Source organism: Capricornis sumatraensis, chromosome 6 (assembly GCF_032405125.1).
Source record: "Capricornis sumatraensis isolate serow.1 chromosome 6, serow.2, whole genome shotgun sequence".
Lineage (NCBI taxonomy): Eukaryota > Metazoa > Chordata > Mammalia > Artiodactyla > Bovidae > Capricornis > Capricornis sumatraensis.
The window spans coordinates 18429982-18574160 of record NC_091074.1 but is presented as its reverse complement, the minus strand read 5'-3'; the positions used below and the strand labels follow the sequence as shown (position 1 = coordinate 18574160).

Sequence of the window (144179 nt, the reverse complement as noted above, 5' to 3'; positions counted from 1 at the left end):
GTCTGTTTTTCCATCCACCCACAAATGTTCCATGATTACTGCTACAGATTGAATGTCTGTGTGCCCCCCTAAAAGTGTATATTCAAAACCTAACCCTCAATAAACAAATTTATAAAAAAATAAATGGATAAAAAATTTTTAATAACTAAATAAAATGTAAAAAAAAAAACCTCTAACCCTCAATGTGATGGTCTTAGGTTCAGGATGGTCTCTGAAGGTACTTAGGTCATGAGAGTTGAGCCTCCAGGAATGGGGTTAGTGCCCTTACAAAAAGACCCCAGAGAGCACCCTCACTCTTCTGCCATGTGAGGACACAAGAATAAATGGTTTCTGATGAACTCATAAACTACCTCTCACCAGACATGAAATCTGCTGGCACCTTGGTCTTGGACTTCCAACCTCCAGAACTGAGAGAAATAAGTTTCTGTTGTGGATAAGCCACTCAACCTATGGTCTTCTCTTACAGCAACCCCAAAGGACTAAGTCAAGCAATTAAATCGCAGCAATGTGCAATTCACATGATGATAAAGAATTTTCCTTTTTTTTTTTTAACACGCAGCATTGGATTTCAAGAGCCATCTGAGATTAGACTATTAACCAGGTTTCTGCAGAGGAACATCTCTGCCGAAACAACACCATGCTGTTTCTCTGATACTTGAAACTCCTGCTCACCTAGATCAGAAGAACTCATTCACATTGCCAAGGTCACAGGATTCTATAACAAGCCATGTGAAGTGGCCAACATGTGTGGTCAGCACTGAGAGATTCTCACCCTGGCAGAGGACCTGACTGCTTTGCTGGTGCTGCTTTGTGTCAACCAGACCACAGTGTCAGTTTCCCCCTGAATTGCCCACATTTCCAGTGCATGGTGATTTATTCTTACTGCAAACCCTTTTTATCCAGCCTGATTACCAGCTGCCACATCACCACCACATGATTCCCATGACCCACTTTCTATAGGGTATTAGACTCGGCACCAAATCAGATTGTTCAGTCACGCTCAGGTGAAAATAACTTGGGGGAAAGAAACTTCTGAAAACCAACACTCATTCTTAAGTTTGAAGGCAAGGAGAGAAAGTAAAAGGGAGAGAGAGGAGGAGAGACAGAGGAAGGAGGCAGGAAGGAAAAGTGGGAGGGAGCAAGAGAGGGAGTGAAGGAGGAAAGAAGTGATAGAGAAAAGCAGCATGGACTACCTTTTAAAACTTAACCAAGGGCTTCCCTGATGGTCCAGTGGTTAGAAATCCACCTCGTAATGCAAAGGACACCGGTTCGATCCCTAGTCCAAGAAGATCCCACATGCCACAGAGCGGCTAAGCCCATGTGCCACACCTACTGGGCCCACAAGCTGCAACTACTGAGGCCTGCACACCTCGAGCCTGTGCTCCACCACAAAGAGTAGCCTCGGCTGGCTGCAGCTAGAGAAAGCACGTGCATAGCAACAAAGACCCAGTACAGTCCAAAATAAACAAATAAATCTTAAAAAAAAAAAACTTAAAGAGGGTGGATTTTTGCACCCACATGACAACAAGCCACCGCGTGATCACCTAGTTTCCTGAAAGATAAGAATTTGCTCAGAACTAGCAACAGGGATGCAGAGATGCCGTCAGTGCAGGCCGTTGTCTGGGAACACAAGCTTGAACCAACCACTCTGCTCTTTTAGAAAGCCTTGCTAAGAGACGTGATATTTAAGGAGGGCCTAGAGCCACCCACTTCCAATCCCAACCCTCCTTATTGTTCAGATAAAACCACCGAAAGTCTTCCTACTGTAGGCCCCCAATAGTCTGAGGTACAGAATCATCTTCACTGAATATCCTTTTAAATATTTTAACATCAATTTTCATTGAATATCACTACAGAAACAGAGGCTTCCCTAGTAACTCAACTGGTAAAGAATCCGCCTGCAATGCAGGAGACCCTGGTTTGATTTCTGGGTTGGGAAGATGCCCTGGAGAAGGATAGGTTGCCCACTCCAGTATTCTTGGGCTTCCCTGGTGGCTCAGGCAGTAAAGAATCCGCCTGCAATGCAGGAGATCTGGATTGGATCCCTGGGTTGAGAAGATCTCCCGGAGAAGGGAAGGGCAATCCACTCTTGCATGGAGAATCCCCACGGACAGAGGAGCCTGGCGGGCTACAGTTCATGGGCTGACAAAAGGTTGCACAAGACGGAGTGACTAAGCACAGCACAGAGACAGTATATGAAATCTGACCCTGTTTCTGTTTAAAAATCTCATTAAGTAAATGATTCAACCTTCCTGAAAATAAGGACAACAGCAATTTTTTAAAAAAGAGAAAAAAACCTTGGTGAAAGAAAGCCTGAGAAACACAATCCAGAGGAGACTAGGGAGACCAGAAGACTAAATTCAAGATTCAGTCCTGGTTATATCAATACCTGGGTACCAATACTGAATCTTGGATGAGAAAAAGGATAGCAGGAAAACTGGTGAAATGTGCATAAAGCTGGAGTCTAATGGATACTTAAGTACCAATGTTAATTCAGTTTTGGCAAATGTAGTAGAGGAAATTAGGAGGAGAGTCTGTAGGAATATTGTACTGTTGTTGAAACTTTCCTGTAAATCTAAAGTTATTCCAAAATAAAAAATTTATTTAGGGGAACAAAAGCATGCCTGAGCAGCTTAGAATCAAGAAAAAATACAGCTCCTAAGAGAGTCTTCCACGCATTCCTCTTTTTTTTAACAATAAGTTCCCTTAACTTACTGTCCTTATTTTTATGCTTGCTGTTTAGAAGCTCAGAGCCAAATTCCATGCTGGATCACATCAACTTTTTTAACCCTTCGAGTTCTCATCTGTGTTTCCTCATTTTTCCTGATCCTAATTTCCCATTGCAGGTAGGAACAGAGCCTAACCTTGCTGCATTTCTGCTATTATTGTCTAATCCTTTCAGGAAGGAGATTCCGCATTAATTATATATGTGAAAATTGTCCAAAAGCACAGAAGCAAGATAGTGATGGCTCAGAAAGTCATGGGTTATGGTGAATGGCTCCTTTAGGCAGAAAGATGACTCAGGGGAGAAACAATGATTGTCTTCAAATAACTGAAAGATTGCTCTTGAGAAAGCAGGAGAGACTTTCCTCCGTGTCGCACCAAAAAGCCAAACGCCTACCAAGGGTAGCTCATCACCAGAGGCAGAGTTGATTTGAGGAGCTCAAAGTCAGGAAGAACTAACAAAGCTGACCCTGGGGAAGCAGTTAGTCCCCCCAGCCTAGAGACACTTAGGGCATAGCTAGATTATTTCAACACGATCCTCTCTTTTAAAGATGCTGTTAAGGGACTTCCCTGGTGGTCTACCGACTTAAGACTCCAAGCTCCCAATGCAGGGGGCCTGAGTTCCATTCCTGGTCAGGGAACTAGATCTTACACACCACAACTAAAGATTCTGCGTGCCACAACTAAGACCCAGTGAGCCAAATAAATAATTCACTGAAATTAAATTAAAAATAAAAATGCTATTAAAATGCAATAAGTCTGAATAGATACATGCATATGTATGGCTGAGTCCACTTGCTGTTCACCTGAAACTATCACAACATTGTTTGTTAATTGGCTATGTGCCTGAATAGATACATGCACATGTATGGCTGAGTCCACTTGCTGTTCACCTGAAACTATCACAACATTGTTTGTTAATTGGCTATGTGCTGTGCTTACTCATGCAGTCGTGTCCAATTCTTTGCAACTGCATGGACTGTTGCCCACCAGACTCCTCTGTCCATGGGGATTCTCCAGGCAAGAACACTGGAGTGGGTTGCCATGCTCTCCTCCAGGGGATCTTCCCAACCCAGGGATCGAACCCAGGTCTCCCGCATTACAGGCGGATTCTTTACCATCTGAGCCACCAGGGAAGCCCAAGAATACTGGAGTGGGTAGCCTGTCCCTTCTCCAGGGGATCTTCCCAACCCAGGAATCGAACTGGGGTCTCCTGCATTGCAGGCAGATTCCTTACCAGCTAAGCTGCCAGGGAAACCCTAATCAGCTATACCCCAATACAAAATAAAAAGTTAAAAATAAATGAATAAAATGGATTTTTAAAAAATGCAGTAAGACTGATTCAACGGGCAGCAAGACTCTAGTCTAGAGCATCTGTGAGGGTTTCCATCATTGAAGAGGTTCAGCCAGGAGATCTGAACATTTCTTTCAGCTGCATATTCTGTGCAGTTCATACTGCAGTTCTGGATATGGAATGAATAAATGGAACAGCAGTGTGTGATATTCATTAAATGCTTACTCTGCTTTGGGAGCTGTGGGGTGCGCTTCACAGCCATTATCTCTTGGAATCTTCCAGCAACTCTCCCATCTGACCCATCGGGAGAGTTTATGCTTCCCCTGGTGACACTGCTTTTCACACTGCTCTTGTTCCCAGTGGCAATGTTGGTGAGCTGGCTGCGGTGTGATACCCCAAAGGCAGAGTCTAGGAGAGCCACCTGTGTCTTTTTAGAAAGAGGTATGGGTGACTGAGTCAGGGGACCCATTTAGTCAACAGCTATGGCCTTGACAATCAACTTAATGACGTATTGCGCTAAGTCACTTCAGGGCTTCCCTGATAGCTCAGTTGGTAAAGAATCTGCCTGCAACGCAGGAGACCCTAGTTTGATTCCTGGGCTGGGAAGATGTGCTGGAGAAGGGATAGGCTACCCACTCCAATATTCTTGGGCTTCCCTGGTAGTTCACCTGGTAAAGAATCCACCTGCAATGCAGGAGACCTGGGATCAATCCCTGGGTTGGGAAGATCCCCAGGAGAAGGGAAAGGCTACCCACTCCAGTATTCTGGCCTAGAGAATTCCATGGACTGTAGAGTCCATGGGGTCACAAAGAGTCAGATATGACTGAGCAACTTTCACTTTGAAGTCTCTTCAGTTATGTCCAGTTCTTTGTGACCGTATGGACTGTAGCCCACCAGGCTGCTCTGTCCAGGGGATTCTCCAGGCAAAAATGCCATGCCCTCTTCCAGGGAATATTCCCAACCCAGGGATCAAACCCACATCTCTTTATGCCTCCTGCATTGGCAGGCTGGTTCTTTACCATTAGTGCCACCTGGGAAGCCCCAATAATGTATTGAGAAGATGGCAAGTCTATCTGTTCAGGAAGAAAATCTTCTTTTCCTCAACACCCCTAGCTTCAAGCAGAACATCCTTAAATGAATGCTGTGTCATACGTATAAAATGGCACATACTAGGTGTGTGACCTTGGGCCAGTCACTTAACTTCTATCCACCTCTCACTCACTCTAGTGGGTCAGGCAAATATTTTTGAGAACCCTTATTACTAACATTTAGTGGTAAAGAACCTGCCTGTTAGTGCAGGAGATGTGGGTTGGATCCCTGGGTCAGGAAGATCCCCTAGAGGAGGGCATGTCAACCCACTCCGGTATTCTGGTTTGGAGAATCCCACGGACAGAGGAGTCTGGTGGGCTACAGTTCATGGGATCACAAAGAGTCAGACACTACTGAAGTGGCTTAGAATGCACCTTGCTAACATTACAGATAACCGGTATTTTAAACAACATCCACAAATCAAGTAGTGAGTGAAGGATCATCTCAGTTCTTCATCTTGTGGTTTAAACTTTTTTATAAAGTACTCATTTGCCAGTGATTTTATTTTTAGCCTCTGTACCTCTTGGGAAGTAACTATTGAGCTCCATTTTTAACATCTGCAAAATGGGGACATAAGTCCAATGACTCAATCCTCCAGACTGTGGTGGATTATCATGCTGGGCTCCAGGACAACGAAAATGGTACTCTTGAAATCACAGCTTCTGCCACAGGAAGGAGCTAATGATATTAACTGCTATTAAGCCATCCAGAGGAACATTTGGAAGCAGAATAGCATTGGCCTTACAGAGAATAAAAAACAGGAGTTTGTGAGAGGGGTCTTGTTCCTCAAGAGGAACAGCTTGTAGGAAGAGAATCAATGTTGCCCAAGATTCAAAGGAGACAGAACCTTGTTAATAAGGTAACGTATAAAACAGTTTGTAACAGTTATAAAAAATTGTCACTGAGTGTCCAGATGCCATGTGGCATATACAGATCAATCAGACACCTTCCCTGCCCTCAATTACCAGCAGTTCACAGGAAAGGCAGAAAAAGAAGCAATAAACGAAGCAAACTGGGTCACATGCAATAATAGTACTGTGCCAGCACAGAAGAGAAAATGATGGATTCAGAGCAGTCTTGATAAGCATTCTGAACAAGGTGGCCTCAGAACTTGGTCTTAGGGTTGGTTAAGAATCCTATAGATGAGGTTAAAGGAGGAGGGAGGAGAAAGAAGAAGGTTCGGACCAGGAGGGCAGGTTATTCATAAAGACACGGAAGCGGCCAAATTAAAATTGTGACTTTCTAGGGGACTTCCCTTGAGGTCCAGGGGTTAAGACTTCACTTTCCAACACAGGGGGTACGGGTTCAATCCCTGGTGGAGGAATTCAGGTCCCACATGCCTCAGTCCAAAAAGAAAAACAAAACGAAAGACAGAAGCAATATTGAAATAAATTCAATATTTTTAAAAATGGTCTACATAAAAAAACTTTAAAAAATAAAATAAAACTGTGAATTTCTATAAAATGAGGAAGAGAGGGGATACAGAACATAAAAATAAAAGAGCAAGCTGAGAGACTTCGGTGGTTAAGACTCCTAGCTCCCAATACAGGAGACATGGGTTCAAGCCCTGGCAGGGGAACTAAGATCCCACATACTTCTCACACTGCCAAAGAAAATAAAAATTAAAAACAAAAACAAGGTGAAGGCCTAATGCTTGCTAAGGAAGTCAGCCGCCCTCAGAGGGGGTGGGGGATTTGAGTTTCTCAGCCAGAGGAGAGGATTGTATTAATAACTGTGTTTTAGTAAGACTGCTTCAGAGGCACTGAAGAGGTTGTGTTCTGAAGCAGAGACGGAGGCAGGAAGCTCAGGAAGGAAACTCTTACACTGGTCCAAGTTCACACTGTTAAAGGGCTCAGTTAGGGCACAGCAGCGAAGTGGAAATTGCAGGTCATGGGGCTCTGCAGGATGTTCCCAGGGTTGGAGGTCCAGTTTCTGGAAGGTATTATTGGCATTAAGTAAGAGCGGACCACATTTGGTTGGCACTTCAGAGTTCCCACACCACTTCCTCTTCCTTCTTCCCACCCCTGGGCCACACCCATCTTGCTCAGTCTTTCTACACTGGGGTCCATTTCCAACAGGCTCTTAGAATCACATTCCAAATGCATTTTCCCACTGGCTACAGAACCGGAAGTGGTTCCCAGTTCGACCCCTTCCAAAGTCCCCGGCTTCCCCTTTACCTTCCATCTCTTCTCAGGGGAGTCCAGGGGGCAGAATATTTTAAGACACAGACACCTCAGTCTCCTGGAATTTTGACCACCAGGAAGACTCTCAGGTCGCGGGATGACCTGCCATCCTGAGCCAGTAATCTGCAAAGATTTCGTCAACTAGAGAAAGGAGGCTATTCAGCCATGCAGAGAAAGATAAATACTATAGATAACTGGATAAAGCACTTGTAATCCCTCAATGGCCCAGCCATCTTTTAATTACCTTGGGAAGAAGAGATAAGAATAATGGAAATCTACAGATAATCCATTAGTTGCAAAAAGCCTTCCACATCAAATGTGCAATTTCAAGTTGAAGCTTACAAGACACAAAAGAGGCCAGGGAAGTGTTTTCGGGAAGGAAGTAAAATCCAAAAACACAGGAAAGACACAAAAACGTTCTCCACAAATGCTAGGCACACCATAGTTATTACCCCAAACTCTGCATGCTCTTTCTCATTAACCAAAAGGCTAAAGCTTTTCCAATGCTGACAAGTGGCATCGGATCACTCCCTAGGGATTCTCTGTTCTTTAGCCACTTAACAGTCACAATAAATTTTCCTGTAGAGCCATTTAAAACATTATTCTCCAGGGGGTATTCTAGTTTACCTTGAAGAGTCTGTGGCATATATCCCAACCCAACAGCAAAAAGGCTTAAAATTCAACCCACTCTAAGAGGCAGAAAAGCCTGCCCAGCCCGGGTAACTTTGTGAGCCAGGATGGCGGCTGGTTCCAACTTTATTTCAGGAAACTCACTGTTACACACAAGAAAGGTCAGTCCAGGAAAGGGAAAAAGACATGCCTGTGGTCACCCAAACATTAGTGGCAGAATCTGCTCCAGGTCTGGGTCCTTTAAATCTGAGACCACACTTAATCTAAAATAGAAAACTTCGGGACTTCCCTGGTGGTCCAATGGTTAAGACCCTGCCTTCCAATGCAAGGGACATGGGTTCCATCCCTGGTTGGGGAACTAAGATTCCCCGTGCCACAGAGCAACTGAGCCTGCACACTGCAACTAGGGAAGCCTGCGAGCCACAGCAAAGACCTGGTGCAACCGAAATTTAAAAAATAAATAAGTAAAATAGAAATTGTCTTCCTGTTTGTCTGTCCCTACTGTAACAGTCTGGGATGGACATGGGATATGCACCCCCCCAACTCCCTTTCAGGAAGAACTGTGGCCCAGTTGTGGGATGCGTGGTCAAAACATGGCCATCAGCTCTCAGCTCCTTCGGGGTCTGCCTCCACTGTACACGCCTGTGTCGCCCAGGGTCACACACTTCCCGGGTAGCCTGCATCCACTGACTGAGGCAGGGGGTAAAGACTCAGGCATTTCTGCCCAATGCGGGTAATGCACATGGGCAATTTTTACTCCCAAGTGCTCGGCTGAGCTAATAACGAGGATTTTATCAGACCCGCATCACACTGACTTCTTCCTCTGCCTGATCTCATTTCCCTCTGGCTTCTTTCACAGATACTGATTCCCGACACACATCTCACACCCCAGACTCCTCCTCACTACCTATTTCTGGAGACCCTGACCTGCCCCACAGCCCACCCCAGGCCATGCCACACCACTCTCCACTGTCCTCAGTTTGGTCATCCCTGACTTACCCATCCTAATTCCAGGCTTGAACTCTAGGCCATCAATTGAGACAGCCCTTCTCTCCTCACCCTGTACCCCGGTCTTGCCCTTTATCCTGAACTTCAGCTCTCTCGAGCATGGTCTTCCTGCCTCCCCAACCAATGCTGCAGCAGAATAGAAGCTCAGCAGAGCTGGACGGTCTCCCCACAGGCCTCTGCCCATCAACCCAGACCTGTACGGGGGCTTCGGCTGACGTGGGATAAGCCAGGTTCCCGAAGCTGGTGGAGCAGTCACTTGAAGTATGTAAGAAGACACCCTCATGCCTTATCCTGGGAAATGTGGATCATTCATGTACTGATGGCTCTCTTGGCTCTCTGGTTTTGCTTTAAGAGAACTAGAAGTTTTTTTAAAAACAGAGTTACCACATGACCTTGCAGTCTTACTCCTGAGCATATATCAGGAGAAAACTATAATTCAAAAAGAGACTTGCACCCTAATGTTCATAGCAGCACTATTTACAATAGCCAGGACAAGGAAGAATTGAAATGTCCATTGACAAATGAACAGATGAAGATTATCTGCAATATATATAATGGAAAATTACTGAGTCAAAAAAGAGGACGAAACAATGTCATTTGCAGCAACATGGATAGACCTAGAAATTATCATACCAAGTCAAGTAAGTCAGACAGAGAAAGAGAAATGTCATATGATATCACTTTCTTTTTTCTAAAAAGAAAAAAACACAAATGAACTTATTTACAAAACAGAAATAGACCTACAGACATAGAAAACAAACTTATGGTTACCAAAGGAGAAAGGAGCCTGGGGAAGGCATAAATTAGGACATTTGGTTTAACATATACACACTATTATATATTAAATAGGTAAACAGCAAGGACCTACTGCATAGCACAGGAAACTATACAAGGGAAAAGAATCTGAATTTATACGTCTCTGTGTATATATAAAGCTGAAACACTGTGCTATACATTAGAAACTAACACAACATTGTAAACAAACTATACTTAAATGAAATTTATACATTTTTTAAAGAGATAGACATTTTAAAATTAAGGCAGGATTTTGGAAATAAAGAACACCGGGCACTTGGGTTGCAGTGAAATTTGACTATTGTGGGTAGAGTGCCCATGTCTAGTTTTCCTGAAATGGTTTTGATTTAAGCCTGCCATCACAGTACAATTGGCAAGTAGCGTTACTTTTCACTCTCGAGTGTTCTGGTTTGGTGATAATGAGGTCACCCAGCGTACAGGCCATCTGACTTCAGAGCAAGTCTGTCTATACCCCTCCCCAGTGTTGGCCACGCTGAGAAAAAGAGATGGTGGTGCTCTGGGTGACGAGTGGAAAGAACAGGGCAGACTTAGGAATGAGTGATTATGGACCAGGCACCAGCCCAGAGACTTGGATGAATTCCTTGGTCTCTTCTTGCTTTATCTGAAAAAAATGGAAGTAATACAGTACACTCAGCCTTTTATACCTGGGTTGTTGAGAATATCAAGTAGAATAATGGACATAAAGTTGCTTTGAAACTATAAAGCCCTATTCAGACATCAAGTATGGACAAAATGCCCAACATAATAAACATTTGCTAAATAAATGAATAATTGATTGATTGAATAGCACGGGAGAGATGTTAGGTGTAATTATTATCCAGATGTGGGAATGAAACCAGCATCTTTTCCTAAAAGTCAGTAGGCCTCCCTTTGAGAGGCAGAGTCTAATTCCCCTACCTTTGAGTTGAGTTGGACTTAAGAGACTCACTTCTAATGAAGAAATGCTGCAGAGGTGACTTTGTGTGACTTCCAAGGTACTTTAGCCTGGCTCTCCCTCTCTTGACATGCCTGCTCTTCCATCTCAGCTACCATGATGTAAGGAAGCCCAAGAAACAATGGAGAGCCCAAGGATAGGGTTTCAACCCTCACCCCAGTTGAGGTCCAGCCTTTGAGGCTAACAAACAGACAGCCTTTGAGATGACTCCAGCTCCAGCCACTACCTGATTACAACCTCAGGAGAGACTCCAAGTGAGAACCACCTCCTAAGCCCAGTCAACAATAAATGATCATTTTGTTTAAAAAAAAAGAAGAAAAAGAAATCAATGGGCATGTGTTCTGAAAGCAAGATGCTCCTCTTAGTACAAACTGCCTCTAAAGGATGTAAGAAAGAGTGCATTAAATGTGACTCTGGGACTTCCCTGGTGGGCCAGTGGTTAGGAATCTGCCTGCCAATGTAGGGGACACGGGTTCAATTCCTGGTCCAGCAAGATCCCACATGCCTTGGGGCAACTAAGCCTTTGTGCCGACACTACTGAAGCCCACACACCTAGAACCCATGCTCCTCAACACAAGAAGCCACCGCAATGAGATGCCTGTGCACCTCAGCTAGAGAGGATCTCCCACCAGCCACAACTAGAAAAAGGCTGCAAGCAGCAGTGGAGACCCAGCACGGCCAAAAATAAACAAACAAATGAGACTGTCTAAGCAGCTAGAAATCTATGCCCTGGCAATAGCCTTAGAGAAGGGTGACTCAAAACATTTAGTTTTCTTTAATAACCAGTTATGACTGTCATCTCCACATTTATCTTAATCTTTGAAATTCCATTTTCAGGCACTACCACCTCTTGGGATAATGGGTCCATAAGCTTCTCGCATATGAAACACTTCCAGAATTTGAAAAGCAAACGTGTGCTCCATTTCTCTACCACACTTAACCATTTCAGAACACAATCCTATTCACTCTCAAGCTTAACCTTCCCAGACTGAGAAGTCAGTTTTGTGCTTTTTTTTTTTTTTTTTTTACCATATCCCCTACTGGCAAACCAGTGTGGTACTTAAAACAGTCAAAGGCTGTGGAGTCAGTACAAATCCCCAGTGAAATGAAATTCAACTAAGTAGGTTATTTATTAATATATGTATGGCTTTAATTGAGTTTGAAGAACAGCATGTGGGTTTTTAGTTTGTATAAAAGAATGTAATCCATACCGAAGTACTTGAAAATAAATGCACAATGCTCTGAACTGAATAGTAAGATTCTTATGGGTGATTTTTATTACATGGTAAAAACTAAAACTTTTCCTTGGGAAGAAGGCATCACAACCATAGTACAAAACTGCCAGAAAAAGTGTGCCTGCATCAGGCCTCGGGTGGTTTCAGGGTGACCTTGCAGAATCCAGGCTACTTGCTCCAATTAATGGTGGCCACAGTTGGATACCCAGCAGAATGTACTCTACTCAACAAAAAGTCAGCTGTGATGAGTCGGATCTACTCTGATCCCCATACACACAGGGCTCCGTTGCCTCTCCCCGTTGCACCTGTTTGCCAACTCTTCCCCCCACAGCTGGAGTGCCTGTCCATCTTCACCCACTTTTCCAGATCTCCTTTCGCATTTCTTTCTTAATTTCCAACCATGAGGACTGGCATTTTATGACTCTTCCTTAGAACTCTTCCAAAGAAATAAAAATAATTTGCATATTTTTAAATTAAATAAAATCTCTATCTTTTTAACTAAATAAAATCTTTATCTTTTTAATTAAATAAAACCTCTAAGCTATGTAAACCCTTTTATCAAAGGGCCATGTGTCTAAGACACAATGTGGGATCTTAATGGTCTTATTTTTCCTGTCTCTTAAAACATGCTGCTTTTCCATTACCTGGGAGTTATTGTTGCTCATCTTTCCTCATTATTACTCATCAACTGTTCCCAAGTTTGCTAAAAGAAGATGAAAGTAATTTTTAAATGGAAGGATGATGGCACTGCCTAGGAAGATGAAGCAAAATGAAGAAATTATCATTCTTTGGTTTTCTTATTGCCAAAAGGAATACGTCATCTTTTCAAGAAGATATAAAAGAAGCCAGTGGGCCCTATCTTTGTAGTCTGCTCTCAGCCTTCATTAAACTCAAATGACAACTCAGGAATTCTTAATTTCCTACCTTTAAAGGCAAAGAAAAGAAGACGAACAGAGAAAGACGTTTCAAATTATTTGATAAACCAGAAAATGAAAAGCGACAGAGAGCAGCACTCTAGACTTGAATCATGATGGGAAATTGTAACCTGTAAGTGAAACCTCAGACTGCGAGTCCTCAGATGATGGCATCCTGATGATTCTTCCCAAATTTTAAGAACCAAGGTGTGAACGATGTATATTTAAGGCTGAAAAGGGAATGCAGTATTTTATAATCATTAGTCAAAGGATGGATAATTGTTACAAGCACCTGGCCTATCCCATTTTGCTAAAAGGACATGCAATGTTAACAGCATTGTCTTATTTTTTATATTTGTGCCACAAAATTTGCTTGATTCAAAGAGGTTTACTATTTGAATTTTTACCAAAATTTCTAATGAGGTTGTTTTCCACTACTCCTTTCTGTTCACTTCTATAAAGTATTCATAAAAATGAGTGAAAGTCGCTCAGTCATGTCTGACTCTTTGCAACCCCATGGACATCCATGGGATTCTCCAGGCCAGAATACTGAAGTAGGTAGCCTTTCCCTTCTCCAGGGATCAGGGATCAAACCCAGGTCTCCCACACTGCAGGCAGATTCTTTACCAGCCGAGCCACAAGGAAAGCCCATAAAGTATTCATGCTGCTGCTGCTGCTGCCAAGTCGCTTCAGTCGTGTCCAATTCTGTGCGACCCCATAAATGGCAGCCACCAGGCTCTCCCGTCCCTGGGATTCTCCAGGCAAGAACCCTGGAGTGGGTTGCCATTTCCTTCTCCAATGCATGAAAGTGAAAAGTGAAAGTGAAGTCACTCAGTTTTGTCCGACTCTTAGCGACCCCATGGACTGCAGCCCACCAGGCTCCTCCATCCATGGGATTTTTCCAGGCAAGAGTACTGGAGTGGGGTGCCACTGCCTTCTCCTAAATTATTCCTGCTGCTGCTGCTGCTGCTAAATCCCTTCAGTCGTGTCCGACTCTGTGAGACCCCATAGACAGCAGCCCATCAGGCTCCACCGTCCCTGGGATTCATAGAGTGACTCAAAATAGAAAAGACAAATAAACCACTAGACCCCAATGCTGACCATTTTCCCCTCTGCCTTCTGGAATCTTCCCTCTGTTCTAACCCCCCTGACTTTCCCTTCCCAGAATTATTGTCCTCCAAATCTCCACCATAACAATAGTTTCATGTTAATTTTACATTTGGTTTCTTACCTAGAACGAATCATAATGCTCTTATAAATACATAGTTTTTCAGCCAACAAACATGTGAGTGCTGTGACGGGTACTGTGGGAGCCACAGGGACATGTCAGTAAGCACATTAGACATCATCCCCGACTTTAGGGCAGCATTTACTTCAACTGTGGCAACACCAGAACTTAATCAAGGGGGAGAGCAGTGAAAAATGTCATAGCTTCAGTGTGAGATAGACCTGGATTTGAATTCTGGTAGTACCATTTCCTGGGCTTCCCAGGTAGCTCAGTGGTAAAGAATCCACCTGCCAACATAGGAGACGTGGGTTCGATTCCTGGGTCAAGAAGATCCCCTGGAGGAGGAAATGGCAACTCACTCTAGCATTCTTACCTGAGAAATCCCATGATCAGAGGAGCCTGGTGGGCTATAGTCCATGGAATCGCAAATGAGTCAGACACGCTGAAACTTCCCTGGTGGTCAGGTAGTTAGAAATCTGCCTGTCGGTGCAGGAGACATGGGTTCAATCCCTGGTCCAGGAAAATCCCAAATACTTAAGCTTGCACACTGCAGTGAAGAGTAGCCCCCACTCACCACAACTAGAGAAAGCTCTCATGCAACAGTGAGGACCCAGGGCTGCCAAAAATAAAGAAAGAAATTAAAAAAAAAAAGTCAGACACAACTGAGGATGCACGCATGCATGCATGACTGCTTCCTACCTGCAGGAGCTCAGGAAAGTGTCTCTGCCTGTCTGAACCCGCATGCGTGACTGCTTCCTACCTGCAGGAGCTTAGGAAAGTGTCTCTGCCTGTCTGAACCCTGTTCTCTTCATCTGAGCAGTGGCGGTTCCAGTTCCTTCCTTGAATAAGTGTGTATTAGTTTACTAGAGCTTCCATAATAACATACCACACAGACTGAGGAGGGGCTTTAAAAAAATAGACATTCATTTGTTCACAGTTCTGGAGGTGGAAATCCAAATCAAAGTCGGGGCAAGGTTTCTCCTGCAGCCTTGCTCTTTGCCCTGAAGACGGCCGCCTTCTCACCGTGTGCTCACACCGCCCGTCCTCTGCACACACACCCCTGGGTTCTCCTTGTCTTCTTATAGGGACACCAGCCACGCTGGATTAGGGCTCCACCCTTATGACCTCATTTAACCTTAATTATTTCCTTAAAAGCCTTCTCTCCTGCGGACACAGTGGGTGAAGGAGAGGGTGGGACATGAGAGAGTAGCACTGAAACATATACGCAACTGTGTGTAAAACAGGGAACTTGCTGTGTAACGCAGGGAGCGCGGACTGCAGCTCTGTGACAGCCTAGCGGGGTGGGAGGAGGGAGGGAGGTTCACGAGGGAAGGGATATATGTATGCCTGTGGCTGATTCCTGGTGATGTATGGCAGAAATCAACAAAATAAATAAAAACAAAAATAAATTAATTTATTTTAAAAAACACATGAATTAAAAAAAAACCTGTCTCTAAATACATTAGGGATGAGGGTTTCAACATATAAATTTAGGGAGGACACAATCTGCAACAAAGCGTTATAAGGATTAAAGCATATACTGTCTGTAACATACCTGGCACACAACAGATGCTCAATTTAAAAGTATTAATTATCATTCAAGTCTTTCTGGCTCCTAGGTCAGTACTTTTTGCACCAAGTACTTCAAACAAGTCGAAATGACGTCTCACAGCTGTTACAGTATCTATGCATTAGATATTTTATGACACCTTTTTCACAAGTCAACACTCACCTATTGCTTTGAGGTGTGGGTCTTTCTAGGTGTCTTCTGTCACTCCCGAGTCTGAGTATAAAGCCTCAAACAATGGGAAGCGTGTCTTCCATTCATTTGCACACCATCCTCACCCCACACCCCAGACCCCTCCACCGCCACTGGGATTGAGAATGAGGGGTAACAGATTTGTGTTAAGCCATTCATTCAGATGCTCTCTTTTGGTTGGTCCCAGATCTGGGGTGAGGAAGTACAAGATAATTCTGAAACATATTGTACCAGAAAACACAAAGTACTCGTGTGATCAGTTTAGGACACGAGCCAATTGAAGAACTCCCACGGGCCAAATTTGGGGAAATTTGAGTGTCAAAATAGAATAATTACAGTAAGTGTTTGCAATACATTAAGGGTTTTTTTTTAAGATTATAAATTCTATAATCCTCCTAAAGAAGTAGGGGGGAGGGGGAGAGAAGGAAAATAGGGGAAACTTTTCTGTGTAAGAATGCCATTTAAAAATGAAGAAGGACTGATAGAAAACCATCACTTTGCAACCTCTAATGCAGTAATTAATTTAAGCAAAGCTCATCAAAGAATATTGAATGAAAGTTTCAGGGAAACAATATTCACAGTCTCCAAGCTATCATCCCACAGATTTCTTATGAATTAGAAAAGTCAAACATCGAGTTACAATGGAAAGACTTGGTGATTTCTATATTAACTAAATAATCAAGATTAATCTCACCAGAAATTGCCTCCTGATGTGATGAAGTAAGTATACATCACCAAGGTCATTGTTTTACCAAAAAATGTTTAACCTGAATCTTACCATGAAGAAACACCAGACAAATTCAGAATGGAGGACATTCTATAAGACAACTGGCCAGAAGGCTTCAAAATGGTCAGTATCAAGAAACACGAAAGAAGGCAGGGTGATTGTTCTAGATTTTTAAATGACCAGAAATAGGCAGCATGAAAACCTTGACTGAAGATTATATACTAAGTGAAGTGAGGCAGACAGACAAAGATAAATATTATATGATATCCCTTTACGTGGACTCTAAGAAAAATGATGCAAATGAACCTAGAGTTGGTCAGGGTGGGGGGCGGGGGCGGGGAGGATGGATTGGGAGTTGGGGATGGACATGTACACGCTACTATATTTTAAATGGATGACCAACAAGAGTCTTCTGTACAGCACAGGGAACTCTGCTCAATATTCTGTAATAACCTAAGTGGGAAAAGAATTTGAAAAAGAATAGATACAGTATAACTGAATCACTTTGCTGTATACCTGGAAGGAGCACAACATTGTTAATCAGCTATAATATAAAATTTTAAAAAATTTAAAAACCTTGATTGGATCCTCAATTTTTAAAATCATAAAGGGAAATTTGGGGCACTTGATAAACTTTGAATATGTGTTGGATATTACCTGATACTGTTAAATTGTGGCTAATTTTCTTAGGTGTGATAAGGGTGGTTCAGAAGAAGAAAGTCTTTACCTTAGGAGGCAATGCTAAAGAACTTTAAGGGCAAACCTCATATCTACTACTTACTTTCAAATAGTTCAGTCAAAAATCAGCATGCGCGTGCTAGCGTGTGTATGTGTGTGTGTGGTGTGTGTGTAGGCAGAGAAAGAGAAAGCACATGAACATGGCAAAATGCTAATTGATGAGCATTAATCAACAATAAACAAGAAAAAGGTTTATTGTTCTATTCATTCAACTTTTCTATGGGCTTGAAATTTTTCAAGATACCCTTGGGAGAAAATAACCTCTTTTCTTGGAATTTGCAATTAGGATTTAGAAATGTTATTCTAGGTTGATCACTCAAGCCTGGAAATTGAGTTTGGGTTGTTTATTTTAAAGGCAACAAGTAAATCTGAAGCTAAGGGCAGCCACCTTCTACCACAGGCTTGGAAAAATAGGAAAACAACCCAGATGAAGAAACAGAAGAATCAGATACCCAGAAATTTGCAGAACAGAGAAAGCAGGCAACCCCAAAGATAGATAGACAGACAGACAGACAGACAGACAGACAGCATCTCCTTGTTTCTGGAGCTTTGGTTCTTGATCTCAGGCCCCTAAAAAGGCAGCCACGTGCCTGCCAATGGGTTTTAGGTGGCATTGCTATATCTAAAGTCCTCCTTTGGGGACTTCCCTGTGGTTAAGTGGGTTAAGAATTTAAGAATCTGCCTTCCAATACTGAAGACAGAGTTTCCATCCCTGGTCAGGGAACTAAGATCCCTAATACCAAAGGCCACAACTAGAGAAAGCTGGCACATCGCAATGAAGACCCAATGCAGCCAAAAATATGTTTTACAGTTTCAAAATCTAAAGCCCTCCTTTTCTGAAACCAATTTGAGTGAGCTTTTCAGTTACTTGCAATCAAAGTGTATGTATATTATGTGTGTATATAGTGGTAGAGTTTTAATCTAACATTGCACATTGTGGTAAAATATACACAGCCTATGGGATTAACAGGTACAGAGTTCTAAAACAGATGAACAACAAGGTAGCACCGGGAACTGCATTCAATATCTTGGAATAACTTATAATGGAAAAGAATCTGGAAATATATATATATATATATATATACCAAATCACTTTGCTGAACACTTGAAACACCATATTATAAATCAACTATATATACTTCAATTTTTAAAAATACGTATATAAATCCAGAACATAAATTTGACCATTTCTACCATTTTTAAGTGTACAGTTCAGTGGCGTTCCCGGGTGGCTCAGAGGTAAAGAATTGGCCTGCCAGAGCAGGAGACACAAGAGATGTGAGTTTGATGGCTGAGGGGGGAAGATCCCCTGGAGAAAGAAATGGCAGCCCACTCCAGCATTCTTACCTGGGAAATCCCATAGACAGAGCCTGGTGGGCTGCAGTCCATGGGTCACAAAGGTCAGACACGACTGAGCTTTAACGTGCACGTGCACTATCAGTGGTATTACACACATTCACCTCCCCATGCAGCCTTCACCCCCATCTAGCTCCAGAACTTTCCACCTTTCCCAGCTGAAACTCTGTACCCATTAAACAACAACTCCTCAATCTCCCCTCCTGCAGCCCCTGTTGTTAAATGCCACATCAGTTGTGTCCAACTCTGTGTGACCCTAGGAACTGTAGCCCGCCAGGCTTCTCTGTCCATGGGATTCTCCAGGCAGTTCTGGAGTGGATTGCCTTTTCCTCCTCCAGGGGACCTTCCCGACCCAGGGATCAAATCAGCTTTTATGTCTCCTGTGTTGGCAGGCAGGTTCTTTACCACTACTGCTACCTGGGAAGGCCTTCCCACAGCTCCTAGGCGACCACCATTGTGCCTTACGTTGCTGTGACTTTGAACCCTCTAGTTATCTCCTGTAAGTGGAATCCTACAATATTTGTTTTCTTGTGACGGATTTATTTCATTTCATGCAGCATCCTGTCTTCAAGATTCATTCATGTCGTAGCCTCTGCCAGCATTTCCTTCCTTCGTGGCTAAATAATGTTCCTTTGTATGTATATACACATTCTGTTCACCCATTTGTTGCTGATGGGTACTAGGGTTGTTTCTACCTTTTGGCTACTATGAATAATGCTGCTATGAATGTGGTGGTAGAGTTTTAAAGATATGTTGTGTGGGCTTCCCTGGTGGTCCAGACAGTAAAGAATTCACCTGCAATGCAGGAGACCTGGGTTCAATCCTTGGGTTAGGGAAATTCCCTGGAGGAGGGCATGGCAACCCACTCCAGTATTCTTGCCTGGAGAATCCCCATGGACAGAGGAGCCTGATGGGCTACACTCCAGGGGGTTGCAAAGTGTCAGACATGACTGAGCGACTAAACACAAGCACACAGAGTTTTAAAGATATGCACACATGTCATTGAAACATGTATAATATCATATATGAAATGAATCACCAGTCCAGGCTTGATGCAGGATACAGGATGCTTGGGGCTGGTGCACTGGGATGACCCAGAGGGATGGTACGGGGAGGGGGATTCAGGACGGGGATTCAGGATTGGGAACATGGGTACACCCATGGCGGATTCATGTTGATGTATGGCAAAACCAATACAATATTGTAATTAACCTCCAATTAAAATAAATAAATTTATATTTTAAAAAAGATATGCACATAAAGAAAAGTTTAGTTCTGTGCAGTCAAATACTAATAGAAGTTATCTCTGAAAGAATTAAAGACAATTTTTTAAAAGATTGTTTTAGAGACGTTTGATATGCACAGCAAAACTGAGAGGAAGATACAGAAGTTTCCCACATACCCCTCTCCCCCTCACATGCACAGCCTCCCCAGCCATCAACATCCCCCACCAGATGGTACATTGGTTGTAACCGATGAACCTACGCTGACAATCACTAATCCCCCGAAGTCCATGGTTGACGTTAGGGCTCACTCTTGGTGTTGTATATTCCGATTGTGGATAAATGCAAGCACTGCTCTAGTGCCGTATATTTCCACTGCCCTAGAACCCTCTGCACTCTGCCTATTCATTCCCCTTACCCTCTAGCCCTTGGTAACCACTTTTTACTGCCTACACAGTTTTGCTTTTCCCAGAGTGTTACATAGTTGGATGGCATCACCGACTCAATGGATGTGAGTTTCAGCAAACTCCAGGAGACAGTGGAGGACAGGGAAGCCTGGAGTGCTGCAGTCCATGGGGTCAAAATAGTCGGACGAGACTGAGCGACTAAACGCATCCCGGTGTGTAGTGGTATCTCACTGCTGTTTTATTTTGCAGTTCCTTGACGACATACGATGCGGAGCATATTTGCATGTGCTTTTTTGCCATTTTATACCTGCTTGCCTGGTGGCTCAGAGGGTAAAGCGTCTGCCTGCAATGTGGGAGACCCAGGTTCGATCCCTGGGTTGGGAAGATCCCCTGGAAAAGGAGATGGCAACCCACTCCAGTGCTCTTGAAGAGTCAGTCACAACTGAGTGACTTCACTTTCACTTTCACCTTCTTTGGTGAAGTGTCTGTTAAAGTTTTCAGCTCATTTTTTATTCTGGTTGTTTCCTTATTGTTGAATTTTAAGAGTTTTTCTGTATTATGGATAACACTCTTTTAACAGATGTGTCTTTTGTAAATATTTTCTTTCAGTCTGTGTCTTGTCTTCTCATTCTCTTGACATTGTCTTTTGCAAAAAAGTTTTTAGTTTGAATGAAGTCCAGATCATCAGTGCTTCCTTTTATGGATCATTCCTCAGGTGTCTCACCTTCATACTCAAGGTCATCGAAGTTTTCTCCCATGTTATCTTCTTGGAGTTTTCCAGTTTTGTGCTTTATATTTAGGTCTATGATGGATTTGGAGTTAATTTTTGAGAAGAGTATAAGGCCTGTGACTAGATTCTGTTTTCCTTTTTTTCATTGGATGTCAAGTTGTCTCAGCACCACTTGTTGAAAAAACTGGGGCTTCGTTGGTGGCTCAGTGGTAAAGAATCCACCAACCAGTGCAGGAGACACGAGTTCAATGCCTGATCTGGGAAGATCCCACATGCCATGGGGCATCTACGCCCATGTGCCACAACTATTAAACCTGTGCTCCAGAGCCAGGAGCCCATGAGGTCTAGAGCTATGCTCCACAGCAAGGGAAGCCACCACAACAAGAAGCTTGTGTACTGCAGCTAGAGGGCAGACACCACACACTGCAACTGGGAAAAGCTATGCAGCAACAAAGGCCTGCACAGCAAGCTCAGCTACGTGTGCAACAAAGACCCGCACAGCAAGCTCAGCTACGTGTGCAACAAAGACCCGCACAGCAAGCTCAGCTACGTGTGCAACAAAGACCCGCACAGCAAGCTCAGCTACGTGTGCAACAAAGACCCACACAGCAAACTCCGTTACATGTGCAACAAAGACCAGCACAGCAAGCTCAGTTACGTGTGCAACAAAGACCAGCACAGCAAGCTCAGTTACGTGTGCAACAAAGACCCGCACACCAAGCTCAGTTACATGTGCAACAAAGACCAGCACAGCAAGCTCAGTTACGTGTGCAACAAAGACCAGCACAGCAAGCTCAGTTACGTGTGTGCATTTGTTCAGCCCCATAGTGGTGAGGGGGCTGGGGTACAGTGGGCGTCAGGGACTTTGTTCTGAACCTGATGAGACATGTTCCTAAGGGCACAGAACCGTTCAGCCTCCAGGAAATCATCCTCACACGGAAGAGAGGAATCAGATTTTGTTTTCTGAAATTGATTGGGATCTAAAGCCTAAAATAAATACTCATACTTTACAAAAAAAAAAAAAAAACTGTTTAATGGGAGCAAAATACTTTGCAAAAAATAAATTTAAAAAAGAAAAGACTGTCTTTGCGCCTTTGTCATAGATAAGTTGACTATTTCTACATGGGTCTCCAGATAAATTTTTATTTTTAGGCTATTTTTTGGTATAGTTTAAAAATTATTTGCTACAATGAACACATATTGCTTACATAGTCAGAAGAAAAAACACTCTTTTCATTTTGGGGGGAAGATACCATTTTCTGTTCCATAAGTGGTCTTTCCACCCCTGGAAATTATTGGAATAACTGTGTGGTGAAACATTCATTCATTTAGCAAACATTTCAGTATGAGAAAATTCTGTATTGCCTGCAAAGACTGGCTGTATCTTGAAGGTTTTTCTCATCCAAATTTAAGCTTTTTCTCCCTATTTTATACTATAAAGATTACTGTAACAATATGAAATAAAATTCTGAAAGCAGGGGGGGAATCATCATGGCAATATCTTTCTTGTTTCCCCCTAATCTGTGTCCAGATAATTTTTTCAAAAGAAAAACTTCATTGAATTTGTTACAATATTGTTTCTGTTTGATGTTTTGGATTTTTGGCCTGGAGGCACATGGGATCTCAGCTCCACAATCACAGATGGAACCTGTACCCTATGCATTGGGAGGTGAAGTCTCACCACTGGACACCCAAGGAAGTGCCTGTATTCATGCCATTTCATCCAGTCATACTTAATCATCTGGCCTTCCCTTGACTTCTCTCTTCACAATCTACTAACTCATTCACTTAAAACCCTCTGCAATATTTCATATTTGGAGCATGTTTTGCTTTGTGCTAATTCTAAATGCGTTTTTCAAGCTTCAACGGTTACTCTGTGCGACAGACAGGATCTTGTCTCATTCTTGTCTGGTACCCAGCTCTGAGCATGGTGATGGGCACAGAGGAGGTCGGTAGCCCCCGCGCTTATTGAGTGAATGAACCAGAGTATGGATAGTTGTGTTGGCGGGGAGGGGATGGTCTGTGTTTAGACGAAGCACAGGCGCAAAGCTAGACAATGCAAATGAGAACATCTTCCCCTCCCCAATCCTGAACCCTGACTCAGAGCCCTCTGGTGCCTTTTGTCTCCAAGCAGCAGGGAATCCAAGCAGAAAATTCACTATTCATGGTTCAATAAAACATTCAAGTCCTGGATGCAGCCCCATGGAGGCCGCGTGGCAGCCGGTAATACACATGTGCCGGCTCAGGAGGAAGCCCCAAACTCATTTAGTCTTATCTGTCATTAGGACCAAAGCCTGGGCTCCCCCGGGCCAGGCCTGGGGAACTCTTTCCCCATCGGAGGGCAAAGCGGCAGAGCCAAGTTTTGGCAAGCCAGCTGAGTGTCTGGAAATTTCCCCTCCTGGAGGTCTGCACTCGGTTTTGTAATATAGGACACAAGAGGCTCATCGCCTACCTTTCCCTCGGAGGAACAGTGCCATTATCTTCAACCGATGATGCGACTTTGGGGTGTTTTTTTTTAAGCGCTGTGCTCCTGTGATTCAACAAGATACATTTTGCAAGTAATTCTGACGGCACCAGCTCCTGTTGCTTAGGGAAAGCTCTTTGATTGTAATGATGGCAGACAGACCTAGAGGTACCAGCTGTGTGCATGACGAGTGTGGTCCACAGAGGCCCAGGGTGGGGAGATCCATGGGAGGGAGGGAGACCAGCAGGACGAAGTTCTTAGGTAATGTCTTTTAATTGATGGTGAAAACATGGACTCAGAGATCCATTATTTCATTTTTGCAAAGAATGAAAATGCGTTTCTCTTTCAAAAAAAAAAATATATATATGTCCTTATGTATGTGCATGGTGAGAGCTCTTTTGCTCAGTTGCGTCTGACTCTTTTTGTGACCCCCACTGGACTGTAGTCCACCAGGCTCTTCTGTCTATGGGATCACAAAAAAGTCAGACATAACTGAGCAACTGAGCATGCACCATGCACATATACAAATAAATATTTTTTTTAGAAAGACAATTGTTTTGATTCATAATAGAAAAATATTTTATATTCTTTACCATCACTCCACCTGGGAAGCCATATATATATATGTATAAAATCTGTTTTGTATTCTCCTCTCCCAAAACCATGAAATAGCTTTGGGAAGATAGTCATCTTGTGTGACAAACAGCATCATTTCGTGAAATGGCATTCTGTGAACTTTGTTTGGGGAGAGGGAGGATGAATGGGCCCTCCTCCCGTGAGGAGGGGCAGGCTCAGACTGGCTGTAGCTGTTTCAGGCCCCTGACTGCACTGGCGAAAGAGAGATGTGAGTTGATCTAGAAACAGGAGGTGTCATGAGATTAAGAGATTTTCACGCGACACGATTTGCTGAAAAAACAGAAAACTTTCCGTGCAGTTGCTTGACTGCTTGTATGTCTATTTCTGACAGGATTTTGAGGTTGGAGTCATCCTTGGGGGAACAGCCTCAAGAGGAGAAACCACACACTCTCCTGCTCTCTCTGATCAGTATTTAGGGGCTTCCCTGGTGGCTCAGTGGTAAAGAATCCACCTGCCAATGCAGGAGACAGAGATTCAATCCCGGATCCAGGAAGATCCGACATGCCCCAGGGCCGCTAAGCCTGCGCACCCTACCGCCCAGACTCCCAACAAGAGAAGCCACCGCAATGAGACGCCCACGCACCACAACTAGAGTAGCCCCCACTCGGAATCTAGAGAAAATCCCGTGCAGTGATGAAGACCCAGCGCAGCCAAGCATAAGGAAATAAAATTATTTAAAAAGTAAGGAATCAGTGTTAACCCTCCCTTAACACTCAAAGACTGCCCTGAGTCTATCACCCCCTGAGCAAAAAGTCCCCAAGTCTTCCAATTGCCAAGACAGAGCACAAATCACTGAAGCTACCATTCCAGGCCTTCCACTGTCTCACCCAGCTGGCTGGTCCAGCTTTCTGTCCGATCACCCTCTTCTGCCAAGCCTTCTCCACTCCAGGTCACCTGGCCTGTGCACTGTAATCCACCTTCTGGCTTATACATCTATCCGGATCTCACCCATCCTCCAGGACTCAGATCAAAAGCTTCCCTTTCAGCCAAGCCTTTCCCACCACCCAGGTGGGAGGGGACTCATCACCCTCACACACCAATGTATCTTTTGGAACAGTTTTACACGCCCTTTTCCACTCTTACAACTCATCTTCCAAGCCAGATTGTGAGCTCTTTGGGTGCAGGGATTTTTATTATAGCTCACTGAATCTCTTGCCTATTAATATGTGCCTTGTGTGATGAAATAGCTGATGTTCAATCAATATACATGAGATTCGTTGACTTCAGGATGCTTGGCACTGTGCTCAGTTGAAGAGGAACAGGAGAGAATATAAATGCATCCCTCAGGTGGTTTATTTTCTTCCCAGGTGGTGAAGTGAAGTGAAGTGAAGTGAAAGTCGCTCAGTCGTGTCCGACTCTTTGCAACCCCATGGATTATACAGTCCGTGGAATTCTCCAGGCCAGAATACTGGAGTGGGTGGCCTTTCCCTTCTCCAGCTGATCTTCTTGACCTAGGAATCAAATCTGGGTATTCTGTATTGCAGGCACGTTATTTACCAACTGAGCTATGTGGGAAGCCCTCCCAGGTGGTGCTAGAGGCAAAGAATGCCTGCCAGTGCAAGAGATGCAAGAGACTCCGGTTCAATCTCTGGGCCAGGGAAGATCCCCTGGAACAGGAAATCACAACCTGAGCCAATACTTTTGTCTAGAAAATCCCATGGACAGAGGAACCTGGCAGGCTACAGTCTATGGGGCCAAAGAGAGTCTGACATGATTCAGCAGCTGAGCACGCAAGTGGTTTGCAATCCTCCTAAGACAGGCAAGATGTGAAACTGGCAGGGAACAGCAGGGGGCGCACCAGGCAACGCAAACTGCAAATCTGAATACAAGCAATTGTCCTGGAAAAGGTTCTAGAAGCTCAGGAGAGGAAAAGGGCAACTTTTTAATTAGTTGTAAGGTTTCCCTGGTAGCTCAAATGGTAAAGCATCTGCCTGCAATGCAGGAGACCTGGGTTCGATCCCTGGGTCTGGAAGATCCCCTGGAGAAGGAACTGGCAACCCACTCCAGTATTCCTGCCTGGAAAATCCCATGGATGGAGGGGCCTGGCAGGCTATCATCAATGGGATTGCAAAGAGTCGGACACGACTGAGTGGCTAACACTTTAATTAGTTGTAAGACGTGGTTGTACTTGAGATGAGCTTGAGAGGCAATTACATGTCATAGTATTTATGTGGTGGCTCCCCAGGTAGCTCAGACAGTAAAGAACCTGCCTGTAATGTGGGAGACCTGGGTTCGATCCCTCCATCAGGAAGATCCTCTGGAGAAGGGAAAGGTTACCCCACCAGTTTCCTGGTCTGGAGGATTCCATGGACAGAACAGCCTAGCAGGTTATAGGTCATGGGGTCGCAAAGAGTCAGACACGACTGAGCCTCTTTCACTTTCACTTTCCCTGGTGGTTAAGAATCTGCCTAACAATGCAGGAGACACAGGTTCGATCCCAGGGTCAGGAAGATGCCCTGGAGAAGGTCTTGGCAACCCACTCCAGTACTCTTGCCTGGGAAATCCCATGGAGAGAGGAGCCTGGTGGGCTACAGTCCATGAGGTCCCAAAAGAGCTGGACACGACTAAAACAACAAGGATTTTTGTGATACCTGAGCATTTTCAAAGCCCCTTCCATTACATTGACTGAATAAATGTTATACCATGTTAGGTATTACTAGACCCATTTTAAAGAATAAGTGGACAAGGTCCTGGAAGCAGGAGAGATTTAGCCAGAGTCACATGGCAGGGCAGGGGCAAAGCTGGGGACTCAAACTCCGATCTTTGGAGTTCAGATTGAATGGGCCTTGCAGTGTGCTCACTGCTTCAAACCGTTATCATCCACTGCCTTTCAATTTTGGATGTAAAGGATTTTGGAGTAAGCTAATGAAGCAAAATGAAACGGCATTATTGGGCACACCGGGGTAGGGGGTAGGACGGGGTAAAGGGATAATTAGGGAGTTTGGGATGGACATGTACACACTAAGTAACACCCTTAGTTATTTTAAATGGGTAACTTAGGACCTACTGGATAAAAGTAAATGAAACGTTGGGCACAGAACCAGAATCATGGACGTAAAAAACAGACAGGTGGTTGCCAAGGAGGAGGGGGCTCAGGGAGGGATGGAGTGCGGGGTGGAGGCGAGCAGAGGCCAACTTTTATATGTAGAATGGATAACAGACAAGGTCCTAGTGTATAGCCCAGGGAACTATATTTGATATCCTGTGATAAATCACAGTGGAAAAGGATGGTTAAAAAAAGAATGTGTATGTAGATGTATGTATAACTGAATCATGTTGCTCTACAGCAGAAATTAACACGACATTGTAAATCAACTGCACTTCAATTAAAGAAATTAATTTTTGAAGTTAATTTAAAATATTGGGCAAGGGGCTGTGTACAGGATAGATTGAAGGGGTGGGGGTGCTGGGAGCTCTGACAAATGGCAATAAAGGTGAAATGATGGCACTTGATAACTCTCCGAATGCAGAGGATGGGGAAAGAGAGAGGAGGGAAACACTCAGGTTATAGAGCTGAGCAGCTGGGATGATGAGGTTGTGACTCTGGTAGTGTGGGCGGGATGCGTCAGAGTGGATAGGACAGCATCCCTGTGGGTATCGAGGTGAGCGAGTGAGGATTCCTGAAGGCGATGAAAACGTGGCAAGCGGGCTGAGACCTAAGGGCCTCCCCCAGGGAGTAAAGGCAATGAGCTTATCTTCACACCCTGTGCCTAATTTGGGACTCCTTGGTAGTCCAGCGGCTGAGACTCTGAACTCTCAAAGCAGGGGGCCGGGGTTCAAACCCCGGCTGGGAAATTAGATCCCGCATGTCACAACTAAGAGTTCACATGCCTGCAACAAAATGCAGCGCAGCCATTTTATTATTTATTATTATAATAAATAATACATTATATTAAACTATAATAAAGCCATCTTTATTATGTATTATAAATAACTTATGCCGAATTTAACAGAGGGACCAGCTCCGGACCTGGAGAAGGAAATGGCAACCCACTCCAGCACTCTTGCCTGGGAAATCCCACAGAGGAGCCTGATGGGCTACAGTCCATGGGGTTGCAGAGTTGGATGCGACTGAGTCTGAGCGGCAGCTCCAGAGAGGTTCTGTAGCATTTATTTATAGAAAGTGATGGAACATAAACATATGAGAGCCCCCCACCCCCAGCCCCCGGTATTCATATGCTAACCTACCATCCTCCAAAACTCAGGGCCGGCAATCTGGAGCCTGTGAAGTGCCTGGAGGCCTTCCTCCTGAGCATGCCAAGCCTTACGGTTCCAAGTTCCAGGATACACCTCCTCATGGGGACGGGACTCGTAAGACATGGCCCTGAGAACTGCGCAGGTACCAGACACACCAAGATACAGCTAAGCAGGACAGCCAGGGCCTGGGTAACCCCGGGGGAGGATGGAACCCACTGTGCACAGCAGTCACCCAGTGGCCCAGTGACCTTTAGTTCCCTTTCTGGGGTTTCATCCCCCTTATCTGATGGGCACAGTATCACTTCCCCCTGTTATTAATACACATGCCCTCCCCCACACACCAAATTTGTCTGTTGAAGTGCTCATCCGCAGGACCTCGGAATGTGACTGTTTGAAGATGGAGTCTACGCGAGGTGACTAAGGTTAAATAGAAAGATCAGGGTGGGCCCCGATCCCGTATGACAGGTGTCCTTCTAAGAAGGGATGAAGATACAGAACACAGAGAGACCAGACCATGTGAAGATACAGGGAGGAGAAGACAGAAGGAGAGAGGCCTCTGGAGGATCCTCTAAAGCCCAGCGAGCCAGCCTCCAGAACAGGGAGAAAACGAACGTCTGTGGTTCAGCCAGCCGCTCGAGCTGACCTATATATCCCATAATCCTGACGCTGCCCAGAATGAAGCCCGGATGCCCCTTCCTACCCACTCAGAACCTGCCCTTGACCTTCAGTATCTTAACGTTTTGTTCAAAAAGTAAGAAAATATATCCCATCTCTCCCTTCTCACCCAAACAGCTCTCTCACTTCCGGCAGATCTGCAGTTGGCACCAGGTTATGTACTCCATTCTCTCATTTCTAAGCCACCAGTGTGTGTCCTGTGCCCCAGGCTAGCTTCTCGAGGGCGGGACACCTGAGTTCACCCCTTTGGCTTTCCAGTTCCAGCACTTGGCTGGATGCTCTGGATTGTAAGACCACAACAGTGGGCTATTTTGCCTTGAAACTGGATTTGCCTAACTCTTCATTTATTTTTTTTTTAATTTATTTGATTGTGCCAGGTCTTAGTTGTAGGATCTCTGATCTTCTTTATGGCAGGTGGGGTCTAGTTCCCCAACCAAGGATCGAACCCGGGCTCCCCTGCATTGGAAGCATAGCACCGTAGCCGCTGAACCACCAGGGAAGTCCCCTAACTCTTCATTTAAAACAATCACTATCAGCTTTCCCTGCAAAACCATCAAATCCCACTGCTGGAGAAAAGAGGCTGGAGAGAGACAGGAGAGTCTCTTGATTTTCAAATCCATTTGTGTTTTGATTGAAGGTATTTGACAGTGAGGAGAGGGTTTGCCCTCTTTGAAAATAGGAAACAGCTTCTCCGTCTGGGACCCTGCCAGTGTGGTTACTAAGGAGACCAGTCGGCGGTAGGTGCCGTAATTAATCACTAAATTCCCAGCAGCCAAATCCCTGGCGATGAGAGGCTCTTTCCTTTGAAAGAGACAAGTCCTGGGTGGGTGGAAGGTCGAGGAGCTCATGGTGGGAGCCCAGTCCTGCCTGCCTGCCTCCTCCTGCATCTCCCTCGACTGAGATTTGCCAGTGATTGTTTTAAGAGCTTCTAAATCTGCCTCCAGGCTTATCTGTTAGAACTTAATGAAGAATAGAGCTCTTTTCCAGTTATTGCGACGTGGGGAACCATGAGCAGCAAAGTCTCCCGCGACACCCTCTACGAGGCGGTGCGGGAAGTCCTGCTTGGGAACCAGCGCAAGTGCCGGAAGTTTCTGGAGACGGTGGCGCTTCAGACCAGCCTGAAGAACTACGTCCCTCAGAAGGACAAACGCTTCCCGGGCACCGTCAGGCTTAAGTCCACTCCCCGCCCGAAGTTCTCCGTGTGTGTCTTGGGGGACCAGCAGCATCGTGTTGAGGCCAAGGCTGTGGATATCCCCCACATGGACACTGAGGCGCTGAAGAAACTCAACAAGAATAAGAAACTGGTCAAGAAGCTGGCCAAGAAATATGATGCCTTTTTGGCTTCAGAGTCTCTGATCAAGCAGATCCCACGAATCCTGTGCCCAGGCCTGAACAAGGCTGGCAAGTTCCCTTCCTTGCTGACCCACAATGAGACCATGGTGGCCAAAGTTGATGAAGTCCACGATCAAGTTCCAGATGAAGAAGGTGCTGTGTCTGGCAGTGGCTGTTGGCCGCATGAAGATAACAGATGATGAGCTTGTGTACAACACCCACTTAGCAGTCGACGTCCTGGTGTCATTGCTCAAGAAAAATTGGCAGAACGTCAGGGCCTTGTACACCATGGGCAAGCCCCAGTGTCTGTACTAATGCACAACTTAATAAACCATACACAACCATCAAAAAGAAAAGAAGAATAGATATATGTAGATGTATGGAGAAGGAAATGGCAACCTACTTCCGTGTTCTTGCCTGGAGAATTCCATGGACAGAGGAGCCTGGTGGGCTGCCGTCTATGGGGTCGCACACAGTCAGACACGACTGAAGCGACTTAGCAGCAGCAGCATACGTGAATCACTGCTGTACCTCAGAAACTAACACAACATCCTTAATCAACTGTACTCCAATATGGGCTTTCCAGGGGGTGCTGGAGTAAAAGATCCACCCGCCAATGCGGGAGAGTAGGGTTCAATCCCCGAGGCAGGAAGATCCCCTGGTGGAGGAACTGGCAACCAATTGCAGTATTCTTGCCTGGAAAAAAATTCCTATAGACAAAGGAGCCTGCCGGGCTACAGTCCATGGGGTAATGAAGAGTTGAACACAACTGAAGCAACTGAGCACATACTCCAATATGAAATTAAAATTTAAAAAAAAAACAAAACTGAATGGCTCTAAAGCTTGTAGCCACCTGGCTTGGGCCCCTTGATTGCAAAAGGATGGGGAGCTGGTATGGACAGAGATGACTTTTCTGCTCCAATGATTTGAGTAAGTGGGTGTTGTCATTCAGAAGAGCAGAGGGCAGCTTGATGCTCCAAGACCAAGTCCCACCTCCAAGGGAAGCCCGTGGGCCTCAGGGTGCCATAATTCATCCACCAAGTGCAGAGGAGAAAACCTTTAAGTGACCCTGAGCACCCAAGTTGTACCCACAAAGTTTGTATCCCTGCTACTTGGCTCCTGCTCTTCCCAGAGGCAAGGTTCATACACACACACACTCCCACACTCCCCCCACATACACAGACACAACTGTGACCATAAATTCCTCTGGGCTCATTTCTGCCCTTCTCTCCAGGTGGTACAGGAAACGGCCCCCCACAAAATGCAGCTTCATTAAACCCAACGGGAACTTCCAGCTCATTCAGTTCAATTCTTCTATTTGGTAAAGAAACAAAGAAAAATGCAGAGACGTTAAATGACTTTTCATTCTTGCTTTTTCTTTCTCTCCACTTCAAGGGAAGAAGGGTGTTTGGCCACCCAACACCCAGCGAATAGGAAGATGCTCAAAAGTAAGAAGACCATGGAAGATGTTTTTTGACTTCAGGTAACAGAAAACCCAAGAAAGTGACTGAAACAAAACGTGGTGGTTAAAGTTAGCAATGGTTCCAGTGAACAGCCTCTGTATAGCCACGTCTTTGTCCTCTGACCTTGGGGGTCTCCACCCAACCTGGCTCTGGACTGGACTTATGACAGTCCCAGGTGGCCCAGCAGTAAAGAATCCATCTGCTAATGCAGGAGACAAAAGAGATGCGTGTTCAACCCCTGAGTCGGAAAGATCCCCTGCAGGAGGAGATGGCAACCCACTCTAGTATTCTGCAAAAGTCCATGGACAGAAGAGCCTGGTGGGCTACTGTCCATGGGGTCACAAAGAGTTAGATGTGACTGAGCACACACACAGCCAATAAATGCAGTCAGAGCAAGCGGAGGGCCAGCACCAGGCTTAGGTAACCCCCAGGAATTCTACATGCTTCTGTTTGGTGCTTGCCTGGCTGGGACATACTTACTTGAACTTGCACCCCAGACCATGCCAGACCAGCCTGCTCAGGGGATGAGAGAGACACAGGAAGGATAAGACACTTGGGAGAGAACCAAGGTGCCCCCAGCCAACAACCAGCCCATCTATAGCCAACTGCAGAGTCATAGGGCACCTGAGACCAAGGCTGCCCTGCCCCTCCCAGCCTAAGTAACCAATCTGCAGGATCAAGAACCAAATAAGTGGTTTGTTGTTTAACGAATCCTCTGACTTTGGTGTGGCTTGTTAGGAGCAAAGAGCAAACCGAATCCTGACATTTAAAATAAACATCTGAATTTTTTTCTCTTAGAAAAAAGTTAGAAACTGGAAATCCAGGATTGGTATGGCAGACCAGAGTCATCCAGGACCCAGAATCCTTCTGTTTTGATGCTCCATCATCTTTAGTTCACGGCTTTCATCCTCAAAGCCATCTCATGATCCAAGATAGCTGCTGAAGCTCCACTCATCACATTTGTTTCCAGGAAGGCAGGCAGTAGGGTAAAGAAGAGGCCTCTTCTAGTTGAAATTTTCCCCTTAAAAGTTTTCCCTGGAAGCTCCACCCAATGACTGGCAGATTGATTCTCATTGGCTACCCTTGGCCACAAGGAAGGCTGGGAAAGCTAGGCTTTTAGTTGAGCGCTTTGCCACCTAGAATAAAAAAACCAGGGGTACTGTGTAGTAAGGAAGAACAGGGAAATGGGTATTGGGTAGGCTACCAGCAACATCTGCCACAGCGTGTGTGAGATCAAGCTCCAGTCTCCAACATACATCAGGATGCAAACCTGATCACATGCCATGCTGATTTCTCAGAGCTCACAGTGGTGGCTTTGCCCTATCGTAACGAAGTGTAAGATTTGGGCAATAGAAACCTAAGCGGAAAACTGTGCGTATGCCAGTCTCCTGGGCCTCTCTACACAGATGAATGGATGCTTTATTCTTAGAACTTGTTGCTCGTAACCTGGGGCAGATGTTGCTTGCTTGTTCTCTTACTTGCTGTTGTTTCAAAAAATTGAAATACGATTCGTACAGCATAAAGTTCACTGTTTTAAGGGACAGAATTCAGTGGAGGTTTTAGTATATTCACTATGTTGCGCAACATCAGCCCTATCTAATTCCAGAACCGTTCCATCGCCCTCAGCAGAAACCCTGTACCCGTTAGGAGTCAGAGCAGATGCTTTCTTTAACGCTTCTGCCTCCAGTCTCAGGTTGATGCAAGACCCAGACTCGAGACATGAGAGAGTCCTGAAGATCCTTGCAGCAAGCACTAGGCTCGAACCCTGGGATTCTGGAGTATTTGTGGATCTTCTTGGGACAGCCAAGGAGGAAGTCCTGGTGTGATTCACCTGCAGCTGGGAAAGGAGGGAGGCACAAGGGCGTGCAGAATTGAAACATTCCCTGCCGAGCCTGCTGTTGTCATTCCGTCTGTAACTCGTGTCCAATTCTTTGCAACCCCACGGACCACAGCAGACCAGGCTCCACTGTCCTTCTTTCCTGGCAGCAGAGGAATTACACCATGGCCTCCTTCTTGCCGGAGGAGCCCTCATGAGCTGACCATGAGCTCTTTTCACACAGAGAAGGGAAAGACGCTGCATGCTGCAGGTCAGGTGCTTGGGTGGCGACACCCTTAAGTGTAGCAGCAGGTTTAAAAGCACTCTGTTGTGACAGTAAGCTGTTGGCAGAGGGAGTTTCAGATTCAGTTGGTCTGATTCCATGGGAAGAGACGAAGAGCGTGCAGAACTCGCCTTCATTAAAGGTGTCGTAGATTCCGAATACAAACACAATCTCGTTTTTCTACCCACACTGCCATCCTGGGAGGTATTTGACTTTCCCCCTTCATAGGAGGAGACCTGAGGTTCACAGAGAGAGCTCGCTCTAATCAGAATCTCAGGCATGAAGCGCTGAGTCTCGGATCTCAACACCTTCCACTGTGAGCACCTGGGAGGCACCCGGGCTGCCCCATAGCAGGGGTGGCCATTCCCTCCAGCGGCCTAGTTGTGGCTGCCTGTGGGCAGGGATAGCAGGAGGGGACTCATCTGAACTCAGCTCTGGGCTTGTCTTTGCCAGAGGGAGCTCCCCCCGCTTCTGCCCACTCCCGCTTCTTCATTCTTCAGGAGAAAAGGTTGCTCAAGGAGACTCCAGGACTGGGGTCTGCCTCGTCACTGTCACCAGGAGGCTTTTTTTTTTTTTCCTTCCTGACTTGCCAGAGCTCCCCGTCAGTCCTCCCAGCGCCTCTGGAAGCAGAGCAGAGGCAGCTGTGGGATCCTGGCTGAGCAGCGTCCAGGTGAAGCAGTTGGGGGGTGGCCTGATGTCACAGGTCTGAGCACAGAGCCAAGGCGGGCGGGGAACAGCCAGGAAGGGCTGTAGGTTCTGCTGCTCGCCTGATTAAGGGGGTCAGCCGTGTGTATGTGTCATCGAGGTGGGCAGGGAAGGGGAGGGCTGTGCGTGTAGGGGGAGGATATATATGCCGGTGTGGCTGACACGGCGGAGCCTCACACCCGGAGGAGCCCGGTTACTGACAGCTCGCAGGTAGGCGACTGCGCGCGAAGCCCTCCGCCCCAAGACACGCTGCTGGGAGCCTGGGGAAGTGGCGGGCGGGCGGCAAGGCTGTCTCCCCAGCCCTCTCCTTTGTCCAGTGTAGATGCTGCTGGCCTCCCTTTAGATTATTCGTTCATCTTTTCCGCGCTCTCATGGGGGTTGGGGGGGTAGCGGTGGAGGGGAGGGCTAAGGCGTTTATTCTGGAGAGAGACGCAGAAGAAGAGCGGAACTTGGGAAGGAGGAAAAGTTTCCATTCCCCAGGTGTGGTCCCTACTTTGTCCCTACTGTCCGCGGCAAAGAGGTGGCTGTAGAAGTGAGGCTCGGGGAGCGGCAGGCACTGGGGGGGGGGGGGGGGGTTGCCTTGCAAGGCAACCGTCCGGAAGCGCCCCCCACCCCCGACCTACCCCTCCAGGCACACTTTAGGAGGGGTTTCTCTCTGTGACTGACTTCCTTTCACAGTGGGTGCAGGCTGCTTTTCAACATATCACTGAACTCGATTGCGATTTGGCTTTTTCATCCTGAGGGAACCCTGCTCCCCTCGGCACCGAATACAAATGGCTAGTGGTGATGTGGAGAAGAGTCGGAGCCTGCCCTGGGCTTGACCGGTACCCAGCCGATCGCGGTCGCTGGGTGTGAATTCCGCCGTGTATTTCCGCAGGGTTGACCTTGGTCTCCAGACCCTCATTCTTTCGGAGGTCTGTTCTCTTTTTTGCATCTTTCTTCCTCCTACCCATCTCTGCCACCTAAAGGTTTCTGCTGGGGTCCTGCGAAAATGACGTTCAGAAGTCATCCAAACTCTGGCTCTCGCTCAGCCTCCTTTTCCTCTTTCTCTCTTTGTGCGTCTCTCTCCCTGCGGGTCTGGCTTTCCCCTCCCACCGCTACCCATCTTTATCCTCCCGCATCTCATTCTGAACATGGCCAAGTTCTGGGGGAATTTCAAGTAAGTCAGGATGATTCGGGAAACGGACTATTTAAAGCAAGCAGCTTTGGACTTGAATACCCTGATCCTGGGTTTCAACATCTGTGTTTCGCTTCCTCGAGCAGCCCATAATTGCCCCAATTATAACCAATAACATTGTTCGGCAGACTAACAAAAGATGAGCTTTGCATGGCATTTGCCAGCAAGCCGAAACCGGAGTTTTCAACACAGAGGGTTTGAGGCGCGCGGGGGACGGGGGGGGGGGGGGGGGGGGCGGTTGGGCCGGCGGGGGGTGGTGGCGGGCGGGCGGACGGGTGACTGCCTGGCTTCTCAAAACCTCCGAAGGAAATTGCTGCTCTCTGCCTGCCTGTGGGTGGCTGCTGCAGGCACGCTCCTCTTTCTCAATTATAAAGTGTGGCAGGGAAAAAGGTCTGCACCCTTCCACTGATGATGCTGCAATACCTTTCACAAAAAGCATTCGCGTTCCTTTGGACTAGCCGAGTCTGCTGCCGGGGAGGGTCCCTGGAAAGACTGTCCCCCCAACCATCACCTTGGTAGAACAGCTTCCGCGGTTCCATGTGCTGCCTGTTGAGGGCGCTCTGGTGCAGCTGCAGGGTCCTTGGGCGCAGTTCCATTCTCCCTGGCTTTATCAGCTAAAGGCTGAGGGTACAGGGGATTTAGAGGATGCAGATTTAGCATTATCAACAAAGGGAGTAATTATAGGATCAGGCGCAAAGGGTGTTTCTGGAGCCCAAGACAGGAGCTGTCGCGAAGCTATTCTGTATTCAATCAATCAGGTATTTATTATGCTCCACCAAGCAGGGGTCGATCCAACAGAGGTGATAATAACAGCCTTTACATTCACACAACGATTTACATCTTAGCGCTTTCACACCCATTATCCTCCGCGACAGCAATGAGAGATGGTGTCATTATCTCCATGGCGCAGTCGAAGAAACTGAAGCTGAGAGGTTAAATAATCTGTTTCAGGATGTGGCTGAGAGGGGACCGAGCCAGCCTTGCTGGCTCCAGTGCACGGCCCTCTACGAACCTGGGGTGCTTACAAACTAAGGGGGTGGGAATGGAGCAACACACAGTGAAAGAATTCGAGGAGGATGCAAGGCTGGGTGTAACTAAGTCCTAAATTTCGTAGTCCAGACAGCAAGCGCTGTAGGAATTTGGAGGAAGGAGTGCTTGCTCAGAGAGTCCAGGATTTCAAGCCGGTCAGGGAAGGAGATAGAATCTGGATGACCCAAAGGTTTTGGAGAGGGAGGTGGCCGCCAGAACAAAGGCACAAAAAGAGGGCAAAGGAATGGACATGTATTGAAACCTACTGTCTGCCAGACAGTGAGCTAAACTTATCTATATGTCTATTTCATGCCAGTGAGCACACACACACACGCAGTAGGGATGGGAGATCTGGGGTGGGTTTTCTATACTTTTATCCATACTCAGTGAGACCCACACACACCCCGCAAGCCCCAGCTCCCACGAAGGAAATCTACCTGATAAGAATCTGGCTAGAGAACAGGCGTAACAACAGCTTTCACAGCTTGAATGGCTGGGAGCTCATCAGGCAACCTCAATGTTCTAAACACTTCTATTTAAACGCCTTTAGGTCCTCCTAGTCACCAACATGCCAGTTTCCTTCTAAACACAAACTAGCTGTGAGATGTATGGCGCGCCTATTTGGGGGGCAAGCCGGTTTTCTGGGCATCTTCGTAGATAGTCTATGATCACGTTCGATGTTGATTTTCTACGATCCTGAGATTTTTCAAATACTGGATGATGTCTCAGTGTTGCAGATACACAGCATCGCCAGCTCTGATGGGACTGACTGGGTGAGTGACGTGTGGAGCCGGCCTCCAAGGAGTCTAGGTCTCAGTGAAAATGTCAGCGGATCACCCGCACACACCCAGGCTCTGCCTAGCCACCCAGGCTGGGAGCCAGCCTCCCCGTAGCTCACTCTCCACCCCTCCACCCAGTCCCCATTCATCCTTTCATTCATTCAGCCGAGAAACGTGCCTGGATTCCTGATGAGAGCCCGCAGTGCTGAGTGCCTGGGAAACAGACCGGGCAGCCTGTCCTCAGAGCTCCTGGCCAATGTCACTCTCTTTTAATGGGTCCAGGCTGGTGGTCTCCGAAAGCGGTGTGTGTGCCTAACAGTCCAGCGGGCTTTGGGAAACACATTGAATTTTTTTATGTGGTTATCTTATCTTCCTTAATTTGCACTTTAGTGGGTATTATATTGTAGGTAACAAATAAATTGGAAAGGTTTGTTCAAAACGGTTTGATTGCTTGAGGTATAAAGTTAAAGACATTTGAAGATTATTGGTCTTCCCTGGTGGTCTAGTAGCTAAGACTCCAGGCTCCCCCTTCCCAATGCAGGGGGCCTGGGTTCAACCCCTGGTCAGGGAAATAGATCCTGAATGTATGCCACAACTAAAAGTCTGCATGCTGCAAATAAGACCTGGTGCAGCCAAATAAATAAATACTGGGAGGAAAAAAAGGGTGCTAGGCTTCAGGAGATGCAGGAGACAGGGGTTTGATTCCTGGGTGGGGAAGAAACCTTGGAGGAGGAAACGGCAACCCACTCCAGCATTCTTGCCTGGAAAATCCCATGGACAGAGGAGCCTGGTGGGCTACAGTCCATGGCGTCGCAGAGAGACACAAGTGAGCACACACGCACGCTGATCTGTACCCATTGTTCTTTTGCGATCTGTATTTTCCAATGTTTTTGAAAGGAGCATTAAGTGGTTTTACTGTAAAAGCAATGGGGGAAAAAAAAACATTTTTTATATAGGGAACCGCAGGCCAGAATCAGGAAGATCCAAGACAAGAGTGACGACCCCTTCCCACCTTTGCGACAGCACTGAGAGTAAATGTGCCTCTTAGGAATTCCCTGGTGGTCCAGTGATTAGAACTCGGCATTTTCGCTTCTGGGACCTGGGTTCAATCCCTGGTCAGGGGGCAGCCAAAATATTTTAAAATAATATAAATAAAATTAAATTTAAAAAATAAAATAAAAAACTTTTTAAAAAAGAAAAGAAAAGAAAAGAGGGGCTCTCCTGGTGGCTTGGTGGTAAAGAATCTACTTGCCAATGCAGGAGACACAGGTTTGATCCCTTATCAGGGAAGTTCCCACATGTTGAAGAGCAGCTAAGCCAGCGTGCCGCAGCTGTTGAGCCTGTGCGCTGGAGCCTGGGAGCCGCAGCGACTGAAGCCTGCAAGCCCTAGAGCCCGAGCTTCGCAACAGGAGAAGCCACTGCAATACGAAGCTCGCAGTCACAACTAGACAGTAGCCCCTGCTGGCCGCAACTAGAAAAAAAGCCCTCAAAGCAATGAAGACCCAGCATAGCCAAAAATAAACAAGCAAAATTTAAAAAGAAAAAAGAAAATGGGCCCATCTCTGCTCTGAGCCCCAGGTGTGCTGTTGTAACAAATATCTGGCCACTTATAAAATCAAAAACATTAATATTGACCATCTAACCCAACTGCCTCTTTTTGGAGAAGGGTAAACAGAGCCCCAGAGAAAGGGCTTTGCTCAAGATCCCATAAGAGGAGCCTGGTGGGCTACAGTCCTCAGGGTCACAAAGAGTCAGACATGACTAAGCACTCAAGACTCAGGATCCCAAAGGTGAGGGCGGAGCTGGAGCTGGAGCCCAGGCCTCTTCCTCCCCAGGCACAGGGCTCTGTTCATTCATTGCCCACCAGCTCCCAGCACACCCGGTCTGTGTGGGGTGAGGACATGCTTGGCCCTCCACCTTCTCTACACCCACCTCCCCCCCTCTTTCCAGGTGGGAATTTAGAAGCGGAGGAGGAACCTTTTTGGATGTAAGTCTATTAGAGGAAGAAAAGAAATAAAAGGGATTCAGTCACAACTGGTGAATAAGCAAAAGCTCAATGTAGGAGTCGGGGTTGCGACGGATTAAAGAAATGAGGAAGACAAACCCTCATGCTGGTGGGCAATGAAAAACCCCTTCAGGAACTCAGGACAGGCAGCAATACAGAGGGTGTCAGTAGCAATGACATTTTTACACTACCATGTGTAAAATAGATAATTAGCAGGAAGCTGCTGAATAGCACAGGAAGCCCAGCCTGGTGCTCTGTGACGACATAGAGGGGTGGGACGGGGTAGGGGAGAACAGAAGAGACACTCAAGAGGGAGAGGAGATATAAATAATCACGACTGATTAGAGTGTGCCGAAGAAACCAATGTAACATTTAAAGCAATTATCCTCCAATTAGAAAAAAAAAAAAAGGTGTATCATGAGAGAGGGACACCCAGAGTTCAGGACAAAAGGAGCTCCTTGCAATGAATTCACCCGCAGGAACAGACAGAAAACCACCAAAATCCTGTTTCTCTTCTTATTTTGGTCACACAACTTGTGAGGCATGTGAGATCTTAATTGCCCAACCAGAGATCAAACCCATGCCCCTCGCAATGGAATCAGTGTCCTAACCACTGGACCACTGGGGAAGGCCCTTTGCCAAGATCATTGAAACATCTGATGAGAACATGAGCTTGGAAATCAGATGGGTTGGGGTCTCAGCTCTGCCACTTCAAGTTATTTCACCTCTTCAAGCCTCAGTCTTCTCAACTGCAAAACGGGGGCAATAACATTTACCCCATAGGATGGATGGTTACAAAGCCGTCAAGACAGTGCCTGGCACAGAGGAGTGTGCTAAATATAATAATAATAATATGATTACTGTTAAATACAAACAGAGACCATCCCAATAAGATGCCACCAGAATTTGTCAACCTTTCCAAAGCAGGACCAGTATGTGGAGTTTATGGTTTCCCAGAGCATGTTTTAGAGTCAAAACACCTGAGTTTTAAGTCCTGGCTTTTTTATAAGCCAGATTACCTTAAGTAAATTGTTAACCTCTATAAACATACATTCCTCTCAAAGAGGGGATAATATTAAGATTATAGGATTGTATTGGGCTTCCCTGGTGGCTCAGATGGTAAAGAATATGCCTGCAATGCAGGAGAGCCAGGTTCAATCCCTAGGTCAGGAAGATCCCCTGGAAAAGGGAATGGCAACCCACTCCAGTATTCTTGCCTGGGAAATCCCGTGGACAGAGAAGCCTGGTGAGCTATAGTCCATAGGGTGGCAAAGAGTCGCTTTACAGGACTGTATAAGAATATAAAACTTTTGTTACCAGCAAGAACAACAATCATACATGTGGCTGATGAGAAGGATAGAGGGAGCTATGCCTCTAGCAGAAAGCCCAGTCCCTCTTGCCTTCTCCACTAAAAGCACTAAACTTACAGGCTTTCTCATAGGTCATAAGACAAAACTCAATTAGCTTTTAGCTTCCGCTAAAGCCTCATACGTAATCCTCCAAACAGATAAGCAACTAATTATATTGCCCTTGGAAGCATGATTACAAACAAATAGATTAAATAGATTAAAGCTAAATACAGTGGTATTTTATCTTTATAAAGAGTGCTGTGGCTGAAATAAAAGGTAATTAAACATTTCTTTACTCAATACAAGATGTTCGGATGCATAGCATCCCCACAAGAAGTGTTAGCTGAGTTTGGTTCACAAAGTGAATATAAACCATGTTAAAATTTAGACACATTCAGGGAAATTTTATTTACTGATAGTCTCTACTGCACAATTAAAAACAACAATCACAACAAATCTGTTGTTCCCCCATTTTGCAGGTGAGAAGACTGAGGCTCTCAAAGGTGAAATGTGCCCAAAATCACACAATTAGAAAGTGCAAAGATCAAATATAAATGTAACTCAGAAATCAATTACTCGTCTACATTTCTCTTGCCATTAACTGACACATAGCTACAAAGAAAGCACACAGATGTTAAGACTTCTCAAAAAAAAGTCTTAACCTAGAACACAGTAGTACAGGGTTGTGAGGATCACCAAAAGCAACAAAGTGTTGTCCCCTTTATGAGAATATATACTAGTCACTCAGTCGTGTCTGACTTTTTGCAATTCCATGGACTGTAGCCAACCAGGCTCCTCTGTCCATAGAATTCTCCAGGCAAGGATACTGGGGTGCGTAGCCATTCTCTTCTCCAGGGGATCTTCCCAAGGGGATCGACCCAAGGATTGAACCTGGGTCTCTCGCATTGCAGGCAGATATTTTACCATCTGAGTCACCAGGGAAGCAAGCCCCTTCATGAGAATAATTACATATATTTTGATCTTTTATTTATTTTAATCTCATTTAAATACTAGAAACCACCTGTAAGTTTGGACTGTGTGGTAATTCCAATTTTTAGGATTCTTTGAATTGCAGACCAGAATGAATAGCACTGAGTAAAGATTTTTCATTAATTGGTGGAGTCACTTGTTAAAAGCGATGGGTAGCAATCTCTGGCTTCCTTGCTTCTTTTACTGCTAAATGCCCACTGACATTCATCAACCTTTCTGTTTCAGTATGGATGGAACTTTGTTTTGTTTTGCCATACCATACAGCCTGTGGGACCTTACTTCCCTGACCTGGGCTCAAACCGGTGTCCCCTGCCTTGGGAGCATGGAGGCTTTAACCACTGACCCACCAGGGAAGTCCTGGATGGAACATTGTTACAAAAAAGAAATAAACACTTTAGCCTCCAGCATCAGCTACTCTTTAAACTAATGCTAACTCATAAACAAGGATAATAACCAATCACACCTCCCCAGCACTCAATTGCTACCAAGTGTTTTTCATTAAACTTAAGTGAAACACTGCCCAGGATGCAATTTTAAGATTATATTATTAATCACATGCCTTGATTAGCCTGGGGGAGTAGAATAAGAGAACCGGCTGAATTTTTAAAAATGATTTTCTTATTTCTGAAAAATAAATTAAAATTTAAAATAAATAATTGCAAGGGATGGGACTTGGAGGGTTGAGTAAGGAGCTCAGAGGTAAGATGAAAGGTTGGTGTACCAAGGATCAGCAGTAAGGGCTGGGCTAACCACAAGTAGATTTGATAAGGTTTCCCCAAGGGCCAAACAGTTTCACATGCAGAAAAGGTATGGAATGGAACATATGCTCAGGGTCCCAGGGGCTCATCTTTCTTTACCTCATCCTAAAAACCCATTTACCCAGAATTTGAGATAAGGAGTAACAGTCAATCCGCCAGACATTTGCTGAATGAGCAAGTTGCCACATTTAATGAAGTTCATGAAAAAACCTCAGCAGGAGAGCATTTCATTAACATCTGTCAGAATTTATCAGCTCAGCCTATGCAAACATTAGGGATCGCAATTTTGTATTAGGAAGGAAATGCAAAGGTCCCTTTTCTCCCGGCTTTTCCCTTCCTTCTGTGACGTACGGACACTGCCACCATGTGGCCAGAGAGAACATAGCATGCTGAACAAAGGCGACACAACTGTCTCTCTGCCCAGAATGAAACTGAGTAAAGAAGCTTAAAGGCAACTACCAAATTAAACAAAGGATATAACCAAGCAGTCCTCAGTTTGAGACCTTTGCTGATAAGGTGACTGTTTGGAACTCAAAAGATATATTCTCTTCCAAAGAGCCTATAAGTGGTGATGAGTCTACCTGTTGTCTACCAACAGGTTGCACCACTGCAGACTTAGCACATAGCAGCATCCCAACCGTGCCTCCCAGGGACTGGCAACTAGCCTTTTCCCAGAACATGCATGCGGTTCCAGCTTTGGATGGCATCTGGCCTTGCTCTGGAGCAAAACTTGTTCCCAGCCCTCCCACCTGGAGTGGAACAATTAACTACCAGAACCTTGTCAGGCCACGGGCTTCCCTGGTGGTTCAGACAGAAAAGAATCCTCCTGCACTGCAGGAGACCTGGGTTTGATCCCTGGGTTGGGAAGATCCCCTGGAGGAAGGCATGGCAACCCACTCCAGTATTCTTCCCTGGAGAATCCCCATGGACAGAGGAGCCTGGCGGGCTCCAGTCCGTGGGGTCGCAAAGAGTAGGACACGACTGGGCGACTTAACACAGCGATTTGTCAGGCAGGTCCTGAAGTGGCTTCTATGCCTGAGCATCCCAGGCTCCCAGGGAAGTGGGGGTCCTCCTAAACGCGCCCCAACTCTCATTTGTGAAGGAGAGACACTCGTGAGACTCCACTGTCATCTATCAGACTTTCTTGAGCACGGCCTAAGCACCTGGCCCTGTGCTGGGTGCTGGAAATTCAGAGAACCACAGAACATGGTTTCTGCCCGTCAGGAAGTCACAGCCCAGTGGGAGAAATAGACACGAAAGTCAAGCTTACAGAGTAGAGTGCCAAGTGCCACACAGCAGACAGTAACAGTATTACAGAGTGAAGGCTATGTCCTGGGCTCCTTCTTTGACAAACGTTTGTTATATTGTTCTGTGCTGGGTGCTATTTTAACTGTGTCAGGTTGATATTTTAAAGATATCAACCCATTAATCGTCCTATAAGATGGTTACTCTTACTGTCCCAGTTTTACAGATGAGAACCTAAGAGGCTGAGTTGCAGATATGGGATTTTGCAGACCCAGGCAGTCTGCAGGGATGAGAAGATGAGAAAAGACGAATCCCTCCGTTAAAAAAAAAACCCAAACAAACAAAAGTAGAGCTACTGTATGCTCCTACAATCCCACTCCTGGGCATGTATCCAGAAAAAAAAAACGTAATTCAAAAATATACATGCACCCCAATGTTCATTACAGCACTATTTACAATGACCAAGACATGGAAGCAACCTGAATGTCTGCAGAAAAATGAATGGATAAACAAGCAGGCATATATATATATAATGGAATATTACTCAGTCATAAAGAATGAAATAGTGCCATTTGCTGCAACATAGATTATCATACTGAGAAAGACAAATTATATGATATCACTAATATGTGGAATCTAAAAAAATAATAATACAAATGAATTTATTTACAAAACAGACTCACAGACAGAAAACAAACTTATGGTTACCAAAGGGGGAAGGCTGTGGTGGGGGCGGGAGGATAAATCAGGGGGCTGGGATTAACATATACACACTATACTATATAGCAAAAGGGACTCTACTCAATATTCTGTAATAACCTACATGGGGAAAAGAACCCAAAATATGTATAAGTGAATCACTGTGCTGTACACCTGAAACTATCACAACATTGTTAATCAATTATAAAATTAAAGTTTTTTTTTAAAAGAAAACAGGAATCCTAGCAACCCTGTCTATAAGTCCCTTGTGCCTGTTTGACGGACAGGTCCCCAGGGCTCACTTCTTAGCGCTGTGATGTACTTCACAATGCCACACAAACAGAGGGGACTCATCTAACTCAGACCAGGGAGGGCTTCCCCCGGGGGATAACTCCTGTATAAAGTGTGAGCTGGAGTCAGGTATTCTGAGCAGAAGGAAGAGCAGGGACCAAGACACAGAGGCATGAAGGGACCTGATATTATGTGTGACTCATGAGGACTCGAGGAGATTCAAGGCTGAATGACAGGAGCTGAAGCCAGAGAGCTGGGTGGGAGCGGGGCTGAGTCCCACGGGGGACTAGAGAATTAAAGAATAAGGGAATCATCAGACGTGGAGATGGGCTGGTGGGAGGCTGGATCATTGGGTGGACTAATTAGAGGGTGATCACAATAACCACGGTGATACATCTCAACTAGGGTACTAGCCCCTGGGATATAGGAGAATGATGCATTTGAGGCATATTCATTTGAAAAGACAGTCCATGCCGTCACAAGAGGGTTGGACACAACTTAGCAACTAAACAACATTTGAATACATGTTCAAGTTCATTGTTCATTAGCACAGACCTCCCAACTGGTAGGGTAGAGGTTGAACCCTGTGGATGGCAAACAGGACCCTGTTTCGCCTGGAACGGGCCTCTCTCTCTCAGAAGGGGCTTCCCTTAGGAAGACAGCCCCGGGAAGGCTGCCTGCTCACCATCCCCTCCCACCCCTGCTGTGTTCTCCCTTCCTCTATGTTTTTGCTCTTTGTTTGCTCATCTTTCAGCTGTGCCGTGTGCCAGGCGGGATCTTAGTTCCCTGACCAGGTATCAAATCCGTACCCCCTCCACCGGCAGCATGGAATCTTAACCGCTGGACCACCATGGAAGTCCCTGTGCCTTTGGAAAGCCATTCCCTGTGTCTTCTGCGTCCTCTTGGCAAACTCTTTTTGTGATAACTGGAGTATAACGGCTTTACAATGTTGTGGTAGTCCCTGCTGTACAGTGAAGTGAATCAGCTATAGGAACACGTATATTCCGCCCCTCTTGAACTTCCCTCCCACCCCACCCCCAGCCCACCCCTCTAGGTCTTCAGAGCACTGACCTGTGCTATGCACAGGTACCGTATTACCTAGCAATCCCTCTACTGGGCATATGCCCTGAGAAAAGACACGTGTGCCCCAACATTCATTGCAGCACTATTTAAAATAGCCAGGCCTTGGAAGCAACCTGAATGTCCATCAACAGATGGATAAAGGAGGTGTGGTACATACATGTGATGGAATGTTGCTCAGCCGTTAAAAAAACTGGGTCATTTGTAGAGATGTGGATGGACCTAGAGTCTGTCATACAGAGTGAAGTAAGTCAGAAATAGAAAAACAAATGTCATATATTAATGTATATATGTGGAATCTAAAAAAATGGTACAGATGAACCTGCCTGCAGAGCAGAAACAGAGATGTGGATGTAGAGAGTGGGCATGCAGACACAGGGGAGGGGGGAAAGAGGGATGAATTGGGGGGCTAGGATTGAGCATATACACTACCACCTGAAAATAGACAGCTAGTGGCAAACTCTCACTCGTTATTCAAACCCATCTCAGATGTCACCTCAATAACTTAACAAGCACTGACCATTGATTCAGTCGACATACTCTTGGTATGAAAAGTGTGGATGATGCCCAAGAAGAGCTGGCCTGGTGTCCCTCCAGGGCCCGTGGCCATGGGTCACCCCCTCTCCTCCTCCCACTGACTAGCTCCATTGCAGACCCACTTTCTACCTCTGCTTCTCAAACTCTAAGCATGTGTACAAATCACCTGAGAATCTTACTAAAAAGACAGATCCAGACTCAGTAGATCCGGGGTAGGGACCGAAATTCTTGATCCCAAGAGATGCTGCTGGTCTGCAGACTGTATTTGCATAGTAAGGCTTATACATTGTTTCAGTGTAGTCTAATAAAAAAGTAATAAAGGCCATTATTTGTTTTTCTATGCTGAATACTTAAGGTGAAATGTACATGCAAGGAAACACACAGAATCTAAATGTACAATTCAGTGAATTTCTGGCAAACGTATACACCCCTGTGACCTACACCTCAATCAAGAACATTTCACATCTCCAGAAAGTTCCCTCATTCCCCTTTCCATTTAACCCTCCAAATAAAGTTGATTCTACAGGGACCCAAAGTGATGCGGTCCAAGAAAATAGCTTTCCGATGCAGGAGACTTGATCACAGGATAAGTTTAAAGGGAAACATAACGAGTGAGAGTTTGCCACTAGCTGTCTATTTTCACATGGTACTGTATATGTTCAATCCTAGTCCCCCAATTCATCCCTCTTTAAGGCACATCTTTGAGGCAATCCTACTGCTGCTGCTGCTGCTAAGTCGCTTCAGTCGTGTCCGACCCTGTGCGACCCCATAGATGGCAGCCCACCAAGGCTCCCCCGTCCCTGGGTTTCTCCAGGCAAGAACACTGGAGTGGGTTGCCATTTCCTTCTCCAATGCATGAAAGTGAAAAGTGAAAGTGAAGTTACTGAGTCGTGTCCAGCTCTCAGTGACTCCATGGACTGCACCAGGCTCCTCCGTCCATGGGATTTTCCAGGCAAGAGTACTGGAGTGGGGTGCCATTGCCTTCTCCGTGAGTCAGTCCTACATAAAGAATATAAATGACTGATCTAACTCATAATCATTGGCGCTATTACCTTAGAATAGTCTCTGGTCGTTTTTCAATAAATGACTCCATCTGCCTGGCCCTGTGCTTTGCACAGAATAACAAGGTGAACATATTAGCTCTGTGTGTAGAGAGCTGGCTCCCATCAAGGAGGAGAACCAGACAGGAAACCTAGCAGATGCTTCCCAGAAGAGTGAATTTGGGGCTGCAGGGCATTCCTGGCCAAGGCAGGGGAGGATGAGTCATTCATAAACTTCCTATGTTACACATCTCACACTCTGCAAAACATTTCTTATGGCTCTCATTTTTGCAACAGCCCTGGGGCAAGGCAGGTACCAGTGTTTCCCATTAAGAGCTGTGAAAAGTGAGACTGGGAGGGGCTGTCTCAAGGCCACAAGTGGGCCTTGCAAGTTGGGCCTTCAGCTCCCTGGAAGCATCCATACACGTGGAGGCCAGTTGGATGGCAGGAGTAACAGGTGTGCCTGCTTCCCCAGCCCCACCCCAGAACCCAGATGCCAGCCTGTGCGTGAATATCACCCCCGGCAGACAGGATGGGCCACCTGTGCCCTTGACCGTCCAGCCCCTCCTGGGAAGTGGAAACCAGGGCACTGTGCCCTGGATGAGGGTCTCCAGCCCCTACTGGCTCCCAGAGAAGGGCTGTGCTAATGGTGCCCACCCTCACTTGTGTTTTAGCATCTGGCTTCCGGCTCCTGCACCATGAAAATCCTGTTTTGTGACCTCCTGCTGCTCAGCCTCTTCTCCAGCGTGTCCAGCAGCTGTCAGAAGGACTGTCTGGTCTGCAGAGAGAAGCTCCACCCCACTCTTGACAACTTCAGCCTCGAGGTAGGTCCAGGAGGTTGGACCCTATCTTCCTCTCCCCGCCCAGGTCACGTGAGTCTCCCAGTGTGAGATGGTCCCTAAGAAACAGCAGCTTCTGAAAGCAAACCCTGTCATCGTCCCACGTTTCCACATTTGAGTAAAGACCCACCCAGGCTGCTGTTTTGTTCCTATTATTAAAAGCATGCACACGCATTCTAGAGAATTTGGCAAATTCCAAGAACTATGAAAAGAAGAAGTTAAAGTCACCTTTAATCTCACCGGTCAGAGAAAAAAAATCTTAGTTTTTTCACTTGCTGTGTTATACCAAAATAAGTTTCCCATTATTAACATTATTTTAATTTAAGTATACTTGGCTTAACCAATCCCTCCTGCTGACCACGTAAGTTATCATCCAGTTTTGATATTATAGACAATTCTACAGTGAACACTTAAGTGCTATCTCGTATTTAATTTGTTTATTTGAGCACTAAATTTCACTAAGTCAGCTGCTTTCTCCACTGCTTTCACTACCATTTAAATAGTCATTCCTCTCCTACTTAATCTAATATAACTTGATTACTTTTTCTTTTTAGTCAAGAAAACTTTCAAAAGATGTCATGTTTGGAACTCCTCAATCTTAAGAGCCACCTTTTCCCTCCTGTCCCTTGAGGCAAGTGTACAAATATAGAAACCAAGTACCCACATTGGGCTGACACACAAATGTGAACAGACACAGCCCCCTGACCCACCAAAACACCACGCTCCTCCCATGCCACCTCAGTGGCTTTCGAGCCTGTTTTCTGAACAGTAATGACCACCAAATCATGAAGACGCATCCCGAGAACCCATTCAAAAGGTCATCCATTCTCCTCCTTCAGTTATTGTGGGTCTTCTGAGCACCTACTATGCACCAAGCACCTACTATGCACCAAGCACCTACTATGCACCAAGCACTGAACTAGACCAAGGGCCCCAAGGTGAGCAGGCAGATAGTGGCAGAGAAGAACCCAGGATCCTTTCCTGAGAGTAATCACTGAGAAATGGGGAAGCAAGAGCAGTGCACCCCAACCTAGTCTAGAGGGGTGGAGGGGGCTTTGGGAGGAACTGAGGCCTCTAAGGAGACCTAAAGATGATCAGAGAGGCAGGGGGTGAGCCCAGGTGCCCAGGTAATGAGGAAGGCACTAGACTGGGGAGGAGCGCACATGTGCAAATGCCTTTTGGCGGGAGGGGAGTGACATGTAAGGAATTGAGGCAAGCTGGATTTGGCTAGAACACAGAAGACCCCACACGCCTTTTCTGTGCAGGCCAGAGAGGCTTAAAATTTCACCCAAAACAAAACGCTTTCCAGTGGTCTCAGTCAACAGAGCAGACAGCTAGTTCACAGGTAAACCAGTGAAGGAGTTGATTAAGGAATAATCTCATCATCATCGCAATCTTGATAAAGACTGAAAGTTGTGCACAATTCCTGAATCACAAGCTTTAACTGCAACCCTATATCTCCCACTCCAGAAAAGCATGAGGACCTGTGTACACCCATGTTTATGGCAGCATTACTCACGATAGTCAAAAGGTAGAAAAGACTCAAGTGACCGACGAGAGACGAATGGATAAACCAAACATGGTCAAGGCGGACAATGGAATATTATGCAGCTTTTAAAAAGGAAGGGAATTGTGATACAGGCTACATCATGGATGAGCCCTGAAGATGTATGCTGTCACAAAACAACAAATACTGTAGGATTGCACTTACCTGCGGTTCCAAGAACAGTCAGATTCAGTGACAGAAAGTAGAATGGGGCTGCCAAGAGCTGGGGAAACTGGGAGAGGGGAGCTAGTGTTTAATAAATGCCAAGTTTCAGTTTGGGAGAATGAAAAATTTCTAGAGATGGGGGCAAGGGTTGATGGTAACCCAACAAAGTGAATGTACTTAATGCCGCTGAGCTGTCTGCTTAAAAATGGTTTCAGTATAAATTTGATGGTATTTGGATTTTACAATAGAAAAAAAAGTATTTGGAGCTCAACTGTAAGGATAACACGGAGTCTGCATTAGTGTTTTTTGTTTTTTTTTTTTTTTACAAAGTAAAGCATTCACAGATTTAGGTAACTTGTCGAGAGCAAACATCATGCCTGACTGTGAAGCACTGTGATGCTCTGGCTCTCAGGACACCTTGACCCTGGGTGCCGGTCGTGAGATGACAGAGGCTACCAGGGGCAGGTTCCCTCCAGCCTCCTTATTGTCATCTCAGAATCTGCTTCTGCTCCTCTTCTCCCCCCTTCCTGTGTACCACTGATTTTCCTGCTGGAAATTCTTTTTTCCCATCTCCCACTTGCTCTTTCCTTCCCTTTGTGGTCCTGTTTTTGGAAGAGTATCCACATTTGCAACTTGGACCCCTCATGGTTGCCTCGCCCCTTTGCTGTGCTCGAGCTCAGTTGCTCAGTAGTATCCGCCCACATGGACTGTAGCCCGGCAGGCTCCTCTGTCCATGGGATTCTCCAGGCAAGAATACTGGTGTGGGTTGCCATTTCCTTCTCCAGGGGACCTCCTCTACCCCATGACTTGAACCCGTGTCTCCTGCACTGCAGGCAGATTCTTTAACACTGCCCTACCTGGGAAGCCTGCCTTAACTCCTTAGCCAATCCCCAAGGTCGTCAGCGGTTCCTAACCACAGAAACCTTTGCCAATGTGCAGGCTTCCCCTCCTCGTACTCTCCAGTGAACCCTGCTCTCTTCTCCACTCTGATTCTTCCTTTTCTGCCTGTTAGAGCCCCATTTCTCTTCCTGCCCTCCTCAAACACAAGTGATAGCCAAGATTCCCTGTTCTTACCTCCATGTCCTTTCCCCTTCCCAGCGTCTGCTTTCCCAGGCAGCAGGTATATTTTTTGCCTCCTCTTTCCTGGGCTCATAGTTCCTGGGAAACCCATGCTTCCCTTCCCTCCCCACAGCTCCAAGAACCTGTCCTGCCATCTTGCTCATACCTCCGACTCCTCCCCCAGCCAATAAACCCTTCAATACTACCCTTACGAGAGGATGCTTTGCTGATTCTCCACCAGTCCCCAGTTGAGCCAGCCCCTAGCACCATTGTTCTCTGACAATTACTTGCACCTGCTGGGCTATCTCTTAGGCGCTGTCTTTGCCGGTTAATCTGGGCCTCGCCAGCACACAGTACAGTGTGGAACAGGGCAGTACTCAATAAACAGGTCCCATGGAAACTGGAGGGCTTCCCAGATGGTGCTAGTGGGAACCTGCCTGCCTGTGCAGGAGATGAAAAAGATACAGGTTCAAACCCTGGGTTTGGAATATTCCCTGGAGGAGGAAATGGCAACCCCCTCCAATATTCTTGCCGAGAGAATCCCATGGACAGAGGAGCCTGATGGGCTACAGTCCATGGAGTCACAAAGAGGTGGACACGACTGAAACGACTTAGCATGCAAGCACAGGGAAATTGTAACATTGTAAGACCTTTTAGTCTCCTAATGGGTGCAGACGCTGTAGAGGCTTTACACAGGTGTCTTTCAAAGCCAGGAAGGAATTTGCAGCTTGTTTCTATTTCTCCATAGCATCTTAAATCTCTGGGGTCTGGAAAACACTGTAAGAAAATGGCCAGTTCCCGCTTCAGAGTGATGGATGACCTCTGCAAGCGCCTGCTGACCCCCAGAGGACCTGGTTGCCTGGGTGTTTCTAGCTTGTATTCACTTTTAACCTATTTTTTTTAAGTTTTATGAAATGCCTAGAATCGAGGCAACCACATCTCACTTCCAAATCTTGCAACCCTTGACTATGTCCCCTCTGTGAAAGACGGGGGGACTCAGATATTTAGGCAAGGGTCACTATCCGCCCCCACCCCAATCCTTCCACCAAATGATGGAATCCTAACCTATTCCCAGGACCTTCCGGACCCTTGGCTTCATCAGGACTTTCATTTGTTCCCACTCCAGGGCAATGGTCCAAGCATGCCTGCCTTTTGTTAGACTATCATTTTGGTCAGTAAATGACCAGCACACAAGCCAAATGATTGGAAAGTCCTGGGCTGTCAGCTAATTGAGAATGATACTTACCCTACCAGCTTACAAAGGAAAAAACTAGATTCACCGAGTTATTTTAGTGACCAGGAAGAAGGTAACTCCCAAGAAAGGTCTGTCTTGTTGCTGTAGAAGTTTAGTCACTCAGTCATATCCAGCTCTTTGCGACCTCACAGACTGTAGCCCACCAGGCTCCTCTGTCCATGGGATTTCCCAGGCAAGAACACTGGAGTGGGTTGCCATTTCCTTCTCCAGGGGATCTTCCCAACCCAGGGATCAAACCTGTATCTCCTGCATTGGCAGGCAGATTCTTTACCGCTGAGCCATCAGGGAAGCCAAGAAAGGTCTAGGGAAACTTATTTAAATTCCCTAAAACTCTATTAACAGCAGAAGAGTTACTACTCCTGGTAGTTTCTGTCTTCATTACACAGAAAATCTTAGTAGTTGACTTGCCGTAGGAGTTCCTAATACGTTTTTCTTTTGTACTATGCATCTGCTGGCCCACTAGCGTTGGCCCTCTGATATACTGGCAGACCCTCCCAAAGCAAATAGGTCCCAAATATCTCTTGGTCAGAAGTGGCTGGATTCCTTAGAGGCAGAAACATGACAGTCTGAATGAGTTGTTTATTTTCCTTCCGTTGGGCTCACTAATCTTCGATCCTAGACATTCAGATGACCCTTTGCTCATTGACTTCCCTCCCCCATGCAAAGCCCAGCTTCACAGATCAATTTGGCACCAGTCTGGGACTTTCCAGATGCTCCTCCATGCTGTGTCTGAATATAGCAATGTCATCAGAGTGGGCTGTGAAAATGTGTCCAGCTCACTTAATGGGCCATTAACCCATCTCTGCAAACAGGCTGGTGAGTCCCTCAGACCAGAGAGTGTAGTCAGGAAGCTCATATGCCCATCTGGTGCTACAAATGTTGCCGTCAATTTGGATTCCTCATTTTTTTGCCCCAAAACCTTCTCCTAAATCAAGAATCAAGATCTGTTTTTTAGTATCTAATCATCTAACAGTATTTAAGTCTCAGTAAGGGCTATACATCTGGTTTGATCATAGAATTTCATTTTCTCTGATTGACATGCAATATAATTACCATCTGGGCTTAGAAAGCCAGGGGCTTGCAGAAGATCTGAGAGACTCTAGGCTTAACAGTTTCCACCTGTTCCTGTAAATGGACAGAGCAGAACAAGGCAACAAGCACTTTGAGGATCCTATCCATGTGAGGGCTGAACCAAGTGTGTTCAAAAGTCCTTTTGAGTCCTACAAGTCTACGCTTATGACCACACAAGTCAGGTTGGGACTTGAACCCAGCAAAACCCCAGGATGGAACTTGAACCCACTCCTTTTTTTTTTTTTTTTTTTATGTGACTGCTCCAGGTCTTAGTGGCAGCACACTGGAGTTTTCCTTCTCACATGCTAGATTTTCATCGTGGCATGTGGGAGCGAGTGTGTGCTCAGTTACTCAATCGAGTCTGACTCTTTTTGGCCCCATGGACTGTAGCCCTCCAGGCTCTTCGGTCATGGGATTCTCTAGGCAAGAATACTGGAGTGGGTTGCCATTTCCTCTTCCAGGGGATCTTCCTGACAGAGGGATCAATACCCACGTTTCCTGTGCCTCCTCCATTGGCAGGCAGATTCTTTACCAAGGAGCCACTTGGGATGCCCTTAGTAGCAGGATGAGGGATCTAATTTCCTGACCAGGGATGGAACCCAAGTGCCCTGCATCGGGAGTGCAGAGTCTTAACCACTGGACCACCAGGAAAGCCCCTGAATCCACTGTCTTTTCATTGAGATTGCACACCTGGTCTCAGGACTTAATGAAGCTTAGACTCTTTATGTCTCCTTGCAGAAAGAACTCAGTAAGAGACAAAGTGATAGGTAACAAGTGGATTTATTTAGAGATACACATTCCATAGACAGAATGCAGTCTGTCTCAAAAGGAGAGAATGGCCCTGGAAGAAATACATTTCACAGACAGAGTGTGGTCCATCTCAGAAGGCAAGAGGCCCCAAAACATGGGGTGGTTAGTTTTTATGGGCTGGGTGATTTCATGGGCTAATGAGTACAAGAATTATTCCAGCTATTTTGGAAAAGGGGTAGAGATTTTCTGGAATTGGGCCAGTGCCCACTTTTTGACATTTTATGATCAGCCTCTGAACTTTCATGGTGCCTGTAGGTGTGTCATTTAGATGCTAATATCACAGCGAGCATATGAAGAGGCTCAAGGTTCACTGGAAGTTGAATCTTCCACCGTCTTGTATCTAGTGGTTCTCACCAGTTTATGTCGTATCTTCTAGGGCTATGTCATGTGATCAGAGGTTTTATCGTTCCCACTTCCCTCCTATTTCACTTCTGCTGACTTTCCTGGTGTTACCCATGCTTTCTGCTTCCTCCCTGACTCTGTAGAGTTTCTCAGACTCTGTGGATGTATTAAGCTGGATAATTATTTGTTGGGGTGGGCTGTCCTATCCATTACATGTTGTTTGCCAGTGTCCTTGTGAAATGGAGCAGGACCCTGGGGGTCCTCCTGGGTACAAGTCCTTTCTGTGTCCCCCAATTCTTGTTTGTAGGAAATAGGTTTCGTTCAGTCTCCTGAACCTGCCCTGAGTTCCAAAGGGAAGTTGCTAATCAGGGAAGGCAGGGGATGCCAAGAGCAGGGAGGGGCAGTCAAACAACAGTGCAGCCATTCTTGGTTCCACCTCAAGGAATATACATAACAATACCTTTGAGTTCAAAGAGCTGACTCATTAGAAAAGACCCGGATGCTGGGAAAGTTGGAGGCAGGAAAAGGAGACGATGGGAGATGAGATGACTGGATAGCGGCACCGACTCAGTGGACATGAGTTTGAGAAAACTCTGGGAGGTGGTGAAGGACAGGGAAGCCTGGCGTGCTACGGTCTGTGGGTCACAGAGTCAGACACGACTATAGACTGAATGACGATGACGACCTTTGAGTTTTTCTGTGAGACCTAAGGCCCCCACCCAGGTGGATGATGGTGACTTCAGGATGAGTACAAGATTCCTGGAACATCTGTTACCACCAGCCATTCAGAACAAAGTCACACACCCTGCAGCCTTTACCCCAAACCTTACCTATAAAAACTTCTCCCCAAAATCCATCAGGGAGTTTGGGGCTTTTGGATAGGAGTCACCTGTTCTCCTTGCTCCACAGCACCCCCAAGAGGAAATCAGGCAGAGGGTGGAAAGGAGACGGCAGACTCACATGCTGACCAGATGGAGAAACGGGGTCCGAGAAGGGGCATGCTCCAGAGGTCTGAACCTGAACCAGCTGGGGAATAAGGCGACGTTCAGAGAGAGACAGAGCAAAAAGACTTGAGGTGGAAAAAAGTAGGAGTGAAGTACTGATATATATGCTACAATCAGTACTTCATTCAAACCTGTTCCACTCATACTGAAAAAGTATATCAGATAAGAATTAAAGTCACCGTCTATGGGGTCACACAGAGTTGGACATGACTGACACGACTTAGCAGCAGCAGCAGCAGCAGCAGCAGCTAGTAACAAACACCTGACGTGACTTCTTTAATAAGATGGAGATTTAGGAGTTCTCAGGGGGCTCAGCGGTAAAGAATCCGCCTGAAAATGTAGGAGACTCGGGTTCTATCCCGGAGTCGGGAAGATCCCCTGGAGGAGGAAAAGGCAACTCACTACAGTCTTCTTGCTTGGGCAATCCCACGGACAGAGAGGAGCCTGCTGGGCTACAGTCTGTGGGGTCGCAAAAGAGTTGGACGAAACTTGGCAACTAAACAACAACAATACGTGGTAGTCCACTGGTAGGATTCCGGGCTTTCACTGCTGTGACATGGGTTTAGTCCCTGGTTGGGGAACTGAGATCCCACAGGCTGCGCTGTGTGTCCCATCCCCTGCCCCCCAAAGATGGAGATTTGATCCCTCACACAGAAGTCAGGAGGAGAAAGTGGAAAATGCTGAAGTGGAGGCATGAGCGTGACCACATCTTGGAGAAGTTTGGCAGCAACAAAAGGAGGGCAGGGTCAGAATAGTAAAGGCAAGCGGGAGAAGTCAGACTGAAGGACAGGTTTTGATGATTTGGTGGAAAAGCTGGTGAAGTCTTTGATTTAAGCTGCATGCGTATCTCACTACTTGGTTAGAGATCACGTTGGAAACCTTGCCTATAGAGGCATGTGTGCCACTCTGAACACCCGGGTGGGAGTGTGTGCTCCCCAGAGAGCCCTGATGGGGCACACACACATCTCACATCCTGCACCTGTCCAACCAGAGCAGTAACTCCTGACGCCCTGTAAGCCAGGGACGGACCCCTTGGCTTGGGGCTCTCTTGGTAATCCAGTGGTTAAGACTCCAAGCTTCCAATGCAGTGGGTGCAGGTTTGATCCCTGGTCCAGGAACTAAGATCCCACATGCTTCATGGTGCAGCCAAAAAAATTAAAAATTCAATTAAAAAAAAGACTCCAAGTTTTGATGAAGGGCTCTGCAGCTTCCTGCTCACCATGATGTCAAAGTCAGGCTGAAGTGGGGTTTTCATCTGACCCCAAAAACACAGAGAGGAGTGTTCGGGGTGAAGTGTGCTTGGGCGCTCAGTCATTTCCGACTCTTTGCAGCCCCACAGACTGCAGCCCACCAGACTGCTCTGTCCACGGGGTTTTCCAGGCAAGAATACTGGAGCAGGTTCCCATTTCCTTCTCCAGGGAATCTTCCTAAACCAGGGATTGAAGCTGCGTCTCCTGTGGTTCTGCTTTACAGGTGGATTCTTCACCACCTGAGTCATCCAGGAAGCCTGGAGCCAAAACAACAGGAAAAAAACTTGGAGGCAGAGGCTTCCAGGAGATTCCAATCACAGGAATGTGGGAGGGAAGGGTTAAGGCCAGGGCCAGTCAGGAAGGTACAGGAACATCATGGTCAGGCTGGTGGTCTAGACGAGAGGTGGGAGATGCCAGGAGAGACAGAAGCTGCAGGGGTTCCTAGAGAGCTGGCAGGTCCACTGAATTGTGTCGGACAGTCCCAGATTACCAACCTGTCTATATCCCAAAGGGTCTTAACCCCCCTTTTCTACTTTTTTACTGGCGTATAGTTGATTTACAATGTTGTATTAATTTCTGCTGTACAGCAAAGTGACTCGGTTATTATATATGCAAATTTTTTATATTCTTTTCCATTGTGGTTTATCCTAGGACATTGAATTTCGATCCCTATGCTATACAGTAGGACCGTGCTGTCCATTCATTCCGTACGTAATAGTTTGCACCTACTCACCCTAAACTCCCAGTCCATCCTTCCTCCACCCCCTCCTAACCCTTGGCAACCATGAGTCTGTTCTCTATTTGACCCCTATTTTCTATAACCCATGCACTGATAGTGATGATGAATGTATGCAAGGTGAAAAACGAATCACACCAAGGTTGATCTTTACCAGGTGACCTTAGAATAGCCATGCAGATTTAACTGCGTGACTGCATGCTTTAACATCCCCAGTTTCTTAAATCACTCTGACCTCTCCCAGGCCGGATAAGAGAACAGAATAAAATGTTTCTTTATGGATGATCCTGATGAGCTATGTTTGGCTCCAAAAACTCAACGAAGACTATAACTCTTGTTTGTGCATTTTGTTAACTTGCTGGGTCACCTGGGTAACTTAACCTCACCTCTCCGAGCCCCAACTTTCTTTTTGAAATGACAGAGATGGGCCAGTTCATTTTCTGTTTCTTTCCAACTCTGAAATTCTAGGAACTTAAGTAACTATATGTAAAGCGGCTCCATGGTACTGAAGAGGTGCTTCAGAGGCCCTTGCATTGATTGGTACCAAAATAGATCATGCATGCACGCTCAGTCGTGTCTTGACTCTTTGCCACCCCATGGATTGTAGCCTGCCGGGCTCCTCTGTCCATGGGATTATCCCAGCAAGAATACTGGAGCAGTTGCCATTTCCTCCTCCAGGAAACCTTCCTGATCCAGGGATCCAGCCCGCACCTCCTGCTTCTCCTGTACTGTCAGGCGGATTCTTCACCACTGAGCAATCTGGGAAACCCTCAAGTAGACAGCAAAAGCACTTGATCTCCTCATTGCCTTGGACTAACAGATGTCCCTGGTCTTTCTCTTTCCTCCAACCTCTTTCTTGGCAGGTGTGCATCCTCGAGTGTGAAGAGAAGATCTTCACCAGCCCTCTCTGGACTCCATGCACCAAGGTCATGGCCAGGGGGTCCTGGCAGCTCAGCCCTGCTGACCCAGACCACGTGGCAGCTGCTCCGGACGAGGCCAGAGCCTCTGAGATGCAGCATCTGAAGCGAATGCCCCGGGTCAGGAGCCTCTTTCAAAGGCAGAAGAGGACAGAGCCCGGCCTGGAGGAGGTGGGGGATATCGAGCAGAAGCAGCTGCAGAAGCGGTTCGGGGGCTTCACCGGGGCCCGGAAGTCGGCCCGGAAGCTGGCTAACCAGAAGCGGTTCAGTGAGTTTATGCGGCAGTACCTGGTCCTGAGCATGCAGTCCAGCCAGCGCCGGCGCACCCTGCACCAGAATGGTAATGCGTAGCTGGAAGGGGAGCCCCTCCCGGCTGCACCGTCCACTTCAGCCCATGAGTGAGTGGGGCCCCAATGAGCTGGGGGCAGGAAGAAACGTCCTCTAGCCCATCTTAAACTTCCTCCCCGGTGGGGGAAACATGTTGGCACCCAAACACATATACATACTCCACACCACTTCCTTCAGGGGTTCAGCTCCTAGGACTGCTCCAGCCGGCCTTTTTTTTTCTTTCTGGGAGCAAAAATTTTCCTGGGATTACTCCCAACAGCTCACCACTGCGGTGAAGAGACTGGTTACCATGGGGATAATAGTAGTGTGTTAAGATAACTAATTCCTCTATGGCTCTTCAGGAGCTTAGTTACTATGGGGACAATGAAGTGGACCAAGCCTCCTATCTGGTTGCCATAGAAACCATTCACTCACCTTTCCCCGGAGACTTTAAGGACCCAGAGCTGGACCTGCACTTGGCCATTTGCAGAGTCTGATCTATGTCTGTGATGTTGCTGTTTCACCTTCAAAGATGGCTTAGCTGTCCCCTCCCCTCCTCCCGCTATCTCAAGGTGACTGGCTTCCACGGCAACCTTTCAACTTTCCCACTCTCCCCCAGTCAAGGAGCTCTGGTTAGGACCAGTTCTTGTTAGGACACTTTCTGTGTGTCTTTCTGCCACACATCACTTGTTCACCTGATCACTTTGGGCTGGTGGGCTGGTGCTTTGTAGCTGATGGCACCTGAGCAAGGCTCTGAGAATCTGGCCCTAATGACCTGAGTCACTTTTAGGAGAGGGGCTAAAGAATCATCATTTTTCCTCACTTTTTGCCTCTTTCCGAGTGCCAGGTCCGGTTTTTTGTTGGTTGGTTGGTTGGTCTTAATTTCTATTTACTATTTTTGGCTGCACAGTCTTCGTTGCTGCTCATGGGTTTTCTCTGGTTGCGGCGACTGAGGGCTACTCTGTAGTGCAGCACACAGGCTTCTCCCTGTGGCGGCTTCTTTTGGTGCAGAGCACGGGTTCTAGGGTGTGAGAGCTTCAGTAGTTGCCACACAGCATGTGGGATCTTCCTGTACTAGGGGTTAACCCATGTCCCCTTCCTTGGCAGGCAGATTCTTAACCACTGAACCACCAGGAAAGTGCCCAGGTGCCATTTCTGCTTTGTGTTTCTTTGGTTGCTTGCCTTTCCTCCTGTCTCCCTGCCTGTCTGTTCTTACTCCCCCAGGCACTTGTTTATACATGTACCTACAATGCAGATCAGATCATAAATATCAGAGATCCTAACTTATTTCCCAGTCATTACAAACTCGGCTTTCCTCAGCCCATTAACCTATACATAACTTTGAGTGGCAGAGGGACCTAGCACAATGAACTTTTCTGAAAACCTGAGAGAATTCCAATCATTAAGCATATGTGCCTTAATTCATATGTAGGAATATGATTATCTGCAGGATTTCATCTGAGCTTCCCTGGTGGCTCAGTGGTAAAGAATTTGCCTGTCAATGCAGGAGACATGGGTTCAGTCCCTGGGTTGGGAAGATCCCCAGGAGGAGGAAATGGCAACCCACTCCAGTATTCTTGCCTGGAGAATCCCATGGACAGAGGAGTCTGGCAGGTTGCATGCAGTTCATGAGGTTGAAAAGAGTCAGACAGGACAGAGCGCATAGGCTCGCATGCGGTATCTCATATCTCTGCTTAAAGAGAGAAGCTTCCCCTAACAGAATGAACTATTCAGTTGGTCAGAAACTCCACAGACATTATCACCCAAGTGGGGGCTTTTACCTGACACAGAGGCATAAAAGCAAAAAGTTTGTGCATGGGCTCCTTTACTTTGCTTCCTGTATGTCAAAGGTGGCCAGATTGTTAATAATCTTCCTTCAATGTATATTAATCCACATGTGAATCTTGAGCTCCCACACTGCAGCAGGAAGGCAGCCCACATAACACTTTGCAGGTAGGCTGGCTTGTTTGCAAAACGCCCATTGCCAAATATGGATATATGTATTCAGTGACGAGCCAAAGGCTGCTGTGTTCATTTTAGCAGAATGACTAATCTCTGAAGGCCCTGAATTAACCTGCACTGGGTTTGAAGTCATATTCTTGGATCCCTAATAAGCATTCATTTCTCCAAAGCCATATCTACATGGGACCTAATAATCTTTCAGAAATGACATGGGCTGAATTCTTCCAAATCTTAAAGAAATTCTTCTTCTTTTTAAATTTTTAATTGGAGGATAATTGCTTTACAATATTGTGTTGGTTTCTGCCACACATCAACATGAGTCAGCCATAGGTATACATATGTCCCCCCCCCTCCCACTGCCCCCACCGAATCTTCCTCCTAAACTTTAGGGACATTCTTCTTTAAAGGGACCATCAAGGCACCCTGAAGACACGTCTAAGCCTGAACTACGACCGTTTACCTTATAAAGACAGTTTCAAATCAGTCATGTTAGCAGGAATCAATTTAGTTTTTAGAAAAACTATTTGAGCCCCTATTTGGGCAATTGGTTTTTCTAGTTTTCTATTAAGCCTCCAACTGAGAGGCACTGGAACATAACGGATAACCAGCTTCTGCCTGTGGCTTTGCTCAAGATATAAAGTTCTTGATGGAAACGCTGGTGATATTAAGCAGCTCATCTGGGTATTATCGATTGCTCTCCTCCTGCGACCATCTTGCTGATTCTTTTTTCCACACATTCATGGCTGCTGAGTTCCAGTGTGGATGTGTATTTATGAGTCTCTTAAGCCTGTCTTTATTCGCCTGTACACACCCCAGCCAGCCCCACACATGCTTGAGATTTCTCCCCGGCTCGGGGACTCCTATTGCCAGAGCTGTTCTGGACACCTGAGACACCCAACACCAACCTATATTTAGAATGCTGGATGAAATGGCACCACCCAACACATGGGACGTGTGTCTGTGTGCTCAATCATGTCCGACTCTTTGTGACCTCATGGACTGCAGCCCACCAGGCTCCTCTATCCGTGGGATTCCCCAGGCAAGAATACTGGAGTGGGTTGCCACTTCCTCCTCTAGGGGATAGGACCCATGTCTCCTGTGTCTCCTGCATTGGCAGGCAGGTTCTTTACCACTGAGCCACTGGGGAAGCAAACTCTTGGGATAAAGAACCCTTATTCAGAAAGTGTAATGATGTCCTGGACACTGGTATATATGGAATCTAGAAAAATGGTACAGAGGAACCGATTTGCAGGGTGGGAATAGACGCAGACTGTAGGGAATGGTCTTGTGGACGCAGCAGGGAGAGGCGAGAGGTGGCCTGGATCGAGAGAGCAGCACTGACTATACACACTGTCACGTAAAACAGCTAGTGGGCAGCTGCGGTATGGTACAGGGAGCTCAGCCCAGCGCTCTGTGACGACTGAGAGGGGTGGGATGGGGCGAGATGGGAAGGAGAGAGGCTCAGGAGGAGGAGATATACGTATGCTCATAGCTGACTCACTTTGTTCTACAGCAGACACTAACAACATAATAAAGCAATGACACTCCAATAAAAAAATAACAAATGGAACCAAAAAAAAAAACAGGGACATTGGGGTGCAGGACCAGTCCTAGAGAGACCTGTGAAGAGTACGCGACTGATCCCGATACCTAGCGTCCGTTTTCCTGGCCCTGTGCTCCCCTCCTCTCTTCCGCTGCCCCGGATCTTGACCTTCTAGATGGGGGAGAGTGAGCAGATTCCTTCCTGCTGAGGAATCAGTGAAGTTAGCGCTTGTAATATAAGAGAGCCACAAATGAGGGCTCTTTTTAGCCTGAAGAAATGAATTCCTACACAGAGATTCCAAATACTGATACCAGGGATAAGAGAACTGTTTCTGGGCAGGAGGCTTCCCCTTTGTTCTGTTGGTTCTGACGCTAGATTATGGGCCAGGGAAACAGGTGTGTAGGAGCCAAGGACCCCTTCTTGCTGCTTTTGCGGCTAATTATGTGGATTATAAAACCTTTTTTTTTTTTTTTAACATAATTTACTTGGCCGCACTGTACAACATGTGGGATCTCAGTTCCCTGACCAGGGATTGAACCCGGGCCCTGTACCTTTAGGGGTTCCCTGGTAGCTCAGCTGGTGAAGAATCCACCTGCAAGGCAGGAGACCCCCCTATTCAATTCCTGGGTCGGGAAGATCTGCTGGAGAAGGGATAAATTACCCACTCCAGTATTCTTGGGCTTCCCTGGTGGCTTGGAGGGTGAAGAATCCACCTGCAATGTGGGAGACCCAGGTTCGATTCCTGGGCTGGGAAGATGCCCTGGAGATGTGCATGGCAACCCACTCCAGTATTCTTGCCTGGAGAATCTCCAAGGACAGAGGTGCCTGGTGGGCTACAGTCCATGGGGTTGCACAGAGTTGGACACGACAGCGACTAAGCACAGCACACAGCACCCCTGCATTTAGAGCATGAAATCTTAACCTCTGGACCACCAGGAAAGTCCCAGGTGATAGTTTTTATTTGCCTCCTTTCTATTTCTCAGGCACTAGGGAAAATCGAATTGAAGGGTCAGAAAAACTGTTGGATTTGCCATTTTAATCTGCCATTAATTTGTTATTTTAATTTATATCTCCCCAGGTGTCCGGGCGATCCCCAAAGCAGCATGTCTCCAGCCCCAAACCTGCCGGCTGGGCATCAGGACGCCTCCCTCCCCAAGGCACTGAGGCGAGCTTTGCCTCCAGGCCGCCACCCCAGGGCCCTGCCCCATCTGGTTGTCTTTCCCTCCCTGAATCCTCCTGGCCCCTCCCCACCCATGGCATGTTTCATGACAACCCTGTTGCTACATCAGAGTGTATTTTTGTAATTCCTCCAGCTAACATTTAAACGGCCCCATCTCTCCTTCTCACCCACCTCTTCCTTCTTTGAGGTGGTGGGTTCAAGGAACAGGAAATCAAGCCTGGGGTTTTGACTCGTCACTGCCGTAACTTGTTTGTAAAAGAGCTGTTCTTTTTGACCGATTGTTTTAAACAGATATTTCTCCATTAAACTTCTACTGAGCAAATGGTTAGTAAACGGGTTGGCTGCTTCTTTAACTGAGAGCGCAGACTCCAGAGCTGCCTCTCCAGGGAGCCAGAGGCAAAACGCATGTGACTCTGTTTTATGTGAAGTGTGTCGAGCAGGAACACCCCAACTGTGCTGGGTCCCCAGATCTAAAGCCCCGAGCTGTGATTGGACCCAGCAGGCGGGATGGTGGAGGGGCCAGGCTGTTGCACCCCACCCTCAGTTTCTGACTCACTAGAAAGTTTCATCTTTAACAATTCCCAGGTGATGTAGCATTTGCTGGTTTGGACCCTCTGGATGGGGTCGAAATTAACTCAAAACATGTTAAGATGGGTAACATTAGTTCAGCCAAGAAACCTCTGATCCACCCAAATGGAGTGACTGAGGTGGGTCAAACATCTGTACAGATAGATAGGGGGCCGTGGGAAATCAATAGGGAGGGTAAAGGGCTCTGTTGGGGAACTCGGGGGAGGGGGCGCCTGGTGAGGTGAGGGGTCACTGGAACCCACTGAGGACTGTAGCTCCCTCTAGTGGTCAGGAGGGAAACAGCCACTCACTGTGCAGGGTAGTACCATCGGCGAGATTGAACAGCTCTCTCCCTTCCAACTCTAGCCTGGCGTCTCCTGTTGGTCAGACCCAACTGGGAGCCAGGAAGTTAGGAGGTCCTCGGATGCACCCACAAAAGTGGACTTGGGAGGGTCCAGAGCTGCAAATGGACAATGTCCAGCCCAAAGGCAGTAAACGCTTTTAAAGAAGGGGCGTGGGAAGGAAGGGTGGGGGTGGCGGGCAGCGGCGGGAAACCACAGTGCTTCTTAGCCTTTTTTAGAGAGACCAAGTGGGGCAAGGACAGGGGAAGGGGGAGAAAGGGGCCCTCTGATCTACACCAAGGGGAAGGAAAAGGCCAAGGACAACCTCTCCCGCAGGCTGCTGAGCTAGATTGACTTTGGCAGTAATCTAGTTCTTAGGTCTTCCCCGAGCAGCTTCATACCTCCTTCTGGGAGCTGTGAGGGCGTCCTAGAACCCCCTCCCAGGGCGAGACAGACCTTTCTGTGCCACCTCCCCTTCCACCCAGGCCAGCTCTGAACCAGCCTCGTGGACCATCACAGGACGCAAAACCCATGGGTTGACGGGGTGGGGGTGGGGAGGGGCAGCCTCTGTTACTCCCCAGGGTTAGCACGCACTGCACAAGCAGAAGGTGGCTCATTCTCTCCTTAGGCACCTGCTGGCACCCCCAACAAATTCAGGTCCACAGCCAGGAGCTTCTCCCCATTGTCAACAATGCAAGCAAGGGAGAAAATGGTTATTTTCCTAAATCAAGGAAGTCATTGATGTAAAAAGTCAAAGAACAGTGGTTGCTTTTATGAGGAAAAGAGGAATAGCACCTTGCTAGAGGGCTTCCCTCGGAGAAGGCAATGGCAACCCACTCCAGTGTTCTTGCCTGGAGAATCCCAGGTACAGGGGAGCCTGGTGGGCTGCCGTCTATGGGGTCGCACAGAGTCGGACACGACTGAAGCGACTTAGCAGCAGCAGCAGCAGCAGAGGGCTTCCCTGGTGGCTCAGATGGTAAAGAATCTGCCTGCAGTGCGGGGGACCTGGGTTTGATCCCTGGGTTGGGAAGATCCTCTGAAGGAGGGCATCGGAACCCACTCTAGTATTCTTGCCTAGAGAATCCCCATGGACAGAGGAGCCTGTTGGGCAATAGTCCACAGGGTCGAACAGAGTCAGACACGACTGAGGGACTAAGCACAACACAGAGGTACAATGGCAGTTTCTGGAATGCTGGCCACGATCTGTTTTTTGAAGGAATGGTGGACACTTAGGTGTTTGCACTGTAATAATCCATTAAACTGTAAAAATTAAAATTAGAGATTAGGAAGAAAAAAAAAAGAAAAGGGTTATCTCCTAGATTGCAATCCTAGTGCCATCATTTCCCAGATGATGACTTTGGGCAAGTTTTCTAACCTCTGGGCCTCAGTTTCCTTGCCTGTAAAATGGGAGTGATGAAATGAAAATAAATTAATAAATTTTAAAAATAATTTTTTTAATTTTTAAAATAAAAATCACTGACAACAGTAATCCCTTTGTGGGTTATCCATGTAAGCACTTGGCCAGGTCCCTGATAATGTTGCCTGCTGTTGCTATAAGCTAAGGAGTGTACACACCTCCCCCGGGGCTACTGCTTGCTTAACACCAAGGACAACGATAATCTTATCCTTTGCAGGGTGAGAGGGCGGAGGCACAGGCACACATCAAAATCAGACAATGTACCATTTTATTCCTTATAAAATATATTTCATATTGCTGTAAAAACATTATATTTCACATTTTTAAAAAAATTTTTAACAGTAAAAATAATACTTGGAAGACAGCTGGGGGAAAAGGCGCCAATAAAGACAAGTTCACAGATGGGATTTATCTCCCTCTCCTTTTTTTTCTTTTTGCCCCTGGTAAAGTCAGAACCTGTGAGGACCAGAAAGTAACAGGACAGATTTCTTCCGACAAGTCAGAGTTTCCACATCCAAATCCATTATGTCCTTCAAAGAATCTAGCCTCAGGCCAACTGCAACATTGTGGATGTTGCTCAGAATGTGTTCTGAAATTACAGGACTGCTTTCACAGCCAGCTTAGAAGTCAGATCAGTCGATCTAAGCCATGTTACTCACCCGTTGCTCCTTGTGCTCTGCACCTGTGACCTCACTTGACCACCAGGAAATGGCAAGTCACTCCAGTCTTCTTGTCTGGGAAATCCCACGAACAAGAAGAGCCTGTAGGGCTACCATGAGGTTGCAAAGAGTCAGACAGGACTCAGTGACTCAACCACTACCACCACCGCCATTCACTGGACTCTTTGCACTGAAGGCGCAAGCATGGGTGCAGATTCAGTATCATTAAGGCTGCTCAAAGCAGGCACCACAGACTCCAAAGGTACTTCCAAAATATTGTGAATAAGCATAACATCCCCGGAGTAAAGAGTTTCCCAAGACGCTTGCTTTGCCAATCCGTCCTGTTAGTTTCCAAAGCGCACCTGTCGCCTCTTACCTTCCATCAGATTCTGCCTCCCAGGATGGGCCAGGAAGGAGAGAGAAACACAGAGGTGAAGAAAACAGGCGTGTTGGTGGGATCAGTTCACAAACCACCCCCGGCCCTCCGAGAAGAGACGAATGGGACAACCCTGGGACAGACCACACGTCAAGAACCCACACGACAGCCACAGATGGAGCAGTGGGAGGAGAGAGGCTGGAGGAGGCCACCACCACCGGGAAGGAGGCCGGAGCAAAGGCCAGCAGGGAAAGCCACACCAGAACATTAAAAAACAAAAAAACAAAAAAACCTCAGTTTTGAAATTGTTGCATCAATTTCTTCTCTCTTCCTTTTCTGCCCTGTGCAGCAGTAATGCGAGAAGCCTGCCTTACTTAGAGAAAATCTTGATATCCAGTTGTACCTACATGGTCCAAACTGAGAGGGAAATGAAAATAGTGTCTCCAAAGGGGACACCAGCAAAAGCTTTGAGTAAGGAGGAAAGGGGAGATGCTGCTGGGCAGAGCTCCCCCCACCCCCATCTCAAAGGCCCCCTCCTCACACGGTTAGGACCTACAGGTGCACAGGGCAGGAAGCCGGGAGTCAGCTTTGGGAAGCTGGGAGCTTGAAGGAGCGGGAGGAAGAACCCAGCACCTCTTGCTGGCCTGATTTCCAGCTTTACCGAGGGACAGAATTCCACATACATTTTTTTTTTAAGTAAGTTATAAAAATATATCCCATCACCACCAAAGACACTCATGTGTAAGAGTGCCTTTCCCTTCTGTCACCAAACCCAGGTCACCATCACCCTTCACACCATCACACCCCCTATTCCCGTCTGCCGGTTTCCAACACACGCGTGTCACAGACGGAAAGACATCTATCAGGTTCCTGCAGCCAGGTGAGCCCGCCTGGACGGGAAGGACAGCTTTGCTCACAGCCAAAGGCTGGATGCCACTGTGCAAACCCCAGAGAGCTGGCCTCGTGGTAGAGTTCCCTGAGCCCCTGACATTTGGGACGTGGGCCCTGAGGAGTCCCCCAAGCCAGTGTCGCTTGGCAGAAAGGTGAGGCTTTGAGCCAAAAACGTGCCCTCCCCCAGCCCTGCTCACCCAGGCACAGAACCCCCTGCCTCTACTTGTCCCTCCTCAACAAAAATGGATTCACATATTCAGCTCTCAGGTCACGCAGTCTGGGGTCCCTCCATTCCTGAGGTCTCCAGTAGATGCTACATCAACCCCAGTTCCTGTCACGTGACCTCCTCAGGCCCCCTAACCTCCCCAGAAAAGACACGCACAGGTGTCTGGGACCACAGCACCACATCCAAGTGACCCTCCCCATCACACTGACTGGACCAGGCAGAAGCCCCCTGAAGAGTCCTGTCCTGCCTGTCACCTTAGGAAGAAAACCAGACGGTCCCCAAAGGGCCGGGTGAGCCCGTGGAGCCACGGGACAGCTCTGCGCCCTCTCACCGTGGCAGGAGCTGCCACCTACCTTTCTGTCTGTTCTCTTCACCAGCCCGGCCCTATGGCCTTGGAGGAACACAGGAAAATCCCTGGTTCCCATGAGACGAAGAGGGACCTACCTCAGGGCAGGATCTCTCGGCCAAAGGGGGAATCTTTTATCAGAAAGAGGCTCCTGAATACACCGTAAGTGAAAACAAAGTGTTTCTGAGAGGGTGTCTTCCAGAGCTGGTGGGGAGGGGTGGGTGTGGTTCACTCGGGGAAGAGCGAAGAACTCTCACCGACTATTAGAGAAGTATTAGAGACCGTCTGGTCTCTTCTCAAGGAAAGAGTGGGCAAGGTAGTCTTGATCTGCCACACCGTACAACGTGAATTCTTTTTAGCGTTTTGGCTCAGCTTCCTGGGGACAGTCTTTTTACAAACCTACGAGTCTGGGCTTGGAGAAGAGGCCACACCGTATCTGTTGGGCTGCAACCTGACCTGAGGGACCCCAGATCGGAGCAGCTGGCACCAGAAAAAGGGCTTTCCTTGCATTCTGATGGAAGCTGCCGGGTGAGGACAATCTCTCCCTTCTCCTAGATCTGGGTGGAGAAAGGGGGCCGGCTGCACCTCAAAAAGCTCACACATCAGCCCCGTCTTCCCACCCCAGCCTCAGCAGGTCCTGTTCTCTGAGTCATCAGCCAGAAACCTCTTTTTTTTTTTTTCTAAAAAAAAAAAGTAAATCCATGTTGCTCACAGTCCCTTCTGAAAGAGTGGAGAAAGCAAAGAATCCACCAGCTCAGCAGGAAACACAATGAGCTGTCCCTTCTTTCCATACGGTACACATTCATCCCCTAGGGAGATGGGCTGTGGGGAGGAGAGGAGGGGCTGTCATTTCTTTGGTCTCTGGTTTGCTGCAGAATACCCTTGGTCAGTTTTGGCTCTCTCTTATTTTAGGGGAAGAAAAAAAAATAATTTTTTGTTTCTATTTTTTTTTAAAAAAAAAACTAAAACATTCCCATGAGGGAGGGGAAAATGTTTTGAGTATTCAACCTTAGCCAATAGAGCCCAAACTCCCCGTGTCCACTCTGTAGCTTTTAGGCTTCTGCTGTGGGGCTTGGGACCCATCTGCCTGTGTCCCCAGGCCGCCGGGAGGGGCCGTGGTTCAGTCCAGGAAGCGCTGGCAGGCCTTCTTCCAGCGGCAGGCGGTGCACCACTGGTCCCGGTGCTCAATGCCGTACACCTTGCGGCACTTTTTCGCTTCCCCGCGGGCTTTCCTGCAAGACGGGTCGATGAGGGGATGGTCACCCGCTGGCCAGCCAGCAAGGGGACCCACCGGGGCCGGAGGACCGACTGCCTCACTCGCATCTGAGACGTCCCCCATTGGCTCCCTGGGACCAGCCCTAGGGACGAGGGGCGGGTGGGGACAGGAGCCCCCAAGGAGATCTCGGGAGAGGACAGGCTCACCTGGTGGTGCTCTGGGCCCGAGGTGGAGACGTGACGATCAGGTGAGACTTCATGGCAGGCGGCGGCTGCTGGGGCTCGCTGAAGCTTAGCGACCGGCTCCGGACCTGGGCACAGGCAGAGGGGCTGTGAGCACGAGGGCAGAAGTGCAAGGCCAAAGGACCGTCCCGGGGGATAGCCAGCTACCCCCACCCCACCTTGTGCCAGGAGGCCTTCTCTAGAAGGAGACTTCAGGGAGAGGTGAGCAGGGATCAAGGAGGGAGTGGAGGTGGAGAGGGAGGAGCCGGCCTTGAAAGGCACACTCCAGCTAGGGGAAGGGGCTCCAAGCAGGAGAGCTACTCGGCCTGGCCCCCCCGTGGGCTGCCACCTGCAGATTTAGAAGAAGCTACCATACTGAGGAAGAAAGAGAGACGGCACAGCCTCAGCGGCACCTTCGGGCACGTGGGTTTTACAGTGTGTGGTGATGCCTTCCTGCAGGAGGCGTTTCAGACTGCAACACCCTAAGGGTCTCTCAGTCATGTCCAACTCTTTGCAACACCATGGACTGTAGCCCACCAGGCTCTTCTGTCCATGGGGATTCAAAATAACTTCCGATTTATTTCAGTTCGGGGGCAAGCAACCTAAGGCGCTGGTCCACAGTGGCCCGGGGAGCTCTGATCCACCTGCACAGCCCTCCACACGCCCCTCTTTCCTTTCTCACCCTCCCTCTTCCTCTCCAGCTTCCCCATGTCCTCTGCCTCCTCCTCTTGGCATCAAAACCTTACCAAGCACCCCCAGGGGCTCAGGACTAAAGAGGGTGCTGATCCCACCTGGCCTCAGGATCTTGGCAATAAACTTGATCTGGGTGCTCCTCACCAGCACGCCCCTCCCACATTCCATGGGCACCTGTGACTCTTGGTGGTGGTGGGGTTGGGTGGGCAAGGGTATGAAGACCTTCAAGAAGCTGGGGTGCAGGAGGCAGTGAGCTCAGGGGGAAAGGCCTCCAGCATGGGGTGTGTGCGGCTGAGCCCTCGGCTGGTTCTGGGGCCCCTGGAAGGGCTGAGGGGCTCGGAGCGCTGGGCACACTCACCGGGGACAGGGCGGAGGTGCTGGAGGGGGCAGCGGCCCAGCTGATGCTGGTGTAGATGTGCGGGGAGACCGGGATCTGGAAAGGCGGCAGAGCCTGCGGAGACAGAGCGCGTCGGCCAGGGCCCGGCTCAGGAAGCTCTCAGGGCCCTCCTCCCACCCCAGCGACCTCACGGTCTGCAGCAACAGGTGCACCTCACACTACAAAGTCCTGGGACACCCCCAAAATGCCCCTCCCGAGAGAAACAGCAGAGCACCGGCTCTCTGGAGTCGCCTTTGTCTCGGGCTCCAGTCTTTTTTTTGGAGCTCTCCTCTTGGAGCTGGTTTACGTGCCAGCCTCATGAGTTATCATCTCCGCAGATTAACTTCCTGGCGGGATCACCTACCAAGAACATGCTTGGGGCAGCTCCCCCAGGAATTCAGCCTTGTGAGTTGGGGCACAGGCACCGTGCTAAGCACCTGCCACCCCTGGGGCAACCGCGTGGAAGCAGCGACTCTCCAGGTCAAGGTTTGTTTCTAAAATCACCAACCGCCCTCTCCAGGCCTCATGTCACAGGGACAGCTGGCGGCCTGAAGGGCCACCTGAGTTGGAATAGCTGAGCGACCACTCATGACCACTCATTCTAATGAGGAGGAGAGCTGGCTCGCTCTCTAAAGGCTTTCCGACGGAAAGCACTGCTTCTTAATTACTAACTTGCAAATCAACCTTCAGTCAGAAAAAAGCAGTAGGCATCAAAGGATTTTAAGAAAAACTTGCACTTGGCAAACAGAATCTTCGGCACCTACTACATGCAGCAGAAAACCCCCGAAATGCCACCTGTTCCATGCCTGCTTTCCCAACCCAATGGGCATAATACCCTGGTCTTTACGGCTATTGTTGCTGAGTCACTAACTTGTGTCCGGCTCGTGAACTGTACCCTGCCAGGCTCCTCTGTCCATAGGATTTTCTAGGTAAGAATACTGGAGCCGGTTGCCACTTCCTTCCCCAGAGGATCTTCCCAACGGGATCGAACCCGAATTGCCTGCATTGGCAGGTGGATTCTTTACCACTGAGCCACCAGGGAAGCCTGGTCCTTCCTGTACCCACCACAATTGCTTGTGCCTCCAGTAAGATATTTTAACTACTTATTATAATTAATCAAGTTACACATTCATTTCTCTCTCCAGCTAAACCGTACACTTCACAAGCTCAAGAATTATATATCTTATTCTACTGCAAAGCTTACCCTGCAGCTTGACACACAGTAGGTATTCAAAACACCGAGTCCCAGATTATCTAATGTAGTACAATTCTGAGAATTGGGGATTTGCTCTCGGAAACCCTACTACCCTAGTCTCTCCCCTTATAACCAAGGATGGACCAATTCCCCCGTCCAAATCCATCAACCTGGTCACTCAGGGATTCAGTCAGATTCAGTAACCACTCATTACAGTCACCAAGGTACAACTCTGGAATTCCTGCGTTTATTGAGTGTGAAGTCATTTTCCTTAAAGAAGTAAGAGATGGGTAATTCAGCTGAGGACTCAGCCTCCAATCAGTGTGGTCAGTGGCCTGTGATCAGGCTGACCAGTGACAGGCATGGAATCCCTCACGGCCCCTAGGCTGAGCTCCCAGGGGGTCCCCATACCTGGTATGCATGGTCGGCCTGAATGTGCCAGAAGGAGCCAGGAGCTGACTTGCTGAGAGCACCGGAGGGCAAGTAAGACTCCAGGCCAGGGTGATCCGGGCCTGAGGACTGGGCTTTGGGAGGAGGCGGTGGGGGCAGGATGGTGAGGGGCGGGCTGGTCACGCTGGGGGTCGGAGCCGGGTCGGCTGTGGGGCCGCCAGCTGCAGCAGCTTCCCCCTTCATCTGCACCTCTGTGTAGTAGAAATCCTCCTCCCGCTTGAACTGGTCGGAGTCCACGGAGTCCCTGCAGGGGACAGAGATGTGGTGACGACCAGGGGCAAGCCGTCCTGGTCCAAACACAGGGGACAGCGAGGCATGAGGGGAGCACCTGCTCAGGGCCACCAGCAAGTCACAGGAGGAGCCCGGGAGGACAGGTGGGAGCCCAGGTCCCGACACGGGCTCCCAGGGACTGCACCCTGGCACAAGGGGAATTATTTTCCCTAGCACCGAAGCTTCTCCTCTGGCCAGATCTGCTTCACGCTTTGCCCCGGGTCCTCTTTGGACATCACTCACTCACGGTCACACTCTCCGGCAGGGGAAGGACTATGAGTCGGTCCCCTTGGCCATATGCAGCTCCGGCTCCAGGTGTCAGTGTGAGGGGAGCCCCAGCTCCCCAAGGGGAAGCAACAGGCTCTAAGTAACTAACCATCCTCTAAGTGCCCAGAACTGAACCATCTTCCTTCCAGGGGTGAGAAGACATACCCACTAACAGCATCAACACCCACCACGCAGGAGGGCCTCCTTCCCAGCAAAGATCCCAGCAAAGGGGCTGTTCCACAGGGCCCAGGATCAGGGATGGGTGGGGTCCTCAGCCAGCCAGTTTCTCAGAAGCATTTGGGGGTGTGGGTCTTGGGGAATCAGCGGGTGGAGGAGGTCTGAAGAACGCCCTAGGCAGAGGAGCTCTGCGCGCGTACCTACCCCAGGTGGAGGGCTTTCACGTGCCGTTTGATGCCCACGATGGAGCGCAGAACTTTGCCACAGCTGGGCCACAGGCACTTGTACATCACCTTCACCGAGTTCTGGATGGAAAGGAACAAGGGATGAGGAGGTCATGTCCACCCGCTCAGCCTCACCCAGTGGGGCTCCAGTCACATCCAACAGGACCCAGCAGAAGGCTCAGTCGAGTAAAGGGGTTCCCAGAGACCAGAGAGACCGACAAACACGGGCAGAGAGCTGGTCCTGGGGGCCGGCATCGGTCTGGAGCGGAGATGGGGGTGGGCTTGGGGGCAGGGGGATGGAGGAGAGGAGATGCGGTGGGGGAGGGGAGAAGGGCTGGGGGACAGGGGAAGCCCTGATGGAGGTCTCTGCAGGAGAGCCGGGTTGGGCAGAGGTGAGGCGGCACTGGAGAGGAGGGGCGGGCTTCTGGGAATATCAAGAGCAAAGAGAAGCAGCAAAGGAGAGCTGAAACGATGGCCCAAGGCCTTGGACTCTGAGCTCCCAACGCAGGGTGGGCCGGGGTTCAATCCCTGGGTGGGGAGCTAGATCCCACATGCCACAACCACGATCTGGTGCAGCCTAACTAATTAATTAATTTTTTTTTAAAATGGATCACTGAAACAGGATAGAGCCTGAGAAGGCCGGGGAAACCAGGCCTGGCCCCTCTGCAGCTGAGCTTGAAAGCTCAGGCCACGCACCTTTCTTTTTCGGGGAGCTGGTTCATCCAACAGGAAAGCGTCCGGGTCGGTCTCAAATCCATTATCAGTCTGGGGAGAGCCGAAGGAGTCCCCCAGGTACTTGGGGCTGGCCTGGGGGTGGGGGGGCGAGGGGGTGGAGACGCCACTGCTCCCGCTCCAGTGCCCGCTGGTGGTGCTGCTGCCGCTGTCTGACACGTCGCCGCTCTCCTTCCACGGGTCGCAGGCCGTGCGGGAGGCTGGAGAGGAGAGGACAGAGGATGCTCGGTGCCTGTCCCTTTGCTCACGCCACATTCTGCAGACAGCCCCAAGTCGGGGGCAGGGCACCCTAGTTCAGAGTCTGGGTTCCTGGGCTTCCCTGGAGGCTCAGTGGTAAAGAACCCACCTGCCAATGCAGGAGACACGGGTTTGATGCCTGGTCTGGGAAGATCCCACAGGCCAAGGAAGAACTAAGCCTGGGCGCAACTGCTGAGCCTGTGCTCTCGAGCCTGGGAGCTGTAATGACTGAAGCCCGAGCACCCTGGAGCCTGTGCTCTGTGACAGGAGAAGCTGGCTCCCTGCAGGTAGAGGGTAGCCCCCTGCAGCCACAACTAGAGAAAAGCCTGAGCAGCAACAAAGACCCAGCACAGCCAAAAATAGATGCATAAATAGTGTTTTCTTAAAAAGGTACCTTTTGAGCTCCTGAATCTAATGCCGGGTTCTGCTTGCCTGGCTTTGTACTCCAAGGGGGAGAAACAAAAACCGACAAAGTACCCTTTCCCTAACAAACCTCTCCCCTTTCTGGGCTTTAGTAAAAATGAGGAATGGGCCCCTTCACTGCAGCACCGTCTGTGGGTGGCAGACTGCTCTGTTCTCATGGACCCTTCCTGCCACAGCTGTGCTGATCATCACTGACCGCCAGACACACTCTGTAGCTGTATTTTGTGTGCAGGTGTCCCCCAGTTTTCGAAAGTTCAATTTATTACCTTTTCCTTCAGATGCAAGACCTGCAGTCAGCCCTCCAAATCCCCAGTTTCCGCACTGAAAATATTTAGGAAAAAGAATTCCAGAAAGATCCCCACAGTGACACTTGAATTTGCCACACAGCAACGAAACATTTAAACAGCAACATTTAAAAGGCATTTACACTGTCTTTCCAACTACTTACAACATCGTACACAGCATCTGCCTTGTGTTACGTATTATAAGTAACCTAGAGATGATTGACAATACGCAGGAGGATGTGCATAACTCACAAGCAAGTACAATGCTGTTTTACACAAGGGACTTGAGCATCCATGGATTTGGGTATCCGCACGGGTCCTAGAACCAAACCCCCACGAGTACCGAGTGACAACCTTGCATCAGGACCTGTTTTCACTAACTGAAAGGAATCTAAGGAGGACTTTCACTTTATGAGAAAAGGTGACACAGTTTTCAATGCTGGTTCTGCAGCGAGCTGTTACGGAGGCAGGGCACCCCAAACAGTCCAGGCCCCTTCCTAGGAACCACACTCAGCATCTCAGCACCCAGCCCCCAGAGCTTTGAACTGAACCTGCGAGTATCTGTGCTTTATCACAATGTATTTTGTGCATCCGTTAGCCAAGAGGCGTCCTAAGGTAACTGTTTCTTTGCCTTATACCGTTTCAGTTTTTGAAAGTTTTCACAGAAATGCTCTACTTTCAGATAGCAGGGGAGACCTGTATTATTAATGGAAAGATAACCTAATCAAAAGGTACCTCTCACTTTAAAGGTAAGGGGACAGCAGGGAGAGGGGAGAGGAAAAGCCTCTCCTGCCCACACCCCACCCCACGCACAAACGGGCTGGGTACATTTGGGAAGTTTTCCCAGCAGTGGAGTAGGATGCAGAGGCCAGGAGAAGGCCTTGTTAACCAGGCTTTCTTAAAAGATGCCTTTTGATAATTTAAACCCAGGCAAGAACATCAAAACCTGCGTGAGAAAAGAAACCATTCAGCCAGCTCTCACAGCTGTCAGGAGGTGAAGCCTTTACCAGAGCTGGCTCCTGCTTTTATCCACAGGGAACACGCTTAGAGCAAGAAAGACAAGCTCTGAGAACAGTTCAGACTCATCACGAGATGACAGGAGGCCTGCTCGCCCGACAGGGCCTGAACTCGCTGCCCTGCTCCCAGCAACACGTCTGAACAGGAAGATCAGTCAGCCGTGTGAAATGTTCAGGTTTTAAACTGCCTCCCTTTGGGTTGCTTTAAGCCCAGCCCAGACTCTTCCGTGCCTGGGCCATAACCCTGTACTGACAACTCATTGGCCAGAGACCCATTAGTACGTCCTTTGTTACCCGAACATTATTGATCGGAGATGTTTCACATTCATTGACATAACAAATCGGCGGCCACAGGCATTAGGTTCTGCAAAAATTCTTTGGTCAATAATGTGCTAGTTTACCTCATTTAGTTGTTGTTGTTCAGTCACTAAGTCGTTTCTGACTCTTTCTGACCCCATGGACTATAGCCCACAAGGCTTCTCTGTCTATCGGGTTTTCCAGGCACAAATACTAGAGTGGGTTGCCATTTCCTACTCCAGGGGATCTTCCTGACCCAGGTACTGAACTTGCATCCCCTGCGTTGGCTAGTGGGCATTGGCAGGTGGATTCTTTATCACTGAGCCACTAGAGAAGCCCGATTTATACAACAGGAGAACCTGAAATTTTGATCCACAGAAATAGCAAGAAAAGGGGAAAAGCCTGTGACACATTCAGGTATGGTGGCCTTGTCCCCAAGCCCCAACTTCCACATGGGCAGTGGTCCACAAGGCCTCCTTACCCTGGATTCTGAGACCATCGACCACATCCCCCGAGGCCAGGATAAGCATCCCACTGCTTTCCTCTCATCCTACTCCATATTCCAATCCACTTTCAGGCTAACCTAGACACCCAACGTTCCATATTTCCAATGCAGGTTCTCCTTATTTAAGTCTTAAATGCTAGGAGAAGCCTGCCCAAACAGAATGGGCCAAATGAACTCTGCCTTCCCTAAGCATCACTGTCGAGTCTCAAAGGTATGACTTCCTGGAAATTGAGAGTTTATGGCATCTACACATGAGGCTAAAAATAGGGTAGCCCTTCAGGAAAGCAATCAGGAGCCGCCAATGATTCTCACAAGTCCACTAAGGAAATCCATCAGGGAGAGATGGGCGAAGGGGAAGAACGCGACATCTGGCATCAGGACAGGAGAAGAGAACAGGCCCGCCCCACAATACAGCAGTCTTGCACGGAGGAGCCACTCAAGTGGCTCAGTGCCAACACTGGCAAATTGGCACATAAGGAAAAATACAAAACAAAGCTAAAAAGTGAAACTCATAAATTAATTGGTATCTTATAAGTGAAACAAAGTTTTAGTCGCTCAGTCATGTCTGACTCTGCAACCCCAAGGACTGTAGCCTGCCAGGCTCCTCTGTCCATGGGATTCTCCAGGCAAGAATACTGGAGTGGGTTGCCATTTCTTGACCCAGGGATCGAACTCGGGCCTCCTGCATTGCAGGCAGATTCTTTACCATCTGAGCCACTATGGAAGCCCCATATATCTTATAAGAGGAACATAAATCACTCCACCTTAGATCATACAATTTTCTAGGGCAGGGTCAACAGAGATTCTGTACCAGGAAAACAAAGTGTTCCCAGGCCAATGCACCCTGAACTTCTAAGAAATCCTTGTAATGCCCTCTGCTCTCCACAGGCCCACGCAGAGCCATCCTAACAATACAGACACCAGGAGGAATGGGTGGATTCTGCAAAAAGCAACCATGATTAGAGCAAGGTTTTGGTTGTTGTAGAGACCTCACCTTCCAGAATACATCAACATAATTAGCTGCCAAGGAGGCCTTATCTTCCCACTTACTTCAATGGAAGACCAGAAATATGTTGTTATGGGAAAACCCCTTTAACAGACAATAAAAAAATGTTTATCAAGGGAACTTAAGGTATCACAGCATATTATCAGTTAGATGGGTATATGCTAGGGTTGGGGTCTGTGTGTGAACATATATGAACGGACTATACACATACACACATACACAAACACACACACACACGAGCCGAGGGGAATTTCAGTCAATGATTTTCTTTCCCTTTATGATATTTTCCTGGATCTTCTTCCTGTTGACCAACCTCCTCAATCTCCTAAACTTGTAGTTTCCTGAGACCTTAAAACTGACTCTATGGGACTTCCCTGGAGGTCTAGTGGCTGAGACTCTGAGTTCTCAATGCAAGAGGCCGAGGCTCAATTTCTGGTCAGGGAACTAGATTCCTCATGCCAGAACTAAGAGTTTCCACGCCACAGCTAAAATTCAGCACGACCAAATAAATGAATAATTTTTAGCTGACTCCTCTCCTCCTGTGTTGCTGGTGTGGGCCCCAGGTGTTCACAGAACGGGTGTGTGATGCTCTGCCCCTCAACTGGTGCTGTAAGACCGCAATAGCTTCTTCTAGCAGTCTAGCCATTGATGACAGGCCTTGGGTGAAATAAGTAAATCTTATCACTTCCTTAAATTTATTTTCTAAGTAGAGAGATTACTTATGAGGGACACTCTGTAAAGGCCACTTTCCACCTGATATGTTCAAAACTGACTCCATTATTCTCCTATAAGGTTTTAAGAAGCTCACAATTCAGTTAGATCTCACCAACAAAAAAGTCATTCCCTGGGAGTAAGTTAGGCCAGCCAGATAACAAATTTCAAAAAAAAAAAAAAAGGTTCAGATTCACCACAAACCTTGTCAAACTACTAATATCCAGCAACCCACCTTCCTCCCATATTACTCATAATGTATTTGGGGGGTTGTGCTAGCATTTTTTTAATTTATAAATTTGTTATGAAGTCTTTCTATTGGTTTGCATTAAGCAATTAGATTTATTTCAGACTTCAGATCGTTTATTCCACACTAATTTACGAGGCTGAATGAGGCACTTGGAAGGGGGCCGTGAATCGGCTGAGGCCACGAGGGGATCATTTAGTACGTTCCTACCTTTACAACTAAACGCTCCTCTACTGGCCTCGTGCAGCCCGAGTGCCTTGCTCGCTTACTCCCGTGGAAGAACTTACTCAGGTGGCCAATGAGGTTCAGTCTCGCACTCAACCATCTTCACAATGCACCAGGAAACTTCTCCCCAGAGGAGGAAACTGAGGAGAGAGAATGGAAGCATCGAACTCCGAAAGAGAGGAAGCCTCGGCCGCACCCAGAACCCACTCGGCCCCGTTCCTCACCGGAAAAGTTGGCCTCGCCCCCGGGAGGACTCTGTACGACGGGGCTGCAGGACAGTGACGTGAGCACCATGGCAGCCATCATCTCGTCCATTTCCACCGCATCCGACCTCCTGGATTCAGACGGGTGAGAGCCAGAGGTTACTTCCCGACACAGCAGGTCACGTGAGCATCTTACGTTCCTGGAATGTCCCGTCTGGGCCCCTACTCCGATCAGTCGGTATGTGGTCAAGTAATAGAGTTAAATAAAGCACTCGGACCTCTCCCCATCTTCATGAAAAGTACTCAGTTCTGAGTGTCTCTGATAATACCAGTCAACCCCAGGGAAAGCAGGCTGGGCCCCATCCCACTGCTGACACCCAGAGGCAGCTCCATTCTCCATGGAATTCACTTCCTAACTCTCACTCTGCAGCTTAAAATTGGGAATTTTATTTGAGGGAAAGGAAGACATGCCCAAGCAATGAAATAAAGCAAGGGCATACAAGACACCTGGCTAGAATTCGAAAGCACTATCATTACCTTCCTTTTCTAGCTTTATATTTAAATTTTTAAATATTTATTTGCTTATTTAATGTATTTGATTGTGCTGGGTCTTAGTGGCAGCACACAGTATCTTCAAGCTTAGCTGCAGCATGTGGGATCTAGTTCCCTGACCAGGGATCAAACTCAGGCCCCCTGAATTAGGAACAGAGTCGTAACCACTGGGCCACCAGGAAGTCTCTATATTTACATTTAACGGAGAACAATTCCACTCACCAACTCCCTTCCCTTCCCCTCAGTATCAGTGATGAGATAATATGGTAGCTTCTGAATGTCAACAGAATCTGGCACATAAGCCAATGAGCAAAAAATCTCCAGAAATACTAAAATAAATCTCCCAACAAACCTTAATGCTTTATACAGCAGAGATCTATGAAATTTTACACATAATTTCCTTAATCCATATAAAGTTACACTATTTGAAAATAAAATGAAAGCCATCAACAAGGTAATGCTAAAGTATGAAAAGTCAGTCTGAAATAATTTTCCAGGTGGCACCTCTATTTCAAAGGACTGTATTATACAATTTATTCTTTACAATTCAGATCCACTAAATTATATGACATGAAGCAGCTAAACTGAGACTAGTAATGTATTAGACATGTCAGCAGCCCCCTTTTTGAATGATTATTTGTATTTTTATTTCTATAGAATAGAAAGACAAATTCTTTGCCAGTGTTCCACTGAATCCACAATCACAAATGTTATTTACTGCTCTGGTCTGGTCTCAAGACACAGAATATACTGTCAATAACAGTAACATGCACAGATACACAAACAGATTGCAGGGGCAGGGAGTTCATCTGCTTAGATATCCTGTATAGAAGAATCTCGGGGCTTCCCTAGTAGCTCAGCTGGTAAAGAATCCGCCTGCAATGCAGGAAACCCCAGTCTGATTCCTGGGTCAGGAAGATCCCATCGAGAAGGGATTCTCTACCCACTTCAGAACTCTAGGGCTTCCCTGGTAGCTCAGACGGTAAAGAATCCGCCTGTAATACAGGAGACCTGGGTTCGATCCCTGGGTTGGGAAGATCCCCTGGAGGAGGGCATGGCAACCCACTCCAGTAATCTTGCCTGGAGAATCCCATGGACAGAGGAGCTTGGTGGGCTACGGTCCACAGAGTTGCAGAGTCACACACAACTGAGTGGCTAAGCATAGCACAGCATAGAAAAAGCTCACTAGCAGATTTTCTTTTTTAATCTGAAAAGATCAATGTGCATAGAGTATATAACATAGAGCCTCCCTGGTGGCTCAGACGGTAAAGAATCTGTCTGCAGTGTAGGAGACCCAGGTTCAATCCCTGGGTTGGAAAGATTTGCTGGAGAAAGGAATGGCTACCCACTCCAGCATTCTGGCCTGGAGAATCCCCATGTACAGAGGAGCCTGGTGGGCTACAGTCCAAGGGGTCACAGAGTCGAACGTGACTGAGCAACTAACACAGTACAGTTTGTATCCTCAGGGGAAAAATTCATGTCATAAAATTCTAAACCAGGAACTTTCCTAATAGTCCAGCGGTTAAGACTCCACGCTTCCAGGGCAGGGGGCAGGGCTTCGATCCCTGATTAGGGAACTAAGATCCCACATACTATGCAGTGGGATTAAAAAAAAAATTTTTTTTTAAAAATTTTTTAAAACTTCTAAAGCAAAGTATACATTTTTCATTCAAAATCAATGGTTTTAAATATCTAGCTGGGGCTCTGTAATCTCCTGACTGAGGCTACTGTCTGTTTTTGCCTGGTTTGAAAGTTGAGAATGGCATAGCTTTTTAAAAGCTTACTTATTTATTTGTTTGTTTTTGGCCATGCTGGATCTTCCTCGCTGTGTGCAGGCTTTCTCTAGTTACAGCAAGCTAGGGGCGACCCTCTAGTTTGTCGGGCGCAGGCTTCTCACTGCGGCGACTTCTCTGCTTACAGAGCGAGGGCTCCAGGGCACTCGGGCTCAGCAGCTGTAGCTCCCAGGCTTAGCTGTGGCATCCTCCCAGACCAGGCATCAGACCTGTGTTCCTTGCATTGTCGGGTGGATTCTGAACCGCTGAACCACCAGGGAAGTCCCTGGCTTAACAGTTTTTAAGTGGTTTTACAAATCAAAAGAAGGATATTATTGCTTGACATATGACGCATGGAAATTACACAAAATTGAAATTTGAGTATCCATAAGTGAAATTTTAATTGGAGCCCAACATGCCCGCCTGTTTAAGTTCTGTCTGCAGCTGATTTCTCAAGATCACAGCCAAGCAGAGTAACTGTGACAGAGAACTCATGTCCCACAAAGCCGACATAATATTTACTATCTGGCCCATTCTGGACATGCTTGCTGCCTCCTGATCTAAGCCACTTTTTTTCTCTCTCATCATGAAAAACTAAGAACTAATTTTAGTTTAAGCAGGAAAGGGAAAAAAATAGCCCTCAGCCAGATGAAGCTATATATATATATATCACTCTTAACAGAGTTACCAGGGCTTCCCTGGAGGCTCAGCGGTAAAGCATCTACCTGCTAATGCAGGAGACTCAGGTTTGATCCCTAGGTTGGGAAGATCCAAAGGGAAATGGCAACCCACTCCAGTATTCTTGCCCAGAGAATCTATAGACAGAGGAGCCTGGTGGGCTACAGTCCATGGAGCTGCAAAATTGTCAAGCCAGGACTGTGCGACTAAAACAACAATAACAGAGTTATGGGGAGGAAAAGATGCCCGTCTAGGTTTTTTTTCAAAAGGAGAAAAACTCTCACTGTATCTCGTCCGACTGGTATCTTCAGGAGTAGACAGATATCTGGAGTTCTACATTCCTTCCCCAACCCAAGGCATCCCCAAACCCCCACCTCAACACCCACATGTCTTTCAGAGCCAAGGTTCTCCCACACAAACCTCTTTGGGACATCAATGTTCCTGGACACAGGCCTGTAGGCTGGCGCCTGGGTTCCCTGCTCTGGAGATGGCACCTGGGGACTGCAGCCCGGTGGCTCGGCCAGCCACACCTCTTCCGCTTTGCAGCAGATCTGTAACTTCTGGTCCAACAGCCAGACAGTCACCTTATCCTCTGCCCAACTGTGCCGCTCCACCAGCCCTGTGGACTCTTGACCCCCGTACCGCACACAAACCTGGAGAGAGAAAGAGCAACCAGTGGTCAGCACTTGGCAGTTCTCATTCCATGTGCTCTAGGTTCTGGGACCCAGGAGCTACCTGAAACAAACTGCATTCTCTGACTCATCTTTAGTTCATGCAGATGCTCCCGGGTACCTGCTTCCTACCTGAACATCCAGACCAGCCAAAGTGGATCAGTTCTCACTGAAACAAATCTTTATAAATTCTTTAGATGGAGAGAGCAAAAGTATCAATTTCTGAGACTTCTTGTTTTAAACTTGGAGTCTATATACAACTAAAGTTGATATCATCTTAAAATACTTATGTTTTCTGTAAGCGTCATGGAAACCACAAAGAAAAAACTCTAGTAGACATACAAAAGATAAAGAAATCAAAGCACAGGACTACCAAAAAAAAAAAAAAACTCACAAAGGAAGACAGCAAGAGAAGAAAGGAACAAAGGAATTATAAAACAGGAAAAAAACTAACAAGATAGCAATATCAAGTCCTTACCTATCACTAATTACTTTAAATGTAAATGGATTAAAATTTCAAATCAAATGAATTTGGAACCTGTATCCATCCTCTTGAGATCTTAATCTGACTTGCCTCTAAAGTTCTATATATCTGCTGGTTCCCAACTATTGCCTTGAATTGCTCACACTCTGCATTTCTGCCTTCAGAAAAGCCTGAGTCTACCTGGAAGCAAGATGGTAGTGATGAAAATGCGGACTGACCGCTTTCAGAGGTGCCTGGCAGTTGGCAGGGTCCTCACCTTGTGGGGAAAAAAGATCTGGACCACACAAGTCTTAAAAGAGAGGCAGAAAGTAGAGCCTCTATTATCAGCTCTTAGGAAGGCAATAAGCGAGAAGCCCACTCATCTGGATCTAGAGATAACATGAGGCCAAACAGATCTAGTGATAACACAGAGGAGCAGAAACTGGAAAAGAGAATCCAAATGGCATTCCAACTAAACAGACACCTTCGTCTCCTGAAACGTCTCAAGGTAATTCAATGGTGCAATCTTCATTGTTGTTCAGTCGCTAAGTTGTGTCCAACTCTTTGCAACCCCATGGACTTCCCTGTCCTTCAGCATCTCCCGGGGTTTGCTCAAATTCATGTCCATTGAGTCGGTGATGCCATCCAACCCTCTTATCCTCTGTTGTCCCTTTCTCCTCCTGCCCTCAGTCTTTCCCAGCATCAGGGTCTTTTCCAGTGAGTTGGCTCTTTGCATCAGATGGCCAAAGTATTAGAAATTCAGCTTTAGCATCAGTCCTTCCAATGAGTATTCAGGGCTGAATTCCTTTAGAATTGACTGGTTCAATCTCCTTACTGTCCAAGGGACTCTCAAGAGTCTTCTCCAGCACCACAATTCAAAGGCATCAATTCTTCAGCACGCAACCTTCTTTATGGTCCAACTCTCACATCTATACATGACTGTGAGATACAATCTTCTCTCTTTCATAAATCTGAGCTCCTTTCCCTTGTTTTTGTAAAGTTGTAAACTGGGGCAGATTGAGAGAAACTGAGCTCTGGCCATGCTTTGCACTGAGGCTCTGAGCAGGCCTGAGCCCAGAATTGTCATGCAGGAGCTCTGGATCTGCTAAGAATGGCTCATTTTCTTGGGAAGCCTGCTGTCCAAGGGGCTCATATAGCTGCAGGGAAAAGGTCTGCACTCAAGTCAGTGCCCAGAGAGTTTCTGGCCTGTCATTTGGGATACCACTGGGCTGCTGAACCCCAGCATGGGGACAGTGGACACTTGTCTACTTGGGGATCAACCTACCTTCTGCCCGGGGTGAAAGGCCACCAGCTGGGGGCCTGAGGTGCCCGGAGCCTTGAGGACTTCTTTAGGCTGCTCCTGGCAGGATGGATCCTTGGAGGCAACAAAGGGCTGGGGAGCCGCCCCCTCCAGCAGCTCTGCCTGAGGCTCCGACGGTGGTGCAGCCCCAGGTGGTCCCAACACCCGGGCTCCCAGAAGGGACCGCTTGCCGAGGCGCCGGGACAACACGCTGGCCATGCTGTTGCCTTTCCTGGGGAGACAAAGGAGACACAGGGTCCTTTATCCAGTATCTGGGGAATCAGGAAGATGCCCCCCACACAGCTGGAGCCCATGAGTGTCCATAAAAAACGATGAGACATTTTAAAGTAATTTTTACAACGGTTTTCTTTCTACAAAAGCTAAACACCTGTTACGAGTAGGACATTGAGAACATCCTGATAGGCAGAAAAACAAATCACTCAAGAAGAGACTTCCCAGAGAAACACCCATGTTTCCTGGACAGTGTTCCAGGCTTTCTGCTACACGAGGGTTTACATACTTGCATTTCTACAAAAAACAGGATCATGGCTTGGTAAATGGGGAATTTTCACCTATCCTGTGTCAGCTGTACTGTATCATTAAATGTTATTCTACAAAAACTCTTTTGGGAGACATGGCTGTGTTTTCTTAGGCAGCTGCGTTACTGCTAATTTAACAAATCCCTTATTATTGTGCCTAATGGCTGCACCCTTGGGTTGTGTTACCAAAACTTCTCTGCCCACAGCGAGCATCTTAGCGTGCCTGGAAAGTGACCCTCAGCATACACACCAAGGTCAGGATCCTATTAAGATAGTGCGAAGTCAGAGCAGAGGCCTCCCCACGTGGCGAGTGGTAAAAAATCCATCTGCCAATGCAGGAGACACGGGTTTGATCCCTGATCTGGGAAGATTTCCTGGAGAAGGAAATGGCAACCCACTCCAGTATTCTTGCCTGGAGAATCCCTATGGACAGAGGAGCCTGGCGGGCTACAGTCCATGGAGTCACAGTGTCAGACATGACTTAGTGACTGAACAACCAAGTTAGAACAAGAGGGTGTCTGTGAGATACTCACAGAATCCCACACTGAGCTGGCTTCAAAGCTGCAGACAGCCACAGAAATGAGCCACGGTAACTCTCCTTGTTTTCCATTTAAGGAAACTAACCCTGGGAGCTTAAGAGACTTATTCATGGCGATAAAGGTTGTTGGTGTCAGATAAATGGGATCTGGTGTCCTGATTCCAAACCCAGATCTTCTCACTTCCTCCCAATTGCCTGTACACTGCCTCTAACAACTCGGGCTGCTTGTGAATTCAGGGCTGATAGAAATGCAGGACCACAGCCTGCATGGCCCCACGGAAGACCACTGCAGGCCTCTGCAGTCACCCCATGATGGGCAGGAGCTGCTCCAAAAACTGGACATATTATTTCTGCCTGCTCAGAGGTGTCAGCGCACCCTCCACGGATCATACTCCAGAAACCAGAGCCCTGTCCTCTGCATTTTATGGCGGAAGGGCTAGAAAAGTGACAAGACGAGACGCTTGCTGATGCTCCTTTGGTCAAAATCCTACTGCCTGAGAGGTGGGTTCTAACCACCTGGCACTCTATAAGCCCCAGGGCAGGGGTGGTTGAGGGGGAACCCCTTGACCTTCAGAAGCCCATACCATTCCAGAAAAGAGGAAGTCAATCTTCTAGGGCCTCTGAGAATCAAAACTGTCAACAAAGTTGCTCTTGGGAAATCCCACCCATGCTCCACAGCCTGTCTGCTAATAATACAGTTGCAAATATGGAGGAGAAGGGTTTGGCACGTTTTAATAAATGTTTTACTCAGAGCTTCACAGGCTAGAATCAGGGAGTATGGTATCTCCATCATGAATTCACTAGAAAGCAAAGAAGAGGTAAGAAAAAGGTCAAAATCAGACTACCCTACAGAATTCCTGTCTAGATATCTAGTGACTTTATATGTAGTAACACTATTGGAAAGCTTTTTTTTTTTTACTATGCATGTCATCAAAAGGAAGAAAAACACAAGAAGTAAATTCTTCATCATCAAAAAAAAAAGTGTCCACCCAGTCACCTACTGTCATCTTCAGGCATCAAGCCAGAAACACGAGCCTCGAACTCTCACTTTAAGCACTTCCCAGGTGGCGCTAGTGGTACCAATGCAAGCGTCACAGGCTGGATCCCTGGATTGGGAAGATCCCCTGGAGAAGCGAAAGGCAACCCACTCCAGTATACTTGCCTGAAGGATCCTGCGGACAAAGGAGCCTAGGCTACGGTCCATGGGTTGCAGAGTCGGACATGGAGTGACTCTGAGCACCCAGGCGGAAATGTGCACGTGTGCGTGGACACACACACACGTGTGCACACACACACACACACACACACACACAGAGTTAGTCACTCAGCTGCGTCCAAATCTGTGTGATCCATGGACAATAGTCTATCAGGCTCCTCTGTCCATGGGACTTCCTAGGCAAGAATACTACAGTGGATTGTCATTCCCTTCTCCAGGGGATCTGCCTGGCCCAGGGATGGAACCCATGTCTCCTGCATTGGCAGGCAGGTTTTTTGTCACTGAGCCACCAGGGATGCCCATAACCCGCTGTTTAATGTCGATGAGCTGTAAGCAAAGCCACAGTGCCACTTAGAGACGTCAGATGGCAGCAATCTTCCAGAGAAAGAAAGAACCCTGCTCCTGACCAAAAGAAAAAAAAAAACACGCACACACAAAACACAGCGGCCACCCCCACTTTCCACAGCAGGAAGTTTGAGGTTTCTACCACTGAACATGAAGAAAGGGTAGCATTTCCAAAATTCCTGGGCTTCCAGTCTTCAGACGGAGCCTGAAATATTTGGCTCACGGTCTCTGATGATGTTTTCTTTTTCCTAAGCCTTTTTTTTTTTTTTAACGTAAAGAACACTTTTTATTTGATTTGTGAAGCTGCACCTTCCAAAGCCTGCTGGATTTGCACAGCTGGTGAACATGCCCACTTCCGGCTTCTTTCCACATGCGTTCTCTGGCCTTTCTCCTTTGACTGGCCTGAATTCCACCCTGAAATACATTTTATCATTTGCTTTATTTATAGCGAGCTCAAATCTTAATTTTTAAAAGCAGAAGAGAAAGAAGGAAGGGAAACTGCCTTTATTAAATGCCCAATAGCACGAGCTTTCACAAACTGTATCTAATTTAATCCTCAGAACAACTTAAGACAAACATATGGTCTTTCATTTCTGATGAGGAAACTGAGCCACTGCCAGCTTAGGTTGCCAAGGCAACACAACCATGAAAGGCAGTCCCAGGGGACTGAACTCTTGCCTCGTTGGTGTCAAAGGGCATGATACTGCCATTAGTCCAGTAGGTGTGAGATCTCTCAAAAGAAGACACTTAAGTTGCTTCTGACCTACATGGTATTTTTTTCTCTATGTCAGTGAACCTTGATAGGAAAAAAATAAAGCAAAACCAAATAAAACCCAGCTCCCAGTCCTGCAAGTTTCTGCATCCATCTCCTGTGCTTTTTTCTTTCCTTGAAATCCCTTTTCCACTTGCACCTTAGCTTCCTACCTACAAAATAAAGGTCAGTGCTTTCCTCTGATCTTGTTTAACAGTCCAGGTCATTGTTAATCATTTAGTGGTTTGGGAAGAACTTTATACACATATTGCCCTCATGAGGGCGCAGAGAGATATGGAATCAATCCCAAAAGTTAAGGAAAATTTTAGCCAAATTTACACTGGAGACTGATAGCATGGAAGTGAAAAAATATGACTCTAGATTAAATGTAGGCTACTGAATCAGGAGCATGGCTCGGGAGATAACACCATCCCTCAAGTCCTTCAGGAATTCAGAAGTGAACTCAAGCACCTACAGAGGTGTGCCAGGCTTCCCAGGAGCCACTAGTGGTAAAGAACCCGTCTGCCAAAACAAGAGAGTAAGAGATGTGTGTCTGATCCCTAGGGTTGGGAAGATCCCCTGAAGGAGGGCGTGGCAACCCGTTCTAGAGAAATCTTGCCTGGAGAATCCCATGGACAGAGGAGCCTGGCGGGCTACAGTCCAAGAGTCAGATATGACTGATGTGACTTAGCATGCACACACGTACAAAGGTCTGCCATGCAGCCAGGCAGAGGTGCCAGGGTAATACGGAATTTGCCAGGGGCTCTCCAGGACTGCTTCTCACTTTATACCTGAGACCGAGGGTCCCAACTCTCTCCCAGTATGTTTCTATCAATATAACCACTGCCTCCTTCAAATCCTCCTCCCCTGATCTCTACTTTCTACTCACTTCCCTATTAGTTTCTTTCTTCAGAGCTATAGATGTTCCATATAAGCCAGTCAGTCCCTAACTTGCCACAGGGTTCTGGTACCATAAAGAGAAATCAAGAAACATCTATTTCAGGGTAACAACAACAGTGTTTCAACAAGTAGGCAAATCCAACTTTACAATGTTACATTCTCAAGTTACAGAAGTCTTTGACTAAAATATAAACTCATGCTAAAAAAGACTTCCTGGCTGATGTAGAGTTTTAAGAGAACCTGCTTCTCTTTGCTTCTCATCCCCTCTGCTGTCCTCCTCAGGGTGTGGTTGGCTACTGGAGATGTATTTTGGTCCATGTCCAAAAGGGGTGAGCCCTTTTCCAAACTCAGCAAACATCTTCTGATGTGCTAATAGCTCTTAATGAGGACATCTGCCATCAGTTTAATAACTGGAACAGACAGAAGAAAACAAACCCTCTCTGTGGTTCTAAGCTGCAAATCGCCATTTGACATGTGACTGTTGCCAGACAACCCCTCGTCTCAACACATCCACGTGTGTGTGTGTGCACGCCCTCATGCACAATGATTGCTCTCTTTAGCCTCCCATGGCAACAAGCTATGACATCACTGAGTAGCACTTGCAGGACGCAGGTCATACAGTCAGACTGATTCATTACACAACCAAAGGGGTTTTTTGGGGGGAGGGGTTGTTTTGTTTTCCTGTTTGTTTTTGTTATTAAAGAGGGTGAGGCTTGGAGTAAGGCTTCCATATGCCAAAGCATGGAAGACTGCTGCTTCCCTAATGGACAATTTGGGGACCAAGGTCAGGGGCGTCACTCCTCTGCTGAGATTCCCCACTAAACCTCAGCTTTCTATTTTATGATCTCCCCCTGAGTAACCACTGCAAAGAGCAACGATTTGAGTTTTTAAGACCTTTGGCTAATATTCTGCATACTGTTCTTAATCTTTTATCGGTGTTGCTATTACTTTCTTTTAAATCTGTAAAGTTTTCACTTACTGTCTTCCTTCCACGTGACATTCTAAGCTCACGTAAAGGTCAAAAATGCTGCAGCACACCACATGTTTTACTGCCTAATGGAATTCAGTGGAGAATAGGACAATTCATTGGTCCCAAACAATTCATGCTTCAGCAATCCTTGCCCAGGGATGATCTCTGTTACAGAGAGATGCCGCATGCGTCCACAGCATACTGATGACTATATGCAAATCTGTCTGTGGTCCTCACCATCTGAACCTTGCTTGGCAGAAAGAAGCAAGTTGTCATACTCTGTCCTCACTGCCCAAATGCTACCTGGTTCTCAAGCTTTATTTTCTTCTGGGTGCCTTCTCCAGGAAAAGTAAAAAAAAAAAAAAAAAAAACCACTTCACTTCATTGAGCATATATTGATTATTTCTTCCCAGAGGACCTTTTTCTCAGCCTGGTTTTGGACAGAAAAATCTCCAAGAGTAGCCAAGGGCCTGCGTGAAAACATCTAGGTCTCTCAAGTTACACATCAGGCCCTATGACACCATTTTTTAAACGTATAATGTGCATTTTAGGTTTTTCATGGTATGAGCTTAAGATCATAGCATTGAGCATATTAGTAACTGATTCAATGCCAAGATTTCTAAATCAGCTGTTCAGAGAATGACCATTTCGATCCTCAAGTCATCTTAATCGTTGTCTTCATCTGAAGGTTTTTAGAAACCGGATTATACTGTCTCAATGTATAACAGTTTAGACTGCTGGTAAAATTAAAATTAGGTGATCAGGACTGGCAAGGATCTTAAAGGCTGCCCATCTCCCGTTCAGGGCTGGATCTTCTCCACAGGATCTCCTGTAACTGAGGGCCCAGCCTTCCCACCGTTGAGTAATAGAAGTAATAGCAAAACGGAAGAGGAAAATTAGGGCCCCAAATAGCAGAGCTATTTTCATATCCCAGCATATGGGCTGCAGAAACAGGTCACCTGATCTGGTTACACTGAATTTTCCCCAGCAAACAATAAATGACCCCGATCCACAAATACTTTTGTTGATGTGACTGCACAAGAGCCATTCTAGTCAAGTAAAAGAGACCATTCTGTTTGTGCTGCCCACAGGGAAGGAAAGGGTTTTCACAGTTCAGCCCAGGAACAACTGTATTTCCTCTTCCTTCACACCTACCTCCTCATCTACTTACAAAACCAGCAGTGTCCTTTATTCACAGCTGTCATACAGGCACTACTCTGTATGAAACACAGGGCTCAGGGACCTGAAACTCCAAGAGACTCCATCTCCCCAAGAGAGCAAGCCCCTGCTTATACCATTAAATGCATGATTTTGAACAGATGTTGCTATTCCCATAGGTAAGGAAAGCCCCAGATTAAAAAATAATATGTTGTGCACTTCCCTGGTGGTCCCTTGGGTAATAATCCACCTGCCAACGCAGGAGATGTGGCTTCGATCCCTGGTCTGGGAAGATTCCACACACCATGGAGCAACTAAGCCCGTGCATCACAACTGCTAAAGCCCACGTGGTCGACAGCCTGTGCGCCACAATGAGAAGCCACCTCAACGAGAAGCCCTTCCGCAGCAACAAAGACACAGTGCAGCCAAAAATAAATAAGTAAAAGTTTTAAAAATAAAATACAGTTAAAAAATTAATGTGTTGTAAGAAATAAGACCTACTACTCACCTTAAAATGATAGGCAGATGTCAAAAATAAGGGTAGCATTTTAGCACTTAGACTTGGTTCTAAGAAAGTACAGTAAGTCCCCTATATACAAACAAGTTCCGAAAGAGTATTAGTAAGTCCAACGTGTTCGTAAGTCTAACAGTTAGCCTAGGTATCCAGCTAACACAACCAGTTATATAGTACTGTACTGTGATAGGGTTATGATATTTTTCACACAAATAGTACATAAAAAATAAACACACATAAAAAAAGAAAATTGTTTTTAATCTTACAGTACCTTGAAAAGTCACTAGTATAGTGTAACGGCTGGCACTTAACAGTACCATGTACATCACCGCTGCTTTTATGCTTGCTTTCGGATGTGTGCATGCTAAATCGGTTCAGTCATGTCAGACTCTGTGCAACCCCATGGACTGTAGCCTGCAAGATTCCTCTGTGCATGGGATTTTCCAGGCAAGAATACTGGAGGGGGTTGCCACGCCCTCCTCCAGGGCATCTTCCTGAGCCAGGGATCAAACCCAAGCCCCTTATGTCTCTTGCATTGGCAGGCTGGTTCTTTACCAGTAGCATCACCTGGGAAGCCCTGCTTTGGGACATCCTGGGGTTCAAATAAAGACACTGTATTCTGTAAAGCACACAAAAGTACAACCACTTGTAGAGGACACACGCACGTGACAATGCATGCCAGACACGTGAACTAATTTATGAGGTGAAACGTGAGAATACACATTCGCATCTTTGAAAGTTCGCATCTTGAAGGTTTGTGTGTAGAGGACTTACGCAGTGTGCTCTTGAAAACAGGTAGAGCATGCTGTTTAAGGAAGCAGGGATAAGTAAAAGCACGCCTACAAACATGCCAGGCGAGGTGGAGGGCTGGGCCAGCACTGTTTTCCTATCTGCACGGGGCACGCATGCACGTGCGTACATGTGGGTGCCTGCACTGTGGCTAAACCTGATTCGGCTGTACCAAAACTATGTGAGAGTTCCCATAGGAGGCAGGGAGATGCCTGACTGCTGACTCGGCATTCTAACCAGAGCCAGCGGGCAGGAGGAGGCGGGGAGAACCGGCCTCCGAGCACTGACAGTTCCTCCAGCAGTTTGCAGAGAAAGCTTCCCACCTGCACATTAACCCAAACCACCCATGAATGCCTGCATAGCACTCGGGATTCCACGTACTTTGATACACACATCTGGGGGCTTCCTTTTTTTCCTGACCTCACAGCAACTTAAGGAAACACGGAGGGACAATTTAATCCCAATTTTATAGCTGAGAAAACTGAGGCTCCTTCAGAAGGCCAGTGCTTTGCTGGCCTAGTCAGCTGGGCTGTCTGCAGCCTTTCCTAGTTCATCCCTGGACTCGTTCTCTCATCCCTGGACCCTGGAGCAGGACAGGGGCTCAGATGGAAGGGCTTTGGAGTTCCCTGGGGCCTTCGTGCTGCCTTGTCTGATCCTCACAGTGCTGTGAGGAAGGAAGTGTGAGCTTCATGGGGAAGAAGGGATCTATCAGAGGCACTTGTGTGTATGCATGCCCAGTCGCTCAGCTGTGTCCGACTCTTTGCGACCCCATGGACTACAGCCTGCCAGGCTCCTCTGTCCATGGGATTCTCCAGGCAAGAATACTGGAGTGGGTTGCCATGCCCTTCTCCAGGGGATCTTCTTGATCCAGGGATTGAACCAGTGTCTCCTGCATCTCCTGCACTGGCAGGCAAGTTCTTTACCACTGAGTCACCAGGGAAGTCTATCAGAGGCACTTACAGTTATGAAAAGGGAAAACTGGCATCGTAAGAACCACCTTCCCAAATCTTAAGCACAGAGGAGAGAATTTAAAATGCCTAACAGGGACTTTCCTGGTGGTCCAGTGGCTCAGACTCCAAGCTCCCAAATGCAGGGGGCCCTGGTTCGATCACTGGTCATCAGAGAACTAGATGCTACCTGCCACAACTAAGACCCAGCACAGCCGAATAAATAAATATATTTTAAAATAAATAAAAATTTTAAAATAAAATGCCTAACAACATGGGACCCCTTAGGTAAGTCCCTGAATGGTGCACACCCCAGAAAGGGAAGCTGTGTGATTGTGATGCCTGAAATGCTGATCTCGAGACACGGGGGCCTCTTGTATTCCTGCTCCTCTGAAGGCAGAGAGATGCAGGCTCTATTTCTTCACTGAACAGAAAAACCATGTGGAACTCAGCAGTCATTTGAATGAATAATCACCTACCCTGGCAATCCTAAATAAACAAACCGCGGGTGGGGGGTGGTGCCAGGGGGGTTGTAGGGAAGGTGAGTCACCTGGTGACTTTCCTGGCCAGAATCAACAGGTAGTTAGAAGGTGGCAGCCCTCTCCCAGGGTGGACAAGATCCCCTGGAGAAGGGCATGGCAACCCACTCCAGTATTCTTGCCTGGAGAATCCCATGGACAGAGGAGCCTGGCGGGCTACAGTTCATGGGGTCGCAAAGACTCAGACACAGCTGAGCGACTGAGCATGCACACACACAAGTGCCTCTGATAGATCCCTTCTTCCCAATGAAGCTCACACTTCCTTCCTCACAGCACTGTGAGGATCAGACAAGGCAGCACGAAGGCCCCAGGGAACTCCAAAGCCCTTTCTTACAGGTACCCAAGAAAGGAGCCACCTGGTCTGGGGGCTGGGCCAGGAGAGGGGGAGAAACCATGCACACGCAAATAAGAATGGGCCAAGCAGAAAAGAGCAACAGGGGAGGGAAGGGCCCAAATACCCCTCCGGAATCCGAGTCCCACCTGGGAGCCACCAGGGCCAAACATAAGCCAGGACAAAATAAAGTGTAGTCTTGGAAATTACAGGTAATGAGACAAGGAGCACATGCTGTTTGAATGACAGAACATTCTAGTGGCTGATAACACTTAAAAACTTGAAATAAGAGCTGGATAATGAACAGAACTAGACGTGTCTGGTCAGAAGGACTGTACCCCGCTTCCATGGATCAACTTTTTTGGAGGGAGGGGAGGGCTGTGCCATGTGGGACCTAGTTCCCTGACTGGGATGCACCCTGGCCCCCTGTATTGGGAGCTCCGAGTCTTAACTACTGGATCAGGTCCTTCCACAGATCAATTTTTCATTTAAATGTTGCCTCCACTCTGACTCCCCGCTTCCCAGGACAAGTTTCCTGTCTCAGGATGGGGGCAGTTTCCCCACACTGTCACTCTGGCACCTTCTCCTGGGGGACAACCCTTCGCTCCTGGGGCTGGAGCGTTCTCCCCAAGAGCCGCACAAATGCCTCCCATCCCCCAGGAGCTCTGTGGCCGAGGGAAAAAAAAGGCTGGATACACCTGAGTAACTGAAGCCGGCTCCTCAAAATGGAACCAGAGAGGCTGAGTCTGGGCACACTGCCAAGGGCACCGCTTCAGGAAACGCGCTCCAGGCAAGCCCATGACCCTGACCGCTGCGACGTCAGGCAACAAGCCACCACCTCAGAGCCTCAGTTTCCTGCCTCACCGTGAAAACTGAGGCCACTTCCCAGTGTCCGGAAGGGTTTCCACAACGTGTCCCCTCCTCTGCTGCCTGATCCCAGCCTGGCACTAGACAGCTAACAGACATGGCCGGCCACTCGGACAGCTTAGTGGCCACAGTCCGGCCGGCACCTGGGAACTGAGGTTGTGAAAGGGTGTTCAACCAGAATCAGTGATGCAGCTACTAACTCTAAAGGGAATCGAGAAGCTGGCCACGGGGACTTCCCCTGTGGTCCAGTGGTTAAGACTCCTCACTTCCAGGGCAGGGGGCATGGGTTTGATCCCTGGTCATGGAACTAAGATCTCACATGCTGTAAGACACAGCCAGTGTTAATATATAATAATATAATATTATATATTTTATTATATATAAATATTTTATTTATATATTTATATTATGTTATTTATAAATAACATATAATATATAATTATATATTAAAATATTATATAATATTATTTATTATAAAATACTTTTTAAAAAAGTTGACCATGAGTGAGTTACTGATTAACTGAAATCACAATGGAACTGATTTTGGCAAGGAGGGGAACTGAGAAATTCAACATATTCCACTTAGAGGCCACCTGGCCATGGGGAACCAACCCCAGGGCTCCCAGCTTCGAGCTCAACACCCAGCTGGCCAGCTCTGCCCTGAGCCCAAGGCAGGGCCCATGTGACTGGCCCCTCACCTGGCTCTCAGCACACAGTTCCAAGTCTGCCCTCCTCCCCCGCCCCTGGCCAAAATCTCTGTCTTGGTGGCCTGCCCAGGGCGGTTCAAGGACCGCTGCCAAGCCTCCGCGAGGCGGAGCGTGACCAGCGTGACCAGCCTCTGCGAGCAACCCTCCCAAATCTGACACCTCAGTCCCAGATCCCAGCTGCCTGGATCTGGACATGCGTTTACCCGTGCAGACACACCCAGCACACAGGGCAGTGCCAGCTCACTGAAAACCCAGGGGAAGGGGCACCACAGGACCCCAGCACCTGTGAGCTAAAATAATCTGCTGAATAATCAGAGAACTTTAGGCCTCACTGAGCTCCACTTGCATCCTATACCCAGCTCGTTTATTAAAGCACTTCATATGCTCAAGAGTGATAGTCATCGATCTGTGCAATTAGATGAATGGATCAGAATCTGCTTCTTTCAGGAAAAGGCAAAAAAAAAAAAAAAAAAAATCAGCAATCTGAAACCAAAGCCCAGTTTTAAAAAAGATGGTTTTTAGGATGAAGCTTATAAACACAGATGACTACGCATGTTAATATTTTCAGTGCTTGACACAGTTAAGTTGAAATAAACTGTTATGGGTCGAACAAAAAAAAAAAAATCTGCTGAGTGACTGGAGGGTGAGGGAGACAAACACGTTTCCTCCTGAAAACAGAAAGTCAACCTCAGTGAATACCATACAGAAGATGGTTTAAATAAATAAATTGTGAAAATGGGCACAGTGAGGGAGGGGGCTTGCCCCAGGCCCAACCCACCAAGGAAGTGGCTTTCTCTAGAGTGGCCATTTATGGAATTCTCAGCTTCCCATGTAGCTCAGTGGTAAAGAATCCACCCGCCAATGTGGGAGATGCACGTTTGATCCCAGGGTCGGGAAGATCCCCTAGAGAAGGAAATGGTAACCCATTCCGGTATTCTTGTCTGGGAAATCGCATGGACAGAGCCTGTCTGTTGGGCTACCGTCCTTGGGGCCACAAAGAGTCGGACATAATTGAGCACACGCACACGCATGTCCCAATAACCGTGGGCCTGAGGATGATTTTGAAGGCTGCAGAGAGATGGAGAAACAGGCGAAACGAGTGGGCATGTCTGTCTGAGCTCAGGATATCCAGGCATCCACTCTTGGATGTTCTTTCTGAAATGGACAGAGGATGAGAGCACATTCGCTGGTGACAGTAACAAAGTTAGTGTGGACCAAACGGAAGGACCAGCGGGCTGCACACGTGCACTCTGAGAAAAGAGAAGAACGACCCTGGCATGTGGTGGGTCGCCACAGTGGCTGCCCAGCACCAGTAACCCACTGCTGGCCCCTGGGACCACATGGAATCCCTCCCCAGGTCATGCAGGGAGACTGAACTTAGGGTCACGCAGACAACTAGACTCTTTTGAGAGGAAAGGCCCCGGGGTGTTCACAAGCCCCCAGATCAGGCCTATCTGCTTCATTAGGGGTGTTCACAAGCCCCCAGATCACATCTATCTGCTTCATTAGAACTGTTGAGAATCAAGGGCAAGAGAAACCCAGCATTCTGTCCATCCTGCAGCCTTTCGAAGACTATAGTTGTTCAGGAATGTTCCGAGAGCTATCATTACTCAAAGACAGAAGGGCTGGCCACTGGCTATGTATTTCACAGACTGTATTTCACTTCATCGCTCACAATAGCCCCACGAGATAAGCAGGATCACCTCCTCCACTTGACAGATGAGGAAGCTGAGACGTGGGAAGACTGAGCAACATTCCCAAGGCCACAGAGCTAGGAAGTGACAGAACCAGGTATCACTGAGTCACTCTGCTGGACAACAGAAATAACACAACGCTGTAAATTAACTATACTCCAATACAACTTTTTTAAAAAGAAAGTGTTCCCTGGTGGCACAGTGGATATGAATCCACCTGCCAATGCAGGGGGGCCAGGTTTGATCCCTGGTCAGGGAATAAAGATCCTGCATGACACAATTAAGACCCAGGACAACCAAATAAATTTTTAAAAAATAATTTAGAAAAAAAAGAGAGAGAGAGAGAGTCACCAAGATTCCCTTCCTAGATATTCTGATCCCCCAGGTCTGAGAGAAAAGCCCAGGAAGGAATGGGAAAAGAATCTTCCAGGGCTAAGTTCAATAAGTGAAGTGAAGTGAAGTCGCTCAGTCGTGTCCGACTCTTTGCGAATCCATGGACTGTAGCCTACTGGGCTCCTCTGTCCATGGAATTTTCCAGGCAAGAGTACTGGAGTGGGTTGCCATTTCCTTCTCCAAAGTTCAATAAACGTTAGCCTTAAAAAAGGCACCAAGCTCTGGGTGGTGATGAGACAAGACTACAGGGAAAACTTCGCTCAAGGAGGGGACAAGCTGTCAGTAAAGCTGAGCACTGACAAGGGCAGTGTAATACATTTAAGGGGGGAGGGGAAACAGAAATCATGGAAGAGCTCTGACATAGGGACCTCTGTGTAGACTGGACTGTCATCCTACCGGGATCACAAAGTCAAAAAAACAAATCGTTTTGTCCAGCACCAATGCAAAAGGACTAAACCAAAAGGAAACACGCTCCCACCACCACCTATAAACTTAAGAGAATCATCCATCCTGGGGACACAGGTGGCTGCCCATGGAGAAAGAACTTGTGAAACCCCAGGACAGTCAGCTCAATGGGCTGTCACGGGGAGGGCACACTCAAAGGAAAGATTAAGGCCAGTGAGCCCTGGGAGGGTCTAGCAAGTGAGAGAGATAAAATAGGGTCCCAACATTGACTGAAGCGGGTCAACACCCTCAAAGAAGGCGATATAAATTGCCTTACTGGGTTTGGACAACTGTGTGAGTGCAATCAGTGGGGGGTCCCTGGATTCAGAACCAGAACTGTTCTCTAACCTCTGCGTAAGAAATCTGAAGGTGAATGCGTCTAGGGTGATTAAGGCTGCAACGGGACCTTGCCCTCACCAGCTGGGTGACCAGCAGCACCAGCAGGCTCCGTTCAAAAGGGACAGAGCCAAGCCCTTCCTTGCCATACACCCTCCTAAAGGCATGGGTTTGGCCTGACGATGACTTTTCCGGTCTTCCAGGAGTTCTCAGAGATCTAGAGATGATGGGAAGAAGGGTAAACACAGAGAGACACACTCCATCCTTCTCCAAGCACAATGGAACTGCTGACAAGAGTAATACAGACAGTGTTCTAGGTTTGGTTTTGTTTTTTTTAAGAACACAAAAATGCTTCCACAGGCCTGACCCTTGACTTGCGTGTTGAAGCCACACTTTGTATTCTAAAGATGGACAGAGAACTATCACAGATGGGTTGAAGGTCTCCAGCTAGGGAGTGAACTAGGTTAGAATTTACCATCTAGGGGCCACCACGGCTGCTCATCCATCCAGTGACTCTTCTCCAACACACAGGTCAAAGTCCTCGGGGAACTAGACCCAACTGACTATGGGGTTCAATGGACTCTCTCCAACACCCAGCCTCCCAGCCAAACTGCATACTCGCACACCCTGGGACCTGCCCCATTCCCAGAAAACAACTGCTTTGTGTCTGAGCCCACCTGAAGAACTTCTGGCCTACATCAAGCCTAAGCTCAGAACTGACCCTGTAATGGGTCTTTATTATTTTTTTAAATTAAAGTATCAGGACTTCCCTGGTGGTCCAGTGGCTGAGACTCCGCATTCCCAATGCAGGGGGCGCGGGTTCCATCGCTGGTCAGGGAACTAGATGCCATGTGCCTCAACTGAAGATTCCACATGCCACAACTGAAACTCAGCACAGCCAAATAAATAAATACAAAAAAATTAAAATTAAAATTAAAGTACCCTGTTACCCAGCAAATCCCCTTTCTCAGTATCTATCCTTGGTCACATGCGTGACAAGCAGGCATGTCTGGCCATGTTTACTGTAACAGCATTTGTATCAGGAGGGGATTTGGAAATAACTTCAATGGCCATCAATTAGGCTAAATTAAACAACTGTTTGTGTGTGTGCTAAGTTGCTTCAGTCATGTCCAACTCTTTGCAACCCCACAGACTGTAGCCCATCAGGCTCCTCTGGCCATGGGATTCTCCAGGCCAGAATACTGGAGTGGGTTGCCATTCCCTTCTCCAGGGGATCTTCTCCACCCAGGGATCAAACCCACATCTCTTATGTCTTCTCCATTGGCAGGCAGGTTCTTTACCACTAGCGCCACCTGGGAAGCCCACAAACAATGGTTTAGCCTTCTGGTTCTAAGCAAGGTTATGCAGGAGGTAAAATCAGTAAGGCCTATCCACAGTGGCAGAAAGCCATCACCAAGATGGAAGAGGGGTGGGGAGAGCACAATACTACTTGCCATGCACTTTTTTTTTTAGTTCTACAGGTATAAATGCAAGTATGTTAAGCATCTGAGAACACCAACAAACTTGTAACAGTGGTTAACCTCCGGGGAAGGACTAGGATTACAAGTGGTTGTTAAGGAAGATTTGGGTTTGCTCTGAAAGGTTTGCATTTTTTTTTTTTCCTACAGAGAATGTGTTCATGTACTACTTCTGTAATGAAAATTGCATTTCACCATGTGATTTTTTTTTTAAAAAAAGAAACCGACCTTGTTCCGTACATTTCAGTCCGATGTTTGGGGGCAATTTCTAACTGAATCTGCCATACAATTCCCTAGGAGGCTGAAAGCAGAGTGGTGCAAAGCAGTGGGCTTTGCAACACAGATCTTACTTTAAGTATTAGAATCCCAGCTCTGTGACTGTGTATGGTTCAGTTTATACGCCAGTTCAGGGAAGAGGCAAGAAAAAAAGAGAAAGGCATGTCAGAGGGCTTCTGGGTAATATAAAGGGATGTCCTAGGAAAGATTTCAGTTGTGCAAGTTGAGCATTCCAGCTGTCCAACATCACACACTCACACACACACACACACACAGACTCGCCCATAATGGCAGCTCTCACCCAACCACACATAATCCACACCAGGGCCTCTAGCCAACCAGCTGTGCTTCAGACCCTTCCATCTGGGAATCAGGATTTTTAACATCAATTCTGATCCCATGGGTTCGTGAGAAGGAAGAAGCTGACCACCACATCAGACAAGCTCTAAAATCTCATTTACTCCTGAGGGCCACCTAATCACACAAAACACTGATCTTTTAAACACACACACATACTCTCCACCTCTTCAAAACGCCACGTGAAAAGCCCATAGAAACACAAAAGTCTATTATTAAAGTCCTAGGGTCACCAAAACTAGCCTAGGGTCTTAGAAATCAGAGTTGGGGTCCTTCTGGTTGCGGTGACGATTCACTCAAAAAGGTCACAGGGAACGCTTCGGAGGTGATAGAAAGGTTCTGTCTCGGGATGCATTTGTCAAAACTGATCAAACGGCACAGTTCAGATCTGAGCATTCCACTGTATGCAAATTACACCTCAATTTAAAAAGAAAACTACCTCAGCAGCCTTTCTCCCTGGCTGCAGCAGAACTTTGAGCTGTCCTATGAGATATCTGAAATCTCTGTTGTGCTATGTAAAGTGCACAAGTACCATGGCGACAGTCACCATAAAAATAGATAACAAGATTAAAATGGATAGAGGACACAGGAATTTAAGAACGGCACACCAGGAGCAATTCGTGTGTGGCTGAAGAAGAAAAATAGAGGACAGGGAGGTTTTCATTCCACCACCACCACCAACTCCCCCGCCCCCTTGCACTTTGAAAAACAGCCACCCAGTGTGGTTGTTTTTACTAAAAGAGTTTTATGGCTTCCTAATACTCAAAGGACAAAAACGGCTGAGAGCTGTTATTTCTTATCGTGTTTTTGCCTTAAAAAAAAAAAAATCTGATAGCCTAAGTTTTTCCCATACTCACTGTTATGTGGCCCAGGGAACTGATTCCGAGCAACTCAACAAGCACAGTCGATGTGCCATATACTGTGTGAGACCCAAATGATGCTGGGATAAAGGCGGCCTGAGCCCTTCATCATCAAATGCACAAAGATTTCCCACTTTAGTTCTCAATTACAGAGTTCTGTCTGTACTTTTTACATATATCTAAAACTGACGCCCCCTAGGTAAGCACCCCGAAACTGCTTCACAAGAAGAAAGCTCTTCCGGGCTTCCCTGGCAGCTCAAAGGTAAAGCATTTGCCTGCCAATGCAGGGGACACAGGTTCAATCCCCGGTCCAGGGGGATTCCACACGCCTGGGAGCAACTAAGCCCATGCCCCACAACTACAGGGCCTGTGCTCTAGAGCCCGGGAGCCGCAGCTGCTGAAGCCCCTGAACCACAGAGGCCGTGCTCAGCAACAAAAGAAGCCGCTGCGGTGAGAAGCCCGCGGACCTCGACCAGAGAGCGCGCCTGCTCGTCTCAACGAGGGAAAAGCCTGCACAGCCACGGAGACCCAGTCCAGCCAAAAAATAAAATTAAATTTAAAAACACCAAAAAACCACTCTCTTGCCTAATACTGATTCTTTCAAATGCCAAAAGGCCGGCATGAATGGCCTAGTGACATAAATCTTGCGTTCTTCTCCAAAAGATGAGATAAACCTCTATTCTCCTTGCGGAATTTCTGAGAAACATTTGCTATGTGAGTTAGCCCTGACAGTGCTCCCAACAAAAGGAATCCAAAAAAAAAAAAAAATCTAAAAAAAAAGAAGGAATCCAAAAATATCAGCAAGAAAATCTAAAATGTTTAACCAGAGTGGATTCTAAATAAACCACATATTTAAGTAAAATTTAGGCAAAATTAAACTTCCACATGGAAGCAACAAATAAAAATGTGAAAACAAAAACATTTTTATTCAAATCACAAATTTACTGTCCAATATAAAATAACATTAACATATGCATCTCTGGAAAATCCCACCCAAAAGTTTATCTTCCTTGTCGTCACTATCACTAAATCCACAGAGCAGCCACAAGGTTCAGACTCATCCCTGGTGTCAGGATGGCATTTAATGTGCTGAGGGCCTCCCAGGTGACTCAAATGGTAAAGAATCAGCCTGCAATGCAGGTGACTTGGGTTCGAGGTTTGATCTCTGGGTCCAGAAGATCCCCAGAAGGAAATGGCAACCCACTCCAGTATTCTTCCTTGGCAAATTCCCATGGACAGAAGAGCCTGGAAGGCTACAGTCCATGGGGTCACAGAGTTGGATACGACTGAGTGACTGAGCTCAATAACAACAATAACCTGGTAATATAAATCTGCCTGGAAAACATGAGGAAGGAGGTAGCCAAGGACACTTTTAGGTCCTCCACAGCCAAGCAGAGGACCTCAGGAGTCAATTAAAGGCCCCCAGCTTGACTCATTCATTATACTGGACACAACTGCCCAACAAACACGTTAGTCTTCTGAATGTCAACCTGCTTCATTATTATTTGCCATCTCCACTCCACCTCTGTCTTCTTGCTTTTCCTAAAGACAAAATTCAATTTTCAGCAGTCCTGGCCACAAACTGACTCCTGAGCCGCCATTGAATAGTTCTCTTCCTCCTTTCTAAAATGACCCCAGCAGATTTCTTGAAAATGTTGGGACCCACTTATTAACATTTTCTAAAAAGCCTACAATGATGATGATGACCCTAGTACTGTACAATTAGAGGTATATCCCATATTTCACATTATCTTTCAGCTTTGACAAGTCACACAATAAACCTAAGAATTGGAAAGGACTTTGGAAGCCAGCCTAATTCTTGTTCTCTTCTACGGCACCCTTAATCCACAGCATTCAGCCCACATTGAATACCTCCAATGATGGGGAGCTCAATACTCCATGGGAAGACATTTCCATTGTTGGTCAGACCTGCCAGCTGGAAAATTCCTTTCCCGGGACTCCTCTGGTGGCCCAGCGGCTAAGACTCCACACTCCCAGTTCAGGGGTTTCATCCCTGGTCAGGGAACTAGATCCCACATCCCTAAGAGTTCAAATGTCGGAACTAAAGATCCCTCATGGCAACGAAGGCCAAAGATCCTGTGTGCCACAACTGAGGTCTGGCACAGCTAAATAAAAAAAATCAAATTTTTAAAAAATTCCTTTTCTGACAGAACTGAAATCTGGTCTCCCAGTCTTTATGGTTTAAAGGAACCTTAAAGCTCATCACCTTCAGTGTAATCATTCAACAGGTAAGGAATCATGTAAAGCAATCATTCTACAGAGGAAGAATCTGAAGCCGGAGAGGAGAAAGTAATTGTTCCGTCCACTGGTCATATTCTAACACCAGGAGCAGAGATGAAAAAGTCAATTACCATGAAAAGATCGGAAAGTACTACTGGGTGCCCACGCCCCTGAGTATACGCCTGTCAACGCTAATCCCACAGCATCCCAGGCTCCTTCCTGTGGGTGAAGTTTTCTTTGTTTGTGCTTCTTTAAAATCATAGCCCCACAGTGGTCCAAATGTCACAAGACCAGCAGAGGTCACTAAAACCAGGTCCTGGGATTGGACTGATGAATTTCTGATCCGGTTATGAATGAGATTTGAATTCTAAAATAGGGCTCGCCCAGTAGCTCAGATGGTAAAGAATCTGCCTGCCAAGGCAGCAGACCAGGGTTCGACTCCTGGGTTGGGAAGATCCCCTGGAGAAGGGAATGGCTACCCACTCCAGAATTCTTGCCTGGAGAATCCCATGGACAGAGGAGCCTTGCAGGCTACAGTCCATGGGGTCTCAAAGAGTCAGATGTGACTGAGCAACTAACACTAACTTCTAAAAAAAACCTTATGTCACTCAGGGCTCCCATTAAACTTGTGAACAACAGAACAATCTCCAACTTTTTCCCACGTGATCTGTCCCATCCTTGGCACCTGGAGGACCACTGGGGCTACGCTGTGCTTGTCTGTTTGACTGTTGGTCTCCCGCTTTCAATCAGATCATCAAATTCAGGTCAGAGACTGAGCCTTCGTTTGTGTCTCCAGTCAGTGCTTGACACATAGCAGGTAAATAACTCAAGATTAGTCACTGAATGAATCATCTGCCTTTACCCCATCCTGTCCCCGAATGATGAAATGTTTTTTAAAAATACACGTGTTCAGGAGAGTGAAGAGACAAACCACAGGCTGGGAGAAAATATTTGCAAAAGACACAACTGATAAAGGACTATTATCCATAATATACAAAGAACCCTTAACACTCAACAGTAAGAAAGCAAACAGCTCAATTTTAAAAAGCGAGCCAGAAACCTTAACAGATACCTCACCACAGACATAGAGGCAACCAAAAAAGCACATGAAAAGATGTGATCACAAGTCATTAGGGAAATGCAAATTAAAATGATACCATTACCCACCAATGAGAGTGGCCAAAATCCAGATAACTGACAACGCCAAATGCTGGTGAGGACACAGAGCAACAGGAACTCTCGTTTATTGCTGGTGGGAATGCAAAGCGGTGCAGCCACTTTGGAAAAGTTTGGTGGTTTCTTCCAAAACTAAACACTCTCTTACCATAAGATTCAGCAGTTGCATTCCCTGGTATTTATCCAAAGGAGCTGAAAAATTACATCCACATAAAAACCTGCACACAGATGTTTACAGCAGCTTCATTCATAATGACCGCCCATACTTGGAAGCAACCAAGGTGAATGGATAAATACACTGTGCTACATCCAGATAATGGGATATTATTCAGTGCTAAAAAGAAATGCTGAGAAGAATTATACTACCAAGCCAGGAAAGGACACGGAGGAAGATTAGATGCGTATTATCGAGTGACACAAGCCAGTCTGAAAAGACAACACACTGTACAATTCCGATGATATAACATTCTAGAAAAAGCAAAACTGTGGAGCCAGTAAAAATAACAGGGGCTACCTGGGGTTAGGGAGAGGGACGGATGAATAGGCAGAGCACAGAGGATTTTAGGGCAGTGAAAATACTCTATATGATACTGTAACAGTGGATACATTTGTCCAAAATAAGAATATCCTAATATAAACTATGGATTGGGGTGATTAGTAATGGTCAGCGTAGGTTCATCAGTTACAACAAATGTACCATCTGGTAGGGGCTGTTGATGGCTGGAGAGGCTGTGCATGTGAGGGGCAGGAAGTATGTGGGAAATTTCTGTATCTTCCTCTCAATTTTGCTGTGAATATAAAACTGCTCAAGAAAATAAAGTATTTTTAAAAAAATATATGGTAGTGTTTTTCCCACTGTGACATACATACACCCTATAAAAAATATAAATAGCTAACTTAAAACATTAAAAAAACAGTCACTCAGCTCATCTATCTAGAAGTAACCAATATTAATATTTTGGAATTAGAATTATTGGAATATTTCCTTCCAGTAATTTTCTACGCACTTTTTTGAGATTTGAAATCATAGGGGCTTCCTGGTGGCTCAGTGGCAAAGAATCTGCCTGCCAATGCATGAAACACAGGTTCGATCCCTGATCCAGGAGGATCCCACATGCCTTGTAGCAACTAAACCCGTGTGCCACAACTATTGAGGTTACGTTCTGCACCTGCTGAAGCCTGCATACCCTTAGAGCCCGTGCTACACAACACGAGAAGCTGCCACAATGAGAAGCCCGCACACCACAACTGCAGAGGAGACCCCGCTCGTCGCAGTGAGAGAAAAGCCCTCGAGTAGCAACGAAGACCCAGCACACCCAGAATAAATAAAACTATTCTCAAAAACTCAAAAAGATTTGAAATCATACTGTAGATGCTCCCTAACTTTTCGCAGAAACATCTGTCCATGTTATTTTAAAATATTCCTAACCATGATTTTTTAACGGCATAATATTCCATTATGAAGACACATCCATCAGAATCACTTATGGATTACTTCCTGCCCAGTCACTCTACTGGATATTTATGTTGTTTCCAATTTTTCATTACAGTTTAAGAAAAAAAAACTCTAAATAATCTCTGTGTACAAAGCACCATGTACACTTGTGATGTGGTCTCCAGGAGGGGGATTATCTTACTATAAGCATTACAATTCAAATTTTAAAAACTACATCAGGGTTTACATTTATCACTTATGGAATTTCTTTTTAAAATTTGAGCCCTCATTCTGTATATCTCTGAATCTTGGGTTATCTACTAACTAAGCAATTCCTCCCACTTCTACACTGTCAACAATGCTGACAAATATACCTTCTGTATCTTCATGCACAACGATGGAAAAAAAATGTTGAACAGCTCAACACCAAGAATAGAACCCTATGGCACTCATTTTTAGACCCCTTTCCAGGCTGACTCAGTGCCACTAACTAACAGTTTTTGCATACAACTGTCAAATTAAATTAATACCACCACCCAGCCCACATTCCACCACTTATTTAATATGGACCATCCTACCTAAAGAAACTGATAAATACTTTACTAAAGCCAAAGTGTACCATAGCTAACGCATGGCTTCTCTGATGTAGTAACCAAACCGTTATATAAAACAGGAAATGGGGGACTTCCCGGGTGGTCCAGTGGTTAAGAATCCGCCTTCTGACACAGGGAATTCGGGTTCCAGCCCTGCTTGGGGAGCTAAGACCCCACATGCCGTAACTGGAGGAGCCCTCCACTGCAGCTACTGAGCCCACAGGCGTTCTGGAGCCCACACAATGCAATGAAAGACTCTGTGTTGCAACTGAGATCTAACGTGGCCAGTAAATAAATAAAATGCAGATATAAAGTGAAAGAGGGGCACTGGACACTTATTTTTAAAAAAGCAGGAAATGGGTTTTAATTTGATATGATTCGGCTGACTTCTGGTTATCCTTGCATCCTATGGTCACATATTTTTAAGCAATTTGGCAAAAAGTATTTCAGTTTCAACTCTGTTTTTTTTTTACAAAGACTATATTTTAGGGGCTTCCCTGGTGGCTCAGTGGTAAAGAATCCACCTGCTAAGGCAGGAAACACGGGTTCAATCCCTGGGTGTGGAAGATCCCACATGGGGCGGAGCAGCTAAGCCCATGCTCCACAGCTACTGAGCCTGCGCTCTGGAGCCTGGGAGCCTTGACTGCTGAGACCACACGCAGCAACTACTGAAGCCCACTCGTCCTACGGCCCTCACTCCCCAGCCAGAGAAGCCACCACAATGAGGAGCCTGAGCACCACGGCTACAGAGTAGCCCCCGCTCGCTCAAACTAGAGGAAAGCCCAGCAACAAAGACTCAATACAGCCCCAATAAATAAATAACTTTTTTAAAAAAAACTGTATTTTTAAATAGTCAGGCTGCACATCTGTAAAAAGCAGAGTGGTTCTTGTTCAGTGCCTGTCACCTGTAGCTTCCCCCAGGGAAGGACTATCAATCATGGGTGGTTATGGACCCCCTAGTTTTCTAGGAGTCATTTGCATTCATACCCGGTCTTGAACCAATTATGACATGGTCATTACGCATTCTGGATTATCAGTCTCTGGATCCCGGAAGCCCACCTCTGAGACCACCCTAGGAAGGATCTAAGAGAAGAAATGAGACCGTCTCCTTGCCATTCCCTTATTATTCACTCACAGAACCAAAGCCCCTGAGGACCTAATGTCAAACGGCACTTGGCAGTTGTGACTCACATCTCACCAAATTATTACCTCAACATGGTTCCCAGAAAGTACGTGCCACGAGTCACCATCTAACCAGGCCAGCCAGAAGTGGAAAGCGGGAGGACTAAGAGATCCTGGGGGTCACTAGAAACCGGCCTCACCAGAGAATACAGTCCAAGGCCATCTCTGATTAGTACCATTCCAATCATCAGGAAAATATTTCACAGTGCCAGCCGGCAGCAACTCAGAAAAGACTACTGACAAGCCTCCAACAAGTCATCTGCACACAAAGCTCTCAAATTCAGTGTCACACTCCTACCGAATCCTCCGACAGCAATCCCAAATTCCCTCCTTGGCCTCTGAGTCTCGGAAACTCAGGTCACAAACCCAAAGGCCTGCAGAGCTGAGCAGGGAACTGGTATCAACTGGATTAAAGCAGCGGAGAGCAGGGGAACCTGAATATCTGTGGACCCACCCCCCCAGGGTGGTGCTGTCTCCCATCTCCAGGGGGCAGCCACCACTCAGTTGCACAGGCCGGCCTGATCTGACTTTTTATGAGAGTTCCAACTTCAGAGGTTTTTCTGGACTGCTCCTGATTTTTGAAAACCTCTGTGTGGCAGAAAACCTCCCAGGGACAACCCCAGTCTGCAAACTGAACACATTCTTCAGGCCTCCTGTTTACAACCCCTCCACTACCCTTTGATCCTAACCAACCTTTCCAGTCTGACTGCTCCCTCCTCTCTCACAAGGATCTCTTCTGCACACTGTGTACACCCCTAACCCCTGGCCATGGGCCCCCACCTGTGCAGCATCATAGTGATAAACCCCCCACCTGTGAGGCACCATGAAATACCACAAAGGAATCACCCCAGACTTCCTTCCCTATTTCAGAAGTTTTTTCCAAGTCACACAAGCATAGCTCCTTCCCTTGTACCCTGTGGCTACTTATTTTTCATCTTGGCATTTCATCACCTTGCCTTGCTCCTTAATCACAGGCGGACCTTATCTCTCATGGAGCCTGTAAACGTTCAGTCCCTTCCTCATGCTTCCTTCCACCTTCAGCACTAATCAGGGGCGCTCTGCACAGAAGCAGTTTACTCAGTTTACTCAATACTTCTTCGATGTGAAAATGCTCTTTCACTGTTTTCCTAACTGTGGGTTATGATCCATTATGGGCTCGTTAAGTTGACTTGGTGGAAGACAATAAACATTTGTAAATGAAAAATAATGGAATAGAAAATAAAAGTATCAGGATTGAGATTGACATGTACACACTGTGCTGTGCTGTGCTGAGTTGTGTCCGACTCTCTGCGACCCCATGGACTGCAGCCCACCAGGCTCCACTGTCCACAGGATTTCCCAGGCAAGAATACTGGAGTGGGTTGCCATTTCCTCCTCCAGGGAATCTTCCCGAGCCAGGGATCAAACTCGTGTTTCCTCTGTCTCCTGCGTTGTAGGTGGATTCTTTAGCCACTGAGCCGTCAGGAACTAACAAGGAGCTACCGTATAGCACAGGGACCTCTACGCAACACTGTAATGATCTATATGGGAAAAGGATCTAAAACAGAGTGGATGTATGTACATGAATAACTGATTCACTCTGCTGTACACCTGAAACACAACACTGTAAATCAACTACACTCCAATAAAAATTCATTAAATAAAAATATCAGAGGAGATTGCACCAAGCAAAAGAGGTAGTACTCATGAACTTAAATTAGGTTTTTACATACATGATTGGGTGTACTAGTTCATGGTGTAAATTTTATTTCTTAATGTAGGTCATGGTTGAAACAGTGTAGAAAACACTGTTCTGTAATCAGTAGATTAGTTCCACCAGGGCTCCATGCAACCTTTTTTTTTTTTTTTGACAGTCATATATTCCCTAAAAAGAAAAAAAAAAAATCTGATGGCCACCTCTCCCCATATGAGCCTGTCTGCCCTGCTAATTCATTGATCCTGCATCCAGAGGAAGAGGGAGACTAAGTAGCTGCAATGACATTGCCACTCATTCTGCAACTCTGTGCAATCATATCCTTCAAATTCATCAGCCCTGGGATGTTGCAAGTTGAGGCTTGGGGAATTTGTTCAGTAAATCACCCTTGCTCAGCCTTGCAAAAGGAAAGCAGAATTCAGAGCTCAGGAGAAGCACCCTCTGCAGACAGACAGGCAAGTGGCTGGCTTCCTGGGACCTGGCTAGGGCTCCGGTTAGGAGGAACCTGGCCCTGGAAAAGGCACTATCCCAAATTTGGGCCCCAAATTTCCTCCTTCCTCTTTTAGATCGTCTGGCTGTCCCCTCGTCTTGTTGCTTCCCCCATGCTCACCTGCAGTGAGACACCAGGACTAGACAAGATCTCTGTGGAGAGCAAAACTCAGCATGTTTCAAAGTCCAGCAATTTATGTGGTTAGTGAATTCCATTCTAGTTCCTGCCATTCTCCAATCCCTCCCTCCCAATTAGAAGAAAAAGTGTCCCATATTCCTTGGAGCCTCAATTCCTCCGAGCTGCTTTGCTCACTTCAGGTTCAGGACCAGGTGATGTCATCTGGATGGCAAGGCAGAACAAAGCCTTCCAACTCACACCCCAGATCCCCTCACCAACAACCTCTACTGCACCCCCTATGACCAAGAAGACACTCATCAGAGTGCCTTCCATCCCCCGGCTCCGGCAGCCTTTCCCACCCTATACACCCTGGTTTCCCACCAATCTCAGGGCTGCAGTTGCTAGCAGGACACCTATGTTTCAACTTCTTACCAAACAAAAGAAACTTCTCTGCAGAGTATCAATTACTTCTCTCCAAAACACACATTTCCGATTTCTTGAGTTACCAAGCACAGCAGCTCCAAGGCCCTGGCGTGTAATCAATTTCCACAAAGAATTAATTTGCATTCATCTCCTCCTTCACCCTGCCCCTGTCAATAGATTATTTAAACCGTAATGCTTCTAAAACTCATCCACTTTTGCATTTCCAGTTATCCCAGTCCAAATCCTGGGCATTCCACAACTGTAACAGCCTACTGATTTGTTTCATAACATAACTTTTCAAAGTGCTTCCCTGGTGGCTCAGCAGCAGAGAATCCGCCTGCCAATGCAGGAGACTCGGGTCAACACCGGTTTGATCCCTGGGTCAGGAAGGTCCCCTGGAGGAGGAAATGGCAACCTATTCCAGTATTCTAGCCTGGAAAATCTCATGGACTGAGGAGCCTGGAGGGCTACAGTACACAGGATCGCCAAGAGTCAGGCTAAACAACATTACTTTTCAAAATCTTTCCAAAGACCCTCTCGTGACATCACCCTGGCTCAGAAACCTTGACGGTCTCCCCAGCACACACAGAGTAAACTGCAATCCCTCAGCCTGGCCTTCTAGGATGTTCACAACCTCAATCATCGTCCTTCCCCATCTTTACTCCTCCTGCTCAAGAAACATCCCCTGGTCTGACCAAGGACATCTCCTGTCTCTCAGGAAAAGTCATGTCCGTTTGCACCTTGTGGCCCACCTCAAGGGTCTCCGGGAAAACAGTTCTGTGATTCCTACCCTATTCCTTCTCTGAACTCCACCAGCACCTATTCTACACTTTGCAGCTTGACAGGTAATGGTGCCCTATCTTGAGGCCTTATTTCCCATGCTCAAGTCTTTCTGTCTCTCCCCAGAGATGATAAACCCTGGAGGAAATCATCTCCTGTATCTCTTACATCCTCCTCATTGAATAGCTGTCTGAACCTCTTCTCCTCCCATATGCAACCCCTTTCTGACCTCTCATACCTGTTACTTCTTCCTCCCCTACCTCTGGCCTTTGCCAGAGTTATTTTCCATGTGCATAACTGATTTCATAACTTAGGACTCCAAGTCCAGTCCCCAGCTCTGACCTTGCCTTTGACAGTCCCCCTGCCCCCTAGCATTTAGTCACTCAGGCAGTCAGAGTACATTAATTTGAACTTGAGCTCTCAAATCACTTCCACCTTTCCTTGGGTGCTCTCTCCCAGACAGCCTGGCATGGTGCTGAGAAGGCCTGCAGTCCCCCAAAGGTACCTGTGGAATTGAACTTAATTGCTGTTTTCTGGTGTTTCCAGAGTCCTGAGACCCGGAATCTCTGTTTACACAAAACCTTAGGAGGATGTCAAAAAGGCCTTGGATACCTGTTGATCACTCACTTGCAGGCAAAGTGCACCATACGGGGTGTAAAGAAGGGGTCGGTGGCCTGCAGGTAACCCCTGCACCTGGCTGCCTGACATCTGGGGAACACTCGCCTGCGGGACGCTCTCCAAAGTCACCGGGCATTGGCCAAGGCCGCCTGAAACCAAGAGGCAACGGAGCCTCCTGGTCCCCTGGCAGGTGGGCGTCTTTAGATTTCTGAGTCCGTCCTAAAGTGAAGGCGCCGAGCCCCGAACTCCCAGGCAGGGAAGAAAACGCTGCCTTGGAAACTGTTTGCACATGACAAACTCCCCGTCCAGGCCCCCACAAGCCCACAGTGCCTGCGCCCGGGGCTGCCGGCGAGGAGAGACAGGGTGAAGGCGCGCAGAAGGAAGTAGGGGGGTGGACAGAAGGGCAGAAGTGGACCGGGAGGGTGGGGGCCAGCCCCCGAGGTGGAGGGTGTGTCGCGCCGCGCGTCCCGGAGCCCGGCACTCGCCCGCCCGGCCGCTCGGCGGAGCGGGCAGGAACGCGCGGGGCGCCGGAACGACTGGGCCGGCCGCCCAGCCGGAAAGGGTCAGGGAAGGGGCAGGTCACCCTCCGGCGGAGAGGCGACTCCGGACCGGCGCTCAAAGTTGGGGAGGGGATTCCTTGGCGAGCGTGATAAACAAGGCAGCTCACGGGAGGGAGGGAGGGCGCGCAGCCACCCCCCTCCCGGCCGGCGCGGCCACTGCCGCAGCGCCCCCGTGCCCCGACCGGCCGCTGCCCCGGCGGCGCCCGCCTCCCGGCCCTCCGGCCCGGCCCCCGCGGGCGTGCAGAGCGTGGGAAGTTCCCGGGCCGCCCCCAGTCCCCGGGCTGCAGCGCCGCGAGGTCCTCGCGCAGCTCACCTCGCCCCGCCACGAGTGGCGGCACGGGCCGGGCAGCTCCCCCTCGGACAGCTCGTCTCGGTTCGCGGCTGCGGCTGCCGCGGCCCCCGCCCGCCCGGCGCGGCCCACCGCCCCGCTCCGCTGCGGCCGCCCGCCCGCCGAGGCTCCGTTCGCGCCCACCTGGCCGGCCTGCCCTCCCTCTCCGGGACACTGCGCTCACGTACGCGGCCGCGGCCACAACCCGGCCCGGATTCCCAGCCCGGGAAGGGAGCGGAGGCGCGCGCCAGCCAGCGAGCGCGGGGGCCAGGCTGGAGACACACCCCCTAGCCGCCCTCCCCGCGCGCGCACCCCGCCCCCGGCGCCGCGCGCGCCCGCCGCCGCGCGCCTCTCGCCGGCCGCAAGCGCCCGCGCCCCGCGCCCCCACACCCACGCCGCGCGCCCGGCGTGCACACTCCGGCCGCCAGTAGACAGTGGGTGCTCAATAAGTGCCCGAGCGACTCCTCGCGCACATGCGCCCTTGAACCTGACCGAGTGGTGACGCCCCCGCCTCCCCCCACCACCACCCCCAAATCCGACCCGGCGGCTGCAGCCCCGAACCAAACTTGAGTGTTTGCCTGTTTTCACTTGAACCGCCACCGAGCCAAAGTTTCTCGCTGTTGTTTTTCCAGGCCGGGCTCTGGGACCGGCTTCACCGAGACAGGCCGAGCTTGCCCCAGGGCGGGAAAGGCCGCCATCAGGCTCCGGGCGCCACCGACGGACGCTGGGCGGGGGCAATGGAGACCCAGGCCGCGCGGCCCCGGCCCGCCGCGCGAGAACGAAAGGCCGGAGGGAGTGAAGATTGCAGCCAACCTTTCCATCTTCCTTTGCTTTAACGTTTTCTTCTCCATTTTATGACATTTTACTCGAGCTCACTCGTTTGTAGTTGTAAAGTGAGGCGTTATTTACTGTTTCTGGAATTAACAGGAGAGAAAGTTAACTATTAGCTTTCAGCCCTTATGTAAACAATACCAGTTGCTTTTGGCACCGTTAGGCTCTGGCTTTTGTATAATTTGTAACGAAGAGAATTGAAGCTGTTCCATTGTGTTGCTCTGTGTTTTTCAGAGATAAGACCAAGAGCCACAACGGTAGTGAAGGGCCCTAGGGCCTGTATGCATGGGCATATAGATTCATAGTCAAATAAATTTAAAGGGTAGAAGAAACCAATCCCCTCCCCCAAAAAGTTTTAAAATATTTTTGGACTTACTTATTGAGTTTGCAGTCAGTTCACCTTCAACTTGAAGTGTACTGTTTTTCTTGCAGTGAGACGGTGGGGAGTGTGCAGGAAAGGACTAGAGGCTTTGCAATCAGACGGGCCTGGTTTGCGATCCTGATTTTATTGTCGAACTAGTTTTATGCTTTTCAGCAGGTTCTTTTCTCTATCTGAACCTCAGTTTCTTTATCTGTAAGATGAAATAAAAAACATGGGTACAGTGCCTAGCTCACACCAAAGAAACACTAAATATTCTTTCCCTTCCCTCATGGTCCACCATTTGTTAACATAAGAAAAATCTCCTTTAAAAAACTCCAAAGTCCCTAAAGGATATCAGTGCTCAACTAGGGGTGACTTTTGCCCCCAAGAGACATTTTGGCAATGTCTGGAAGTATTTTTGATTGTCACAACTGGGAGTAGTGGTGCTCCCAGCATCTAAACAGGTATAGGGCAATGGTGCTGCTAAATATCCTGCAAGGCACAGGACGGCCCCACACCACAAAGAATTACCTGGTCTAAATTGTCAATAGTGACACTGTTGAAAGATCCTGCTATAGGCTAATTCGGCCATCAAACAAAGACTGGTTCCCCCTTTTCCTTCTTATCCTCAAGGAAACATTCTTGTTTTGCATTCAAAAGAACAGAAAGCAAAGCATTTGGGGGATCACAGCAATGATATGAATATGCAAAACCTCCCCTTAATGGGAAAATGCAGATTTGAATTTTACTTTTTATTATTAAAGGAATATTCTACTTCATTAACAACCAATGTGTGCATCCTTATTATTAAGGTATCTTGTGATGTATTATGTATTACTACCGTTCACGAATGTACTTCCCAGGTGGCACCTGTGGTAAAGAACCCCCCTACTAATGTAGGAGACTCAGGTTCGATTCCTGGGTCGGGAAGATCCCCTGGAGGAGGGCATGGCAACCAACTCTAGTATTCTTGCCTGGAGAATCCCTTGGATAGAGGAGCCTGGCGGGCTACAGTTCATAGGGTCACACAGAGTTGGACACGAAGCCACTTAGCACACATACACAGTTCATGAATAGCTTTCGGTTCTGTTTCCCTTTCTCTTCAGACCATAGGTGCTTACTGGCTTCTGCAGATTCACCTCTCTGCCAAGTCCCTCACCGATCCTGACATTTGTAAAATAGTCCCTGCCCCCAAGGGACATCCAGCATAGTTGGAAGTAAATGAATGTACTTGCAATAATTAAGGAAAAATACAAGATAGCATATAATTAAGCTTTAATTGCAGCACCCAGACCAAGGTAGTGAGGAAACTGAGTCCAGCAACACCAGGTGCTACCTGGCTGAGGTGTTCTGCCAATGTTTGTTGAATGAACTGAAATAGTGAACACTTTTGACACCAGATAGGACTCCAGGTAAATTCTATTCCAGTCTTTTTAAACTGCTACCCTTTATAAAGGGATGTCGGTGCCTAGCTGTGAGTTTATTTTTCTTAAAACATCCAGTTCAAACTTGTAACCCAACCTATATATTTCTGAAAATGATTGAACTTTAATAAAACGGAAACAATCATTCATTTGACAGCCATGTCAGTGCCGGCTGTGTGCAGTGTGAGCCACCAGTCTCTAAATTTGCACAGAACCCAGAACTTGTTCTGTTTGAGACAGGCCATCCAAAGGCATGTGCTCTCTTACTGCATATACTGAATGAATATCCCCTTTGACTGCAGGTATGTACTTGTCAGTATGCATTCCAGAGTTCTGCACATTAATACAGACTCTGAACTTTCCCTCACAAACATCCATTCCCAAACACATACCCAGCACTCGGTCTCCTGGCCCAGTCCTGAACACACCCCATAGCACACCAGACACAAAGCAGGATGTGCTTAGAAAGATTATAACTGGTTGGTTTCCAATCTTGGCTCCCTCCCCTAACCCCAACCACCAGCGGTACCCCCAAAGTAGAGCTTACCCTCCCTGGAGGCTGTCGCATCTGAGAACTGCCCTTCACCTTGCTTTCTCCCAAAGCCTGACCCCCTATTAAAATGTAGGCACCTGGGGACATCCCTGGAGGTCCAGTGGTTCAGAACCCACCTGCCAATACAGGGGACATGGTTTGATTCCTTGAACCTGGTCCGGGACGTTTCCACATGCCTTGGGGCAACTAAGCCCAAGCACCACAACTACTGAACTCTGGTCTAGGCCTGTACTCTACATCAGAAGCCCCCACAATGAGAAGCCCAAGCACCGCAGCTGGAGAGCAGTCCCACTCACCACCACTAGAGAAAAGCCACTCACAGCAACTAAGACCCAGTGCAGTCAAAACTAAACAAACACAACAAGAAAACCTTAAAAAAAAAAAAAGTCATCTGGTAGCTCCTCCCCTTCAAAGTCATTAGCTTCTCAGAGCTGTTAGAACTGTGCCTGTGCTCAACCACGTCCTACTCTCTGTGACCCCGTGGGCTGTAGCCCTCCAGGCTCCTCTGCCCATGGGATTTCCCAGGCAAGAACACTGGAGTGGGTTGCCATTTCCTCCTCCAGGGGATCTTTCTGACCCAGGGATCAAACCCAAGTCTCTTGTATTGGCAAGTGGATTCTTTACCACTCCTTAAGCTGAGGTTCAGCAAAGCAGACTCAGGACTTGTCTCTTATTTCTCATATTATATGGACACATTCATAGGAGATTTTCAGGGTGAATCTGAAATTGCCACTGTCTCCCATCACCTGATGACTGTTTCCAGGCTTGCCTCCCTCCAGTCCATGCTTTTACACCAGCCTCTTTCCTCTGCTCCAGACTCCTCAAAGGCTTCCTGTAGCTTTTATAATAAAGTCCCAGCATTGCTCATTAAGATCCTTCCTGGTGGGGCTCTTAATTAGTTCTCCAGCCACTAGTTGCCTCTCTCTGCCTCCACCCCCTTCGCTCTGCACTGTATACATACTAAACTGAACTTCTGTCCTCTGCCTGAACAGACTTTCTCGTTGCTTGACCCAAGCTGTTTTCTCCGCCTCGAATACTCTCCATCCGTCTCTCTCATCTCTTTATCTTACTATTCCTGCCCATTCTTCAGGAGTCAGCTTAGACAGCACTTTCTCTGGCCTCCCCAAGGCTGGATTACCTGCCTGTCCTTTAACTCCAGTAGCACCTCTACTCATCCCACCTTACCGTCAACGCTGCATCATTCCAAAATCTCCATTCCCTTGTCCTAATCTCCCACAAGTCTGAACATTCTAGGGACTTCTCTGGCAGTGGCTAAGACTCCATGTTCCCAATGCAGGGAGCCTGAGTTTGATCCCTGGTCAGGGAACTAGATCCCACATGCCATGACTAAGAGTTTGCATGCTGCAACAAAGATTGACGGTTCCATGTACCGTAACGAAGACCCAGGACAGCCAAATAAATTAAAATATATATTTTAAAGTACTGAACATTCTATGCAGACAAGGAGTGTGTCTTGTCTCCATGCCACACCCAGCATTTGGCAGAGTACCTGACATGAGGTGGGCACCTGATAAACACTGGTGAATAATGAGTTGCTTGTTGAACTTTGGGGAGTGACTAGAGCTTTTCCATCCATAGTCCAGGCAATTACTAGTTGGAAGCATGCCTCAGATGCCCAGAAGATGTCAGGGCTGGTGAAGACTTTCTAATCATTTATTAATATTTGGAACAGGATGCAGCCTATGGAATGAACTCAGTTTTGGGGTTCCACCTGAGCCTCATTTGATACTGAACCTGGATTCTTGAACACCAGTGATCTACTTGACACCTCCACTTGGATGTCAGATAGTATCTCAAAGGTCCATGTCCAAAGTCAGACTTCTAATTTCACTCCCAATTGGCTTCTCCCCATTCCAGTAAGTGGCAATTCCATCCTTCTAGTTGCTTAGGAAACAAGGAGACAAGCAAAACCTTGGAGGCCTTTCTTTAATCCTTAACTCCTTTTATTTTCTTATACTCCACATCAAACCCACCAGAAAATCACTGAAATATATCCAGAATCCATTACATTTCTCCATTTCCAGCCCTCTTTCCCTAGCTGGACCGCCATCTTCCTGAGCTGGATTTCCAAAACAGACTCCTATCCACATTGGCAAGCAGATTCCCAACCACTGGATCACCAGGGAAGTCCTCTCCTTGCTTTTTACGTTGCCTCTCTACGCTCTACTCAGCACCACAGCAACCAAAGTGATCCTTTTAAAACCTAAGTCATATTACTATTCTGCTCAGAACCTCCAACTGCTTCCCACTTACCTCACTACAAGGTCTCCAGTCAACTCTCTGGCCCCAAAACCTAGCACGCTTCCCTGGCTCTCCCAATGCCAGCCACACTAGCCCCCTTGCCCTTCATTAGACCGACTTCCAACTCAGCCTTTTCAAAGCTATTCCTTTGGGCTGGACAGATCTTCCTCCAGGTATCCACATGGGCAGCGCTGGCACTTGACTCAGGTCCCTGCTCAAAAGCACTCTAATGGGAAAGACATTCCCCCCCTCACCTATCTAAAGTAGCACCACCCAACCATCCCTTGGCCTAGCTTTATTTTCCCCCTTAGCACTTATCACCACCTGACAGGCTGTCTCCATTCATCGACTGTAAGTTCAAGGATAGTAGAGACTGTCGTTTTGTTTATGTATCCCCAGCTTCTAGAACAGTGTCTACCATATTGTAGGCATTCAGGAAATAATCACAGGACTTCCCTGGTGGCACAGTGGTAAAGAATCCGTCTGCCAGGGCAGGGGACATAGGTTTGATCCCTGATCCTAGAAGATTCCACATACTGAGGAGCAGTTAAGCCCATGAGTCACAACTACAGAGCCTGTGCTCTAAAGCTCTCAAGCTGCAACTACTGAGCCTGCATGCTACAATCACTGAAGTCTGCATTCTCCAGGGCCTGAGAGCCACAACTAATGAGACCCTGTGTCAAAACTACTGAAGCTGTGCACCCTAGAGCCTGTGCTTTGCAACAAGAGCACTCACCACAATGAGAAGCCCATGCTCAGCAACTAGAGAGTAGCCCCTGCTCACCACAACTAAAAAGTCCAAGCGCAGCAACGAAGACCCAGCACAACCAAAAATAAGATAAATCAATAAATGATTTGTTTTAAAAAAGAAAGAATCATGAATCAAGGACAGGTATCCACTACTTTAATCTGACTCATTTGAAAAGACCCTGATGCTGGGAAAGATTGAGGACAGGAGGAGAAGGGGACAACAGAGATGAGATAGCTGGAAGGCATCACCGACTCAATGGACTTCAGTTTGAGTCAACTCTAGGAGCTGATGATGGACAGGGAGGCCTGGTATGCTGCAGTCCATGGGGTTGCAAAGAGTCGGACACGACTGAGCGACTGAACTGAACTGAGTCTCTTGGGAATACCAGCTATATACCATCAGGATACCAGCTGCTCAACTGCTCTGCCACCCTGCTTCTCACCCACTTAGACCAGGGACTTCTGTTATTTCTATGCTACCCAGTTTGGAACTCAGCTTCCATACCTCAACCTCAAACTAGCTATGAGTTTCAAATGAAAAGGATAATACTGCCAATTTTGCAACTGTAGCAGACTTGATGCTTTTCTTTTGATTGAGAAAATGTCACAATGTTTCCTAGTGACAAAAACTCCTATTTTAAGCTTTTCAGGTTAAAATGTATAAGACTTAGGAACTCTAAAGAGAAAGTCATTTGTAGGTAGGCCTGTGGCAATTGGCATCTCCTCTCTAATCTACCCAATTTGTAAAGCTATCCTGGAGAAGCTGGGCTTTGTATTTCATTGAACAGAAAGGATTGATAGGTTGCAAGTAGGCTGTTCAAAGTTTAAGGATATACCTGGAGTAGTTGCTTAGATCTACACAGCCACGTTGTTGTTTAGTAGCTGAGCCGTGTCCAACTCTTTGTGACCCCATGGACGTCTCCTACATTAACAGATGTGTTCTTTACCACTGAGCCACCTGGGAAACCCCTGCACAGCCATATTTTTGAGCAAACAAGCCCCCACGTGTGTGAAGCTACCCACAGACACACCCCAGTCCATAAACACCCAGATCCCTGCTTATCTCTTCCCAGCTCTGAAACTAGGAATATGAGCAGGAGTACATATTCAAAGTGGGGAAGAAATGAGCTGGCTTTAGGAACACAGACCAGAAAGCCCTGTGACTGGGTATGAAAGAATGTTTAAGCCCAGGCAGGCTCTCTGTGCACATCTGGTTTTCCCTTTTATGCTTCTGTGATTTCTATGACACAGGAAATCCACTCTGGAACAACCCTGTCTGCTTTCTAGTGAGTACATAAAAAATGAGGATTAAAAGTCTGTTTATCTCACTGTTGAGGGCAGGAAGATAAAATCCAGAACAGTACCGATTTGGGGGTGGACCAACTCCGGCTTCATTCTCCACTGTGCCCCAGGGGAGATGCTAAGTAACTGAGACCAGAGGAATGAGAGGCCAAGCAAAAAAATTCTGCACAGGCTTAAGATTATCTAGGCATGGCTCTTGCTCTGAAGCAGACCAAGTACAGGAAAATACCACGTGGTGAAGAAAGCAGTCCAGTCAACTCAACCAACATTAATACTATTGGAACCACTCTCAGTCTCACTGGGAGCCCTTCTCCATTTGGCTTTCACAGTGTAATCTTTGTAAAAAAAAAAAAGAGAGAGAGAGAGTCTTCTCATAAAAAGTCCTTAAAGTGGGCAGAAGCAGCCAGCTTTCTCACTCCATGAGACAACACAGAGCTGTTTAAGAGAAGAGCAACATTAAATCAGGTGGGAAAGGACAGGAAAACTTAGACTCCGAAAGGGAAAAAGAGGACTGGGTCCCACCCCAGTGGGGTTAGGGGCGAAGTTATCTCACACCCTCAGTAACAAACATGAGTAGAAAAGCAGATTGGGAGAAAAGAGAGATCAAGCAAAGGCCTAACAAACAGTAAGAAGCCAAGAAGTGCCAGAAAACTGTGTACTGTGAATGCACACCGAGGCCACTCCTTATTTTAGTTTCTTAGGCTCCAATCAATGATAATTACTTTTCGGAAATTCCCTGGTCCGGGAGTTAGGACTCTAAGCTTCCACAGCAGGGGGCCTGGGTTCGATCCCTGGTTGCAGAACTAAGATTCTACAAGCTGCCAGATGCGGTTAAAAACAAAACAAAAACCAATTGTTACTTTTTTGCCCCATGTTGCTCTGAAGCCTTTCGTTTGTTAGTTTTTTCTGTGCCAGGCGGCAAGGGAGGTCTTCGGTCTCTGACCAGAGACACAACCTGTGTCCCCTGCAGTGGATGCCTGGAGTCTTAACTACCAGACCACCAGGGAAGTCCCAAGCCTTCTATTTTTATTCTCTTTCCCATGGCAGTAATACTCCATCCCCTCCCCAGCCTCCCAGAGAAGGGGTTAGTGGCCTTTTCTCTGGAGAGTTCACCAGAGTTTCATTTTGTTAAGCTGTTAACCTTCATCCCCTCAAATACCAATCATTCTCTTCACTAGCCCCACATAAGTATTCTGCCCCTCTTCCTTATTCTTCTGTGAGACCAAACTCCTGCCCAAGACAGGTGTGTCTGCCGCAACCCAGACTACCCAGATGGTTAAGAATGGCTCAGGGATTTCCCTGGTGGTTCAGTGGCTAAGACTCTGAACTCCCAATGAACCCAGGTTTGATCCCCAGTCACAGAGAAGGCAATGGCAACCCACTCCAGTGCTCTTGCCTGGAAAATCCCATGGACAGAGAAGCCTGGTAGGCTGCAGTCCATGGGGTCGCTGCAAGTCGGACACGACTGAGCGACTTCACTTTCACTTTTCACTTTCCTGCATTGGAGAAGGAAATGGCAACGCACTCCAGTGTTCCTGCCTGGAGAATCCCAGGGACGGGGGAGCCCGGTGGGCTGCCGTCTATAGGGTCGCACAGAGTTGGACACGACTGAAGTGACTTAGCAGCAGCAGCAGCAGCAGGGACCTAGATCCTACATACTGAGACTGAGAGTTCGAATGCTGCCACTGAGACTGAGCTCAGCTAAATAAATTAATTAAATGACTCAGAACCTGGCTACCTCCTCCAAGGCGGAATAATCATCTGGGAATACCACAGTTTTGCACAAGTGACACGCAAAGGGCATAGGAAGAATTGAACCCAACATACACGCCATGGGATGACAGCACCACAGAGCACTGGGTCAGCTAACAACCTCCACAAGGTCACACCAGTGATGTGCTAACTAACCATTGCCGAGGACTGGGGGTGATGAACTGAATGACTTCTTAACAAACAGAAATGAAAAACAAGGAAATTTTTGTTTCAGTCCATAAATCCATACACCAATTAGACAAAACCCCAACTATAAAAGCCAGTTTTAAAAAGCAATTTAAAGGCTGCCAGTCATTGGGTGACAATTTCTGGCTCTTCTGAATTAAACAGCAGACACTGTTCCTTATTTGTACCAGACATCTTACTGTATTTGCAGTCAGCACAGTTTTGTACATCTATCACAGGTTGGCCTCTATCACGACCTGGTGGGATGTTCAACTTCATAAGACCAGTTTCTAAATCTTTAGAGGCTAAAGGAGATTGATAGACACTATTGAATTCCCTTTTGTTTTCAGCATAGATTGCAAGACACTTAGATTCTCCTCCAAATTCAATTTTTTCAAGTTGAAATCATATACGGACAGAAAGTTTCTAGTCTTTCCATGTTGTTATTGTCACTCAGTTGTGTCTGACTCTTTCCAACCCCATGGACTGCAGCACGCCAGGCTCCCCTGTCCTCTACTATCTCTGGGAGTTTGCTCAAACTCATGTCCATTGAGTTGGCGATGCCATCCAACCATCTCATCCTCTGAGGTCCCCTTCTCCTCCTGCCAGCAATCTTTCCCAGCATCAAGGGCTCTTCCAATGAGTCAGTTCTTTGCATCAGGTGGCCGAAGTATTGGACCTTCAGCTTCAGCATCAGTCCTTTCAGGATTGATTTCCTTTAGGATTGACTGGTTTGATCTCCTTGCTGTCCAAGGGCCTCTCAAGAGTCTTCTCCAACACCATAAATTGAAAGCATCAGCCTTTTTTATGGTCCAATTCTCATCATAGACCTCTTTCCATAGACCTGCCTAAACTAATACAGATGAAATATAGTGAACCTTCCCGATCTTTGGTTTTCTGAAGAAAGTCAAGCCAATACTTGCCTGTGAAACCCATAATCTTACCTTGATAATATATGCATATAATCACCATAGTGATTCTCTTAACCTACAATTCATCTAGCTTTAAGCCACATCCTGCCTTAATAATCCTAATATATTAGAGTAGAAATCCTGTGAGTTAACAAAATCCTGTTCAATTACCCTTTTGTGTTATCCACCTGGAAGCACTCCAGCTTGCCAATACTTGTTTTCAACATGGCCATTCACAATCTTCTCATTTATAAATTGTTGAACCACCAAGTCTCAACCTTCTCCATCTGACAGTGTAATTGATTGCCTCTCAGATCACCCGTGACAAGCCTGAAATGATTCCCAAAGGTAAGAGAAATGGCTAGCACCTAGGTTTTCAGCCATTTAGCATCCAAACGTGGGAGTGAAGATCTGCCATATATAGGAACCAGACCTCTATCCACTCCCAGACCATCCTAGGGTTTTTGTTTTATTTTTTTAACTAATTAATTAATTAAATTTTTGGCTGCCCTGGGTCTTTGTTGCTGTGTGTGGACTTTTCTGTAGCTGCGGCAAACTGGGGCTACTCTCTAGTTGTGCTGTGCTGACCTCTCATTGCAGTAGCCTCTCTTGTGCAGCACGGACTCTGGGATGCATAGGTTTCAGTAGCTGCAGCTACTGAATTACGGTCTCAGTAATTGTGGTGCGTAGGCCCTAGAGCACAGGCTTAACAGTTGTGATGCTCGAGTTTACCTGCTTCACTGCATGTGGAACTTTTCCAGAGCAGGGATCGAAACTATGTCCCCTGGATTCTTAACCACTGGATTCTGAACCAGCTGGTGCCATCCCTCTGATATTTCTCTTCTTCCTTCACGGCTGATCTCCTGATCCAAACTAACCACCCAAAGAGAAGTTTGGAAATTCACTAGCTGATAATCTGCTAAGCTTCTTTGACATGAGTACTAAGAGCCAAAAATGACTGGAAAATCATTACTATGATGTACTTTAGCATCCGTTGGCCTCATGGCCAACATGCTAACCCCCCACTTGATAAATGATAGTTCTCACTGTCACTCTGATTTGCTGCTGGGAAAGGTGCAGGAGGTGAGACACGATATTACTCTCAGTGAGCCAGAGAGGTGATGAAATGCGGAGGACAGCCTTATGAAACCTGGGTGACACAGCCAGGAGAAAAACCAATTCAGTTCAAAAAAGCCTTAAAAATAATGCAAGTCTTTGTTGACATTTTCTTTAGGAGGAAACCAAGGAGGAATTTCATCTCACCATACACAATGAAACTTCCAAAAATCCTCTTTTCAAGCTTCTGTCCCCAGTTTCTCCTCCTTCTGCCTTCCGCTGTCCTCCCCTTGTTCTCTTGGCTCCTTATTACCCCTTCTCCTCTTTCTTCTCCTTCCTCAAGTGAAGCAAGAGGCTGCTCCTAAGTTTGGTCTCTTAACTTTGTCAGAGATCTGGCAGCTGACTGAGCCAGCCAAGAATCCTCTCCCTTGAAATTAGGGAGTGGCAAGGGATTGGTACTGTATACATTGAAATTTTAATGTTTCTCTTTTCTTCATCTGACAGCAGTATTAGTATCAGATCAGTTCCAGGCTCTCTGGGGCCTCCACAGTTTTATCGCCAGACCCGTAGAGCAGCTGACAGAGGATGGGAAGGAGGATTCTTCCCTGCTGTCCTTGAACCACTGACCAGCTTTTATGTTGCTCCTCAAAAACTGACCACTAGCCTTCCAACACTTCAGCTTGAACCCACTAACTCAGTAGTTGTTATCGGACCCACTCGCTTTCTTTTCCATGTCACTAAAATCCTTCTAATAATCTCGTCTCAAAAATCTCAATCTTGGGACTTCCCTGGTGGTCCAGTGGCTAAGACCCCGTGCTCCCAATGCAGGGAGCCCAGGTTCGATACCTGATCAGGGAACTAGATCCCACATGTTGCAGCTAAGAGTTCAAATGCCACAACTAAAAGATACCCCACGTGGAACCCATGACTGAAAAAAGAACGGCATGCTGCAAGGAAAACTGATGACCCCAAGTGCCAGGACTAAAACCCGGTGCAGCCAAATAAATATATAGATTAAAAAAAAAAAAAAAAACCCCTTAATCTTATCCTCTCTATGATTCAGACTGTCACACTAGCCCAAAGTTAAATGTTATCTACCCAACTCTGAATTCAGGTTTGCTGGCTGGTGTCCTGTTCACCATACAATAATATTGAAGAAGAATTCTATTTTCTTCTGTTTACCCATATCCATGGGACTCACATTTGGTATGACTCATGGGAACTAGAATGCTGAAGAAGTGATAGTTGTGGCCAGCACCCAACTTCCATTATTTTCTGAAGGATAAAGAAATAATATTGTGCCAAACTTGTTAGTCAAGCCTCTCTTTGGAGGCAAGTGACAGGAACTCAATTCATGCTAACTTAAGCAAAAAAAAAAAAAGAGAGAGAGAGAGAATTTGTTGGCTCACTGAACTGGGAAATCCAGGAGTTTGGACTGGCCACAGGCACAGCCAGACCTCAGGTTTAAACAAAATTGTCAGGGTGTGTACTCTAAATCTCTCCTTTCTGCTTGCCCCTTCTTAGGAGTCCCCTTCTTTCCTATCTCAAAATAGCCCCTCACTTCCAATAAAAACAGCTTCCTTCATACACTTGGGAATCCCGTTGCTGGCAGCTACCAACTATGACATCCCCATTCAGCAACACCAGCAGAAAACAAAACTAACTCAGTATTCACATATTCGTTCCAGGGAGAGCCTCTAATTGATTCTGCTTAGTTAAAATGCCCCACTTTGGACTATTGCTGCCAGAGGGATGGTTTACTAGGCTTTTGAGGCTAAGTCAAACCACAAGCAATAGAGGACTGAAGTCCCCAGAGGAATAAATGCTGGAGAGAGACGTTACATGTCTCCACTACAGAAACGGGAGGGAGGGAGGGGAAGACAGCATTTGGGAGTCAAAGGACTCATGTTCCTCTGCTCGTATATCAGTTGGGTGATTTTTGACTTGCCACTTCTTTCTGAGCCTCAGTTCCTCAAGTATAAAATGGTTACATGGCAGTTACTAGTTACAATATTAAAAGATATGTTAATGTCTCTGTATGGTACCAGGTGATCTTTCAGATAATGGAAAACTGACTTAGTTGAGGAAGGCATTGAAACGGTGCCCTCCGTCCTCTTAATTTTATATGGATACATTTATAGAGCACTTTACATTTTACCAAAGGCTTTTTTCATCTACCGTGCAAATTGCAATATGAAGTTCAAGAGGCGGCAATGTAGACTATAAGCCGAAATTAACTTATTTGTGTAACTGCGGCCCCACGCAGACACACAAAATACATGACGATCCTGCAACTGAATCATTTCCTGGACTGAGAAGTGGCAGAGACCCGCTCCGGGACAGAACGCACGCAGGCATCCACCTCTTAAGGCAGCGATCCCTAGGAGCACGTCCGCACAGCCTCTCCTCCGGGGAGGGGAGCCCAGTCTAGGTTTAAGGAATTTCAGGGCCGAAAGGACTGCCGGCGAGTGAAGGAGTGTGTATGTGAGTGTGTGTGTGTGTGTGTGTGTGTGTGTGTGTGTGTGTGTGTGGCGGGTGGGGGGGGACGGGCGGTGGGGAGAGGAGGAGAACTATATAGGCTAGGAAATTGGAAAAACACACCCTCCCCAAACCAACAACAAAAACAAAGCTGTGCTGGGCTTCTTTGACTAGACCCTTCCAGGAACGCTGCAGCCTTGGCATCTTCGCCGCAGTCAGCCCCGCCGTCCGCCCCTCCTCCGCCCCACTCCCGCTCCGGCGGCTCGCAGATCCAGCTCCGCGGTTTCCCTGCCGCTCTCCCGCCCTTCGGGTTAAAGCTCCCCCGCCAGGAGTAAACAAGTCTCCGACTGGCAGCCGGTAGGACCGGCCCCCTCGCCCCGTTTCCTGCGCCAGCCTCAGCAACAGGCCCCGCCCTTAGCGACAGGCCCCGCCCCAGGCCATCGGCCCTTCCCCTCACGGCGTCCGCAGGCCCTAGCCGGGTCCGGGCGGCGGGCCCAGTCCCCAGTCCGCCCCCGGAGCCTCCTCCCTGGGGACCCTGCGGCCTGCCAGCCCGCCCGCGCGCCCCCAGCCCAGGCAGAGGGAGGGTGCGTGGCGCACACGTGACTCGTGTTGTGGGCGGAGCCTGCGCGGGCCTGGGCGGCGAGGGCCGGGGCGGCGGGGAGGGCGGGCCCGGCCTCGCCTCCCTCACTCCCTCCAGCCCGCCTGGGCCACGGCCCGCGCCCGCGCCTCCTCGGGCCCGGCTGGGGCCCCGCTTTGGCCCCGAGCCCGGAGATCGTTGCGCTAGGCCTCCCAGTGACTTTGCCACTGTGGCTGCACCTCCTCGCGCAGCCTCCCGGCGCAGCCCGGCCGCTGGGCTCGCCCCCGACTCCTCGCCCCCGAGTCCCCATTCGGCAGAGCTTCTCAAGTTTCCTGTCCCGTCTGCAGCCCTGCGTACTCACAAGCCTGCACGGACACACCGCCTTCCTGCCTCCACCAGCGGAGACGCCCTCCTGCACACAGACCTGATTGTACAGTCTTCGCACACTTCTCCGTTCATCACCATTTCGTAACCCGAACATAAGACGGACCCGTTAGCTAGCTCACCCAGCCCACCTCCCTTCCCTTTCTCTTACTCTGAAGGTGGGGGAAAACCTGAGGTTCAAAAGGTGAAAAGATTTCCTAGAGCCGGAGCCAAGACCAGACCTCCGGGTGGCCAGGGCCTTTCTGTCTGCCCTGATCCTTGCCTGCTATTCAGGGTCAGACTGACTACCCTGAACTGGTAGTTCCAGCCTCGGTTATCAGTTAATACCCTCTAGATCTTCCTCTCCCCGGGGGAAAATGTATCTGTCCTCTACCTCCTGTCTGTCCCAGGGTAGCTGAGGAAATAGATCAGAGCTGGCAGAATAGAAAACCTTTATGAGAGACAGTTTGAGCCAGAGGTTGGAAGAGAAGACTTGGAGGCGGATGGCCTCCAGGCCGAGCCCTTCCTCCTCCTAGGTGTCTCGGGAAAGCCATGTGATTTCTGTCTCCTTCTTGCCCCTCATCTGTAGATGGAAAATAATGTGAGGATGAACCAAGTTAATATAGAAAGAGGTAGAACTGGCGCTTTGCATATCATAAAGCCATCAAACAAATTACTCTGGGCTAGTCATTGTGCTGGGTTTCTTAAGTCCTATCCTCTCCTGGTGCTTCCCTCTGGGCATTGCAGCCAGATTAACTTATTGGGCCAGGCTCAGCTTTGGAGGAGTGACTTCAGGCTCCACGCAGATAGTGGCTGGAAGGGCAGAGGCTGGGGGACCCTGTTGCCTGGGACCTCCCCAGGCTGAGAGCCCCACAGCTGAGTTCTAAGCCAAGGGGGAAAGGTTATGTGCCAGAGGGAGGGCCAGGCAGAGACCCTCCGAGCTCTGGGCTTTTAGAGTGCCCAAGGTGGGGTGCTTGAGTAGGGGGAAAGCTGGGATTCAGTGCAATGGGGAGACAAAGGCCACTGCTAGATAGAATGTCAAACACCCCACTAGTTTCTGACCTTTTAGCTCCTGACCCTTCATTCAGTAAATTCCACAAGTGAGTATGGGCATCTAATCCTCCTTTGCAAATTTCTTGAGAGCAAGCTCTGTGTTTTGGTCTCCTTTTCTCATCCTAGCTTAATATTGTGGACCTAAGTCATCAACAAACGCTCGATTTTTTTTTTTTAATGAAATTATAACTTGCGTATCACTGAGTTGGGGGCTTGAGGAGCGGGTCCTAATTTTTAAGAAAAGGAGTTAACAGTTTTCCTATCCGGTACCCTGACTTCTGAGTTAATTTGCCCTGGGGTTACACAGAAAGTTAGAAACAGAAGCCAAGTCTCTGCTTTCGGTCTGATGTTATTTCCATTTCGTTGCACTGAACTTACAACGCAATTGGAAGGAAAAACAAACTCCCTAAAAGCTATAAAACAAAATACGGCAGTGCACGGTTAATTCCTGACTGCGTGGTTCAAATGGGAGGACTGCAATCCCCAGTGGCTGGGATCAGTCGGAAAATGCTCCCTGCAGGAGAGGGCACCAGCCTTAAAAGATGGGTAGGATCCAGGACTGTGAAGAGAAGAGACAATTCCTGGCTTTCCCTGAGGCCCTGGTGGTATTTAAAGATCAGTGAAGAAACCAGTCTGGTTAGAAGACTGGTTTGGGTTGGGTCCCGGGGGGAGCGAGGGGGGGGTGTCAGAAGGTTAAGTTGAATCCTTTTTTTTTCTTTTGGACACACTGCTTGCAGGATCTTAGTTTCCCAACCAGGCATTGAACCTGGGCCCTCAGCAGTGAAAGCAGAGTTCTAACCACTGGACCTGCAGGGAAGTCCCAGAAGGATAAGTTGAGATTTCAGGAAATTTCAAATACCAGGATAAGGAATTACGACCTTGGTCTGTGGATAATTGGGAACCCCTGAAAATAGACACCGAGCTAGGTGCTGCACCAAGACGAGACACCAACCAGATATCTGCCAGCTTGGTCTAATTTGCATCTTTTGTAGACAGTTGCTTGCCATATATGTGCATTTATTTATACCCACACAAGAAGGAAACTCCACTCACCAGTTCGTCTATATTTGTTTCGTCTCCAAATGTACATGATATCTTGTGGGAACAGAGGAAAGAGAGGGAGATTCAGAGAGAGTGCATGCCTGCTGTCGAGCAAACACTTTCATCTGTTGATATCTCAGACATCCCTGTGTGTAACCCTCACGATCTTGTGGGTTGTGAGTTTACTGCTGCCGTAACACCAGAGATGGTAAGTGGTAAGTGACTTACCCAGATCACAGATCTAGGAAGTGGTGGAGCCAGAAGTCAAACTCAACTTTGATGCCGAAGCCCATTCCAGCCCCCTGAGAAGGCACAGGAGCTGTCTTCCCATTCTCTGTTTCCTGCTTAGAGAGGCCAAGTGTGCAGCTGACCCAGCTGGACTCACATTTCTAGGAGTGCTTTCTCATCCCTGGTTTCCTATTTTTATCTTTCCAGGCTTCCCCAGTGGTTCAGAGGTAAAGAATCCGCCTGCAGTGCAGGAGACTCGGATTCAGTCCCTGGTTCAGGAAGATCCCCTGGAGCAAGGAATGCTACCCATTCCAGGATTCTTGCCTGGAGAATCCCATGGACAGAGGAGCCTGGCAGGCTACAGTCCATGGGGTTGCAAAAGAGTCAGACGTGACTGAGCGACTAAGCAACAACGAAATGCTTATCTATTCTCACCTTTTCTAGCCTTATTTTTAAGATCAGAACTCCTCTTTGAATAGGCTTCAGCAAGCCCTCGACCCAATTTAGCCCTTGACCTAATTGTGCATTATTTTATGTACAGAGGGCTCCAACAGTTGTATAAGCTTCAGGCCAGATAAAACCTGGGTCAGCCTCATCTGGATGACTTAACTCGGTTATTTAAAGTAACTCAAGTTACTGTCTGAGACTTAATTTCCTTGTCTGTGTAAAAAACATCATAGACTCTGGTGTACCAGCTGAATATCTGTTGACACATAGGACTTAAGATACTGAAGTAACTTAAAGAGCCTGATCTTTCCTCACCTTAGGTATAAAAAAAAAAAAACAAACAAAAAAACCTAGTGGATCCAAAAAGACACATGTATCCCATTGTTCATTGCAGCACTATTTACAATAGCTAGAACATGGAAGCAACCTAGGTGCCCATCAACAGATGAATGGATAAAGAAGTTGTGGTGCATATACACAATGAAATATTACTCAGCCATATAAAGGAATGCATTTGAGTTAGTTCTAATGAGGTGGATGAACCTAGAACCTATTATACAGAGTGAAGTGAGTCAGAAAGAGAACGATAAATATTGTATTCTAATGCACATATATGGAACTTTGAAGAATTTATTTACAGGTCAGCAGCGGAGAAACAGACATAGAGAACAGACTTATGGACATGGAGAGAGGGGAGGGGAGAGTGAGATATATGGAGAGAGTAACATGGAAACTTACATTACCATATGTGAAATAGATAGCCAATGGAATTTGCTGTATGGCTCAATAAACTCAAACAGCGGCTCTGTTTCAACCAAGAGAGGTGGGATGAGGAAGAAGACAGGAGGGGAGTTCAAAAGGGAGGGGATATATGTATATCTATGGCTGATTCATGTTCAGGTTTGACAGAAAACAACAAAATTATGTAAAGCAATTATAAAAATAAATTTAAAAAACAAAAAAAAACCCTAATGGATCTATTTATCAAGCAGTTAGGTCCAAACAATTTATTTTTTTTTAATTTTAGCCATACTGGGTCTTTGTTGCTGTGGGGTGTGGGGGTGGCTTTCTCTAGTGTGGGCCACCCTCTAGTTGGGGTGCCCAGCCTTCTCATTGCGCTGGCTTCTCTTGCTTTGGAGCACAGACTCTGGGGCATGCAGGCTCAGCAGCTGTGGCACACCAGCTTAGCTGCTCCGTGGTACATGGGATCCTCCCGGACCAGGGATTGAACCTGTGTTCCCTGCACTGGCAAGTGGATTCTTAACCACTGGAGCACCAGAGAAGTCCCCACCTGAATGCTTGTTCGGGTGTGCCCCAGCGTGACTGTGCTCAGTCCCTCAGTCATGTCCAACTCTTTGCAACCCCATGGACTGTGGCTCACCAGGCTCCTCTGTCCATGGGATGTCCCAGGCAAGAATACTAGGGTGGGGTGCCATTTCCTTCTCCAGGGGATCTTCCCTACCCAAGGGCTGGAGCACCATCTGCTGCATCTCCTGCATTGGCATGCGGATTCTTCACCACTGTGGCATCTGGGAAGCCCTTACCACTCAACCATCTACAGGGAGTCTTCCTGAAGTTGCCCTTCCTGCTGTCTCTCCAATCTGGGTCATGGCTATTTACATGACATTAACAATATAAGGAATAATGGTGGTTTGTTGGAAGGCCTGGGCTCCAGTTCTGGATCTGTCACTTGAGAGCTCCAATGCCTTGACCGTAAGTTTCTCTTTCCAAAATTCCTTCCAGCTTTAAATATGTACAGATCTACACTCAATCTTTCTCCTGAGCAACCAGAGTTTTTTTAATGAACTTGACTTTAAGTTGACCTTAGAAGACTGCTGTTGTTCAGTTGCTCACTTGTGTCCAACTCTTTGTGACCCCACGGACTGCAGCACACCAGGCTCACCTGTCCTTCACCATCTCCTGGAGCTTGCTCAAACTCATGTCTGCTGAATCGTTGATACCATCCAACCATCTCGTCCTCAGTCGTCTCCTTCTCCTCCTGCCCTCAGTCTTTCCCAGCATCAGGGTTTTTTTCCAATGAAAAGGGAAATATTTCTTCTGTTGTGCATATGTTGGATGCTAGGGGTGTGCCATCTTCAAGTCAAATAAAAATCCCATTTTGAGGGAAGGAGAGGGTGAGATAAACTAAGACGGTAGCACTGAAACCTATGCATTACCATGTGTAAGACAGATAGCCAGTGGGAAGCTTCTGTATGATGCAGGGAGTTCCAACCCAGTGCTCTGTGACAGCCAAGAGGGGTGGGATGGGGTGGGCCAGGGGGGAGGTTCAAGAAGGAGGGGACATGTATGTACCTATGGCTGATTCATGTTGATGTATGGCAGAAACCAACACAATATTGTAAAGCAATTATCCTCCAATTAAAACTAAACAATTGTTTAAAAATCCCATTTCACATCAGGCAAATTTATGAAAAGAGGGAAGAAAAAAATAACAAAAAGTATATGCAGGGGGGCTCTTGGGATGATGGAAATGTTGTTTCTTGATCTGAAAACAAGTAACTGGGTGTGTTCAGTTCAGGAAAATTCATCACACTGTACACTTTTGGTATTTGCATCTCATTTCTGTGTGTGTGTGTGTATGTGTAACACTTTACAAAAAGGGAGGAAAGCAAATTGCAGAACTGAAGCAATATATGTTACATAAAAATATAACACAGTGTTTTTAAAATTAAAACTAAAAACCAAAAAATCCTGACAATAAACTGTAAGGATGTTCCTGTGTTGTTTGTGATAGGGTTTGTTTGGGTTTTTTCTTAATGGTACATAGTATGCTGCTGCTGCTAAGTCGCTTCAGTCGTGTCCAACTCTGTGGGACCCCACAGACAGCAGCCCACCAGGCTCCCCCCGTCCCTGGGATTCTCCAGGCAAGAGCACTGGAGTGGGTTGCCATTTCCTTCTCCAATGCATGAAAGTGAAAAGTGAAAGTGAAGTCGCTCAGTCATGTCCGGCCTACCAGGCTCCTCCGTCCATGGGATTTTCCAGGCAAGAGTACTGGAGTGGGGTGCCATTGCCTTCTCCGGTACCTAGTATTCCATAGTACAAATGCAGAATAGTTTTTGTTTTGTTCTGTTTTTATTTAATTTGGGGGGCTACACTGGTTTGCATTGCTTTGAGTGGTCTTTCTCTAGCTGCGGTGAGCAGGGGCTACTCTCCTGTTGCGGAGGATGGGCTCTAGGAGCACAGGCTTCAGCCGTTGTGGCACACGGACGCAGTAGTTGTGGTGCACAGGCTTAGTGGCTCTGCAGCAAGCGGAATCTTCCTGGGCCAGGGATCAAACCCATGTCCCCTGCATGGACAGGCAGATTCTTTACCACTGGGTCACTAGGGAAGTCCTGTGATAAGGTTTTAAAATAAATTTTAAATCATTTGAAAGAAGAAGTAAAATAAACCTCTTGCCAGCTCCCAGGAAGCTTTAAGACTTGGACCAGGAAGAGGCAGGGTCTGTTCCTTCTGCATGAAATAGTAGGATCTGAAAGGGGCTCCTTTGTCCCGGCTCTTCTCCCTGTCATACTACTGAGGGTCAGATGCTGAGCCAGTGCAGGCCCATTATGGGAACTCCCTGGCAGTCCACTGGTTAGGACTCTGTGCTTTCACTGCTGAGGTCCTGGGGTTTCAATTCTTGGCTGGGGAACTAAGATCCTAAAAGCTGGGCAGCCTGGCCAAAAAAAAAAAAAAGAGAGAGAGAGAGAGACAGTTTATTAGGATATTCTGCAGAATTAGTACAAGCAAAATCCACACTGCTCAAGAATTCAGGATTAGCTAAGCAATCATCCTGAAAAGCCAGGAGAGAGAAGTTTCTGCTCATCTCAGGGCACTGGTGGGTTACCCATGCTCAGCTCCAGAGCTTGGAGCCGAGGAAGCAACCAGTCACCAGAGGCTGCAGGAAAGAGCACTGGACACCCGTGTCCTAGCCTTTGCCTAGCCTCAGTGACTCAACTAGCCGAGTGAACACCTCTTCTTTAAAATGATGAGTAGAGGGCTGCCCTGGTGGCTCAGTGGTAAAGAATCTGCCTGCCAATGCAGGAGACACAAGTTCAATTCCTGATCAGGGAAGATCCCACATGTGTCGCACAGTAACTAAACCAGTGAGCCACAACTGTTGAGCCTGCGCTCTAGAGCCTGGGAGCCTCAATTACTGAAGCCCACCCACCGTAGAGCAGAGCCCATGCTCTGCAAGGAGAGAAGCCACTGCTGTGCCTCACAACTAGAGAAAAGCCTGAGAAGCAACAAGAGCCTGCACAACCATAAAAAAATAAATAAAATGATATTTTAAAATGATGAGTAGACACTGGCAAGGTGTCTTCCGGCTTGATAATTCAGTCATTTTGTGATTTAGTGATGCTAAGAGAAGCGTTCATTGTCTTAACGAAACTGCAAAGAACACATCCACTCCGGAAAGAATAGTGAAAGGAGTTTTTAAAAACATCACAAGGCCAGGGGCCCAGATGGGCGATGCAAGGCAAATATATGTATATAACTAACGTCAAAAATGAGTTTGAGCAGGCTTTGGGAGTTGGTGATGGACTGGGAAGCCTGGCATGCAGCAGTCCATGGGGCTGCAAAGAGTCAGACACAACTGAGCGACTGAACTGAACTGAACGTCAGAGATAAGGCCAGAACAGGAGGCTCCAACGGCAGCAGCAGGAGTGAGCTGAAGTTATGGGGCTGGAAATGCAGGCCATCTTAATGAATAGGACATGGGAAAACCACGTGATGATACATGCGCACCCAGATAGAAGTAAACATGAAAAGTGGGTTGCTGCTGCTTTTTGATTCCATCAGTGCTCTGCTATGATTGGGAAGACCTTTTACACAAGGGTTTAGAATTTAAGGGAAAGTGCAGATCTTGTTCATATTCACACTCTTTCTCTGCTGGTGCAAAGGGGTAAAGGAGAGCGCGACAGATTCTATCTGTTACGGAGTATCAAGGAATCAGACAAACCACTCTGACTTCAGTGTCCTCAACTGTAAAATGAGGGCCATACATAATAAAACTTCCTCAAAGGGTGATTATGATCTAACTCTCAGAGCATGCAAGCTCCTGCTCAATACAGTGGCCATTATTATTTATTCTATTATTCGTTGTTGCTAAGTCTTTAAGTCCTGTTGACTCTTTGTGACCCTCAAGGACTGCAGCCCACCAGGTTCCTCTGTCCATGGGATTTCCCAGGCAAGGATACTGGAGTGGGTTGCCATTTCCTTCTCTAGGGGATCTTCCTGACCCAGGGATCAAACCCTCATCTCTTGCATTGGCAGGCAGATTCTTTACCACTGAGCCATATTACTTACTACACTATGACGAAGCTCCGGAAAGTCACTCAGAGTCCCTTCAGCCACTCAGATTTGGGGAATCTAGTATTGTGACTTGCCAAGCAAGTCCTGCATGGAGAGGCACTCCAGTTTTGGAGAAGAAGAGATTTTATTTTTTCTCCTCTTGGCATTTGAATTCACCTTTATTATAGCTCTTATCCATTTAAATGTTAATATTTTGTGGGATGAGGTGAGAGTGAAGTCACTTGTATGCACAATGTTGTTTGTTTTCTATTTTATTCTCTAAGGTTCCAGCAATATGGGACTTATTAAAAAATTATTTATGTATTTAATTTTTGGCTCTGTCTGGTCCTAGTTGTGGCATGCGGGATCTTTCCTTGTGGCACGATGTAGTCTCTTCCTTATATGATTGTCCATAATCCCTGTACTGAGCCCTAGATCTCCAGGACTTACTCATCTATAGTTGCAAGCATGTATGTATCATTACAGTGGCCCAATGGTAAAGAATCCAGCTCACAACGCAGGAGATGGAAGAGACTCAAGAGATGTGGTTTCAATCCCTGGGTGGGGAAGATCCCCTGGAGTAGAAAATGCCACCACGCTCCAGTATGCTCACCTGGGAAATTCCATGGACAGAGGAGCCTGGTGGGCTACAGTCTGTGAGGTTCCAAAGAATCAAGACATGACTGAGTGACTGACTGCACTGCGTGCACACACACACCCTTAAACAATACCTCCCCTAATCTGCCACCCCCCAGACCCTGGTAACCACCATTCCATTCCATTTTTACCAGTTTTTTTTAGATTCCACATAAAAGTGATATCTGATGGTATTTGTCTTTCTCTGTCTGATTTATCCCACCTAGCATAATGCCCTAAAGACTGAATTATGTATATCTGGTATCTTCTTTTGCCATTCATCCTTCTACCTGTACTTAGGAAGCAGAGATTGCTTTTCTCCCCCTCAACCCCTACCTTTGCCACATGGCTTGTGAGATCTTAGTTCCCCCACCAGGAAATGAACAAAGTCCCCAGTAGTCTGGCTGGACCCCAGGCCCTTGGCAGTGAAAGTTCTAACCACTGGATGGCCAGGGAATTCCCCTCTCCCCTCCTCCCCCCGCCCCATTCTTAATAGGAATAATTACTTAACACCTGCACTTTGAGGGCTTCTTGGCCTGATCCCAGGGGAGCCTCTGCACCTATTAGCAGGCTGCATCCCCGAGTGTTTCAATATTCTGTGAAGGAAGCTTCCCTGGAGGGAGGAGGGCAGCGGTCTGAAAGAGAGAATTCCGGCTGATTCCTCTTTCAAGATACCCATTGGGTGGTATCCTTTCAAAACTTCAGGGGAACAGAAAATGGTGGGGAAACTGAGAATCAAGAACTGGCCAAAGTCCCCAAGTAGTCCGAATGTCTGAGTCCAAAAGGCTCCGAAATTTTCTTCAGGTTTTTAATGAAAGGAGGCACGTGGAGCAGAGGTTTGGTGCCTAGGAGAGACCGGGTTACCTGTTCAAGACCTCGGAGTCTTTCTCTGATCAGTATGCATGGTGTAGGAAGTCTGGCCATTCATTCAGTGCGACTGGAAATATAAATTAGTACAATCTTTGTGGAGAACAATTTAATATTAAGAATCAGGAACTTCAAAAACATTTTCATCCTTTGAATCTTTAAAAAATACGGTTACATTTTGCTACAGCTGGACGTTAGCACAGAACCATACAAACGACGTGTTCATGGATATGGGAAATATTTTCAAGCCATTAAACACAAAAATCAAGATACCCCAAACAATTTACACAGAATTATCAATTATGTAAAAAAGAAAAAAATACATAACCTCATATGAAGAAATATCCCCAAATGTCAATTGTTTTCTTGTGGTTAGTGGAATGATGGGTACTTTTTCTTTTTCCCTCTTTCTTTTTGGTCTGATTACTTACACTTCTGTACTGGGCCCAGTTTATACAGTAAGAATATTTTACTTTGATTATGTGGTGGCAGGCGGAGGTTGAAGCCGACCTCAAATCTCCCTGGGTTCTTCCCAATTCTTTGAATCAGGTTAATTTCCTCCTGGTTAATTTCCCCGTTTTAAAAGTGTGGAAGCCTCCGCAGGGCCCTTCAGACAAGCTCAGGGAGGCTGGAAAGAAGATTCGAAAGGCTGAGGCGCAGCGAGGAAGGCGTGCTTCCGCGCGTTCCTGCCCCGCGCGTCCCGACTCGTTTGCACCCCGGACGCCCCCTGACCGCGCAGGGCCACGGCTGCCAAGGCCCTGGGCGGCCCGACGGCCCCGCTCCGCCTCGCCCCAGGCCCGGCGCCCAAGCCCCGGCCACGGCCGGCGGAAGCGCCTGGGCCCAGAGGCAGCGCGAGGCCCCTCCCCGCCAGCTCAGCTTCCAGGCGCGCGGGGCGGCGAGGGCGGCGGCGAGGGCGGCGGCGCGGACGTGCCCGGCCCCACGGAGGCCTCCCTGCGCCGCCCCAGGCGCGCGGCCCGCGGGCGGGGAGAGCGGAGGAGACGCGGGGAGGGAACGCGAGGCCAGGCAGCCCCGCAGCCCGGACGCGCTGCCTTCCCCGCGGCCTGCGAGGCCTCTTTGTTCCCGAGTCGTGCTCGGCCGGCAGATGGGACTGGGCGTCTCCGGGCCGTGGGTGCGCTTCTGCGCCCGGGTGGCAGGCCTCTCCCGGTGTGCGCCCTCGCGTCGAGTCCTGCGGACTCTACCAACCAGATCGATCGTTAAGGTCCGCTAAGCCCTAGACTCCAGACAAGAATTTCAGCGGGCACTTGGCTTGTCCTCAGCCAGTCCCCTCACCTTCGTGGCCTTAGCTGTCTTTTCATCGACTTTGCTCCTGTCCCACTGTCTGTCCAAGGCTAATTCTAAGTCCCCAAGGGCCTTGAGTTCACTTTGACCCTGTCTGTAAATCCATCCTCCCTCCCCGGCTTCGGTAATCTCCTTCCGCCATACACCACCCTCTGCCAACACACGTGTCCAAGGCTAAGTGAAATTTCACCTGTGCTTTGCTCCTGGGACAAGGTACCACTCTATGCCTGCTACTTACAAATATTCCCAAAGGAAAGAACAGTTTACACTTGGGGGTCACTCAGAAGCAGCTACATAAATTTGCAGGGTCCTATGAGGGACCTCATGCTTAGAAAGAATTTCAGATGGGAGGGAAGTTCAAGAGGGAGAAAACATAGGTATACCTGTGGCTGATTCATGTTGATGTTTGGCAGCCTTAGTTGGACTCGTATCCAACTCCTTGCGACCCCATGAACGGTAGCCCACCAGGCTCCTCTGTCCATTGGATTTTTCAGGCAAGAATACTGGAGTGGGTTGCCATGCCCTCCTCCAAGTTTGGCAGAAACCAAACCAATATGGTAAAGCAAGTATCCTTCAATTAAAAATAAATGAAATTAAAAAAAATAATTTCAACAGCATTAAACCAAGCCCTTGACTCTTCTAAAGGGCTTCCCAGGTGGCTCAGTGGCAAAGAATCTGCCTTTTAATTCAGGAGATGCAGAAAACGTGGGTTTCATCCTTGGTTTGGGAAGATCCCCTGGAGTAGGAAATGGCACCCCACTCCAGTATTCTTGCCTGGGAAATCCCATGGACAGAGGAGCCTGCCTGCTACAGTCCATGGGGTCACAAGCAGTCGGGCATGACAGAGCTTGCACTCACGCACACAGGCTATATACCCAGGATGCTGGTCTTGGCAGTACCCTTTCCATCCTCAAGACTATGCCCTAACCACTCCCCGCCCCCATCCTCACCATCCTAACTACCCCTCCCCTCCATGTTTGTCCAATGCATACAAGAAAGAACAGAGAATGTCTTCATTGTGGCTAGCTATCAGAACTAGGGTTCCTTCCTTGGTCAGACATCTCCTTCAACTTCTTTGCAGCACTCATGTGGCTAATGTCTCTTTTCCTTATGAAACCCCCTTTCCTTTGGTTGCTGTGATGCCGCACCGTTGGGTTTCCCTCCCTCTCTAATGCATTCCTTTAGGTGCTTTGCAGGCTCCCCTTCTCCTTCTATACTGCATCTGTGCATGTTCCTAAAGGTTCGTTCCTCAGTTCCTCTTTTCTGATTCCCTTGGAGAGATTACCATTTCAATCATCACCTTTGTGCATGTAACTCCCCAGCCTTGATCTCCAGCCCAGATTTCCCTCCCAAGCCCTAGTCTCGCTCTTCTAACTCTTAGGTGTCCTGGCAACGCAAATGTGACAAGTCAAAACTTGAATGTTGGGAATTCCCTATCTGTCAGGTGGTTAGAGGGCTTCCCAGGTGTCGCTAGTGGTAAAGAACCTGCCTGCCAATAGAGGAGGCCTAAGAGACTCAGGTTCAATCCCTGGGTTGAGAAGATCCCCTGGAGGAGGGCATGGCAACCCACTTCAGGATTCTTGCCTGAAGAATCTCATGGACAGAGGAGCCTGGCAGGCTCAGTCCATAGGCTCAAAAAGAACTGGACAAGACTGAAGGGACTTAGCATGCACACATGCCCTCACCCAACAGGACTCTGAGCTCTCACTGCCAAGGGCAGTGGGTTTAATTTCTGGCTGGGGAAATAAGATCTCCAAGCAGCGCAGCAGGGTCAATAAATAAATAATAAAATATTGGGAGGGACTTCCCTAGTGGTCCAGTGGCTAAGACGCCATGCTCCCCATGCAGCGGTCCGGGTCACCTGGTCAGGGAACTGGATCCCACATGCCACAGCTAAGAGTTCTAGTGCTGCCAGACTGAAGACCATGCATACTTCAATTAAGACCCAGTGCAGCCAAGTACATACCTATTTTTTAAAATAATAATTTAAGAAAATTTTAAAGTTGAGTATATTCTTCTTTGCCCCTTCTTTCTCTCCCTCTTTCTTTGTAAGAAATGAACAAAAATAAACCAAACCTGGGACCTGTCTAAGTGCAGGGCCCAATACAACCACACAAGTGGTACTTTCAAAGAATCTCTTCACAATGTATTTTAGCCATTAGATAGGAACCTGGCAGATACAGATTAAGATCAAACCAGGAAGTTAACATGACAAGTAATGAGATAAATCACTTTGTTGATGCAGTGAGAACACAGTCACTTCTGTCACAGTCCGATCAGAGATGTATCGCCGGGGTCTAATACGGAGGAAACCATGCACAAACCCAAACGGGGGACAAGCCTACAGAATGGCCTGTAATATTAAAACATGTCACAGCCGTGAAAGTAAAGGAAAATCACAGAGCTTTTCTAGATGGAAGGAGATTTGAAAGATGTAATAGCTGAGTGCACTGCGTGGCCCTATGTTGTGGCCTTTTCTTAAGAAGGGCATTATTGAGACAAGGGTGAAAGTCTTATCTCAAGTATCTTGTACGATTCATTCCATGTAAATTTTTTAATCTTTTTTTCGGCGGGGGAGGGCTGCATTGGATCTTCATTGCTGTGCTGTAGGTTCTCTAGTTGCAGTGCTCACACTCAGTAGTTGCAGTGCTCACACTCAGTAGTTGCAGTGCACGGGCTTAGTTGCTCCGCAGCACATGGGATCTTAGTTCCCAGACCAGGGGTCAGGATCGAACCCGTGTCCCCTGCATTGGAAGGTAGATACTTAGCCACTGGACCAGCAGGGAAGTCCCTCTTTTGGTATAACTTTTCTCTAACTTTGAAATTATTGCAAAAGATAAAGAAAACTTGCCATTACACACCCCCCTCCAAATTAGCTTTTCCTCTAGGCATCTGTTAATAGCAGCAACTGTCTCCCAAGTGCCCAAGTTCAAAAACTTTGAGATCACCATGGATTCCTCTCCCCTGCTGCTCTTTAGCCCACCAACCAACTACTCACTAAGTGCTGTCAATTTAAAAAAAAAATATTGCTCACAAGGACTTCCCTGGTTGTCTAGTGGCTAAGACTCCGTGCTCCCAATGTAGGGTGCCAGGGTTCCATCCTTGGTCAGGGGACTAGATCCCACATGTTGCAACTAAGAGTTCGCATGACACAACTTAAAAAAAAAACAACCCGTCTGTAGCAACTGTAGACTGAAAATCCTGAGTAGTATAACTATGATTTGGTGCAGTCAAATAGATAAATAAAAATGAAAACAAAAAAATATTGCTCACATAGCCACCTTTTAAATTAAACTTCCATTTTTGTTTGTTTGTTTGAGTGACATTTCTTCCCTCACATAATTGTTTTAGGGAGTGCCTGTGAAAAGAATGCGTATAACATAAAGCAGGGTAGATTAGATGGAAGGTCCTATTTCTCCATCTTCAGTCTGGATTACTGCTGTTTACTGCTGTAATCTCCTAACTGGTCTTCTTGTCTTTGGTTGCTCCCTTCAACAACCCTGCGTGTATATGGTTACCAAAGTAATCTGCCTAAAAGCACACCTTTATCCTTTCTGGGCCTTACTTCCCACAGTTGACAGTGAGACTTAATCCATTTTCTCTGCGAAGTCTGATGTTCCATGAGCTGAACCAAGGTGGTCTGCCCTTGTGACCCTTCCCCAATTCATAGAGAAAAGAACATTTAATGGGTAGAGTTTCCTCAACTTGTAAGTCCCCCCTGCCCCATTTGTTTTTCTATAGTAAGGATCCAGACTTTTATCTCTAGCATTGAAGTGTTAGTCGCTCAGTCATGTCTGACTCTTTGCGGCCCCATGGAATGTAGCCCGCCTGGCCCCTCTGCAATTCTCCAGGCAAGAGTACTGGAGTGGGTAGCCATTCCCTTCTCCAGGGGGGTCTTGCCCCTGAAGAAGACCCAGGGATCGAACTGGTGTCTCCTGCATTGGCAGGCAGATTCTTTACTGTCTGAGGCCCATCTGCTTGCATTTACTGATGACAAACTGGACGAACAAGCAGCAAGTAAATAATAAAAGATTTGGCAATTGCAGGCCATATTTATTTCAACAGCTTGATTTTCTCCCAGGCACTCAGGCTGGTAGTTGTGATCATTACAATGTTAAAGATATGGTCTTTTTCTTTCTTAAAAATTGTTTCTCTTTGGGATGATGGAATGAAATATATCAAAATTTCATCATAGCACATTAGAGAAAACACCGCCCTCCAAGTAGATACTTTGGCCTCTTCTTCAGAGTTTATTCAACCTTATCACTACTACTCCCCTTCATGAATCCTTGACTTCAAAAAAAGTTTTCTAATCTCTGTTCACATTTGCTTTTTTTTTTTCCCCTTTTGCATAAACAATTTTATCTCCCTGGAACTCTGTCCTGGCCCACGCCTTGCATACAAATCCCATCCAGCCTTAAAGGAACAAATCAACTCTCTACTTGGTGAAAACCTCTAAAATCATAACAATCTCTCGTTCTAACTCACAATTGTATGTTGCTATGAAAAGTGCATGGGAAAAAACCAGAATGGTATACAACAGTGTTCTTCAAACATAAAAGAACATAAGAAATATCCGGGAATCTTAATTAAAATTATTTATCTATTTGGCTACACTGGGTCTTAGTTGCTGCATGTGGGATTTTTTTTTTTTTTTTAAGATGCAGCATCTTAAAAAGGGATCCCCGTAAAGGGATCTTTAGTTGTGGCATGTGGGATCTACTTCCCTGACCTGGGATCTAACTCAGGCCCCCGGCATTGGGAGCAGGGAGTCTTAGCCACTGGACCACCAGGGAAATCCCTGCAATTGTTTCTTTTCTATAAGAAACCTTCCTGTTACATTATAGTTCCCTTAACTGCAAGGATCCTGTTCGCCTTTAGAATCCTTTATGGAGTCTCAAAGAGAAACAACTCTTTTAAGTACAAAAGGATGGTATCTTTGTTAAATACCCTGATGACAAGTGGATGGGGGCTCATGAAAAACTCAGTTATTAGTGTTTCAATGATTTAGCAAGGGAGTAAATAAATAAATAAAGTTGGGCTTTTCCACAACACTGTCTTGTAATAGAGCTATCATTCTCAACTGGGGGTGTGCATGCCCTCCCAAATTCTAGATCACGTTATGCACCCCAATTTT

The 144179-nt window shown here is 47.2% G+C and overlaps 2 protein-coding genes and 1 pseudogene across 2 annotated transcripts; 2 read left to right on the top strand and 1 right to left on the bottom strand.

Annotated features, from left to right (window-relative positions):
• Positions 1-29974: 29974 nt before the first annotated feature.
• LOC138080837 (large ribosomal subunit protein uL1 pseudogene) lies at positions 29975-30614 on the top strand (annotated as a pseudogene).
• Positions 30615-34761: 4147 nt separating this feature from the next.
• Positions 34762-63552, top strand: PNOC (prepronociceptin). Its single transcript, XM_068974752.1, has 4 exons — positions 34762-34776; positions 48220-48369; positions 58486-58937; positions 63450-63552. The coding sequence occupies exons 2-3, from the start codon at positions 48244-48246 to the stop codon at positions 58888-58890; spliced, it is 531 nt and encodes a 176-aa protein (XP_068830853.1). The 5' UTR covers positions 34762-34776; positions 48220-48243; the 3' UTR covers positions 58891-58937; positions 63450-63552.
• A 2692-nt stretch (positions 63553-66244) lies between these two features.
• On the bottom strand, positions 66245-113425 carry ZNF395 (zinc finger protein 395). Its single transcript, XM_068973869.1, has 10 exons — positions 113356-113425; positions 84771-85017; positions 82772-83004; positions 79371-79480; positions 74160-74395; positions 73444-73544; positions 72487-72769; positions 70863-70955; positions 69797-69900; positions 66245-69606 (listed from the first exon to the last, which is right to left on the bottom strand). Exons 2-10 carry the CDS (start codon positions 85002-85004, stop codon positions 69495-69497), a joined length of 1506 nt encoding a protein of 501 aa, XP_068829970.1. The 5' UTR covers positions 85005-85017; positions 113356-113425; the 3' UTR covers positions 66245-69494.
• Positions 113426-144179: the final 30754 nt, after the last annotated feature.

Coding starts and splice junctions, on each gene's coding strand:
- PNOC (XM_068974752.1), top strand. CDS start 48,244: ATGAAAATCCTGTTTTGTGACCTCCTGCTGCTCAGCCTCTTCTCCAGC. Junction 48,370..58,485: donor TTGACAACTTCAGCCTCGAG/GTAGGTCCAGGA, acceptor CTTTCTTGGCAG/GTGTGCATCCTCGAGTGTGA.
- ZNF395 (XM_068973869.1), bottom strand. CDS start 85,004: ATGGCCAGCGTGTTGTCCCGGCGCCTCGGCAAGCGGTCCCTTCTGGGA. Junction 73,545..74,159: donor CAGCTCCCCGAAAAAGAAAG/GTGCGTGGCCTG, acceptor CTTTCCATCCAG/AACTCGGTGAAGGTGATGTA. Junction 69,607..69,796: donor CGGGCCCAGAGCACCACCAG/GTGAGCCTGTCC, acceptor CCCGTCTTGCAG/GAAAGCCCGCGGGGAAGCGA.